The sequence below is a fragment of the Poecilia latipinna genome, unplaced genomic scaffold, assembly GCF_001443285.1.
Source record: "Poecilia latipinna isolate Pla-1442-1.1 unplaced genomic scaffold, P_latipinna-1.0 Scaffold1067, whole genome shotgun sequence".
In the NCBI taxonomy this organism is placed as follows: domain Eukaryota; kingdom Metazoa; phylum Chordata; class Actinopteri; order Cyprinodontiformes; family Poeciliidae; genus Poecilia; species Poecilia latipinna.
The window spans coordinates 97,644-211,349 of NW_015113683.1; the positions used below are offsets into that span (position 1 = coordinate 97,644).

Here is a 113,706-nt window from a genome sequence, read left to right on the forward strand (position 1 = left end):
GTGTCGTTCCCTGCAAAAGGTGCATCGATTTTGTCAACTTACAACCACAAAACATTACTGTAAATAAAGTCCAATGCAACTTGAAATAGATGTTCTGCTCTGCTAATCATAAAATAATAAGTGTTGAACTTATCAAATAGAACGGTGCTCTGGTGACATAAAACCAAAATGCTACTTTTTAGTCCAGTCTTACACACACGCTAACTTGGATACACCAGCTCGACTGTGAGGCACAGCAGCAGCATCGTTGCAGTGAAAAGGAATCGGAGATGGTTTTAATTTTATGCAAAAGTTGAAAGAGGAATGAATACTTTTGTAAGGCACTATATCCTGCTGCTGCTCTGCTTTTTCAGTTGTTTCTCTTGAACCTGACAAAAAGCTCCAAAACTATTGAAAGCAGACTGTGGAAACTGCCTTCCACCAACAGAGCACATGTATTTGTGTCTGTGTATTCGCTATGAAGAATCTCTCTCATTAAAATGCATGTATGGATAGCACTGATGCAAATTTCGGGAAATACGTGATCTTATTTTGACTTTTTTTTATGTTTTGCACACCTTACTAAGACTTTTGATCTTGCACACAGGGGAAACAACAAAGTTTATGATCGTGCGGTGTCGGCGTGCATATCCACCGGGATACCTTTGAAGACGAGGATAAATTAAGCTATTCAGCCTTAAATTTGCAAGTTTTTGTTTAAGTTTTTCTGTTGTTTTTTCTTTTCTTTTTTTTCCTCAGTCCCCCCACTTTTCTTTTTGTTGCGTCTCCAACACAAGTGACGCTCTCTATTTATGTACAAAAAAAAAAAAAAGTTAAATCTGCTGCTGTTTGTAACCGACTCAGTCTTTAACATAGGAAGAATGTAGGCTGGAGAATGAGGTAAAAAAAATGTATCTCTCCTTTATGGGGGGAAAAACTGTGTTTTCTGCAAACAGCGTACATCAAAGTGCAGTTAGAGCGTGAAGACATTTCAGGCTGTATTTCAGAGAATACAGACACCGCTCAATGACTGACTGTCGGCATTGATTTCTGCGTTCTTTTGTGCAGGTGGAGCCGAACAGCATAGCAGCGAGAGACGGACGCATTAAGGAAGGAGACCGCATTCTGCAGGTGAATTATTTACTCTGTGACGACGATCCACTAACATCAGGTTATGTCATATTCTCAGAAATATCATGTTTTTTTTTTCCAGTACTCCTCAAATAACCGCTACCCTTTTAATTAACAAAAAGAAAAGTGGAAAAAAAGGGGGTTTTTTTGTCTAGGAGGGGAAAAAAAACCTCCCGATAGCTACTCTATCCTTATATGACATTCTTGTAAGAGAATAACTGAGCTGCTGGTGTCTCGAGTCTGGGGCAAGGATATGTATATTTAATCACCTCGTTTTATCAGGGAAATTAAAGTCCTTAGTTGCAGTTTCGCAGGCACTACATCATCTGTGAGAACTCTTTCTTTCTCTGTCCCTCTTTATGCAAACCTTCCATGAGGTAAGCTACTGCGAGTAGCTTCAGTTTTAACAAAAGGTCGTTCTTTGTAAATCTGACTCGAACGGAAACGCTAAGAAACGTGGACAAATAATTGCCGTTGAAAGCAAAAGGGTGATCTCAGTTTTGATATCTAGGCTGAAGCATATCTGTTATCATGTCCATGAATATACATCTTTTTTTTTTTTAACACATTTTATCAGATTGGCTTGGTGTTTGTTGTTTTTACACTGAAACACTGGAGTAACAAACTTGAAAATGAATGACCCTCTGACCCCAGGCTTGCCTATAAGTGGCTCACTCTTTTCACAGGCTAACAACTTTCAGCTTGTTTTATTATTTTTTTAGCTGAATGTTTGCCTCCTTCTATTCTGAAAAAATACAATAAAAACGAGCTTTCATCCTTGAGCAACAACTTCGTCGCCAAAGAGTTGTGCTTCATAAAATGTTTTAATGCAAAGATGTGTCACTGATTGGAAGAAAAAAAAAGCCAGATATTGACCAGTCAGTATTGATGACAATTACTTACCTATGTTTCAACATGTCTCACAGTGTGCTCATTGATGTTAAAAGAATTTTTTTTTTTTTTTTTTTTTTGGAGTTTTGGTCCTGTAAACTAAAAATCTGTTGATTTTTAGTTTACCAGATTTGTGTATCATAAATATCAAAGCTGTACTCCTAAATAAAGGTGTTACCTACTGTCTAGGAATTCCCTTTTACTTATGGTTGTTTAAGTCGGATCCCTTTCTTATCTCGGTAAAGTGACATTTTACGTAGCTTTCAGTCCAAGTAGAAGACTTTGAATCCTCTTTATTAATTGTATATTGACCTCTGAGTATCTCCCTTCTCGCAGTGTGTTGTTTGTTTACTATGAGTGATTGGGTGGGATACGGCCTGCTATGCTCCTGGCCCTATTATCTTCCTCTGACAGCCCCATTACTCTAGTGCGGAAAAGATGAACGCCACCTGTCAAAGAACAGTTAATTGTATGTCTGGATGGTCTGGTGAGAGCAGAGTTCCACTATTGACTCCCTCTCCAGAGTGTGTAGCCTCTCCTGTGTATTCATATAAGGAGCAAGTGGCAGCGGAGAGGAAGGAAGGCGGACGGCAGACGAGACATGCGGAGAGATTAAAAAAGAAGTGTGTGGAAACGAAGACTAATGGAGAGTGAAAATATATGGATAGGGGGGAAGAAAGCAAGGGGGCTTAGAGTCAAGAAAGATCAATGATCCACACAAAAAAAACCTAATCCATCTTCTCCCGCGGCTTAATTGCGTGTAATTTAAAGGACATATGTATATTATGCTAATTTTCCTCCTCGTATGCAATGTCGGTCTTTGGTGTGCAGATAAATGGCTTTGAAGTGCAAGACCGGGAGAAAGCCGTCGCCTTGTTGTCAAGCGAAGAAGCAAAGAGCATCAGACTCCTGGTGACAAGGCCAGAGATCCAGGTAAACACGCGCACGCACACACGCAGCCCTCCTGCCCCATCTTTGACAACCTGTCATGTCAGATAAAAGCGACTGCTGCTTGAGAGCCTTTTGGTTTTCTTTCCTGTCAAAGTGATTGTTTAGAGTACCTGCGCGTGCGCATGCACACACACACACACACACACAGATGTGTACATTCATGGGTGCGAAACCTCAGAGAGGACTCTGACAAGATCTCGTGATTGCAGCTGGAAGAGGAGGCTGTGTGGCTGGATGACGAGCAGCAGCGGCTTGTTGAGGAGCTGAAGATGGAGATTCTGGAGGAGAAGAGGAAGCAGAGGGAACAGAGCTTTGAGATGGCAGATAAGGTGAGTAAAAGAAATCAGAATAAGAAACAAAAAAAGAGAGACGGCGGAGAAAGGATGGCGACAGCACTGCAACTGATGTGTGCGACCACAGTATCGATCTCACCAAGGCGGTGGGAAGTTAGAGGAGACATGCTTTTGTTCTTATCAACATCATGTTACCCATAGTTTACGTGAATGTTGTATTGATTAATTCAAGCTGTAATTTATATTATCTTTCCATTTCAAATATTTGTGTTATATTTTAAACATATCTTGACGGTTGTGGTTATTGCTCACTGGTAAAGGACTTAAAAATCAAAACAAATATAACTTCCCTGTCATTATCCTTAAGGCCCATTTCGCATGGGCTTAAAACTACTCTATGAACTAAAGGACTCCACTGCTATTTGAATACCACTGAACCAAGGTGATTTGAAAACTTTTATTTTGGTGTGAAGACGATCAAATTGCCAAACTTTTGGGGCTCCCTAAATAAATTATCCTTAGCATCCTTACCAACCATCCTTCATTTCTTTATAATGAAGGAAAGGCTTCAACCTCTCCTTTAGCTTTAACATGCAATATTCCGAATTTGCATCCAACGTCAGCAACTTAAACCTCTTTGTTTTACTTTTGGCCATCTCCGAAATGATGCCTTACCTCTTGTACGCAGAGTAAAGAGTCTTCTGTTTCTTAATTTAAAGCTTCAAGGCGATGAGGACGTCACAACAGACACGGCCACCTGTTCTTCCAACAATCAGGACAGTGGATTTGGGCGCAGCACAGACAGTACCGAGCACCAGCCCTTGTTGGCAAGACTTTACAGGAGGAGCCCAGCGCAGTGCCTGAGGGATCGATGGCAGTCAGAACATCCACACAACAGGCGAGGGACCGTTGTACCACAACACGCTCAAAGCACAAAAACCCATTCAACGAGCCAAGGCAACGAAAGCGTAGTGAGTATTCGTAACAGTGGTTGCGGAGTCCGAGGCTTAGAGAACTGCTTCCAGCAACTTTTAGAACTCAAGTGCCAAATACGAAACGGGGGCGAATGTGGGGTGTACTCCATTAGACACAGCATAGAATGTAGTCTCACTGGGCAAGGTGGAGGGGATGGAGATAGTGAAGGTGATGTTGGTGCAGGGGGAGGGGTAGAGCAGGAGTTGAAGATGCTGAACGAAGAGCTGCGCAGCATTGAGTTGGAGTGCCAGAGCATCATGCAAGCCCATCAGCTACGCAAGTCCCAGCAGCTTGAGCAATCACAGTCTGCACCCTGCTCACCAGGAACGAACCAGAAAACTGGACAAAAGCGGCATGGGAGGCTGGCGGACATTCATGAGTACCCCGAGAGGTCCGACAGCGACAGAGTTCGCGAGAAGGACAGCTCCAGTGCCTACAACACAGCGGAGAGTGCCCGGTCAACGCCTCTTGGCATGGAGAGATCCCCTGATCATTCTCTGCAGAGACAGATCAGCATTACCAACCAGAAAAACCTCAGGCTTGCCTCTTCTGCATCATCCAATCCCATTCCTATCCCCAAGCCTCAAGGAACACATAGGCCGTGCAGGCCAGCCGATCAAGGTCCAGTCATCTCCAGCAGCCCCGACCAGAGCAATCCGTCACGGTCTGAGTCGGACCCAGCTCTACCGGCGGACGATGAAAGATGCGACAAAAAGGGAAGGAGCAGAGACTCGAGAAGAGCTCTTCCTTATGGCGCTTCATATCAGACGGGCACCTACCACGGCCAGGGAGGATCCAAGCAACTTCAGGTTTGTATTATGAAAACATACCTATGTAGTGCACATCTACATAAAGCATTTCTGAATAACTGTGGCGAACATCATCTTTGTTGCAGAGCTATATGCAGCTGCTCCAGCAGCACTCGTCCCTGGAGTACTCACAGAGCCAGCTGAGTCTCCTCAGCGTGTGTCGAGATCCCATGCACCGCAACGGTCGTGCGGGGGAGCCTCGCCTGGAGTGGAAAGTCAAAGTCCGCGCAGATGGGACACGCTATGTCGCCAGGAGACCCGCTCGCGACCGCATACTTAGGGAGCGGGCGCTCAGAATCAGAGAAGAGAGGAGCGGAGGCATGACCACAGATGACGACGCGATGAGTGAGATGAAGATGGGCCGCTACTGGAGCAAAGAGGAGAGGAAGCAGCATTTGGCAAGAGCCAGAGAGCAAAGGAAGAGGAGGGAGTTCATGCAGAAAAGCCGTCTCGATTGCCTAAAGGAAGGACCGGCGAGCGGGGCCGAGGGCAAAAAGGAGATCAACATCTTGGAGCTCAGTCACAAAAAGATGATGAAGAAGCGGAACAAAAAGATTCTGGACAACTGGATGACCATCCAAGAGCTGATGAGCCATGGAGCGAGGGTCCCAGAGGGGTCTACTGTTCATAATGCCTTTCTTTCTGTCACCACTGTTTAAGGGACGTTGTTTAAATACTTGATGCAGGCATATTTTTTAAAATCAGGTGCATCGTTGCTTTGCTTTAGAAGTCATCACTCCTTGAAACCACTGTAAAGGGGGAAATGTCGTGGGTGAGAAACTCTGTAGCATTCCCTGAGCAACTTTCTTGCTAACCGTTGACGAATGTTCAGCAATCAGTACCACACGTCAGTCATTTAAAACACGACGCAAGACGCTTTTAAGCCGGACCAACGTTTTTTGGGGGTTTTTTTGGTGATATGGTGGTGCCTCGTAGCATGTCGGTTCAATCAGTTTATAAAGCGTGAACGAACCGACGACGTTTTGTATGCTCTGTTTTGTGTCTTAATATCTGTAATTTTTATGTTTCATAATATATGAAGCAATTTTACTTGCCTCATTCGAGCTGGCCTTTTATATGGGGAAGATTGCAGTATTTTTTACACTTTGTAATCTCAAATTTTGTAAGATTTTTTTTTTATGCAGAATGTCAATTGTATCGTAAACGATTATCATAATTTCCTATTTATATTTGTATCACCAAAACCCGCCACTGTCGAGGTGAGACTATTTGATTGTACTATAGCTAATGCTGTACGCCAGACCAGCAAAACAGGAAATAAGAAATCTCAAAAGGAAAAACCCTTCTGGAGACAACTCCTTTACATCGCAACTGCATCGACTGTCAGAGTTGTCAGTTTACATCACTAAAAATGTCAACATGCTATGTCAAAGGGACACTTTAGACATAAGTTAGAAGGGTTCTTTGAAACAATTTTACCTCAGCTTACAGTTAAAACTGAATTATCAAGAATTCAATGCTTTGCTAATGAAATCATCGCCTGATACTTTAAAATATGAACCTGTGAGTTATGTTGAAATCGTCTGAGTTTAATTTATATTGTTTACTTTCTAATTGTATTTATTGTAAATTAAGTTAATCGTCTCCTCAGATTCTCTTAATGTGGGGTATCCTGGGGAAAGCAACACTTTTCAATGCGCTGGGAAGACTTTGTATCATATTTTCAGCCTTTCAGCACTGCTGTTTTTACTGCAAATTGAGTAATTGTTGATAATGTTTGTAAAACTGAATAAAGAAAGCAACAAAAAACATTGTCCTTGTGTATATATTGATTTATGTTTATGTTCTTTTAACTTTAGACATTTAGGACTGATGATTTAAAGTTTCACCTGCATATTTTGTTGTATATTATTTTGTTGTAAGGTATGCTCCAAATAGGGTGAGGGTTATTAATCTTTGTTTGTATTTTGGGGTATTTTGGCTTTCATTAAAAAGCACAATTTAATTAACACAATGCACTGCATTAAAAAAAGTTTATTTCTGATTAAAATGATTATGATTAAGATAAATCTTCAGCCTCATTTACCACATCAAACAACTTAAATTTTATTCCAGGACTCTTAGGCAATCAAAGCCTGGGAGTCCTGGATTAGGCCATAAGATTTAGTGTCTTGTGGCCTAATGGCATGAATGGTGATTCGCCCTGTTGCTGCCTTTTACTGTATTCATGTATTCATATTGGACATGACTAACAGCGTGGAAGGTTGGGACGTGTGCATGTGAGGAGCAATAGCATGGCTGTGCCGTAACAGGAAGCATTAAAGCTAAACTATCCTCCCATTTCAACGCATTAAAGAGACACCTGTGAAGTCTCCGTTGCCCCTGTCCACAGCCCAGTGAGCTGAAGAATTAATGAGACACTTCAGACTGGCATCCTCATCACTGGAGCCTTTATGCATAATATTAAATCAGGTAAGCAACACATCCACCTCCTTCAAACCCTGCCTGCCTTCCCCATATATCATATCCGAAGCCACTGTATCTGTGTGGCAAAAAAACAAACATTCCAATCGGTTTCTAAGGACCAGAGGAAAAATAATTGGGTGTATTTGAATGTTGTGTTACACCCCCCAGTTGTATCCTTGCTAACGTTTTCATCCATAAAAGCAAAATAGCTGTGGTTTTGAGGCTGCAATGCCTTGGAATGAGCTTCAAAGTATTACAACTTTTCTTAAATGTTTTATGGCAGCAGGTATGTTATATGGCAGCAGGTATGACAGAAAATCAACATCTAAAAGAAAAAAACAGCATAAAAGTTTTATTGCTTTTTTGCAGACTCAGGCATTGGGAATAATAAATAAAACATCAGAAAATAGTTAATGGTGAGTTGAGAGCGTGGATATCACAATCCTTTTTAAAAAAAAGTAAAAATAAGGCTACATAAGATGACATTCTGTTGTTTGTGGATGAAGGACTGACAAATCCACTTGCATAAAGCGCTGTTGGTCGATGAATACATTAACAACATATCCAAAATATCCGCAGTTCTGACACGTGTGCTGATCGCAGCTATTTGGTTAAAATGAGACCGACTTTACTTTGATGTTATCAAAAACGCAGCCAGGCAAGATGAGTGCACACATGCTGGTAGGAGAGAAAAAAAAAAAAAGCAGAAGACAGAAATAATGTGAATAAGATTGGTCAGAATCTATAAGAGATACAGCCTCTCTTTCCTGAGTAGTACAGAGATTTTGGCTTTTTTACTATCATTTTACACTGTTTAGTTACAATTTGCATGTGTATAATTGTCGGATAAGCTTAATAATGAAAGAGCATTGCACAGTTTTGATTATGAGATCATGATCCCGATAGTTAAAGTGGAGCAGTAAAGGTAGAGGAGATGGAGAAAACAAGCCTACAACTGTCTTTAATCTAACGACGCCTTTGAAGTTAGCAGGGGAACCAGAACAAAGTCGGGCGTTCTTTGCCGAGACGAGAGCTTAAACGTTGTGATGAGAAACAGGTGACACATTATGTGTGACTCTGAGTCCTTGAAGGTGATTATATGGTATTTATGTATGGAGGTAGTCGACTGAAGCTTCAGTATAACAAAAAAAAAGGGATATTATCAAAATGTGCCATATCTATTTGATTGTTCAGTACAGCAAGATGAAAAACAGAAGACGATAAAAACAGGACAGAAAAAAGGGACAGAGATAAATGTGCCAGGTTGTTGTTTTGGGGGTTTTGTTTTATTGATTTTAGTTTTATATTCTTTGATTAGATCCGCTTTGTCTCTGTTTTGCCTTGGTTCAGTCCTTTGGTTTTATTGGGTTCCTTCTGTCTGGTTATTTGTTAGAGTCAGATTCCTACTTACCCAGTTTGTGAACTCTCCCTCCCTCGCCCCCTGTGCCATTCTCTCTCTCTCTCTCTCTCTCTCTCTCTCTCTCTCTCTCTCTGCCTGCTTCCACAATCAAGTTCCCCACTATATATACCACTCATTCTCAGTCACTCCTTGCTGGTTCCTTTTGTTATATCCTGTTATTTCCCTGCTGTCACTTTCCTCTGAATTCCTGTTTTTGTTTTGCTCTGGCTCCTGGTGATTTTTGTAAGTTTTCTTCATTATTGTGTATGAAACATTCTTCATCTATCTGTCTTTCTGCATTTGGGTCCAACTTAACCACTACACACCATGACAAAATGGTTATTTACTTTTATGTTTTCCCTCTTTATCTTGTTAAAACATTAAATAGTATAAAGGAAAGAGAACTATATCTCCAAATACAAACTTTCTTCTTTAAACCAGTCACACAACAGTAAAGAAGCGTCCATAATACTAAGTACAATCAAGTTAGGCATGTATGACATAATAAATATGCTAAGTTCTAATTTACTTAGCTTTTGTTGTCTGACCACAAAGTAAACCAATGTCTATTTTCCACCCTCTAGTTCCACTGAATCCAGAAAGAAAAAAAATAACTGAGAGCAGAGGAAATAGCAAACTGGTCAAAACCAAGTAAATGTATAATGCTAATAATTTTAACAAATGCAAATTATTTAAAGTAGCATTATGGTCAACAATGCGTGGCTGCTGTTGTAGGTAAAACTGACTTGTACTTTAAATATGCTGTGGCCAGGGGGATAAACTTCATCACAACCTATTAAGGTGGAAGAAAAAAGATGTCTCTTGTTTACAAAATAGGTTGTATGCGATTTGGAAAGACATGCGCATTTAAATATTATCCGTTTTTGGGGAGGCGGGAGGGGTTTGTCAGCGCAGCAACAATAACAACGTCCATTGTACATTCTCTATGCAATACAATCAGTATTTATGCCTCCATCTAAAATAAACGACTGATTAGAGCTGGTTAATGACAGTTAATTTTCCATTCATTAAACTTCTATTCACGGCCCCAATTATACACTAATGACTGATTCAGAGTTCTAATTAACAGTAGGCTTTTTTTTCCTTTTTTTTTTTTTTGCCGCCTTGTCATGAAGGACACCTCCGCAAAAGTCGCTATTTATATGTGTCTTTGTTGATCAATCTTATTAAATGGCTTTAAATGTTTGTTTTGGTTGATTAAATATTTCACTGAATGCTAACTCCTGTTGTAGTTCTTTATGGTGATAAGCAACTTAAAAAAAAAACGCCTAAATTCATTTAGCAACAATGAAAGATGTTTATTTGCAAAGTCGTGAAAGCATGTCTTTGAACGTCGCACTAGCACCAGTTGACTCCGCCTACTAATGGGCTAACCTGCTAGCTCACCTGTTTCTCATCAGCTCATCAAATCACAGCTTGACAAGACAAACAGGACTCTCCTCAGGTAACACATTGTTTGCTCTGATTTGAAGTATTTTGACGAGATTAATACAGTTTAGGATAAGACTAATATAAGAAAATATGGAAAAAAAAGTGAAGCTCTGTATCATTTTGGAAACATTTTTTTTTTGAGAGCTGGGTTATTCCTTTTATCACACATTGAGATCTGCCACAGCAGCAAAGAATAGATGCGATAAAAACGGCAGCATGAAATCTGTTGGCGAACACAGAGGCAAATCTGCCCCTTTTGTTGGGAATATACAATAAACAAATGCATTTATCCGATACCTTTCAAAGACGTACCAGAAAGCACTAACAGCGGGTTTTTTTCTTCTTCTGTTTTCCAACCGCAAAGTCATGCAGAGTTGTAAGATTCCCAATAAAGGTGGCTCAACTTCTGCCTAATGAGAATTATAAAATATTCAGAGGCCCAGCACCACTGCAGATTTAACGCTTGAGATAATTGAGACAGAATTCAGAGAAAGAGCAGGAGGCAAAAAAATAAAAAAAATAAAACAAAACTATCCTTTCATGGGATGGTTGGAGAGAGATGTTAAGGGTTTTTTCCTGCGTAACATCCTGCTTCCCTTTTGCCTGTTCGTACTACAACGCAGTATATAATACAAATCTAAAATACTCTGTTTTGTGTTTGTCTAAAGACGACTTAGTTAAAAAAAAAAAGTGTGTCTCAGGATAGTGACATTACAAAGAGCTTCCACGTGGTTTCGTTACCCAGTGGATCTGAAGCGTGGTTTATCCTGTGGGGTGAAAGGCTTTGATTGAACAGTGATGTGCTCAACTATTGATCCGGCTGACTGCGTCTGATCTTGCTGGTTCACTGAAAGCATCATTACGGGCTCGCTGGTGTGGAGTGCTTTGCTGAGAATACCGGCTCTGCTCCGCTTGGAGAGTTTGGTGCACCCTGAGCGGAGTACGAGACATTAAGAAAACGTTTTTTTTTTTTTTTTTTTTAAAGCCCAGTCTTTTCCATTCACTTTTCTGTGTTGCTCTTTTGGCAGCAAACATCAGAAAAGCCTTTTTATTTTAGAAAGAAAAAAAAAAGCCGAATAAAGTTCTATAAAAGAAAAGACAAGAATAGAGGTCCGACTGTAAAGTGCCATTAGGAGATGCTACTCTGAAAGCACAGCTTTAGGTTTGGTCGTCTGACAATCCCGCAAAATACAAATGTAAAGACCAAAATGATGTGATGTAATGCTTTCCAGTCACTTGCATTGTGTTTTAGGCCTGTCACGATGTCATCTGCAGGATAATTAAGTCCAGTAACTTTGCATGTTAGGCATTCTGAAAGCTTGTGCAAAGTTGTGCCTCGATAGCCCTGCTTACTTGTACTCGGCTCTAATTAGCTGATGCAACTTCATATTTATGTAGATTTACACTTGCAGGAATCCAATTATGACTTACTGAAAACCAGGACAGCTCTCAGACAATGTTTACGGTAAGGTACAACTTCTTAGCGAAATTACAAGATGACACAAAGGTGCAAATTGAAGTAAACATGGCATCCAAGAAATGGGTGCGGCATTTAGAAAGAGCTCTTTTGATTATTTCAGTATGTTTCCCTAGACGCTTAAGTGTTTTCAAAAAGTTTATCGCCACAAAAAATAATGGACGGTTCCCTCCAAGTGGCTCCCTATAACCAAGAGCCGTTAGACTTGATGAAAGCAAATTGATTCTCAGAATGAGAAGTGTCTCCGTGAGATTACCTTAGTCATTGAGAAGACATGCCTGTTATTTTTGTTAATACGTTTTATATGACAAGACAACAGGGCACAGATGGTGCTTCTGTCTTTCACAGCCCCTTAGAAGCAGCGAAGAAGGAAAAAAACGGTAAATTAAAACCAACAAGTCCAGAAACGTGAAACGGTTGCTGCAGATTTACGAGAAGCGGCAGACGGATGTGGTTAAATCACATCGGGAGTGAAGGGGAGCCGGTTTACGTCTGGGAAGAATTTAGTTAAAAGCAGCTTTGTACAAGACATTCCATCAATGTTGGGAATTTATATAACCTCAGTACTAGTGCTGAGTTTGGTTTTAGATAAAAATAAAAATAAAAAAAACTGTAGAAGTTGGATTGACAGCCGTCAGTCTTACTCTGTCTGCTGTTGAAAATCAAAACCTTGTTTTGTTAGCTTGACTGAACTAATTATTGCGATTTTGGCAATATCTGTTGAACACGTATATATTTTTTATGCGATTGTAAAGGACAAATAAAAGAAAACGGAACAGTAATCCGTCGGAAAACAATATTTAGGTATGGAATACCAGAAATCCTGCAACTCTAAAAGGTCGAAACCTTATAAGAGGACGAGGGTTTATCTAAGCTTCCAGAAATTTCTCCTTTGCAACTCCAGTCCTATTACACAATTAAAGCGCTGAGATCTGATCTGCTGCTGCCTGCATAATGAGAAGCTTATCTCAGTGTAGATTTCCTGATGGTCCTAATAGAGCTCAAGGTCCGCCCAGAGAAGGACAGCTTATCTCCGGTCATTCTCCACCGTTATCGGCTCCAGCTAGCAGAGATGAGGAAACAGACTTATTTAGAAAAACTGAGAAAATTTAGCGTTTAATTGAAGTAGATCTGTTCATTGAGGGGGAAAAAAGAAAACGGTTCCATGTTAAAAAGTAACCACATAAAAACATACACAGCATAATACAGGATCTTGTATTATTCATATAATGTTTATCGACCTATTTTCTGCCCGACGTTCCCATAATTTACCTTGGATGTCGATTTATTTTAAAGTCCTGAAAATGTCATGTCATCGAACAACTTTTGCAGGACGCTTGGAAGAGAAACGGGCCCACAGCATCACAGATTATCCACTATGCTTGACGTCGGGCGTGATGTTTGTACTTGCAAAGCTCAATTTGACTTTTCAAGAACTATAAGTGACATAAAATGCTTCTGAACAAGTCAAGATGTGATTGGTTTGTTGCTAGTGAAATAATTATTTATCCATCAGCCTCATCCACTATAGTTATGTGAACTAAGAGTTATTTTCCAATAATATACATTCAACTGATGGCACTGGGGAAGCAGATTCTTTATGCATACTTATAAATAAATCTCTGTTTCCCAACCAGTTAAATTTGCTACCTTTCTGTGTCTTTTCACACATCGATCTTTGTCAGAGTCTGTAGGTCTGTCGAAAGAGATGAAAGCCAAACTTTCTGAAATGCATGTAGTCTATAGGTAGGGAACCCTTGAGCTCTGTGTTACAGATAAAAGGTTAGGTCCAAAACTCAGGACAGGGAAGGTGTTCTCTAATGATAGGCCTTTTTACTTCAAAGCCGTTGAGGCTGGCAGGCTGCAGCAGCTCGAAACGTCCAAGATGGTTTTTTGTTTTTTTTTTTCCCCTTTTTTGGCAGTTTGACAAGTGAAGGAGCAGGCTTGTAATGATCCCAGAGCTGCAGAAAGGGACAGGTTAGCAACAGAAAGCAGAAATAATGATGGCCAACAAAGCAGGGCTGGGCGCAGAAAGCATCCACCCCTGGGAAGAGGGGGGAAAAAAATCAGGAAAATATTGGGGACTCTTCTCGGTGCACGTCTGTTGGCCAAAGACACGACAGCTGAAGCGTTTTGTGCTCTCTGAAAGAAAAGCAAAGAAACGCTTTTGTAAACGGGTCAGTCTGAGCAAAGACTGATCACTTTTTCTCTGTGGCACGTATCGGTTTGGTTTCGCTGTCCCTCCTTCTGACTGGCTAACGATGTGCAGAGTTCAAGATAATGCTCAAACTTGGCAGAGAGGGAAAATACAATATATTGAAGAGTAAAAAAGGAAAAAAATCAATAAAATATGCTTGTGGAAAACACCAAAAACCGTAGTAGGCTGTTTGACAACATGACAGAGAACTGTATGCTTTGGAATTGATTCTGCTAATTAACTGTATGAGACAGCAGAGCTTTCTGAATCTCTACTTAATGTCCGGTCAATACAGACCAAATCTGTACACTCCATGTTTTGCTTTGGGCTCTCATCTTGCCATTAATCAATAAAACAGTTGTTGTGATTTACTGTAACACTCGCATTTTGCTTATTGCTGGACCAAGCAATATAATTCTCAGTGGGGAAAGTCTTAAACATTGCGGTCAGTTGGGAAAAGTAAAGTTGAGTGAACCTTACCTTTTGAATAATCTCTGCTCCCAAAAACTGCAACACCAGAATAGTCTTAGAAAAACTATCAAGCAATATAGTGATCATTCACTTCTTTATACGTTTGTGTTATGTAGTGGTCATAGACATCATTCATCATCAATTATATTTACTTCGCTAGGCCATTGCCTTCCTGCGCATTTCCTCTCAGAGGAAAAAAATTCTCACTTTCAGCACAGTTTGGGCTTTCCTCATTGACTTGGATTCTCTCCAGTCAATTTTTGACTTAAAGACGCTTAAAAACACTAAGTGAACACGACAGCCGCCTCATTCGGATTGGCGTTTCTCTCTTTGCAGAGGAAGATGATTGTTTACAGCGCAGGCGATATCCGCTAAGCTTCTTAGTGTTTAACTGTCGCATTATATACGTCGCGGGCAAACCTGAGCAACTGGGTAAAATTTAAAACCTCAACAAAGTCTAAAGCTCCAGGAAGTAATTGTTTCAACAGATGAGAGCCCAGATTCTCTGGACGAAGCAAAATGTGGCACAAGGGGCTGGTTTTTACCAGGCTAATATCAACCATGACAGAAACGGAAACGGAAACAGGATACTAATACCTTTAAAGTACTTTGTAGGAAGTCCCCCCCAAAATTTCACCTCAATTTTTCCCTACCGTGTTTGCATGATTCCATTTCTCACATTTGTTCTTGCTTCGAGAAGAAAGAAAGAAATTCTGAGTTGTTAAAATTAGCAAACGCTGATTTCACCAATGTCACAAATGTCTGGAGTTGGGTTCATTGGTGCTGAAGTCGCACATTAAGCTACACCCAAAGAGCCACGACAAAAATAAAACTAAATGCCATCTCATTATTCTGTGTGTCAAAAAAAAGAAACAAATGAAATAATTCCACTTATTTGTAGTTATTTCTTATTTGTTGTCTAGTAACACCGTTCCTTCCCTGTTGGGCCCTCCATTATAAGGTAATCCACTCATTCACCTTCCTAAATCTCCTATACAATAACCTGAGAATTTTCCTCAGGGTGCTGATTCCCTGTTAACAAGCAATAAAGTACAGTTGAGCTAAGACCTTTAATCCTTCAATCCTTCATTGGCAATGGAGGGAAGGGTCACCTAAGGAAAGAAGAGGTGGGGGATTAAATTTTTTTCTTTCTTTCTTTTGCTTTTAAAGCTGTACTGTCTGTGTCCTTCCATCTCGGCTTCCCCCTTACCTCAGAATCACCTGAGCCATATGTCCGCATCATGTGTCGACACATAATTTAAATGCAAATGGCTAATCAGCCCCTCTAGCCCGAAGCTTCACAGGAATCAGACATTCAACAACAGACATTCATTCCGTTATCAGGTATACAGAAAACTCAGCTTCACCACAATCAAATAATTAAACTTGCATCTTTATGGGCCTGTGCCCGAGAGTAATGTTTGTTTCGTTTCCACGTAGACCCATGCTCCAGTACGCAGTGATTTTGTGCAGAAAGCATTATTTGAAACAGAACCCAATGTCAGAGAGTATGTCTCGTAATGATCTCCAGAGCTTGTTGTTATCGGAGTTGGGGAATATTAAAAAATATATATCTTAGCTTGAGATGCAATACTTTTTCATTTCTCCACGTTAATTACATTTTAATGCCAGCGTAGGCATTTAACCTTTTCCGACACCGATACATTAGCCGCTCTCCTTGTTCGGCGTAAACACCGGGGAATAGATCCTCGGAGCCACACCAATTACTGGTCCTGTGTGAAGCCTCCTCTGCCATCCCAGACAGCTGGGGGAGAGAGAAAAAGAGTATATCGCACTGGGAGCTGCTGTACATGGTAATAAGCAGAGCAGAGTGTTGCATTGTTATGGCTCTTGTATCGAGATGCTTCTCATATTTAGAGGTCAACTTTTGTTTATTATTACCTTAAATATCCTCTCTTTCACGCTGAAAGCTGACGCATTAATATTGAATAGAAAAGTGTTTTTAGACGTGCTCTGACAATGACGGATCACGCGGCGTAAAGCAGACAAGACAAACGGCTAAACGACCCATCTGACTCAGCTTTATAATACGAGAGAACTGAAAGATATTAAAGCATTCTTGTTTTTTCTTTTCTTTTTTGGAAGGAGGGGCCATAAGGTATGCAGTTATTATTCAGAGAGAGACGAATCTCTTAAGCAAATCCCCCTGTGATGAGTGAACTCGAGCTCAAAAGGCTACAACAATTCAGCTCGAGGCTTCGTGCGTCGTCTTGTTGAATAATTGCCCGATTTCTGCATTCATTGTACCCTCCGCGGTCACGCTCCCAAAGAAACGCGATGCTTTCGGTGTCAGAAAAGACAACGTATTCATGTCGGTGCTTCAGGCATGTTGGGTGGTACGGACAGTAGCTGTTTCTGAATCCGTATTCACAAGTCATAGAGGGTCACTTCCACCTGTGTGTTGCCTTTTCCTTTCCCGGTCTTGCGTGAATTCCTTCACGAATATTACTCGATTAAAAACAAGGCTCTGTAAGTGCTATTACAGTATCAGTTTAATGGCGTTTCCCCCCGTCTTTCCGCAAGTGAACCAATCTGCGCTGTATTAGTTCTTAACTATAAAGGTGTCCAGTAAACAGTAGGTTATCTTTCATATTCTGAGTCATTGTAGAGAATCAACCCAGTGGCAAGACAGCTTACCAGCACATATTAGCCAATGCTAGAAGCTAAATAAACAAATGTTGTATAATCGGTGAAATTTATTGGTGCTTTTTTAAATGGCGGTCATTTATAATAATAACCAGCTGATTGTTTCATCTTTTTTTTTTAACACCATTTTGCCTTCCTAAAATTTGCATTTTTTTTGGTGGTAGTGCGGTCTGTCTTGACATGTTTGGAAAATGTCACATACCGAGTTTTTTATTAAACAGCTCAATTATTTTTAGTATAACTAATTTTGACTAAAGATGCAACCCACAGAGGGTTTTTACTGAATTTCAATCACAGCAAAAAGTAGAAAGATGGAAGAAAAAAAGCAAAGAAGTTCCAAACATGGTAACCTAACGGAACAAACACATCAAATTCAATTTTTATTTATTTATTTATTTACAGATATGCTCACTGGTATTCTGGTCTCATTTAATTTACACTTAGGCTGTAAACTTTCAAGACAAGAAAAAATACAACAAAATTTCAAAATGTGCATAGAGTGCACATCTCAGTAGCTAGCCACTGTTTTTCTCTCGTCTTTTTTCCTTCACCACTCCATTGTTTTTATAACTCATGTCAACTTTTTTTTTTACTTGTCAGCCTTACTACATGGCAAACAATATCATACCTCTAAATCTGACATGCACATGTCAAATGAAGCTGAACTAAATTGGAACATCAACATAAATTTGAGGAAGTGAAACCCATTAAGATGAGCATAATGAGTGTGCAATTCATAACAACCAGATTCGCTGTTAAGTTGCTCCCATTCCACTTTATGAAGAAGCTCGATGGAACAATCCGACACATCACAAAGCTAATAATTCACCTCAAAATGCTCGAAAGCATTGTGTTGTCGAGGTCCCGTCCCCTTTTTTTTTCTTTTTTGTTCAGTACATGGTTTTTCGCAGCACGTTTGTCAAAATGCATATCCTCCTAAAAGTGTTCCGCAGACACCTCTATCCAAGGACAAATCAATTAGCGGCGAACGACAGGCAGACCGCTTTTGAAGGATGTCGGTGCCTGTGCCTTAGGTGAGAGGTATTGGCTGGTGGAGAGCAACTGTCAAGTAGGATACTCGTCTAAGTGATTCCCACATGTCATCCCCACACACACTCCTCCGCGGAGCCTCCGCCAATATCAGACACGCGTTCCACAAAGAAGCCGCTCACAGGATGCTGAAATCAATGCTGAGAGAAGCAGAGAGGTGTGAATATTTCATAGGCATATTATCAAACTGAATCGCAGATTAGCATTCCCTCAGAATTACCCCAGGTGATGTCAGGGAGGCGCTGTGCAAGGAGCTTCATGCAATTTAATTCATCTAGAGAGCGAAAAAAAAAGGGGGGGACTAGAATGGAAATAATGATAAAACCAGTTCTGTTATTCCTTGATTCCACTTTTCAAGAGCATTGCCTGCTTAGTGACAGTAGATACTGTTTAAGTTATTAATACCGGTTGAACATTTTGACATTGTCACATTGCTATCACAAGATTTAATATCTTTGCTTAGGATTTTATGTGATTGACCAAAACAGAAGGGTAGATAATTAAGCTGGATAAGGTTAAAGATTTATCTGAAAAAAGTGTGAATCCAGATTCATGCTTTGTAACTACAGTTCTCTTAGGGTGTCTAAAAACTGAAATCTTCCATTTTTCTAAAAAGTTCAATTGGATAAAATTAAATTGTTCCACTGCATCTCTGGTTCCATCTTTAGGGTTGCTATGCTATCCATTGTTTTTTTTTTTTTGGAGTGTAGCCGCTTTTCTTCCAGTATTGCCCTCTATTTCCTGTGAACTCTGAGCTGGTACTGAATAAACGCATCTTCACAGCACGATGCCATCGCCATCCTGATTATTTACTCAAGGTCATGTGCAGTGTTAATTTTACACCACCATTTCCAGTACTGTTAATTTTACACTACTTGCGACTTTTTTGCAAGTGGGCCCAAAAAGTTGAGCTTCGATCCAATCTTTGAAGAGCGTCTTGTTGCACAAGTTTACCGTAACTCCTGCATGGATAGTGGCAAACTAAATTTTCATGTTCGTATTTATTCCTGACTTTGAGAAACGTTCAATGACTATGAATGCTTTTTACATGAAATTGCTTAATTATACAAGCCCAAACCACATTCTAACAAAACTTGTGAAGAAAACTTAAATGAGAGAGTTAAACTGCTTATCCACTGATAACCCAGATAACAGTTTGGTTTCTTAGCAATTAAAAATAGCCTGAGCAGGTACAAAGGCGACCGTTTTGTAAAGCTGCGTGAATAAAGATGAAAGATATGGTTTGCTGAGTGAAGGAGGTGTTGGTAAAAAGCCCAATTTCTCCTACTCGGCAGTAATTACGGTAGACAAAGACCTGGCAACGTCGGTGAGCATGTGGAGACAAAAAGGACATTGTCAGTTTTGAGACAAAACGGCAACCTGAGAAAAGGAGAAACTGAATCTAATGAGCCGATGCAAAAACATAAAGAAGCGGATGTTTGTGTTTCGCAGATATACGGTTAAAGTTTGTCGACTCGCATCGCTTGCCCATTAATGCATCACAGTAACTCTGCCTGATGAATGGCGAACATCCAGTCATGGAGATGGACTCGGCGTAGATGCCAAGAAACGATCCTAAAGGCCTGCTAATTGAGATTCATGACTCCAAATACCAATCAGATAAAGTGATTAAGGCCTCGCTTGTCCACATCTTTAAATTTGCAGCTTCCCCTCCCAGAGCATCATCCTCTGATAGTTCATGTCTCATCATTTCATTATTAATCTCGTCTTTGTTTTGGAGCTGTGTTGCTCCCAGGAGAGCTCCGAGTTGATGCAATTAGAAGCTGTAATTACTTCTCTGTAGAGCTGTAGATCTCAACAATCTATATCCGAGTGTCTGCTCCAAGCACACAAGAAAGGGACTGGTGACGCTGCGAGCATTTGGATGCCGATTGCTTTTTTTTGAAAATGTACATGTACAAAAATACATTCAAACACAAAACATAAAAAGGCAAAGACTCTAATTCCTGCCAGGCTGTCAAAGTCTGGTAATTCACTGTAAAATATCCAAAATGTCTTTTGATATTTGTCACTTCACTCGCCACTACGACGTGCTGTCAGTTGCTCAAGAAACCGTCTGCAACGTCCTTTAGACACTTGCGATGCCGTCACTTATTCTCCAACTGTTCCTAATCCAGACGTTGCAGCACCTTGCCAAAATGAAATATTTTCACATAACTGGTCTACCCATCAACCAAATTATGTCCAAATCCAAATCTGTATATAAACCAAATGATGGTCAGATATATTTTCCTGTCACTACAAATCCGTTTCTTTTTGTATCTTGACTGCAACCTGAGTTGGGACACAATTTACAAATAAAAGTTTTAATAAACTTGTATAGTAGCTATGTGAAAAGGGGACAAAGAGAAGGGAGGAACAAGAAGGACACATTAGGACAATGATAGGGGAGTTGAACTCCAGAAATATTTTTAGTTTCATACTCCCATACTTATCCAGACTTGGGGGGGGGGGGAACCTGAGATCAAATTCCATACTTTTGTAGACTGTATAGAAACCTCGTGAGCTGGGAATCAGTTCACCAGGATGTGGAGAAGATAAGTTGCTCACATTGTCAACAGCTAATTGAGACATGGCTACACACCGAGACGGACGGATAAAGAAATGAACGTCCACAACTGAGGTTCGATGGTGGACCAGGAGGAATCTCAGCAATAACCAATCTGTGATAACATCCTCAAGGTCATCCTGAATGATAACTTCTTAATCTCTCTACAGTGACACCCTCCGTTCTCTGGCTATCCAATGAGAGGTCCCGTGTTCAGAAGGATTCATTAATTAGGTTAATAACTCAAAATGCTAAATTAATTTAAGATCCACTGCAATAAAATGTGTGTTACAGGGTTGGACAGAGTTCAGCCATTAGCCTAATGTTCCTCAAGATAGCTGGAGACTCCCCACCCCTCACCGCAACCCCCCCACTTTTTCAGGGAATTTCATTTTCTTCTTTGGTGAGATTCAATTTATGATTTAATTAAAATTTTGCTTCGAAAAGACGCTCTGGACTGAGCCCTTTTCAACGAAGTCATCAGCCAAAAAATGGAAACTTGGAGACGATCATAAATGACGCACGCCCAGCAGTAGACTGTCGAAGCCTAATGAAAATAATAATAATAATTACATTCATAAATATCATATTTGTGTGCTTTTTCTCCCGCCAAAGGGGAACGTAAACACAAACACCATCCTAACGTAGATGATGTTGGCAACTTCCAATCGTAACTCGCAGCAAAGTGACAGTAAAGTTGTGTTTTCAAAGTGTTTCATTCTGTTCTGATTGAGTGTCACCAAAAAAAAAAAAAAAAAAAAGACTCTCTGCAAGTGGGAGTCCTATTTCAGCCGTCATCCAGTTATGATAGCCAGCGCTGATTAAAACCTTAAATTTTGATAACGGCTGATGTGTAGTCTTGGCCCTGAGATTAAGCTGTCACCGTGGAGCAAGGCCGCGTCCGTGAGTGATACCAGCCGCTTTAAAATTTGTCGACGCGTTTTCGGCGTCTTATGGGTTCGACGCTGGCAGATCAAACAAGCAGAAGCTAATTTATTACCAGATGTTCATAACGCGCTGCAGTACGTCTTCGGGTCAAATTTATCCGCACGTCCTAAAAGGACGGAGCACTCGGACCACGTGGAGTGAACAAGCGTGTTGCTGGGGGAGAGTCCCACTCCCCATCTGATCAAGTGCAAATTAAAACGGTCTAAAGAAATGGAAGTGCCAGCAATGCATCAAATCTGGGCCAAACACTTAATCTTACACGTAGCAATTAATTGATCATGAAAGGTAAATAGTCTGTGCATAAATCACTGTCCTAATCTTGCTGATTTCTTCAAACGCCCTATAGAGTGACTCCACTTTGCTGTTGGAAGAAGCAATAAATTAAACCTCTTGACGGAGGTAACGGCTGCGATCAGTTGCATCTCGTTTTTGCAGTGGTCACGAGAAGCCCGGGATAGGAAGGCCAAAATGATGGTGGAGCAAATGCCATCCGAGTCGAGGGGAGGATTAAATGCTATTAGCAGTGAAGATTGATGGGTGCCAGGAGGACTTTGGAGCAGAGGATAAGAACAAAGTATGCCGAAGTGCAGAGGGGCAATGGCGGTCAACTTCAAACTAATCTGGAAAATAAAAATCAAGCAGTCTGATGGAGACTTGCCAACATAAGCTTTAAAGAGAGAGAAAAAAAAAAAAAACATTTTGAACTGGCAAGAGACATGATCTTATATTTCACTTCCTCCTCCACCTTCACACAGCCTGAATCCATCTTTGAGGGGCATGATTATGATTTTTCTAATCATATGCCTTGTCAGATTTCCTTTCGTTAGGAAGCGTCGTTAGTCCGGCGCGGCGCTTATCGGTGACTGATCCGAACCGTCAGCCTCATATCCTGCCTCGCTTCCTCCACTCGGAACAACGGGGAGAGCAAAAGCTCGATAAACACCGCTGATAAGCACCCACCGGGCTGCCGTAGCTTGGACCACAGCCAGGGGTGGTTGTTCTCATCAATGTCATTTTAACAACCACAAAGCAGCCGGCGATGGAACACGTCTGACGGTAAATCGTCATGCTGTGTCGCCTCAACTCCGGCTGCAAACGACTTTTCACAGAGACGCGTCATTAAAACGTGACGCGCTCATGTGTGTTATGAGCATGAACTAATGAAAAATGCTCACAACCTGTTCACTTAATGAACATTTCAAAATCTTCGTTTGGCGACAAAGACTTTTGGGGGAAAATCCCCCCGCTGATGGGGGTTTTGCGCTCTGAAATGGGAGAGAATCACTCTGCTGCCCTTCCGTTGCTGTTTTTTGAAAGTAGACATTTTGCTTTGCTTTAGCAGAGCTTTTCGGGCTTTTCTTGTGTGGCCAGGCAGATCAATAGGCTCACTATAAAACGAACCCAAGTGTGAATTAACACACTGGGGAGCAACACAGCAGCGCAAGATCCATCAGGGTGTAATTTGGACAAACACACTTCTGCTGCCTGAGTGCTGCTGCTGCATGAGTAGACAAGTAGTTAGAGGTGTAATTTAATACATGTTTTTTTTTTTTGTTTTGTTTTTTTTTGTATTGGAAAGTGTTTTCAAAGCAGTATTTAAGCATATTTTATATACAGTGGATCCCCCGGTGTTCACTGGGATTAGCTATCTTAGCTATTTATGGTAATCGGCGAATAGCTAAAAGCTAAAATCTATAAAATCCTCATCTAAAAACACTTAATACCTTAATATGAATTAATATAAACAGTGGAAACCATCTTAGCACTATCTTAGAAGCCAACATCTACAGTCGTCCTCATTTCCACTCTTGACAGCAGGTCACCACCAAGGAAAACGAATGCCACACCGAGGATGTGAGAGTAGAATAGCACAATAAGACCCCCCCTCAATCTGTTGTTGCACCCTGCTGGTCAGCTGGCTGAACAAAAGCTAATGCTCTTCTTGCTTTAAAGAAGGAAGTCAACTGTTGGGAATGGTGTTAGAATTATGACTCGTGCTAGTGTGAAAGTGGTAAAAAGATTCAATTGTTTTTTTGTTGTTGGTTTTATGTTTTTGAGGACAGTCATAATACTAACAGATTATTACGATGATTCATGCCTAAACAGGACTTTAATAAAAAAAATAACCTTTAAAACATCCAGGAATGCTACTGTGAGTTTCGCTTCACATTTTTAACTTTAGCTAATATGAACCAGCGTATGCCATTAGATGCATATGTAACAAAAAAAAATGCAGATTTTAGCACTATTTCAGTTTTTTGATGTAATAGTTTATTTTAATTTCCACAACAGAACAATTCTAAAAGTATCTAACATTTTTAGGTACATTTTGCTACAGCAAACATTGATGGCAGACGTTGCTTCCGATTTTTGGCACAACCAGTTGTTAGCCACCTATCTTTGATATTAAAATTTCTCTTTTGAAAAGGCAAAAACAGAAGAAATTTGCATGACTAGATTTTATTTTTACAGCACTACATGTTAAAAAAGCAGACTTTTGCTTAGCTGTCTATTGGCTGGTATTCTGCAGAATCATGTTGGACCTAGAAATCGCTATTGCTTTGTAGTTCTAAAAAAGTAAATGTATTAAAAAAAAAAACACTCCGTTTAAATTGATGAACTACTATGGATGTAAATTTGAGTTCAAGCTGTTGACTCCTTCTCAAGCCCCATGCTTTAATAACTCAACAGTTTCTCTTAATGGGTTTCTTTTTTTTTTTTTTGCATTTAATTGCTGCTACGACTCGCTAAATTGCCAAAAATATTAACAAAACGTTTAAATAGCGCTTTTTTAATGTGTGGCTCGTAGGTGGTAGCTATGTGAGCGGTGTGCCCCGCAGGCAAAAAAAAAAAATCCTGCAGCTGACCTCCCGCTGCACACTGATCACATACCACCCGAAGTCTCGCTGGCATTGTGGAATATTTATAATTAAAGATAAAGCTGATGGTTGCCTGGGCAAGCATGAGCTCAGATAAAATTACATCCCCAAACTTCCTTTATTGCAGGATATAAATATGGAAAGCGTCTTGGGCAAACACACAATGGAGTCTTTAGAGCCTAAACATGTGTGAGCACAAACAGACCTGTGTGTTGACGCAAATACATACACAGATGAGACGTGTCGCGAGAAACGACACACTTGCAAACACACACGAACGTACGCACGCAGACAATAGCCTCCAACTCCCCTCCAGCCTGGCAGGTAATTGCTGTCTACGGGGGGACAGGTGCCTCTACAATGGAGCGCCAGTGTCCAGACAGGCTCTATTCACTGCCACTGTAATTACCTAATTGAAAAGCCCACAAGGGAAGGGAGAGGCGATGTGTGTGTGTGTGTGTGTGTGTGTGTGTGTGTGTGTGTGTGAGAGAGAGAGGAAAAAGGTGTGTTGAGAAGAGTGTAAAAAGTGGGGAAAGGAGAAGATAAGCTTGCAATGAAACCTCCTAGCCGTCCCCTTGAGCGCGCGCACACACACACTTCGAGTGACTATGAAAGCACATCTGCTTTCTATGACATTTGTTTGCACAAATGGATAAATACTCACATGACTACACACACACACACACACAGGGAGCCTGACATCTTTTCGGAGTCGTCTCACTCTGGGGGCCAATATCTCCAGAGCGGACGGCGAGGGCAGTAACGGGGAATCTATTGTTGTGCTATGAGGATAAAAAAAAGGAAAAGAAAAGGAAACTGGGGGGGAGCGGCAGCAGAGGAGGGGTCCAGAGAGGCAGAAATATCAAAGCAGCAGGTTCACTCATTTCTGATGACAGATTCTCCCATCTCAGCAGCCTCTTTGCTTTGGCTTCAAGTTTCTTTCACATCTGTAGAGCAGCTAGAGCACCGGTGATGCAAGAGTGTGTGTGTGTGTGTATGTATACACATACACATATTGAAAGACACATGCATGCAAATTTATACCCGAGCCATCCACTTGTTTACAATGACACACAAGAACGTAGATGGCTGGAAAGTTCTGCTGTTTGCTTCCACTTTCTGTTCGGTTGCATCATGTCGATCTGAGTTCGAAGCCCTAACCCCGTCATCACGAACGCTAAGCTCCCTCCGTGGCTCTGTAATGACAAACCAACTGTCACTGTCTGTTTGGCTGAAAGGTGTGGCTTAAGTAGGGGATTAGTGGTGCAGCATGGGCAGCTGCCCAGGGTGGCATTAAAAGGGGGTGGGCATGAACACCAGCTCTCTCTGAAATGAAAAAAAGAAGCAATTTTAATGTTGACGTTGCACTCTAAATGATGCAAGAGATGAAAATGTTTCACTAAAACCGAAACAGGCTTGTGATTGTTTAGTCCAGCATCAGGTACTGATGCAAAGGGGTCACAGAGGGGTCAGAGGGAGAGCATAGAGTTAAGTTAAGGGAGGATTCGAGGAGTGATGGGAACCTGTGTGAATTTTAAAGGTCAGGCTTGGAGGGGGTGAAGTGACATAAAAAAGAACATTTTTTTTATCTGAGCACAAAATTAATTTATCAATAAAAATGTCATTGAAATTGGTCTACAAAAGAAGACAGAAAGTTTCCTTTGACGGAAAAGGAGGAGGAAACAAAAACTCTTTAGGAAATTGCCAAGAAAAGTAAACTCAGCGAGGGGGGGGGGGCATCCGCCTCAACCGCTGAGGGTAAGGCGACAGGAAAAGGAGGGGAGAAAAAAAAATGGCAAGAGAGAGACAGACAGCAACAAACAATAAGAAAAGAAAAAAAATCCTAGCATGCCATCAAGCTGGCAGCAAATCTTGGAAAAATACAACTCAGGAACAGAAATATCTTCAGAAAGGTACATGGAGAGACAAAAAAATAATACACGGGGAATGTACGATTGTAATCCTGTCACTCTGGACCAACAGCACCATAATGGTCCCCCAAGTGAGTTGTAAGTTTAAGTTTCATCAAAAGGTAAAGTTTTATGAGTAAAGTGGACTTTTGACTTTTAAACCTGAACTGGGAGCTGGTCTTACAGCAAAATGACTTGTTAGGGAAAAGCTTTGTCCCCTGTTAAATTCTTCTTCTTCTTCTTTTTTTATCAATTCTTGGAGCCTCAAATAATCCCACTGGCCAAGAATAGTATTGGATAACACAGAAGGTGGTGGAGCTGTAGCAGAGCTTTGAACTTTGGTAGTAAAATAATAAAGTGTTAAAAAATATATAAATCAGCTTACTTTAGTCACTGTCTGGGGGAATTGTGGCTCTGCAGCTCAATGATTGACCCTTTAACATATTTCTATTCTAGAAAACTATAGTCCATGAGAATCTGCAGACAACACATAGTCACCAATTTATGGTACCTGCTTCCTGATTTTAAGAGGTTTTGTTGCTCACATGTATCGGTAGGACCCTCGTAGCCTGAACGTAACATAAAGGAAGGTCTGTCCTTTCTCCCCACTTGCATGTTTTCCTGTTTATCAGATACGGCCCCTCAAAACACACCCGACCTTTTCCAACCTTAATTTTGTTGCATCTCTGCAACCCGGCATACTCGGAAAGTACTTAACTTTGTGCTTCATGGGCTTGGAAATGTTTGTCGCATTGTAACAACCTGATTTCCAAACACGAACGGCTTGTGGAGTGGAGTAAGGCAGAGCGGCTTAAGTCCTTGACGCCAACAATTCTCGCAAAACGTGACGAGAATCTGACTTTTTTGAAAACGCTGCATTCCTCCAAGTAAAGATCCCAAATACTCTCTGATCAATGTGCAAATTAGGGTTTTTTTTTTTTTGTGTGTGTGTGTGTGTGTTTAGAGTTGCATGGAAAAGTTCTTCCGCAGATCAGGATGAGAAATTGGGTCAGAGACCAAAGCAGAAGAGGCAGCATGGGGTCGAATGAAAACTTAAGGCTTTGGCAGACATTAGAGGGAGGACAGCAAACGCTGATGATCTTCCGGAGCTGGATGGGCATCTCCTGGCACGGCTCCTTGTGGCATTTGCGGTGGAGAGAGCCTGTCAAACATGCACAGTAAACAGTCGGCGGAGGTAAATAAAGCAATCTGCTTGTGACGACAGTCGATTCCTCTGTCCGTCTTTGCGCTGCGAGAAAAACGCTGCAGCAAATTCAGTTTCAGTTGGGAGCAAAGCTGCGCTTTCCGTCTCTCCGGGCATCAAACCTTCCCCAGGAGTTGCAAACATGTATAAAATGAGTACAGAACATGGCATCCTCCTTGTTGGGATGTGGAGGAGGGGGTTGTTTGGGCCTCTCATCTCCTGCAGCTTTGTGACATGCAGACCCTATTACAGCATGTAAATGACCCCCCCACTGTGCGATCTCGAGGCATACAGTGTGACAAACATGCTCGCATTTGCAGAGTTATGTGTGGGTTGCGTGTCCTTTACCTGAGCCTGTATGAGGCTTGTGCTGTCAGAAATTGGGCAGGTGTCATGTTTTTCTTTTTTTTTTTAATTTTTTTTCTTTTATGGGAAACATGAAAGTGCACATGGGAAAAAAAAAGCAAACACTACAAATATTGCTTACACGCCAAGTTCGCTGAGTGAAATGGTTTCGACGCAGTTTGATTGGTAATTTATTGTCTTATAGGCCAGAAGTGAGTCATTAAAACCTTATTTGAGTTTGAGGAACAATTGGATCTCAGGCAGAGCTGCTATTGTCCTAATTAATATTATTTTTATGAAATAATGACAGTGTGATGAAACCATGGAGACCAGTCTGTATTTGTTTTTTCTTGTCTTTCTAGAAACGTTTAGAATTTTTTTTTTTTTATTGTATCATTGCAGCGTTATTCTAAGAGGAAAGTTTATGCATTTGGAATTGACAATTATGCTATACATTAGCTATTTAAAATGATTTTAAACAGCTCCACTGCCTTGTAGTACCTGTTTTATTTTATTATTTTTTTTGGTTATAGATTTCTTGACATGAAAATGGAGGCAACCATGGCAGAAGACGGCTTTTTTCACCAGACCAAGGTTCAACATACCTCCTTTGCCAGCTGACGATGTATGAGGCTCACCTTCGTATTTTGTGACTAAACATGAAGTATTTGTTTTTGAACACAACCGGACAGCAAAAGTAGTAGAAATTGTAATAAGTAGCTGTTGAATTGATCATCAGAAGCCGTGAGATGTTGTTAGAACAGAATGATTGCCCATTTACTTTACATCTGAAAGGAAAGCGCGTATTCTTTTTGTTATATCTTAACACTAACGCAGTAATGGGAAAATTTCCACCTTAACATTAAAGCAGCCTGATGATGCTGCACTCATCCGCCTGTAATTCAACACAGAGACAAAGTCTGTTTCTCTAAAAGGACCTCTCTTTTTCTCCGCGGTTGTTTTTGTGCCATGAATGGGACCATCTTTGCGACAGTGGTGGCTTTACACTGTGCCATCAAAGAACACATTACGTGTTTGCTCCCCCTACCCAAAAAAAAAAAAGAGAGCTAGAGAGAAAGGCCTGTTTCTCTTTTTCCTTTTGATGATGTAATTTTGAGAGCTCAACTCTGTTTTCAGTCAGCCTCCAAAAGATCGAGCTCCAAAGCCACAAAGCACCTTAATTGCTGTATCGGCTACGACAGCCTCTTTCTTTCATCACTAACACTCTCCATCAGCCTTTTCTCCGTCCTCCCGCTACTCGCTCATCTTTGCTCTCCACTGACAATGCCGAAAAATGGCCAACCTCACCTGGATTCCACCCCCCCCCCTTCGCATTATTTCTTCCTTTTGTCCTTCACAAACACACACACACACGCACGCAGACACGCACCTACACACTTGCGTTCAGCAGTTGTACAACGTTCCCATTTTGTTTTTTTTCCAAGCATCTTCCACTCGACCCGCTCCGAGAGCTGGAGGTCACGTATTTATTTTAGTTTCTCTCGGAGCGGGAAAAGAGACGGCACAAAAGAAATCCAATCTGAGTAAATTTATCACGATATAAAAACATGTGGTTTCAGGGAAATTAAACCTTGGAAGATGAACTATTGAAAATCTGGCTGCGTTCAGCCCCCTCCCCCCACCCGAGGGGACCCGGAGTGCTACACGTTGCTTTAAAAGCACACAGGTCAATAAAGGTAATTGATAAGCTTTCATATGGATATATAGTGATGAATGAGGGACGTTTATGGCGTAATGAATCAAACTAACTCTGGAGCCATAAATGGACAACGGTATGCCGCGCCATAACGGGAATAAGCATAAACTCATCTGCTGTAGTCAATGGGATATCAGAGATAGGGCACCTATAGGGGGGGCTGTGTTATTGGTCCATCACTTACACTTTATGAGCGGCTTGGAGCCGAGGCGCAAGGAGTGTTGAATTGGGTGGCCTAGTCATAGATTATCGGCGAAGTCATTGATCTGTCAGAGACGGTGTTTGAAACATGGCATCAGGCTTCAGCCTAGAACTTTTATAGGGCCAACAGAACATGTTGTTTTACCAAGAAACGGGCAGAAAAAATAAAAAATAGTCTTGCTTTAAAAGTGGAATTGTGCACTGCATTTACAATACCATGCAAAAGATACCTTTCTCACATATTTGTGATGAAATGAGTGAAGTGAATTTCTTGTCTTACTAAACATTCTTAATGATATTTGGGTGTAAGCCATTCTAACACATGATTATAGTTTGAGCTTTACTAGAGCTGCACAATACAAGGCAAATGTGTAAGGACAATGGCGTTGGATCATGATCATCTCTAAATGAAGTCATTCCACTGTGGCTTTTGCTGCATTTTTAGGATCGTTACGCTGCTGGAAGGTCAACCTCCAATCGTAGCCTGTATTTGGTTCCAACCCTCATCTAACCAACTCTGGCCAGCCTCCCCGACTACAGAAAAACATGGAGACGGCTACCGTTTTTCACAGGGAGCATGGTGTGTTCAGAGTTGGTTTTCAACCACGGTTTAGATATCCCAACATCAAGATCTCCCACCTGACTCTAGAGGTCTTTGCAGCAGGATGGTCTTTTTGCCCATCCTGCAAAGCTTAGGTTGACTGTACACCAAAAATACTTCTTGTCGTACAGTGCTCCATGAGATTAAAGCTTCAAAAGTGCTTTAAAGCTTTCCAAAACCGTACCATTGATGTGTTCCCCTTGGTCTTCATGATGCTAATTTTCTCTCACTGTTCTCCAAAACCTTCACATAAAGGACAGCTGGATTTATATTGAAAATAAACAAGGAGCTAAATACTTTACTTCTTATGGATGCATGTACAAAACAACAACAAAAAAAAAAAAAATCATGACTAGTTTCCTTTCACCTTACAATTATCTAAAACATGATGTTGGTCTACCACATAAAATTGGAATAAAGTCCCTCAAAGTTCATGGATTTTATTCAGTTAAATGTGAAGCAACAAAATTTCAAGGATGATAAATATTTTACAGGGCAGTATGCCTTCTTAATTTAAATTAATCTGAAAATAGGTTTCATTACTTAAAGCACAAGTAATGACCGCTAATAAACGTTTGAAAAATGCTTCCCCCTGGTGGCCACATAAAGTACTGTCGAAATATATATAAAATTGAAATGTTCTTTAATGAAATCCCAAAAATCAGCAACATTGAATAATACACATTTAACCCCTTACAACGTGAAATACATTCAGTGGTGCACAAACTTTCATTACAGAAGCAAGTCTTTGGTATCAGAAGTGGGTTGTTCTCACATTCAACAGTCTTTTTTTTTTTACACCTGAATACTAATCAACACATTATTTAAAAAACACATTAACACAAGAGCTATGACTCTTTTTTTTTTAAAACTGTAAAAAAGAAATCACTTTGCAAAAGAAAACTTTGAAAGGGTAGAATTTCCATTTTGGTACTTTGCCCACATTTCCATCATATATATATATATATATATATATATATATATATATATATATATAACATCTGATTTGGTAATGTGACACCAAAAAGTAAAGAGCTGCTAAATGTTTAAACATTTTCAATGTACAGTCACTTTTACTAACATCGTATTGAAGTTCAGCATGTCAGGATCATCGGTCCCTGATACCAGCCCTAGACTTCAATACATAATTAAAATCAATTTATAAGCAGTAAATTAACAGTTCTATCAGTTTTATCTGGTTTACATTAGTATTCCAACAGTGCAGCACTTAACTCACTCGTAAAACGGTGAACACTGAAGTCTCTCTTGTCCATTTTCCTCAAGGCAGAGTTTTTACATGACGGCCTTAAGCACCTCCAACATCGATTATTTAGTTTAAGAAAGCTACTGTAATATTCTAACAGGGGGTCATTGGAAGTGCAAGTAGCTTAACCATTTATCTTTTAGACATACAACTGACTCCACAACTACAGTCCTCAATAAATTCATGTTTTGTTCCATTTTTACTGCCAATTAATTTGCAAGTTTACTGTGAAATAATGACAGTTTTGAGTATCATAAATTTTAATTAGTGTTTCAGCTGCTGTCCCCAGCTCTTTCTTCAACTTGAATAATCGTCTATGTAGCATAGCGGGCAAATCAGCTCAAGACTGAGTCGGATTGCAAGGTGAAGCTACTTTTTGTCAAACACTGGAAAACACAGACAGGTTAAAGCAACCAAAAAGTCTGCATGGCCTACAGTACAGTTTGGCCAGATGTGTACATGAAAATAAGCTAAGAATTTGAACAATTGATAGAGAAACAGACGGTGGAACAACAGGTATCGGGAGTTAAGTTTTATCTGGGCTTCTGACACCAACCCTGAGTCCTGGAGTCAGGAGGTTCCTAGTTTAAGTCATTTCTGAAAGTTATAAAAAAGAAAAAGGATATAAAAAAAAAAAGTGGTCCATTGCACACTGATATCAAAACCTTTTATCCACTTCTCTAGTGGTTACAACTTTCTTTTAATAAAAGTTCAATAAATTCTCCAATATGGAAATTCCAGTGCCTTTCTTCTTCTTCTTCTTAGTTTTTACACTTTCAATCAGATTTAGAACTAAAAGTACATCAAGAAGATTTCCATTTCCTCCACGGAAGAGGCTTGCTACATCAAAAAATGCTTTTGAGATGTCAATTCTTCCAACACTGCCACAAAAACAAATACTGGATTAGATAATACATCTGTAACATATGCCTCTTAGCTCTGGACTGTTTGCAGCAGGTTTCAGTGGTTTTACGCCATCCTCTGGTCGGAGCTCCAAGGAGCCGATCTCCAACAGAACGTCAAATCTTCACTGCATCATCGCCTGTTATCACAAAGTTTTGTGATTTGAAAGTTCTGTCGGTGCGTTACAACTCAACTTTACCGTAGACGTCATCGTCCATGTGGAGTTTTCCTGTTTATGTTTTCCAGACTGAGCGCTAGTCTCTTGGTAAAGAGCGCATTGGATTTGCCGCAGTAGGTGTGAGTCGTCTTCAGTAGTTCCTCCGTCAAAGGATCCAGCAAAGAAGCGACCGGGTCCGATCCAAAAGAATACTGGAAAGACAAAAGAATGCGGATGTTGTAAGGTTCGAGGCAAACTCGTGTCCTTCGGGGCCCGTAAACGTGACCGGTAAACCCGGCTAAACATAAACTGCTCTACACAGTCGGTCTCCGGGTAATTCTATAGGCTTAGTGTCCAGTAATAACCAGAGATGGCAGTAGAGGTTTCACGATTTCCCAATAATGAAGGGCTCTTTACAATGCTCCGAGGAAATCAAAGGGGAATTAACATTTTTTATGCCAGCTCATTTGCTTGCGGTCGGGCTCCTTGATGTTGGGTCGCAAAGAGATCGGCATTTTTTTTTTACGAGCCCGAAGCCAGACAGGCCCGTCGCTCATAAAGTTGCATTTACAGTTGGTGTTATTGATTTTTGTGTGGCTGTCCGTGCCTGGAATCGCGCTCCAAATGCATCGCCAATGGTAAAAAAAAATAAAAAATGAACAGCTGCTTCTCAGACTTTTTGCTACGAAGAGAGGGGAAGGAGGACTGCAGACAACAAGTAGAGGTGTATCAGTATGTCTTAAAGTGTATTTATTTAAACCTTTGGCTTTATTATTATTATTACTACTTTAAAATAATTTTTGCTGACATGAGTGTCACGACTTGGTCGAGGGATTGTCGGCCAGCAGTGACGCCACGCTACAGAAAATCACTCTTTTCATTTGTTGGAATGACAACATTGAAATGCTACCAATGATATTAAATGTCCTTATTTGTAAATCATTCTGGATAAAAGGGTAAAACTAAACATGGTTGGACGGTTACGGTGGAAACTTGCACCAAACTTGAGATGGATGGAGCTACAGATCGATGACGGAGGGAGGAAAGTAGATATTGACGGATACATGAACACATTTGGAAACATTTCTCTGTTGTCGAGCAGGAACTCTGTAATGATGTTCTTCCACTCCTTTCTGATCAATTATGAGGTGCAAAAAAAAAAAAAATAAAATAAATAAATAAATGTACCGCTGCATCTAAGCAAACTGAAATGGATTAAATAGTCTGCCCAGACATTTTAACCACACAGAAGATTAACCAATTTGCTCAGATCCTCCTGGCAAATCAGAGTTGACCACAAATCTATAAAAAAAAAAACAAAAAGCAGTGTTTGGAGTGGGGGGAAAAAATGTGCATGTGCACAGCCGGTAGTACACGTGTCCAGTAGTGTCATTGATCCCGTCCTGTAAAGCTTACAGTCTTAACTCCAGGCTATGGGTAAGGTATGGATAAACCATCAGTTTGATCTACGTTCAATGGGAAAGCAATGAGACTCGCAGTGTTGATGGCTTCATTAAGTAAATGCCACTTGTGTCGTCGATATCATTAAACAGCGGGAAAGCAACTCATAAACATCCTCATGGGGGAAATTAGCTTTCAATCCGAGCGTCTGCCGAAGATGAAGATTGGTGTTTTTCCTGCACGAGGCAATTGGGAACTCTAAAGCCCTTTTGCTCTTTGGGGTCAGCAGCAATCCAAAATCTCATCCCGGAAAGAGAAGCAGGAGGTCGCGGAGGACAGCAGCTGGGTCACCGAGGGTGGAAACGGCTTTCATCAGTTGTCGAGCTAAATTAAACCAACAAGACTTAGAGTGGCCTTGTCAATCCGCTCTTTAAACTTTGATGTACCCAGGAGACTTTTTTTTTTTTTCTTTTTACAAGCGAGGGACTTTTCTTTTTTTCTGAAGGAAGGCAAACTTGGAATAGAAAAATACTCTAGTAACTGTTTTCAAGCTACATATTAGTTGTATTTAGAATTTTATCATGACATTTTGTGAAAACAATAGAAATTATGATGAAAAAACTATTTAGTACTACTTTTACTTTTTTTGTAAATGCTGCTGTAAAACATTTCCATTTGAAATGGGGTTCTTCTTAAAGAAGTTTGACTTATATCACTAATCTGCACACACTAACTACATTAAATAATGGTTTCATTTACTGATATTTGTTGATTCTCTTGTGGAACAAACAATGAAGCAAATAGTAAGAACATTTACAATAAAACTCCCAGTTTTTTAATCATTAATTGAAATTTGAGACAATAAATCAAAATTTTTATAAGAAAATTTTCACAATAAATAAATGATACGATAAATGTCCACCCATCCTCAAGTACGGTGATATGTTTGGTTTCTATCAATTCTGTTGTCTGACACTATAAAGATATGTCTTTGGTTTCTTTTCCATATAGGTAATACGTCAGTTGAATTAGCTGCGTTTTATCTAGACCAACTTTGAAATAAGTGTTATACAACCTAGAAATGCAAGGTTAGTTGGTAAATACCTCGAGATATGAAATCTAGTGATCTGAATTGAAGCAAAGTATGAAAACGAGCAAAAGAGTCTACTGGGGGATCTGAAGCGCACGGGAAACCGTCTTTGATCTAGAAAAATACTGTAAAACGCAACTTCCGAATCAACACAGAAATGCAAAATAAAACCTGTTCATTGGCAGTCTCAGGCCCTTGATGACAACTTTACAAACCTTTTTTATTGCCTCGTAAACGGCTCTGAAAGCCGGTTGTTTGTAGTCGTGGTAAACCCCTCTGTTTCCGTGCAAGACGTAGATGCCGTCCTCCTCGGCCGAGGCACAGTTACTGCCGTATATGCAATGATCAGGGCGATAGTTCCACTTGCATGGAAACTCCAGCAGAAACTCTGAGAGCAGGTGGACAGAAAAAATAGAGGTAACACTCACTGGTTAAATCTATGGTATTACCAAAGTATGCGTTCAATTTTGAAGCTTTTAATTGAAATGCATCATCTGAAAGTGCAGAATCCGTACTATAAGGATGTGCACGCTTACCAGGATTATGATGAAAAATAATATTGAGAAGGTCCTGGTCTCCCCAGGTAATATTCAGTTTGTATTTCTGAAGGAGAGGCATCAGCAGCTCCTCCCAGCGCAGTCCCACTCGGGTCATATCGTTCTGTCAACACAAACGAGCATTTTCAGACGTTGGTGGACATCAGACACAGGAGAATGGGGCCCTCTTGTGGTCAAAAGAAGGAAGCTCACCTTAAAAAAGGTGCTTCTCATCCTTGTCATGTTCATAAGCATGACCCCAGAGTTGATACCCGTCCTGCCGTAGAAAGGGTGCCTTGCAAAGCGGCTGTACCAGGCGATGCGGGGCTCCTCGTGTTCGGGGGACATGGCCGCCAGCTGGGAAGGACTAAACTGGGACAGGAAGTCCCATAAGCCATCTACGGGCTGAAGGAAGAGGATGTCGGAGTCGACGTACACGATCGAGTCGATGTCCTTTAAGATCAGCTACAAAATGACAAATCACAAATCCCATCACAAAGATGTTGACCTCGAGGCTGCTCCAAGTATATATTTTCTTCTCTGAGCAACTCACGGGTAGGAAGAGCCTCTGAGAGGCGCAGGGTTTAAAGAGCTTCTTCCACTCGCCGGCGTTCTCGCTGGGGAAGCTGATGGAGTACACGGTGTAGTTGAACCTCGAGCGGAACGAATCGGGCCACGACTCCAGCTGAAACGCATCGGTACAAAGTGCTGACGACGAGCAGTAGGAAAGGCAAAGTTCCCCGATGGTAACACGGAACGTAACTCACAGTCCCCATGAAGCTGGCGTGGAGCTGATCTTCAGCGAAGACGTGCAGGTAGAGGTGCTTGACGCTGAAAAGCACCGCGGATTTGATCATGGTGAGGGTCTCCTTCAGCCTCTCCCCGCAGGCCACCACGGCCAGGTGCATGGTGGGCTTGGGTCTCCTCCGAACGCCGCTCCCCGCATCTTCCACCAGCCCGCTTTGACGCATGATATACCTGAAGGGAAAGACTTGAGCTTTATATTGCAGAAAGAGGTATTCTAAAGAGATTAAACTTATACCATTATTATTTCTGTTTGTTTTTTGTTTTGTTTTTGCTTGTTCACAAAAAAGGTCAATAAGCAAACAAATATGGCGACATGGAGAAAGAACCCTGATCCGATGAGACCGAAATTTAACTTTTTGGCCCACATGCAAAACCCCTACGTGTAACTGAAAACTAACATGTCCACTGAATGCACCATCCCCATAATGAAGCATGGTGGTGGCAGCATTGTGGTGTGGGTTAGATCTCATGGAGGCTCTCTATCCAACCTGGCTGAATTTCAGCTAATATACCAAAAGGAATGGATAAGAATTTCACTCTAGATCTTTAGAGACATATCCCCCCAAAAAGCACACTTTTCAGATTTCTCTTTGCTTGATTTCACTAGAAAACCACACTTTGTAGTTTGACCAGTCTGTCGATACAGATCAATAAATTACACAAGAAATGAATGATTTCTGAATTAATTCAGACTTAAAGAACAATAACAGCGACCCCTAAAGGCATCTATAAATATAACACCAGTGTTCTTACACAAAATAATGGGTGCAGTAAAAATGTCTGAAACACATTCATTATGTAAGATCTATTTATTACAAAAAGTCATTTTAAAAAAATATAGATCAAGTTGATGTTTCTGCAACGAGTGCTTAATCACTGCCACATTCCTATGCATCTCTCGGATTGAACTTTTGGATCTCAAACTACGCTTTCAAACATGCAATTTGAACACGTTTTTAAATGTAGCCCACCTAATTCCCAAATAATAATACCCCGAACTACCTATTGTACCAGTGCGGTTTCTGGGGCCCGGCTCTGACCGCGGACCCCCGCCTGCCTCCGGTGCCTCTCAGTGGGATGAAAGCCCTCCTCGCTCCGTGTCCTCCGGCCGAGACGTCCGTGTTAAACAGCTTGCTGTAAACATACAAGCCCGAAAACACGGCGAACACCGTGCACAACAGCAGTGCACGTATGTAACGCCGCATTATGGTGTTCGAAAACGCATCTCGGAACTAAAGTCATGACATAGAAACTAACGTTTTCTGATTTTTGGTTAGCGGTGAAGTTAGACCACTTGCGGAAGCTCTTCCTGTTGCGCTTTGGAAAATAAGACCCTTTTGACTGAATCGAACGAAGACAATGTCGCCCTCTGGTGGTAATCTTGAAGATCAACAACTACCTCCACAAGCATTTTAAGCTAAACTGTTTTAATCGTTTATTTCATGAAGCATTAAGTGGACCTTATTATTCTTTTGCATTTGTAGATTTTATTTATACAATCCTTTATTTATACAGGAAAAAGCTCTTGAGTCTGTCTAATTTACAACAGGTATCTGTTACACCACAAAAACATAAAAATAATACAATCTACAAACACTAAGCACAACATACATTGTATTAATTACTATTTTAATTTCGGTAAACATTGTAAATGATTGTATCATATTTTCTTCTATTACTGATGTTCAAAGATTTTAAATTTCTTTATCTCAGATGTTCAATTACTAACCCTCGCAACTGTACTTCCTGTGTTGCTCATTATTTTAAATTGTTAGATGTTTGCTAGTTTTAATTCCAAATGCATCTTTTTTTCTAATGCAAGTAAAAAAAGACGCTTAAATCAGAAAATTTATAGAAGAGTCACAATCTCTTGATTCTCTTCCTGGTGGTTATCGACAAAGTGATCAGGAATGGTCAACTTTGAACGGCTTGAAAAGTCAGATTTTTTTTTACTCTTATAATACTCAACTAAAACTCACTTCAGCTTTTGGCTCACATGCCTTTATTCTGAAGGGGAACAGTGGAAGAAGATCTTCTGTTCTCGCGGTGTTTAACCTGAAACCGCTCCCCAGTGGAGACCCTCTGGAGGGGGAAGGGTGGGAGCGAAAAATGAATAGGGTTCCCTGAAAGGACTCATTCAGTTTGGCTTTAAGAGAGTTGCTCTCAATGAGTGGGGTACGTTTGACAGACGGACTTGAAGGTCAATTGAATTATCATTAAGTTCGGAGAAAATTGCATCGACAATCGATACAGGTGCGTTAAAACAAAAGACATTTTGATCAAAAGTTGTGAAAATATAAGTACACAAAAATATATAAAACGAATGTTTACTTGAGCTTGCTGTGCTTTGGAGTTCTCTCATCTGCCCTGAGACTGAGCAATGTTTGTTTTGATGAAAACTGATCTTTCGTGTATTGTGAGGAAAACAGAAGCAGTAATAGTTATTCCCAGTCCGGTAGCCAAGTTGGGAAAAAAAAAAAAGAAAAAGAAAAAGAAAAAGAAGGCTGGGGCCTACAGGCACTTGCATGTCTGAAATAATAGCTGGGTGTGTGTGTGTACAATACGCAAGACGAGTTTTTCTTGTTTTTAATTTGGTAAGTTTCTTTAGACACATAATAAACAACACAGTTTAAACAAAGGAGCATGGTAAAGCATGACGAATGATAATAATTAAAAAAAACCAAAAAAAACCCACTACCAATAAGTGATACAGTTGCAATTTCTTTCCATTTTTGCCACAAATGAATCTTTGAGTTCACACACCTAGTCCCAGCTAGAGTGGTGGATGCAATGGACACATGAAACAGTCCTAACAACTAAGAGACGCTGCCTTTTCCACAATATATCAAGACTTTAATAATATCATGCTGTGACACTTCTCTGGCTGTGAGCTAAAATGTAAAAATCTCGACAACACTGATATGATGAATATAACCACATCCAAACATTGTAGTAGAATATTATAGAAAGCTATTTTCTCTGTTCAACTATTCTACAGGTCTTAGAGGTTACGGTGGAGTTCATCTGTGGTGGTTCTGCTGGAGATTATTGTCCTCTAAAGCTTCTCAGTTTCTGAAGTCCTCGCTTTGTCAAAGTTCGTGTCGGGAAGTCCACTCTTATTTTTCTCTCGCGTCTTGCGTCAAGTGGTAAAAATGGGCTTCTTGTGCTTTTTCACAAGGACTTGAGCCCTCTCTGCAGATCACACGGGTTGCAAGAAGCATACTGGAGTCATTTACAGCTTCAGTCACTTTACCACCTTTTACACTTAGCTGATGTATCTTCCTCCTCTTGTGCGATCAGCGACTTTTAACAGTAACCCTGGTTTGAAACGAGCTCCAGTTCAAGAAAAGCACAAAAATGTTGCATATTTGCACATCTCCAGTCTTTAGAATATGTGTCTATAAATATAAATCTCCATCTTAGGGAATTTGACAAGTAGGATCCCTGGTGTATCATTATGAATGTTAACAGTTTATTAAATTTTTGTAGAGAAAAGGTTGAGGGGGCGGGGGGAGGAGCACGAACGAAGTTTTAGACTGGTGTAGTGCATCAAGGTGGAGGCAGCTGGCCAAAAACGAGTGGAATCAGAGGCTGAGTCAGCACCTCGACCAGTCGCCACATTCCCCAGAAGATTCACAAGGACTGTCATGGTGCTGAAAGAGGCTGACATCAGGGAATGCCTTCGCTGTGACGTACGATTCATGCCGGCTCCGCAGTAAGAAGTTTGCATCCACTCTTCACAGGCCAAGTGTGAATTTTAGAGGTTCAATCTTAATCTAGATATGTTTGCTAAGGTAGAGGTCAAGGCTTTGGGTTACCATTCAGAAATGTCGAGGTAACTTTTCCAAAACGAGGCTTGATGTGTGTTTGGGATAGCTTTATAGTCCTAGAGAATTAAGAAACCTTTTAGTCACAATGACAAGAAGTAAGCTTGGAGGAAAAAATACAGTACCAATTGTCAAGAAAGGTGGAGGAAGCATCATGTTGAGGCTCCGTTTATGTTTTGATGTGAGTGGGACTGGCAGAAAAGAAGGACTACCTCTGAATACTTCAACTTCTTAAAACCTCTATTTTGTATTCTAATCACAAAGCCCAAAATGAATGTGATATTCATGATCGTGAGTGGATGTTGACTTCTTACTATAGCAATGTTTAAAAAACAAACAAAAAAAACAAAAGTGGCAGCATAACAGGCATCCTGATGGAATGTTTCTACTCTGAGATTCAAAGTACAAATGTACTTTAGGTCTTGATGTGTCTAGTGAAGGGAGTCCCTACAACACCTTGTATTGACTTTCTCTCTCTGTAGAGAGGAAAAAAGCAGATTGTTTGCAACATTGTTCAACTCCAGGTTTTACCTTTCAGATCAGTGTGACTTTCACCCGACTTTTACATATTCAATCATGCTTTCATTACCAAATCTCCTGTAGGTATTTTGCAATAAACAGTTGTGCTAGAAAGAAGCTTCCAGATCAACGGTAAAGGTTCGCTGTAGGGTTCGAGAGTCGCTGGTGAGACAGAGAAAGCTCATGCTTTGAGTTTTTAAACCGGAAATCTCCAGGTTGGGATTGAAGAAGCTGCTGACCATGATGATGATGATAACAGTAGGACTGTGCAGTTCTTACAAGAAACCTTAAATCTCAACTCAAGGTGATCGAGTGCTCTGTCCAAAGTTTGTCCCAAGTTTTAATAAGTTCTTCATTAGGACCAAACTTTTTGGAAGTCCATATTCCAGCAGCAGACTTTTGTCAGTTCAGCAAAACATGTCTTCGTAATGTTGTGGAGAATCTTTTGGGTGTCTAAACAACAAATCTTACCTTTCAAAAACAGAATTTTCAAAACATCGTCCTTTCCCACCCAAAAAGTTTTTCCACTAGTGACAATGGAGAGGGCCCTGGAGACGCAGGTTTCCTGTGAGGTGTTGGGGGGGAATCAGAGGGACTCCCCGTTTACTGAGCTTCCCTCTCCTCGGGATACGGAAGAGTGGGAAAGGCTCTTTTCCGTGTTTTCTGAGCCGGAGCCGTTTTGGCTGTGATGGTCGGCCGACGAGGCCGAGCTGGAGGAAGGAGTGGATGTGGACGAGGGCTTGGCCTTCTCCTTAAAGTCTGTTATGATGACCGTGAGGTCTCCAACTGTCACCTCCAGATGCTGGGCACTGCTCCGGTCAATATTTTTTAATCTTGGCCTAGTAGGGGGACCAAAGCGTAAATGATGTATAATCCTTAGTTCTAGTGCAAGGTTCATACTGACCCCTAAAACCAGAATTGACTTGTTTACCTCATCTTCTTGTGGCTGTTCTTCTTGGGTGCTGGCTCTCTTTCACTCTTGTCCCTCTCGACCCTCTCCTTCTTTTCCTTTTTGGGCTGTGATGGTAAAACAAACTGCTGCGTTACTTGCTGCTGGGAGACGAGCTGGGAGACGGGACGAGGCTTCCTGGTTGTGCGGGAGGAGGGTAGTGAAGAGAGACATGAAGCAGCAGAGAGAAGAGAGATGTGTGGCAGATTAATGAGAGGGAAAATCACAGAGAGCACATGAACTCCCGCTGGCCTACTGTTGTAATGAAGAGCTAAAAAAGCCTGTTGGTACTAGAAAGGACGGTACTGCTGAGTTTTAATGTTGGCTCAAAATGGCATATTAAAAATGCACGAGTGCACACGTTTCACTATCCAAGAGGCATAAAATTTCTGCAGAGGTGTTTTAAAACTCTTGCAGGTTAGATACATGTAGGATAATATTGGTTCAGGTTGATGCAAATGGAATTTCTTTGAATTTCCCTTTTTAAATTTGACACTTCTGCAAACTCAAATCTATGGATTTTCTGCAGCAGTTTTTGTAGCATTCTATACATTTGTCAGCAAAAAAAAAAAGAAAAAAACTGTCAAAGGCTTTGGCAGGAGTCAGGTCTCATCCATCTACTGAACAAATCATCGACCAACAAGGTTAAAGGTGGTTTCTGATTTGGCAGTGTGGAGCTTAAAGGGAAATTCACTGCTTTCTGATATCTGGAAAATTTATTTTACAAATCATAAAAAATAATTTGATTTGTGATATTTGGACTGGATTATCCACTAATAATCTTAGATTTTCTAAAGCACAGTATTAACCACCGACATCTTTATTCTGTACTTGACTGGTACACAGTGCTTGACTTACAAAAATTATCTACAAACATTATTTAAAATTTGTAGCCAGTTTTCCTTCATACTGTGAGCTGAAATGTAATCTGAATTACTTATTTGCATAACCCTACAAACTAACTCACATTAAATAGTGAATTTCCTTCGACATACTCGTCTGTTCTCTTCTGAGACATCGATCAAAGTGCCCTCTTAGTTTGGCTAATTAGCCAATTGCATTTTGTTGCTAGGGAAAACTAAAACATTTAACCAAATTAGCATTGTCTTTGAAGTTTTTCTCCTGCCTGGAATATGCAGGTAAACCAGTAGGTGGTGGTAATGAATACCAGATGTTTTTTGCCAACCGCCAATAAAAAAATCAAGAAGAAGACAATAAGGGAAAGTGGTGATAAATTTGATCATAACAATCTAGGGATAGCTTACTCCACTTTGAATGACAATGCAGAGGATTTTACAAATGACCGGTAAGCTGCAGCTTCTGTTCCTCAGCATGTTTTATTTGTTTTGGCGATTAACTTATTCTTCTCTTTTTCTATCATTTGGTCTTGGCTGGTAATCAGTTATGCTGGTAATCAGTTATGCTCTTTTATTTAATCCATATGTTCCTCTGGTTAGAATATTGCTAATGCTGCTCTGGATAAATGTCACTAAGATTTCTTTTTAATTGTTAATCATGTTGTTAGTCATTGTCTTTCTGAGCTTCTGCTACTATCCTGATGTTTGGTTGATCTCATTTGCTGGGTAAGATGGCAGTTCTGTTGTAGTGTTGTACAAGAAGTTGAAGTCCTGTTTGCTTACTGAAATCTATGAAGATTCATATACAAGATTTAACTGAGCTCCTTATAAGATAAATCCAATTGCATTGCTTGGTCTAAATTAGTTTTGTTTTTCTCAGTTTGGACTATTGCCTGTTGACACCGATTAACATTAAAGTTCTGTATATTTTGCAAGTTACTGAAAAGACTTTTTACTTTTAGCTAATTTCAACCCTTTTTGCTGTGTGAAGAATTTCCCTACCGGTCATTTGAATCCTTACACTGGACTAGGAAGGGAAATCTAATGGCACATCAGCCCCACCAATAATTTTTGACATGTACTTAGAAACTGGAGAGTTGCAGATTCCATTTTTAGACCATTGTATGCTTCCTAATCTACAAGTTGTTCCTTGAATGCACCATAAAGTTGTAAGTTTGTTTTCAGGAATGATGTTGGTTTGTGCTTCCCAAAGCAAACCTGGACAAACGCTGCACAAACGGGGGTGTCATTTATTTTGACAATAGTGTCTTTAAAAAAACTGATGCAAAATTGTCCACTCAAGTGCATTTATGCACATCACTGCAACAATGAATGTAGATTGATGCAAATATGCCAAGTGAAATGTAGACTGAGAGCAGTGAGCAGTTACAGGACTCAACCTGAGAGCAAAGTTTTTCCATTTCTGTATGCCAGCCTTTTGATACATAGATATATTTACAACTTAAACACCAATAGCTTTATTTAAAATGTAAATTTAATGTGGCATCAAAACAGTTTTTATATTATTATTATTTCTTTACAATTACTAAGTTTCCCTAATCTGGAATTGGTAAATGTATCAAAATATGCATCTGATTTAAGCTCACGAATGCTCTACCACAGCAGCTCTACCAGAAACAAACTGCAGACTTTGGCTTCATGAAAATTAAATGGATATTTGTAGCTGCCAAATTTAATCATAAGGCTGGTAACACAGAGTAGCCGAAACCATCTGCAGTGTCGGCCCATTTGGACAAGTATTGTAGAACCCCGGGCCAGATTTTGACCAAAATGAGTCTCTATGGCCCGTTCGGCTTAATGCAGCAGCTTTTGGCCATTTTCCGCAAAAGGAGGGAATATGCGGTCAGCTGTCTTCTTCAGAGGGGGGAAATGGTTGTTTAGCGATTCTGGGGTGACCTAAATTTAGGCACAGCTTCAAAAAGGCTCTTATTAGCCTTTTCTCAGACTTATCAGTGTCTTTACAGAATCAAATTTGGAACAAGCAAGGGTAGAGTGAAATGCAAATGGGTCTCTTGGCCTACATAACTGTCTTGATGGGGAGGAGATAGTGAGATGCTTTAATATGTCTGTCTTGTCAGCAAGATGCAGCAAAACTGCTGACATCCTTGTTAAACTAAAGATAAATGCCTTCAAGTCTTCAGAGCTGCGAAGAGTTTGAAGCTTTCTTTATGTTCAATATTCCTGCAACAATGAAAGACGGTGCAATAAAGTGTGATTATATGGAATTCCTTTGTTCAGCAATGTAATTTACTGTCATTACAGACCCATTGAGTCTATTACTCCTCATTAATGCAATAAATCAGAGAACACTAAACCGTGCTCTACTTGCTTTAGAAGGACGCTGTCACAATAAGCACTAAATCAATCGCATAATAAAATAAAATCAGCACGATAATATTCCATTTGGACAACAGTCAAAGACTTACTCCCCTTTAATATCGTTGAAAAGCCATTTTGAGAAACGCAGCCAACATTTGACACCCAGTATAAAGTAGTTAACTTGCACTTTCTGCCACTTTTGCCTATTTTTCCCGACTGAGCTGAATGTTTTTTTTTTTTTTTTGTTGCCATAGAAAGTACACCTGGTCCATATTATCTATGTTGAGCTGTGTCACTTTGTGACAAAGCCCGCAAGCCTTTTCAGGCTTGCCGCTAGCTCTGTTGTAGCAACTCTGACGTGACGGTGGTGAACTCACTGACCCTCTGGCTGCCTCAGTTCTTTTAAAGAAAACAAGCAAGGAAATGCACAGACGGTGTCTTATTGTCCAGCTTGAGGTATTTTGTTAAAAGGGTTTGCGTCTGCTTGCCTTCGTATCAACTCTGAGATGGTTGCTATAAGTAAATGGAAGGAGGGGTTGCTGCGAAGTCAAAACCTCAATGCAATCAGCTGATGTATTATTAGTATGAAGGAAGGCAGCCAGTCTAAACAGGACTGGCTCTGGTAACCCAATCAAACGGTGTTTGTCTTACCACTTAGGCCCTTTCCTGAGCTCTCTCTGGCTGCTGACTAGGAGTCCGAGAGAGAGAGAGAAAGAGAGAGAGTTTATCGATTCCAAAAATAATTTCAGCACATAATGCTAACAGCTCATTCTCTTTGACAATATTGGGTGTTGGATGAGTAGTTGGGAGTCGATATCTGCTCCACTCAGGCAATCAATTCTGCAACAGTTACACATGTGGAAAAATTGGGATGTTGTGAGGAGAAACCAAAGACCTGGATTTCAGACGGGAAAACTGGATGACAAGACTTTTCCAAGCAAAACCGCACAGTCTGTAAAAAAAAAAAAAAAGATTCTCCTCCAAAACAAGGGATTATTTTAGAATAAGGAGATGGTTGGAGACCAACTTGCTTTGTCTTGTAGCATGCGCAGTTGAAACAAAAAACCTGAACCCTCACATTTTACTGACGGGGAACTCTGGCTGACCTCATCCTGAATATGTTGTGCACAAACACACATGCTATCTATCACTATCTTAGTGTGGGTTTTCACACTCCTCTCCCTCCTTCCGATGCACTCACTGACCTCGCACTCTTCCTCCACTAATGGCCTGGGCTGGAAACAGATGGTAACTTTATTGCTGCCGACAGACTTATAAACAGTGTGTGTGCACATTTACCTGGCACAACACATTTTTAAGCGTCTATTGTGATCGTTGAACCGTTCTGATGCAGTTATTAGGTCTTTCTGAGTTTCGTAACATCTCTTCTCCCCACAAAACAGTGCCGAAGTGGTATTCCTATGCGGTGAAGGCCATTTGATAGTTTTTTAGCATCTAGACAATCTAATGTTGGTGAGTCTACAAAACGCAGACAATTGTGGAATAGAATATTCTAGATTAAGTAGATCCCTTAAATTAGATTTTTATAATCAGCAAAAATGTCAATGTTTTATTTGGTACATCAACCAAACCTTGTTTAAAAACCAGAAGTAAAGGAATTGTCCTTTTGAATATTATTTTCAAAAATAATTTAAAAAGGCCAAAACAGGCCTGCCTTTGTTTTTGGAAAAAGTGTGTGTTCAAAAACTAAATTGAGCAACAAAATCTGAAGTCGGGACATATTGAACCCTTACAATTTAAGTAGACGTATGAAAAAAGGCCTCCTTATCATCTTGCCCCTAATGTTCTTTAACATCTTTCTGGATTTGCCTGAGGGTGAAAAGGTTGGAATGTATATTGATTGAGCCTTGCAGGTGCTGCTTAGAGAGGTGTAGCTAACCCTACACCATCGTCCTCCTGAGAGATGCAGATGTGTTTTGCACTACTACTTGGATGAAAATGTATTCCAAAAACTAGCAGGAGTGAGAGTTAAATTTGAGGTAAGCTTTGACCTAAAACCTTCATTATAACCAGTCCATATGAGCATTGGGTTTCTCAGCAATGTCAGTAACAACTGAATACCTTGTATTTCTGGGCCCTCCAGTCAGGTTCAAGGTCTGGACTTTGACAACTGGATAAGGATGTGAACCTGCTAGCTTCACATTCAATCATTCTCAGATCTTTGCAGGTTAATTTGCTTTTCATGGAATATATATTTCAGTGTTTTTCATCAATTCAGAGGCTGTTCCTTTCTTTGTAAGCCAGTGAACTTAAACAAGGGAGATTCCCTCTATTGTATATACTAAAAATTATTAATCTATGTAGCTTTGCCTCAGTGATTTAACTGGAGTTAACACACTTAAGCCTTTGAAAATGAACTTTAAAAAAAGCAGAGTAACAGGAAATAGATAAAAATAGATCTCCACAAAAACACCATCCATTATGTAAACTGTATTAGGGAGCAGCACATATGATCCTGTTTCAAGGGCTAGAAAGGAATCTTTCTACACTGCAAGCAAACTTTGATCTTTCCCCCCCCGCTGATCTGTTGATCTTTTAATGATTTGGATCTAAAGCATGGCTCTGCAGATGTTTCAACTACGAGCCATAATTTGTCGAGCACACTGTGACGAGCAAACAGCCCTCGGAACAGCTGTTGGTCTGCATGCACGTATGCAGCACGGTGGTGGGCAGCTAGAAGGAAATCTCATCTCGCTATTCAGTGATGATTGTGAAATGGCATATTTTCCACCCAGTTGATTACCTTCAATGACGGCGTGTGTGTGTTTTGTTTTTTTTAGCAGCAGGTTGCACGCTGCTCCTGGGAGCTCCTCCAACCCGATGATTAATGTTTTTTCCTGCCTGTACATGCTACCATTTTGTGTGTGTGTGTGTGTGTCTGTAATACACAGACAGATGGCTCTCTGTGTCCTTTGGTTTATGACACCTTCTGCAGCCCACTGACCACACTGTGCTGCACACAATCCCCTTCCTTCACACACAATGCGTCATGCATCAGTGTCATAATCAGTGATTACAGGCTTATCGGGCAGCTATAATTTTTGAGCTGTGCTGATGTGATAACAGCTAGCTTCATTGTTCGAGGTGTACACTTTCTGTCTGTACAATGTGTGAGCACTAATACCGGCAACCCACACTAATGACCCATCTGCGACACTAAGCAGAAAATGTAATCACGGCATCCATTTATATTCAGAGAAAGCCAGCACAAAAGAGAAGTGGATGTGTTTAATAACACTCATTCCTCAATGACTTGAGCCTCAAAAGCTCGGCAGAACAATGAAAACAAACCAAGGAATTTATCAGCACCTAAGGGGATGAAAACATGTGACTGTCTGAGACGTTATTCTCCGCTAACATCACAGTTCTGAGTAATTAGAGAGAAACACACACACACACACTGGCACTATAAAAGCAGGCAAATGGGGAAAACTGTGGCTTCCATGCAGCGTTTCTCATGAGAAAAGACAACATGTGCAGAGGCATCTCATTAAAACAGAATACATCTTATTAAGCTTATGTAATATTCAAGCTTTCTGGGAAAAGGAATTAGCTGCAAGCCATAAACACTGAAATCAGTCTGAAAAAGCATCTATCCCTATAGGAAAGCAGAACAGACAGAGGCACTAATCTCCAACTTATTGTACACATTTTTTCCATCTGATGAGAATCCGTAGGCCTTTTCACAACAATTTTGAAATAAATCCACCACTTTTGCTCAGTTTTACATTTTCACACTAGGCAAAACGATGAGCCTCAGGACAGAATCCTTGTGTGTGTTCAAATACTTACAGCATGGTAGAATCACAGAGGTGGAAAACGCATATTTGCAGCCCTCTGATTTGGTTCTTCACACAAAAATAGGCTTCACTTCCGCCCTGCCACTACCTCTGCTCACAAAACGCAACAAACTCCACCCATAATTCCCCCTCCATTTTATGCAGCAGAAAGTTGATATGAAACGAAACATTTCCACCTGGGAAATAATGGGCTTTTGATTGGAGTGTAGGAACATTTTTTTATGTACACCATGAGGAAGGCAACAAAAAACCTTTACAGTCAGCTGGTATTTTGGTTGGTAAAAGTTGATGATATGACGCAGTTCACCTGTCCATTGCTTATTTATAGATCAGCAGAATAAATTGCCAAGAATATTACAGTGGCAGTCTGTGTTGTGTCCAAACAACATGATTTTGTTCCTGGTGCTATAAATACTTATGAAGTTACAACCAATTTTTTGATTTTGCCTCATTAGAGAAGTTGAAAAAAGGCTGAGCTAAAGTTGTCATTTGGTTTTAGGGCAGTTAAATCAGCACTGCAAAAAATATTCAAAGATTTTGTCAAATTTTTCAAAAAAAAAAAAAAAAAAAAAAAACACACATTACCAACCTTAAGGGGAAAACAGAAAAACAAGTCACTTTGTTTTGTTTTTTCTTTACTTTTTATTTTTGCACCTTCACTGTGTGGGTGAGCTTTAGGGGGAAAAAAAAAGCCAAATACTGACAGGCTCCCAGTCAGCTAGAATAGCTTGTGCTTGTTTAGGTGGAGCTCTCGAAAAACCTGCACATCAGTCATTCTGTCAGAAAGGCGCCCGAGGTTCAGTTCGACTATGGGGGAGAGGAGGAGAAGAAAAAAAAAAAGAGTAAAGAGCAAACGGCAAACGCAAAGAGAGAGGGATGAGCACAAACAGGAGAGGACTAACGGGAACACGAGCAGGCTCACTGTCCTGACCTGCAGAATGAGTCTGTAATGTTGCAAAACAAGATCTGAAACGCTCAGCGCGTCGCTGGTGGCTCTGACTCGTCAGCTCACTGAAATGTTACAGGTGAAGTTGACAATGGAGAAGATTATTACGCCACGTAATGTTTTGTTAAGAGTTTTTAGGCCTTAACACTCCCTGTCGGAAGCATTTATTCCATAGTTGGCTTTGATTCCAAACATAAGACCAGAGGCCTGACTTTAAGTTGCTTTGCAGCTTTCCATTAATACTCAGACCTTTGGAATGAGTCATCCTGGCCTACATGGTTTCATGTAGGCCTTGTGACTTGCTCAAGAGTCTGTGTAACAGTGTACTTGTTTCTTTGTCCCTCATTTATCGAACAACACAACAATACTACCGCACCATGACCTCCATATTCAGCGTCTGTTTTCAAAAAACTGGGACTGAGCCCAAGCACTTCCAGGAAGATAAAAATCTCTCCCGCTCTTTCTCAGCAAACTGGTAATTTAATGAGTGCCTCGTCCGCTGCCGCCTCTACGGCTCCTTTGATTAAATACTGTAAATGAGAAGCTAGCAGTAGAGGAGCAACGCATTTTGCTGTATTAATTTGCACAAATGACTGCGTTCGGTTTGCAGCAAGAAAGTCATTTCTCTACCACTTCAAATTTAGAATGGGGATTACAGTGCCTTGCAAAAGTATTCATAACCCCTCAGATTTTCCCATTTTGTCACGTTACAGACACAAGTTGTCGTATTTTATTGAGACCAACACAAAGTAGGCTACACAAGGGGTAAAAATGCTCTTGCGAAGTCACTACATACCAAAACGTTCTGCCTGCTGCAGGTTGTGCTTCGTTAAATCTGACATCTGAGCTGCTGACGGCATTAGTGAAACATCAGCCAGTTCCCACTTCGTCAAAGTGTCATCTGCAGACACCATTACCTCCGATAAGAGTCCAGTTCTGCTGATGTGCGCTTGCTTGGATGCAGTCAGAATCACAGGCTCGTCTCGCTGCTTTCAGTCAGCAGACGGCTCTGGACCCCTGCAGCAGATCATCTTCCCACGCCACTGGAATCCAGGCTGCAAGATGTGCTAAACTCTACAAGATGTGCTGAGCTTTGCTTGCATAAAACATTTATCCTGATGTCTGGACTAAAGTCTACAAGCAAATGCTTTCATATCTTTTTCGTGATATTTCGCGTGTCAACCCAGTGCTGTTACTGTGTGAGTGGCCGATTTAAAGTCCCATTAGCTGCTGTTGTGAGATGCTTCTTCTGACATGTGCACACACTATGCCCCTGTCAGACAGGAATTCATTGCTTTGCAGCTACGGCTCAGTCATTCTTATTTAGTACCAAGCATAAAAATCTGCTTACCTTCAGTGAGCTCAAAGAGAAATCAACTCTTTTGAAGCGTTTGGTCACTAATCTCTGTGCAGCCTTTTTGGCACAATCACATTAGTGTCACAGTATTTCTGCAATACTTTGGTTGTGAAACAATGACCTTCAAAGAGATCCTTAGCAGCAACCTATTTAAAGTAAATGTCTCCAAATATATATCTACATACATACTTAGCCAAAGTATGAATTAAAAACAGAGTTTCTTGAAACTTCTGTTATGACTTTTTTATACTTATGATGTTCAGTATATTTTGCATGATAAGTGACTGATTTACAATTATATGTTAAGCATAATTTACATGATGATTATTATTAATTGTATTGAGCTTGATTGTATATAATTACAAAGGTGAAGTGGAATATATTTAAGGAGACATGATTTATTTGAATAGAGGAAGTCTTTTATTTTGAAGAATGCTTAACAGGATCTGGTTCTGTTTCGTCAATACCTTGCTTTTGTTGATTTTTGGTTGCTAGGTTACGAACAGCTGTCGCCGTTTTTTTCTCTTCAATAAAAACTGAACAGAAAGGTTCAGTAAAAGACATACGAGCCTCCGTCTCGTTTGAAGAAGCTTTCACTCCAGAACAACTTCTAATTGGGAATCTTTCTGTTTCTCTTGGCTATAAATGACATTTCAGTCCACTAAACAGGAAAGGTTGCTTCCGTCCTCCATTCACAAATGTTAACATGGAGTTTGCTTAAACCAACTGAGATTTCAACAGAAACTGATTTCTGTTAAAATTGGTTTTAGTTGAGACCAGGACTGAGCTTAAAATTCAACAAATACTCCATGTGGGTTCAGTGTGAAGCCCAGGAAGAACAAGAACATCTTTGATGCTATAGGCCTGGGTCACTTCTGCAGGACATAAGACCCTTGTTAAAGTGCATGATTCATAGACTTTGAAGTATCAGGATTTTTAGAATCTCAAATACTGTACCAAGAAAAATCTGTACTAGTATCCAAAACACATGAACCGACACAGAAATGGTCGCTACATAGAAACACAACCTTCTTTCAGTTCCCAAACCCAAATACTGGCACTAACTCCAAATAAACTTTGAAGGCAACAGTGTGAAAGACCTGAGGATGTGCAAAGAGGAGAGATTAAAGATGCATGTCTGCTCCAAACATAGGAGATGTTATTGGAATTTGTGGTTTGGAGGGGAATTCTCAGCTGTGTCCTTGCCAACATCCTTAAGAATCAAAACAAAAAAGATGGGGAAGGCAAATAATGTCACGTTTGTTTTTATAAGGATCTAGACGACTTCTTGGCAGCGCTGAAAGCTACTTTTGATGAGTCGATGAAGTGTCCTCTACATGGCGACAGCAGCATGTCCGCTGCTTCAACCACTTCCAACAACTGAACTCCAGCTTTTTTTTTTTGCGTCTGTGTGTGTGTGTGTGTGTGTGTGTGTGTGTGTGTGTTACCCTGCAAATATGCATGCAGTCATGTTGAAAATTTGCATGATGGGCGCATCTGGGCTCAAGTGCGTGCATGTGTGTGTCCCTCCGACAGCAGGCTGATTAAGCTGTTGCATAGTAATGAGCTATGGCTGTCTGTCTGGCAGCTGCTCTTTTTACAACAAAGCCTCCCACTCGCACATACAAAGAAATAAATGGAATCATTACACACTCAGGGAAAAAGAAAATAATCACAAAGACCATCAAAGATCCATTGTCTTAGATAGTGTAATCACTGGGAAAGTTGTGCTAATGCAGGAGGAGAATTAGTAATTCACTCAAGAGGGAGATCATGGAACGACACACACACACCATGTCCCATGGCAGGAGTGCACTGCTGCACTTCCTCTCCTTTATTCCTTTGTATTGTTTTTCCTTCTCAAAGAGAATCGCTCAGGAATAACTCCAATTCCCCGCTTCCAATTTCTAGTGTGAGGGAATATATCTGCATGAACTGTGCACCTTAATGCCATCGACGTGCGGGTATAATTACCCATCTATCGAGGGTGTGTATATTGTTTTGAAAGAAGTCGGTTCCCTGTAGGCATGGGCGAGTTGCAAGGTACATCAATGTTTTAGTGAAACGGTTGCGGTATTAAAAGCGCAAGTAGTTTCATATCTTTTCCTAAGGTTTGAAGTCCTTTTAATGAGAAAACAGAGGAAAAGTCTGGAGTTGACTTTCCAGGCAAAAAGTCTACCTAACTTACCAGATGAGATTTGGTTGATTATACTCATCTATGGATGAGCAGAATAACACTGTCATGGTATGATAACATTGAGGTAAAATAGGCAATTTTACACAAAAGAAGCATACATCTATATTATTTGTAGGTATAACAGAAGAAACATTTTTCTCTGATGAAGCTAACAACATATTATTGAAAATTTTATCCATATATGGCTGTTGCTAAATTTGACTTAAGAAAAAACATACCAAAGAGAAAAAACATGCATAATTTTTTAAGACTAAATTATATTTATATAATTATTTTATTTTTTCTAGTGTAAGACAAGTATAGCAATCCATTTGGATAGAATCTGGAGTTGACCATTCTATTATGCTATTATTAGCGTTCCGAATGTAATTTTAAACCAAGGTTACATCAGGAAAATGTGTTCCATGTCTTGCTCATTTTCTTCAACTGGAAATGTTACCATGCAGCCAAAATTGTCTTAACTTTACTAGCAATAATTACGAAAGCCTTCTTTCAGACAGATGACCACCAGTGCACATCCAAACTGGTCAATGGATTAAGCTATGAGAATAGTGAATTATCGAGACACTGTTTTTAGCTATTTTTCCAACTCATAGCATCCTCATCCAGCTAAAATTAGCCCTGAGAAAATCCCATCTTAATCCTAGAGCTATTATTTGACAAAACTGACAAGATTTTTGAAGTCACAGTTTTGGGTATGCTTTACAAGATTTAATCATAAAAAGGTTACCAGAAACCGTTTTGTACATCACTATGCATTAAAATTGTATTTGTTTTAAATTTGCAATAATAGTCTGTAATTGGGTTAAGCAATGTTGAATAAAAATAAATCAGGATATAAAAACGTAATAAATAAATAAATAAAATAAAAAAAATCCCAATTTTGTAGACCTGGCTCTGCCAAATAATCAACCCCACCATTTACACAAACAATGAAAAAACTTTAAAAAATAAGCACGTGGAACTATTTTAAGCCATATTTGTATTTGGAATAAGGTTTGAATGTGTTACTAATGCTTAATAAAGAATTTTATTATCCATGCATAGACACTAAAAGAGAGGTGATCGTGACAAAGTGTCGTTTTGATGTAAAGGGGTGAGGGGCAGCCCAGCCATCCATCCCTCCCTCCCAGGGGACCCACTAATGCCCACCCAAACACATAAAACCCTAATGCCATACCCATCGCCTTACCTTGTTGACGTCCCCTTCCTCACATCACACATCATGCACTTAAAAGCCTCTGCCGTGTTCTTGTAGGTGCACACGCTGCAGTCCCAAAACCCCTCGTCGGAGGAGGGCTTCGGTTGACGCTTCGGCCTTTAAAGACAATAAATGTGGAAATGAAGGAGAGAAAAAAAAATAGAATGAGTTTATAAGCAAAAAAGAGGGGGATAAAAGTGACTTCGGATAGCGAAAGCAAACCTCTGGTAAAAGCCTAAAGGATTCAGGAAACCATCATCTGCACGCGCGCAGTGATCTGACACTGTAATTGCCGATGAGGTTTTTTTAACACCCGACCGAGGATACATGGCACGCGCTCATACACGAGAAGGAGAGGGAGAGACCGAAAGAGAAAAGCCCATTTTTCCTCCCCCCCCTCCGTGGTCCGTGGGCTCGCCTCTAAGTCCGCTCCCCTCCCCTGGTTAAAATATTTAGGACGCGCTGCTTACCTTGTGGGGCTCCGCTTGTCGCCCATGCCAGACCAGGGTTTATCTGGAGGAGCTGGGACGAGCAGAAGTCGTGTTATTTTCCGATTATTTCAGGAAAGAAGCGATGCGCCTTTTACCCGCTCGGCTTCCAGCTGTCGTGGAAACTCCGCTTGGGAAATCGCCACGTGACTGGAAGTGGCCAATCAGAGTCCGGTTATTTCCTGAGGCTGACATTCCTCTTCTTGATGAATAATGCTGCATTCAAGGACACTGTGGAAACTCCTATTAGTGATTCGTCCTTGTTAAATTGTACCGGAAACGAATTGCAGGTGCATCTACATTGATGAGAAATTAATTAGTTGCATTATAAAAGTTAAGCTCATATGTATTACAAAATCACTGTGCACAGATTGATATGTTTCAGTGTTGACAGTCAGCACTTACAGAAAATGAAAACCCAAAATGTGAAATGTCTGCCTATTGTAAAATATCTTTTTTAACCTTTCAATGCTTGGTTTTACTGCAGCAATGAAGCATAGCATGGAGGAGATTAGGTTGATTTCCAACTTAAAATGCAGAATTTTCTTTCATCTGGAAACACTGGACAGCTAAACAATTCAGTCACTTTTTTCTTTAGCTCAGATAAGATGCGTCAGATATTGTCTCTGGTTCAAGGCTGAAAACAAGAAATTGAACCATTACAACTTATCCTTGATACATCGGTGGGTGGAGTGGAGTCACCAATTCCAGCCGCAACAATCTCCTCGTGCTTCATAGTCCCTTCAAGTACACAGTTATTACTGTTTTGTTATGCATGTCTGTCTACCTGAATTTTGCCTTCCACTAAACTTTCCAATAAGTAAATGTTTTATAACACTGAGTTTGCAGAATTAGTGAGTAATTCTTACAGAAGTGAGACATAACATGTCTGTATCCTTTTTCATTGTTTTTATGTAATACTTAAATTTTCTGAGAAAGTAATTTTTTTATTTTATGTCACTCTGCATCTATAATCCATATTCAATCATTTATAATATGAGTTGTTGGATTAAAAATGGCTTTTGAAAACAACCTTTAAGGTTTTGCTTTTCATAAGCATACATTTCTGTATTAGTTTTTTATTGGTGTGATGTACTATTCCAATCTTAAATATCATGTTGTCATTAGATATCCTCACAATTAACAGAACTAAATAATTGAAAATTGAAAACAGCATTTGTTTCTTTTTGTCTCTTTCTTCTTAAATTCTTAACCTTGTTCCTGTTTCAAGTTCTAAAACAACTGAGCTAATTTGCCAACTGAAAAGCATTTTGAACATTTTTCTTCATGGTCGGTTCAGCCAAAGTGTTAAGAAATATATCTTTCTTCCATTCCCCAAATGAATTCAACTTTTAATTAGCACCCGACCCCGACAGCAATAAATATGTACGGTACAGACACACATAAGCAAAGATAGTTTTATTAACAAAATATTTGAAGAACATAGAACATGACTTCACCAGAAAACAATTTGATAAATATGTATGCGGTTTAAAAGTCTGTGTATTAGTCACTCAGTTCCTCTTCGTCACTGAAGTATGCGCTCTTTTTAATCCTTGGTTTCTTAGAGTCTGAGGATGTCGAGGCATGGGCATTGTCCTCTTCCGCTTGCCTTTTCTTTTTCTTCTCCTCTTCCTCCATGTGAGCTTGCTGGAGAGACGCCCCAGAAACACAGTTTGTTAGTTGACATAAACTATGTTGTAGAAATGTCTTTTCATCAATAGTTTTGTAATTCTTGCACCACATAAATGCTGATATGCTAAAATGTTTGATTGGTGACTTTGTGGGAAGGTCCCAAACTTTCGTAGGGCAATGTGACGTGATTTTTGGCATTTAAAGTTTTTGCTGTCTCTAAATACAGTTTCCTTCTGAGATTGACCAGTTCTTAGCACCATCCATCATTCCATCAACTCCAACTTTCTGGACAAAAGAATCCATCGTGTTTCCCTGTAGGAATGAACGGTACTTTGAGGGTGTTAATTTTTCTGCACCAATTGCTTTGTATGTAGGCCAGAAAGTTCAAATTTGGTCTGATCTGACCAGAGAACCTTCTTCCACATGTTTGCCACATAGGCTGTGGTAATCTTCAAATGGGACTTCTTAAAGCTTTCTGCATATTTTTCTCTCTTTTTGCCGTACTTCCATTATGGCAAGATTTTAACTGAAGCGAATCTAGCAAAAGACTTTGGTTATACACATGCTAAGTATAAATATGTTATACATATGGCAATGCTGAGAATTACCTGAAAAGCTATGGCTTGGCTTAAGCTATCCAGGGCAGGGTCTTCTCCCTCCTCTTCACTTTCTTCATCTTCTTCACTAAAAGAAATGTATATATATGGATATATATAAAAAATAATATCTATACCAAGCTATATGAAAATACAGTTATTCACTATAATACAATTCCTACATATGCTCAGGTTGTTGAGGCCTTTTCTTCTTCTTCTTTTCTTTCTTTTTTGGTGGTTCCCTCTCGCCAAGCAGGTTTTTAGGACATGCATAGCTCAGATGTCCCGTTTCCTGTGATGAATAGGTTGAATTTACAAAGTGCGTTCCTACAAGTCCGTCTTTCCCAAAGTTGCGTGTTCACTCACCCCACATTCATAACATTTGGTCTTGTCCGTGTAGTTCCGTCGCCTTATAAACTCTGCTGCTCGCCCATTGTCTACAGCGATACTGGCTTTAACTGTTCTGCCAAATAACTGGGAGGATAAAAAAATGTCCTTTATGCAGTTAACGTATTAAAGAAACATTGACAGAAATATGTAGTTTATGCAAGGAGTCACTCAGTGTTGTTTACCTGTTTGTTGTTCACTGCTCTTGCACAATTGTGAGCTGCTTCTCTATCCAAGAAGAGGACAAACGCCACTCCTTTACTCTGCCGGGTGAATTTATCCTTAACTATTGTAACCCTGGAATAAACAGCACAGAAATTTTGAGCAGATTAAATGTTTTCTAACGCTACAAGCCAGACTTTTCTGAAAAATCAATCCAACTTGAACTCAAATAATTTGTTGGCTATACAGTACTATTTCATAGTGGTTCTTTTTTTGTTGCTCTTTTGCTACAATTACGTAAATTGTTATGTATTCAAGCTAAACGCATAACTTAATGTTTTTGCCAGAAGCGTCCAAGTGTAAATGCATCTGGTGACATCAAACAAGAAACAATGGAGGTCAGGGAAGCCTGTATTGCTCAAATTAACATTCAAGTTACAAAAAAAAAACATAAGGTCATAATATTGTTAGTACTTCAGGAGGACTGCTGCATTGTTCATTATTCCCTCCAAAAGTGACCAATGGAATAAATTAATAATGATCCCAATCCTACTAGTTTGCCTCACCATGCATCCACTTTCAGAACAGCTTATATACACAAGTAAAAAAACAATATCTGACCATTTGGCAGTCAAAAAGAAAGAAAGAAAGAAGCATGGAGATGAACAGAACCAGGCTTTCATAGTCTATCCAATTTTTTGGTTTCTTTGAGGTGCCTTGTGTTGCAAGGCATTTGGCTCCAAACGTATGGTACTACCAAGTGCAAGCAAAACAGAATTATTATTCATTTGTTTTTCTTCAGGATAGCCTTTTAAAAACTTTGAATTTGGTAAATTCATGCAGGGCAAATTTATATTTAAGTGCCCTGTATTTAATTTCAAATAAAATGTTGAAATTAACATAGCATTTCAATTCATGTGTGGAATGGTTATAAAACAAAATACAAAAAAGGCAATACTTACTTTACAACTTTTCCATACTTTGTGAATAACTGCAATGACGCAGGTATGTATGTTAGTGTACAAAAATATCAATTGATTAAAATATATAGATTTTAACTGTACTAAGACTCTTTGCATAGAAGGATTTTCAAAAAAGTCAGATTACCTTGTGCAGGTCGCTGTTTGTCAGAGAGAATGGTAGATTTGATACATAAACTGTGCTTTTGCTTGGAGCTAAACCCCCACTCATAGTGGACAGACTGTTGATGCAAAACAATAATTAAAAAAAAGAACATAATCGCTTATCAATTTGATTTCAATGTTGTCATGTGACTTTGTGCACGCAAGTGAGTTCAATGCAAGACTTACCTATGTGGATGTCACTAATAAATCGCAGTTTGGTGATGTCAAAACAAGAAAATGGTTGTGTTTCTAAATAACGAAGCTAACAGAAACAAAACGCTGCCTGCTCGTCGCAGCTTGATGACGCATTCGTCCTAATAAATACGTCTTGTGTTGCAACTCTGAAAGGCTAGGCTAGCTAAACGGTGATAAGAGGTGAGACTGTTTTGATATTTTCCGCTCGGAGAAATAGCTTTTGTACTTGTTTTTTAAAATACGGATGGTTGTGCACGACCAGAAGTGCTGTAAATATTTGTTTTGGGTAATTTATGCGCTAGTGACTGAAAGCTAACCTGCACTTACGTCAAACAAAACGTGCGAATGTTTGCTGCACAGACTGGTTAGCCGAGTTAGCTCTAATTTATCTTTTATTCTGCATTGAGTTGGTGTATTTAATACATTAAAACCAACAGTGTTCTAATAATAAATCGCTGTCGAAGCTAGCGGGGCAAAGGGGAGGTGTTCTTTACGATATTCCAGGACAACAAGCCCAAACGAAATCGGTCAAGTCAAACAGAAACTAGTTGTTTTTGTGGTAAAATAACACTTTATAAGCTTCACATTGAATTATCTTGCGTTCATGTTTTTTTTTTGTTGTGTTATCAAACGTTCTATCAACGTATGTTTTTGTTTTCAGATAAAGGTTTGTGCATGCTTTCTTCAGAAATGTTTAGCTATTCCATTTATGCCATTGAAAATCTCTCCACAGATTGAAGGTCGTATTTCCCGAAAAGCAACAAACTTGAAAAGTAAGTAACCAACCAAGCCTTTATAGTAGAGGCACCATTTAAGGGACAAGTAAACAAAACAAGGGTTGCATTTCACAATCTCTGTCTTTTTCATTTTATCAAAAATACTACTCCAAACCTGTACACATGTAAATTCTATTTTATGTAATAGACGAGCAAGGTGTTGCATTATTGTGGAGCAGGCTAGGGAATCTGGTAACAGTACAACTACAGGTGGTGGTGTTGTAATAAAGTTCTGTATTTTGTCACATCATTCACAAAGTATAACTCATAAATTATATGGATTGAATACACATGGAGAGAATTCTGTCAAGTGTTTGATTTTTTTGTACTTTTGATGGTTATGGCAAACTGATAGTGAAAACCAATGTTATGTTGGAAGATTAGAATATTGTGGTGAAGTTAAATCAATCAATCAAGTTTATTTGCGGATTATTTTCAGCAGCGATGCGGTTCAAGGTGCTTTGCATACTAAAAACGAAGAGTGATAAAGAAAACACCATGCAGTCAACAATTTGAACAAGAAATGCATTTTTGATGAGTGCCATCACCAAAGTAATACACCTCAAATATGCTGGTCAGTGTTTCATTTATTATGGTTCAAAAGCAACTTTAAACGGGCAGGTTTTTAGGCTCGATTTAAAGGAACTAAAGCTGTTTTGCAGTTTTCTGGAAGTTTGTTTCAGATTTTTGGTGCATAGAATCTGAATGCTGCTTCTTCGTGTTTGGTTCTGGTTCTGGAGACGCAGAGCAGGCCAGAACTAGAAGACCCTGGTGGTCTGGAAGGTTGATGCGGCAAGAGCAGCTCTTTCAGTGAGCCTTTCAGTGATTTATAAAGTAACAAAAGTGTTTTAAAGTCTTTAAAATAAATCATTTGTCGATTCTATATTAGAAACTCCTGTCATATCTAATTTACTCAAAACGCCTGCAAACATTTTCTGATGGTCTCTGTGTGGGTTAGCAGGCTACACAAACATAACTTGACAGGCATCCTGGAAACAGTCTGTGGCACAGTCTACAAGGAGGGTAAGCCACAAAAAGTCATGGCTAAAGAAGTTGGTTGTTCAGAGTGCAGCATCCAAGTATATTCATAGAAAGAGTGGAGATGATGGCTGTATTTGTGTGAAGTAGCATCTAAACCAAATATGACAGAAGCATGTTAACTGGGATTTGGAAATAAAGAACTGAATTGCTCAGTGGTTCAAAATCGGGATTTGGAAATAAAGAACTGAATTGCTCAGTGGTTCAAAATCGGGTTAAAATAATTTTGCATTTAATTTGCAAACCAAAGTGTCAGCGTCTGGAGAACAAGTAGACAATCACAGAATCCACATTGCTTCAAATCCGGAGTGGGGTTTCCACAGTCGGTTGTTGGGGTTGCCATTCAGTCTGCTGGTGTTGGTCCACTGCGCTTTCTAAAGTCCAGTCAATGCAGCCATTTACCAAGAAGTATTAGTGTGTCTCTGTTGACAAGGAGATGCTGACTTCCATTCCCGGCAGTGGTAGGGAATGGCACCTGAAGCTGGCTCTGACAGCAGGGTGTCACCGTGCCTGACTGACCAGCGGCTGGTCTGACCTGAACCCCGTAGAGAGTTTGAGGTATCGTCAGGAGGAATTTTCATTATCTCTAAGCCATCTTCATCAAAATTACAAGAATTAAATGCTTGACACATTTCACTCTGTTACACATCTATGCAATGCAAGTTTCCCTTCTGAAATGATGCAATGTCTTTATGTTGTCTCTTCACAGTGACATACAGAAGAGACAGAAGTATACGGGAGGTGTATGAAGACCGCTTTATGCAAGAAAGGCCAGTAAGTGTGTAGAGACTTACTTTTTAAAAAAAAAATATATATTTTTGCCCTTTTCATTCGGAGCAGAAGTCGCAAGCTTTGTTTGTTCCAACAAAACCATTTTTTAGACAACAAAAGATATACTTATTTATCCATTTTATTTTTTTCCAAGAATTCTTACTTTCCACGCTTCTGCGCAGGGTACGTATCCAAGGGCAGCCGGAGCCGTCGAGAGGAGAGGCCCGTTTGGCAGACCGGAGGACGAGTACGGTCGGGGCGGGTATGAATACGAAGGAGGTCCCCGTTTTTACCCGAATGGAGGCGGCCCTCGAGGTTTCCATGACGATCAGAGGGGCTATCCAGTGGAGGGTCACCACTTTCCTGAGCGCAGAGCAATCCCACCAGCACGAAGGGTAAAAATAAGACAATCCCTTCTTTTTTGCTTTACTGTATCAATGTTTGCTTTGATAAAATGTTGCATTATTGAGGTTGGCATTAGTGTCTTTATGTTCAATTGTTCTACCTTTAAGTATTGATGAAAACTAAATTGCATACAAGACCTTAATCTACTGCATTTCTTTTTTCATTATTTGTATTTTTCAAAACTTTTTTGTAGGAAGACTTTCCATACAGAGTACCGAGAGAAGACCCTCATGCGGGACGATCTTTGGAGTTTGGGTAATTATTTCTCTTTTTGTCTTTTTTTTTTTTTTTTTTTTTTTGCTAAAGTCTAAGGTTCTTTGCTGTGATTTCATTCACTACACCGGCCTGTTTTGTATTTGAGTATTGAAATGGTGTACACATTTTGTGAATTTTCCATCTAAAAACCTCATTTCTGCACCACAATGATGAGTTAGTCATGAATACCAATGCTCTAAAATTTCATTGATCACCCGTTACTACACATTGGCTCACACAGCAATGGTAATATTATTTAGGGAATTTTAGTTTGGCATTGAAGAATCTAAAAGTCCTTTTAATTGTTCTCACTTTATCGAAGAGCAAGTTGCTAAGGGCAACAGGAACAGGAGGGAACTCCAAACATTCCTCTCAGCCTCCAGAACTTTTCTATAAATAAGTTGTTTGTATTTCCTTCCCTTAGTGTTTTAGCACAACAGCGTCCATTATGTTTTTAATTAAAATAAAATGTTTATACTTTGTAATAACAGAGAAGATAAAAAAATTACAAGTGAATGAACTGGCAATGCAGAAAAACTGTTTGCATTATCCTTTGAACGCCATACAATTTTAATGCTGCCGCAAATCATTTAATGATATTCAGTGAAATTTATAAATTAAAATAAGGCAGGTTAAAAACCCAGACTTGTTTTGTATTTTTCATTTCAAAAATCATCTTAGAGTTTTGCAACCACATATCAGGGTTTTTATTAATTCATGAAATTTATATTTTCTCCCTTCAGTGCTCGTGTACCTCCACCTCCCAGTGTGAGAAGCCAGGGCGTTTATCCAGCTGCCAGATCGCTCCCAGAAAGCGGGGAAGACACATTAGTGCAAGCCATCCGCAACCTGGACAGAGGGTATGAAAATCACCGACCTGGGAATCCGTTTCTTAGCACCGTCTCAGACTAATTTTAGAAAGTCATTAGAGGCTGAAGTCGCAACATATAGGATAGATGGTTCAATATTTTAATCCAAAATGAAGTTCAGTACATAATAGTAAACGCTAGATGGCGACTTTGCACTGCGTTTTTGACTAAATGGAACCGTGAACAGAAATTGTGGCAAATCACTGGATCCGATATCAAAGGAGAACAATTTTCCAGTTTCCACTTGAAATGTTGGAATACGACAAATATAAAACTAATATACGTCTCTCATTCTTCCAGAGAGGACAGGGATCCTTACAGGAGGAAGGCAGCCCTGTTTCCTCCCCTAAGAGAACGCTCCCCTGTCCGCCGCGAGGTGGCCCGCTCCCCTCACAGTCGCTCCGGCTCCAGCGTGAGCAGCAGAGGCTACTCACCGGACAGGGCGAAGAACCTGCCTTTTTCCACACAGCAAGGCAAGAGTATGTACAAAACATGATGCATGTTTATATATATATATATATATATATATATATATATATATTAAACCTTTTTGAAATCAGGGTTATAAATAGCTTCAGGAGCAATTTACAATTCTTTTCACCATAAGCATGTCAAGCATTTTCAATAGAGATCAAATTACATTTTCAAAAAGATTGAATCCATGTAGGCATCATTTAACAAGAAAAATAACAAACAAAAAACAAACTTTAAGTCAAAAAACAAGAAAGTACATCCATTGTTTTCCATTTCTTTTGTTTGCCTCTCCTCATTCTGTGTCTTTGACTGACAATCTGGCTGATTGGCTTTTCCAGATTTGGACGGTCCAGAGAGTCACACAGGTGTTTCTGAGCACCTCTGGGGGGCGCTCTTTCCTCAGAGCGGACATGACGTTTTGGGTCTGTACACCAACTCACGTGAGCGAGCTTGGACCTGGGTGATGTCCTTTCTTTTGCATCCTTGTCGTGCACAAAACACGACGAGGACTGCGGCAAAGTTAAACGAATTAAAAGACTTTCTGGAATCGGGACATTTAGTGTAAACATTTAAAGTTAAAACACCAACCCAGAAACTAGTATATGTTTCACCAGGTCTTAAGCAAGTTATCTCATGAGTTTTAAATATACAATAACCTAGTGGGGGGTAATAATTAATTAGAATAAGGAAATCACCTCATCTTGTTCTTGTGAGGTACACTAGCACATTTCATTGTTCTTACTCATTCAGTGTCGTTACAATAGTTTTAATTCATAGTAGAATTAATTTTTTTTTTTTTTTTACATTTTCTTTTTTGACAAAATTCACACATTTTACCTACCGACAGATCTAATGTAAAACACATGAAAGTGCTAAGATATCTCTTTATGTGCTGCATGATTTTTTTGTTTTCTTTTTGTTGCCTTCAAACCTTTAACTTTCCAATTTACTCTGAGAGCTGGTTCTATCCTGTGCTTTCCATCTCACCTTGAGCTTTGCCCCTGTGAAGTAAGTCTTTGATTTATTAGTATAGGTGCTTTCTTTACATTGCAGAACAATATTGGTGTGTTTTGGTAATGATTTAACTGGTAGGGGGTGCATGATAAAATGACCTTAAGGCGGAGAAACGTGACTAAACCTTCCATTAAAGGGACTGGGTCATAGTTGTGTGGGTTTTTTTTTTTTTTTTCATGTTGGATGCCCCAGTTATCATCCTCGGCTTAGTGATTTTACGGTTTGGTTTTCCTGCAGGGTATGAAGAAACTTATACTGAGTCCAAGATTATTGGTAAGTAAAGTTCAGTCTAGTTGTTGGTGACCAACTTGGCCTGGACTTTTATTAAAATTATTACTGATGTCTAATGCAAGAAATCCCAGTTTAGCCGTTTTAATTGTGCTTTCTCAACTCATTGTTGTTTGAGGTTAGAGGATGTGGCTCCAGTGCCGTGCAAAAGTATTTTTCAACCTTGGAACTTTTCCACTTTTTATTTTACAGATTCACAAATCCCAGGATATGTCTTTGGGATTTTTTTTTTTTTTTTGTGGTAGACAAACACAAAGTCTCCTACGATTGGCCTGTACTTTACTCCATCCTAGTTCAAGCTTCACTGTTCTGCAGCTCAATGCTGCCACTGCCTTGTTTCACAGCTACTGTGTTCAAGGTGCTTTGCATCTTTGGGTTTCCACCACACATGGTTTTAAATGCATGTCACAAAGTTCAAATTCCTCTGACCAGAACACTGTCCATCGCATGTTTCTTATCCTCTACAAGAAAAGGGGCAAGAATACAACTATTCTTGCAAAAGCACTTGTTGGAAAGAAAAGTATAAACAAAATAAAATACACATTTCCTTTCATCCCGCAATATTTCTCTAATCAGTCGCACTAATCCCAGAAAGTCAGAGCTGCGGTTTCCAGTACAAACTGAATGGAAAATGAAACGGTTAAGTCCGAGTAACTCGAGTTGACAGAAAGCGTTTCTAGCGTGTCCTGCAGGAAGCCCCTCTCCTCGTTTCTGTCGTCCTGTCTGTCAGGGCTCGTAAAGATGCCACCAGTTCATGCTGGGGGGAAGTAGTGGGAAGAGGGTGTAGCGTGTCTGATGGATATTCCTGAAGCCGGTGTTTCCACTGGCGTATTTTTACGTTTCTTTCCTGGGTGCCAAGGGTTTACTTTAGTGTTGTTTTTTTAATTGACCCAGAAAACTTAAATGATTTAAATGCGAGAAAAGAAAGAAAAAAACTATACAAAAGAGCTCGACTGGTGACCACAATTAACGCGTTGCTGTGTTTTGGCTATGAAAGCTACGTTCCTTTTTCTTGCTCTCCATTTCCGTCGCAGAATCCCAGCTTCTCATCGCTTTTTTTCCCAACCGCTTTCCCGAATCTCCTTTGTCCGGTGGATAATGTTTCATGTTTGCCCCCATTTTAAAGCTCAATGTATCAGTCCTTTGTTCTCTTTCTTCTTTGTTTTCCCTAAAATTACAGACAAAATTCCTGGCTTGTCACGAGAAGGCTCCCCACAGAGTGCGACATCAAACAAGGTGAGCAACAAAGAAACGTCTGCTTAAATTTAAAGATATTTTGAGGGAAGTGGACCATAAGAACCCTTTGTTGTTTTTAACAAACAACCAACTTGGGTTTAAATTTGCTTACGCAGCAGCTCTAATCAACTTTATTAATCGGTCGCCCTGCTCTCTGCCTTCGACGCCGACCGGCAGGGTGCATCTGGAACTTCTTAAATCCCATCCTCGCTGTAAGCGTTCAGTCCCACTGAAGCATGCTAATGGCTTTTAAAGCAGCGTTCAGCCGCAGCATAAAAAGCCATCAGGCCTGCACTGTGTTTATCTGTGGTATAAGCAGACTTCAGTCAGATGGACTGATAACGGCAGAGGAAAGTGGCTCAAGTGTTGACCAAGTTTTTAAAAACTACTTTTAGTGTTGCCCTGTGTACAGCTCCTGCCCAAATTGTAAATAGTAGTTTGTTTTTCTCATGCCATCCATCTTCAGCTGCGCAGAGGAGGAGGGTAAATAAGATCAGATGTGATTGCGATTAGGGAGCTGTGTGTGTGTGTGTGTGTGAGTGTAGCAGAGGCCACCCAGAAGCAAGGGGTTAAGTCAGTAGCCCGAGTCATAACTTTATCACATGATCTTGACCGCAAAGACAGCGGAGTCCCAGCAGAGCTCATTAAGATGTGTTTATGCTGTTTACACTGAACAATCGTTTCCTTATTCGGATCAAGAGTGTGTCCGTTGGACGTTTCGATTTTTTTCGAGACGTCGATGTCGAGTCCCGCAAGCGACGTTGCGGACTTGAATTTGAGAGGCTTCTGTATTTTGCGCCTCATTCAGATCTTGACCAAAAAAATGTAAATGCTCCGAAAGAATTGCTCGTTAATCACTTCAGAGTTTATTCCTGTAAGTTATATAGGTTGATAAGTGTTGGAATTGAACAATTTTTGCGACCAAAATGTTATTGTGTGAATCAGTATTGGTCTTCTGGTTGTTGTTTTTTTTAGGAGTACTTGACTTTTATTTTTTTTTTTACCAAATTAGAAGGGAATTAAAACACTTGGATGCACTTAATTTATGCAGTAAAGTCCGTGTACAATCCTTTTCAGAAGTAGAAATTATCTGGTTGACGAACTGAAATTGGCATGTGATGAAAGTGTGATGTGCATTTGTGCTAAGCCCACTTTACTTGGATACTACTAAATAAAATTAGCAACTATAAACGTCAGTATCATTTAATCTCAGCAGATCCAGTTCTTCACAGGGCTTCAGAGGCTTGTTAAAGAACATCAGTGAACTAACGGCATCATCACGGCATCATGGCTCAGAGAAAACAGTGAAGGTTAAATTATCCAACATTAGCTCAAGCTACAGACATTGTAAAATCCCTCATTATCCCAAAATGAAAATAGTATGGCACAACTGCAAACCTACACTGACAGGCCGGGCAATGAGAACATGATTCAGAAAAACAGCTAAGAAGTTCATGTTTAAGACTGCAGAGATGAACAGCTCAAGTGGGGAAAATCTGTTGACGGATAACGACGTGAAAGAATTTAATGTTCAAAAGCGCTCAAACTGTTTATTCCATTTACTGTTTGCATCCCACCGTGATCTTCTTGTAGCTTTTGTAGTGAAAATATTAGCAAAACACTTAAAAAAAAATACTGTTCTAAACAACTCAAACAATATTCAGTAAAAGAAAAAAGAATCATTCTATAGGTAAAAAAAAAAATAGATATATTTGCAGTGGGGACCCACACTGGTTGGCCTATAGTCATTTAATTTCCTTTTGACGTTCCGAAAACGTTGCCCCAGACTGCTTTTGCAGCGCCGACCTCATTTCTCTAAAGTGAAGTTGACTTGTAGCGTTTTTACAAGTCTGTGGTGAGTTTACTTTAATCAAAAACCCAATGAAACGGCTCTATTATGGTCACAATGGTGTTGTGGTTTCACTGAACCAGTTCAGAAGAGGTCTGGTCTACCACAGCCACAATCAAAAGCTGCTTTTTCATTTTTTGGGACAAAGCGAGAGAGAGTTTTAAAAACCGAGAGCACTGTGTGCGTTTTGCAAGAACGTATTTGGTTGGAAGTATAAAAAGGAAACGACACAAACAGCTGGGTAACAAACGAGTTGTTCCAAGATGCAAACATGCCTCTGTCTGACCCATGTCCCGTTCAATCAATGCTGTGATAAAAGTTTGTTGCTGTCCCACCTCTCCTCTCACACGCACGCACGCACGCATACACGTGGTTCTGCTAGGTTTGATCTGTGCTGCGGTGCACTGTTGATCTGTTCCCGGGGCACATGCCCATAACCTTGGCCGAGATGAAAGCCTTTTGCTGTGCACATTCAGTAAAGCTTGTTCTAATGGTCTGGGTCGCTGCCTGCTGTGGCCGTACTACACACACACACACACACACACACACACACGCACACACGCACAGGCAGGCTTTCTGGAGCCATCTCTGACTGAAGAGACCAAAGAGGAGGGTAACTATAGAGCAGCTCCACCTCTGGCTGTGAGCCAGGGTGGTCTATGGGTGGAGAGCTGGATTTGGAACAAAGGAAAGGTCACCAGGAGGTTCATCACTGTAAAAAAAAAAAACCCTCTTTGTTGCCGTTTCATATTTGGCCACGTAAAATAACAAGATTCGTGGATTCTTGCGTCTTGCAAAAGTATTGTTAACCTTTGAACTTTTTCGGGGTAGGCCAGTGGAAATCTGTGCAGAAATGTGAAGGTGAATGAAAAGGATGAATTGTTTTTCACAGTTTTAGAAATGAAGAGCTGAACTGCCGTGTGTGTTTCTATTCAGCCACCCCGAGTCAGCGATCTGTACAACCACCTTTTATGCAATTAAAGCTGCTAGCCTTGAAGGGTAATGATCAGATTTGCCCATTTTTGAAATCTTTGTTCATTCTTTGTTGAGAGATGTCTCTAGCCGAGTCTGACCGGATCGAAAGAGTCTGAACCCGTGTTCAGATCTTTCCACAGATTCCATCACGTTTCATGGTGGGGGAAGTTGTGTTCAGGGTGAAGGTTTGTGCTCTAATGTGATCAGCGCAGCTATTTTCCACGGCAAACTCTAAACAGGATTTCTTACCGCTTATTTTTCCAACAATGGTCTCTCTGGACGTTCAGTTTGTTCCATTGCCAAATTTCTCCCGCTTTTTCTCCTGATCTCTTTGCTGCTTCTCTGATTTATGCTCCCCTTGTCTGGTTTTAGGTGGGCGGCCTGGTCTTGGTGGGTTTAGAGTTGTGCCATATTCTGTCCGTTTTTGGGAGACGGATTGATTCTGTGTGACACGTTCAAAGCCGAGGGTATTGTTTCATAACCAAACCCTGCGTTGAACTTCACCGCAGCGGTATCCCTGATTTGTCTGCTGTGTTTCTTCTTCTTCTTCTTCATGACAATGTTTATTCACTAATGTCTTCTGAAAAGCCTCTGAGGCCTCCACAGAACGGCTCTATTTCTACTGAGATTAAATTTACAGGACTTCGAAAAGCAGTGCTGAGTAGGTTGCGTTGGATTTTATTTTAGGGTATTTGAGTAAAGGGGGCTGAAAGGGAAATGCCAATTTTTTTTTAAGTTTTTCACTTCACAACTGCTACATGTTGATCTTTCACATAAAACTATAAAGCTGAAGGAAGTTTGGTTAAAATTGGGGGAAAGTTTGTTTCCATTTGTGACTTATTGTATTCTTGTTTAATTTTTGACATATGAAGTAATAGCTTCTGCATTGTCGCAATAATTTCTACCATGTCGACTTATTGTAAAGCACTACTTTCTCAGTCAGTACTAGTGCTTGGAGGGTCTCATGTTTGGAAAATCCCAGGCAATGTCAAGAATACAGCTCCGATGAATGCAGACTGTTAGAACATTGGAAACATAAATCCTAATTTAATTTTAGACCATGCGGGCATTTATGTTTGTCTAGAAAAATAAGCTAAAAATATCTTGGAATGAAAATGTCTTTTTGTTGTTCTGTGTGTTTTTTGTTGTTGTTGTTGTTGCATATACTCTAAAAATGACCACATTCACATTATTCCCCATATGTGGGGAAAAAAATAAAAAAGCTTTGGCTTGAGAGCAAACCTAGTTGAGCCTTTTTTCCAGCCACTTCAAATAAGGCTCTGAAAGTTATGCTTGCTTTCATTATTAACTCGAGCAAAGGAGGCCGAAGCCTGACAAATGTGATCTTTCATACGTGCACAAGAGTGTACGCAGGACTTCTCCCTGGAGCTACGCTCGGCACTGAATAGGAAGGAATAATTGGATGATTCCTTATGAGTTGTGCTTTTCATTTTTAGACCGCAGCCGGATGTGATGCTCCGTCGCTTGTAATGTCTTTACTTGGACTTCTAGGAATGAAAGATGACTTGGTCCGTGGCCCGTTTCCCCCAAATGAATGAGCGAACTTTAGTCCTGGTTGGGCGGTTCTGCTCCCTGGCCGTCAAACTCTCGTAGAATCAGGAAATGAGCAGGAATGCGTCCCCATTTACGCACAACTTCCAGTCTGCTCGTTAGAAGGCTTAATTTTGTTGCGATGCTTCCTGATTTCGGAAGTTTCTGTCCAAAACCAGACAAGCCAATGAGTAGAAACCGCTAGAGTATTATTAGATTAGCTTTGATACTTAATGAAAACATCAACGGGAATCCTGATGTTCCTTTCTGCTTTTCTTTTGTAGTTGTAGTTCAAAGTTGAGCTTACTCATTTGCCAAAAGCGACTCTGACTTTTCATGTTGGAAAAGCTGCTGTTGAGCTAAGTTTGACCTTTTTACGATGCTTCACCGACTTTGGCTTCCTATAAAAGAGGTAACAGTAGATCAGATCATGGTGATCCACTGAAGCTGGGCTTCAGGTTACTGACCGACATTCCTACACATCCTTAGTGTTTTGTCATGCGATTTCAAGCGTTTTCCAAGTCTTCCTTCGGTCCACAGTCATTCTTAATCTGCTTTTCAGTTTCTTAGCTTCCCTTTAGAGCCACGATTCACATACAGCTCTCTTCTCGTCTCCCTACAGGAGGAAAGTAATCCACCAGAGGCAGAAAAGGAGGAACCAATTGTGACTCCGGTCACTGAAGACAGCAAAAAGTCTACAGAGAATCTAGAAGAGAGGCGAACCATGGCCATCGCAGCCAAAGCCAAGGAGATAGAAAAGGTACTTCTATTTCAATGAATCTACTTAGAACCAGTGATCTGGCATTTTTAAATATCCCAGTTTAACTAAAATTTAACTAAAATTAAATTGTGCTGCACTTGAAAGGTGCTGAGACAGAAGCATTTACATTGCACCGATAAGGTTAATGAGCAGTCTTTTCAGGACGTCTTTAGAGCCAACCTTACATTATTTCGATCTGATTTGCAAATGAAAATAATGCTACTTAGGATAAACTAAAAAAAAAAACTAATAACACTGCTAATGAAGCTCATGTATTCTGCTAATACTGTGTACAAACTCAAGATTACACTTTGAGAGTCTGTGATTTAGTTTTGCTGCAAACGCTGCTATAATGTTCTGAAGCTCAGAGTTTGTTTTTTTTGTTTTTTTCTTTTGCTTCTTATAAAAGTGTCACGTTATTACATGTAGCTCTAGTAACAGTTCTGACCTGGGTGCAACAGAACGAAGCTCGCCACTGAGCAAAGTTTGGGACTATCTGTATACGCACAATAAATGCGAAGGATTTGCGTTTAACAGAGCTTGCAGCACCCCAGGCTAAAGGTTCCAGACCTGCTCACTTGTCTAATGAAGGCCGTTCCCGGACCAGTGAACGCTACCGTTGGTTTACTCGAAACCATTAAATCCTGAGCTACCTCTGCCCTGGAGGACACATTTCACTCTCTCACGTCGAGCTGCACCATCGAGCCTGCAGCTTTGTTGCAGTGCTACTGCTGACGCCGCGGCTTCCCTCCTGCTTTTACAGCCCAACTGTTTAATCCTTGTGGTCTCATTCTAACTCCCACTACAGGCCACTTTAATTGCCTCCTCTCCCTGGTAAGCAACATAATCTCGCATTGAAAGATTTTTTGTGGGGGGGGAAATTAACCCAAAGCATAGAGTTCTTTGACACTTTTCAGTGTGTCATTATGCTAGCTTAATAAAATATTTCTATACTGATACATGTGGCTGACTCTGTAGGTCAGATTTTTCATTTTAATGCAACATTTTGTTTCAGAATCTGTCCTGCTTTATGTTATCAGATCTCTTTGTCAAATAACAGTCGGGGATGGGGGGAACAAATTAAATATTTAGTTTTTTTTTTTTGTTTTTTTTTTCGCTTCTATACGACTCCAGCTTTCTGGTCTGTCATTGCTCTCTGAAGCTTTTATGATTTCCAGATTTTGAAGGTTGTCATTTGGTTTTTCATAAGAGACCAGACTGTTGGGACATAATCCTGCCAGACAAAAGTAATTTAATCAACATTTCTCAGTAGAGTATACGTCTTTACTGCTTTCTTCCTTTTCCTCTTAGTTGGTGAATTAATTTTTGAACAGTTGGCGCTTCTGTACACCAACTAAAACCTAAGAGCTGCTTTCACACCGACTTTGCACCAGCAGCTATAAAACGTCTGAGAGCGCTCGTCAGGTTCGCTGGCCTTAATTTCCCATCATCCTTTTAACACCTCTCGGGTAAGCTCACTTGGTTTATTTTACGCCGTAATGACACAATTACCCTCACTTTTTCACGCCAAAGTCAAAGCAGTATCCCTCCTCACATGACGAGTGTGGGCCACGTGTTTGGTTTTCTGCTCTCCATTTTGATTTAGTGCCCTCACAGACACAAACGCAAAGCAGCTCCTAAAAACACTCGGCGACCGTCTGACTTTGAAACCTTAACGGGCCGCCTCAATCTTGAAGCTAGCTTGATCTGAAACTCGGCCAAAGTGGTTGGAAGTGAGTGACGAGGCATGCAGGCTATAAAAGGGTTAGTTTTACTCCTCACTGCCCAGGCTGCGGAACAAAGGCAGTTTTATATCGTTGGGTTAGGAGTATAAATAGATTTGGCCGCAGAAGAACTGTTGAGCGCTTTGTCTGTTTTTGTTCAAAAAGATTGCAGAGCTGGACGGGGATGGTAGTCCTGTTTTTCAGTCCGTCTTGATCTACATTCTTTGGCGAAGGGGAGATACAAACACACAACTGAGAGAGTTTATGCCCGCCTTCAAAATATCATGTTTGTTGTCATATAACTCTAAAAACAACTCCAATGATTTTGTTGCACGACTGTGCACATCTATAAATACTTTGGTTTGTAGATCTTCTGATCTCACTTTCACATTTCTTCTTGAGTTCAGACTCTTAATTTATAATGAATCTGAATATCTTATCACTGTTAGGATTTTACTGATATTTGCTGAACCTATGGTCAGCAGAATCATAAAGATTTATTGAACTACTGGCATTCTAAGCATCTGGTTCTTCTCTGCAAGGCTGCCAAAACAATGACAGATGCGTTTATGCCTCTACAGTGTCAGTAAAGCGGTGCTGTAAAGATAAGAACCTTATATATGTATAAAGTGCCCTACAGAGAGCATAAAGCCAACGTTACCAATTGTAATAGTTACACTTATGCTAATGTTAAACTGATAGATGTTGTAAATTTAGATATGATGTTTTTTTTTTTTTTTTATACTGCGCATGTATCCGGTGGCAATATAAAACCTTACTTGATAGATGTTAGAATTAATTTCAATACAATCCAATTATGCAGATTTTTCTTACAACTGTTTAAAAATACATTTCCCCGCTTATTTTTTTGTAATTCTAATTTTACTGAAACTTTCACATTAAAGATGGATAAATTTCACATTAATTTTGTCAGATTTTTAGACGACTTGACGAGTGTAAACACACAAGAACTCTTAAGAAAGAAACTCTCATTCTGTCGAGAACTACTTCTTTATTATTTTTTTTTTTCCTGATTGGATAACCGGATGGATTTTAGGAAGCGGGACTCGTTTTCGGCACATTGTTTTGTAGGAACGGCTTCTTCCTGTATTCATAGAAGCCGCAGTCCGCACACTGATTGGACGCATCCTGAGAGAATAGTATAAATAGTTAGCTGCTGAGCGAGACCGTCAGACGTTGTGTGAATAACATCCCAACTCATGTTATACACACAAGGTGTGTGTGGAACACATCCGGTTTAAAGGACAGGGTGTGTTTGATTTGTGTCACCATCTGGTTTGGAAACTGTATCCTGATGACCAGCGTATGTTTCCTCTGAAGTGATTGATGTGACTGTTTCTTCCTATTGTGAAAGTAAATCATTTAAAAACCAACGCCACTTTTTGTCCTCTCCTTCTGTAAGTATTTGTAGAAGGTTGGGACTTAAGCAAACAATACTAACCTGAAACATTTGTAATTTTTTGGGAGGGGAGGGATTTTGTTTTAATATATAAAATGGTCTAGCCAAAGCCCTGACCTCAACCAGCAAAAAGTTTAAATACTATTCTTTGGTTCCTTCCACAAATAAAAACAGAGATATGCTAAAAGCTCGCTAATGGCTACCAAAAACTTTGTGGTTTCCCCGCAACATGCTAAGGGAGAAACAAAATTTTATTTAATTTGTCCCCATAATGAGTTTCTTTTAATAAACATTTGCATATGAAGGCCTATAACACACCTTTTTTATTATTATTTTATTATTTTGCAGATTATCACTTTTTTTGTACTAATGGGTCATAAATATTGACCTATGAGCTTTCAGGTTTTGTCCATCTCTTGCTAACGTTCCACTCATCATAGAATATATTACAGACACTTGGTTCTGTATTCTGATTGTGGGTGACATGTTTTACTTTTTAAAGGCTATTTTGTAGTTACAAATAGATGAACTCTGTTTGACAGCAGCAGATCTTTGTTCTGGAAGTCTCTTCTCCTGCGAGCATGCGTTGTGTTCTAGGAACGATGTGAAAATCTATAAATAAGCCGGTGAGTCAGAGCGCCCTGCAGTGCAGAAGCCACTGTTTTTGAATGACTGAAAGTCTGTCTTGCTTGGCCTAATTTACAACACACAGCCTGATGGGCACATGCTTGTATTTATGCATTTTTACTTGAACTGTGTTTGTGAATCAGCCCTCTAGCTCATTTACTTGTGTAACATCATCAGTGTCTGTGAATTAATTTTGTTCTGACTCAAGAAAAAGAAAACTCGGGGGTAGATGGGACTGACTAGCTAATTAAATCGGTCACGTTGTGAAATGGTGTCGGTTTCTTTGGCCCATAAATGCCGTTATTTAACCTGAATAACCTGTTGGCATGCGCGAACGCTTATATCTTGGAAAATTGCATCATATATTCATACCCTGTTCTGTGTTTTTTTTTTTGCCAGTTGTAGCCAATGTTTCTTCTGGAATGTGTTAGTCAGATTGGATGGAGTGTATTTCAGATATGCCTTTTTGTTTGTTTTTTGGGGGGATTTTTTTGCCCATCTTTCCACAGATTCTTATATTTTCTGTGCAGTTTTAAACCGTATAGCTTTTGCTACTTTATAGGTGTGGATCTGTTAGGTAAGGACCTGTTTGACCTCTAGACGACTTTAAATTCAGACCTACGGTTCTTGAATCTGCTCTAAAATGCCAACAAAGAACTCTAACAAAGCCTGCTAATTGCTAGGAGTTTACAAAAAAAAAGTTCACAAACTATTGTTAAAATATTGGATTTCAGTCTAGAATAGTCCATTCTTGAATTGACAAGTTCAGAATTTTCATAATAAAGCTGTTACGAATGCCACAAAACTATAGAATAGCCCTATAATACACTGAAAATTAGAACTCTTACCATTGTGTTTGTTTGGTTGTTTGAACCTACAGACAATAAGACTTAACTAATATTAAATCAGCTTTTAACATTGATCCCCAAAATGACTTAAAAATAAAATCTGGAAACTGAGTGTGCAAAAGTATTGATTTGGTCCGGTCTTTGACTGGGCCATTCTTTTTTTTTTTTTTTTGAGTAATTGCTGCTCTGGCTGTGTGTCTTGACCAATCCAGCTGGCTGTTAAATCTCAGCCACAGTCTAAAGTCTTCTGCAGCATCTTAAAAACTTTTTGCTTTCGGGATTGTCCTCCATTTTACCATCGACCCGGGACATCTTCCTACTACGGAAAGACATCGTATTTCACACTTCCTTTTTAATAAAACCTTCACACAGCTGCTAAATTTATACTGAGATTAAATTGCACACAGACCGTTTGCTACAGTCCCACAAAAATAGTTTGTGGTTGTAGTTTGTTCAAATGTGAAAAGTGGTAAACGGATTGATGCTTTTCCAAGGCAACGTTTATGCTTTACCACTCAAACACGTGTAGAAATAATAGACTCACTTCACTGTGGAGGATTTTGAAGCGCAGAAATGTCCTTTGCTCATTTAACGCCTGCAAACACCAATAATTTTTTTTTTTTTTTACTGTTTCTCAGCTTGTTTCAAGTGGGCTCATTAAGTACAAGAGAAGAATTAAGTCTTTTATGTCCTGACACCACTTTGCATGTGTTCACACCAGAGGAGTAAGCTCGAGTGTAACGCTGTGAAGTGTTTGCATCCAGATGACGGGTAGAGAAGGACGGAGGCGGTTCCTCACCCCCAAATTAGAGGCTTAATATATGAAAACTTCTCAGTTTGTATTATAGCTAAAAGAAAGCAATCAATCTCCCCTGTCCTTTAGGTCTACAGGCAGGATTGCGAGACGTTCGGAATGGTGGTCAAAATGCTGGTGGCAAAGGATCCCAGCTTGGAGAAGCAGCTGCAAGTCCCGCTCAGGGAGAACCTCGGGGAGATACGCGAGCGCTGCCTGGAGGACCTCAAGCATTTCATCAAAGAGCTGGATGAGGACGTCCGGCTTCCAGAGCCCTTCGTCTGTGACTCTGTCACTCCTGCCATGTCCCAGAAACTCTTAAAGACCGGAGTGAACCACAGCTCGTCTTCTTTCTGACGCGCTTCGTCTACGTCCGCTCCGATTTAATGAGACTGATGATTTCTATTTTATTTTATAATTTTAATTTTTTTTTGAATTAACAGCTCAGATTTAGGATTGCTGGACTTGAACATACTGCAGGTCACAGCAACCTGAGGAACTCATCGCAGGAGCGAACAGTGTTATTTTTGAATGGACTATTTTTACCTTCAGGTTTTCTATGAAAAATGTAAAAACATTACAGTTTTTTTTTGTTTTGATTTTTTTGTTTAAATAATATTTAAAAACTACAAGTCTCCGTGGCTCTTATGATGTTTAGTATGGCATTCAGTTTTGAAGCATGATCTCACATTTTGTAAGTTTTGTTTTCTGACGTGTAACTTGAATAAATATGTATCACTTGGTGCTGCAATAGACAGAAATCAAGTCGTCGTAAAAATTTGTGCTGTTAAAATATTTGAAATTGCCTTTCTCAATCCGACATTTCTGAAAAAAAACAAAAAGCGAAAAACTTGACCATTTTTAGAAATTCCCAAAATATACTAAGGATTGCGAGACGTTCATCCTTCTGTCTTGAAAAGATGTAATGTTCTTTCCCATTTTGAAAAGTGGCTAAAAAGGAAAAAGCCCTTTCAGATTCATACCTCAGGGAAACCAGAAGTTATTGATTACTAATTGAAAGTTTCTAGATGGGCCGACTTAAAGTAATTGGGCTAAAGAAGTTATATTGCAAAATTCCTCATGCAGTTCATGTGCATTCCCAGAGCAATTAAGATTACACATTACTTGAATGACTTGCCCCGTTCTGGGTTTTTTTTTTCACACATTTTAAGGACTTTCTAAGCAAATTATGTATCATGTTTGCAGAATAGAAAGCCAAGGATGTCTCCCCATTTTGAAGTGACATGGAGAAATTTGCAAACTTTTCAAAATAGAAAAGGATCTTAAAAAAAAAATATGAATAGAAAATTTTTGCAGGCGAAGTTTCTAGAATAAACTTTTTTTTCTTGTTGCCAAATTCCATAACTAGGAAACACTCCACTGAAGTGAAGGTATTGGTTGTCTTTTTGCAGAAGTTACTTTAAAATTGGAAATAACTTGGTTGTCCTTTTAATTTAGAAAAATCTATAGTAAGTGTTATATATATATATATATATATATATGAAAAAAAGTTTGCTGAATTTTTAAGTAATTTTATCTTGCGGGATCAAGTGCAAATATTAGGGAAAAATGGCAACCTGGTAAAACCTTGTCAGTTTTTTCTTTTTTTTTTTTTACTTCTGTCTATAGACATATTTGAGTAACTTTCTGTATTGTAGCCATTTGCTGACTTTTGAAGGTCAAGACTACCTAGCTTTCATTACTTTCATATATGCATATTTCCCCCTCTTTTCTTAGTATTTAGAAAGTTTGTCTACTTGAAGTCAAAAATAGAAGAAAAGCCCATTATATGTTTCAAATTGTATAACCCAATTCAAGCAGAGCATTCTCAAACGATTGGAGAAAAAAATATTTATTGCAAGCACCTTTACATCACAGAGCGTACGTTGGTTATCTTAGAGCAATGCTGGTGGTCAGGTGCAAGTACAGGTGTGTCGCTGCCAGTTCTGTACATGGTTTGTGATTACATAACGTGGAAGGTGTTGCAAACATCAAACAGGAATAATGTGGCCTTTTTCTGTGGACAACTTGGTGTTTCTTCTCACTCGAGCAAAAACAAGTTTTACACTTTTAAATGAGTATAAAATACTAGAACTGAAACTTTAACTTATTATTTACATTTTTATGTTGCCTTAGTAAACATTAAATAGTTATTTGGTTAGTTTCTTGGCTCTACTTGCACTGGTAACCTCTGAGGGGGGAGAGGGGGGGTTTACCGTATACCATATTTAACATTGCAAAACTATTAACTGAACATAAAATCCTCTCTTGGTGAAATTCCACTGGTATTCAAATCCTCTCACTGTTTGAGCATTTTAACCAGCTTTGCATACACATAAGAAGTGTCTAAACAGCTCAGTAATGGCCTCTTTACAGAATATGACAGACCTAACTGAAAAATCTTCACCTTATTGCTTTGTGTAGTGCACTTCGTAAGATTAATGGCATGGTTCGCTAAGAAATGATGCAGTTTTTGGAGCTATGGCCCTTTCTGCAACCAGTCTGTGACCCGTGGCTGAGGGCCGTGAGCGCGGTCACCCTTGTTGGATAGTCTTCTGCATAGTAGCGCCCAACCGCTCGAGGTTGTGGGATTGGTTGGCCAAGAAAATACCCCTCTTCCTCAGAGTCTGACGACGACGAGGAGCAAGTTGAGCACCAGTCGTCCTCGTCTCTGTGGAGACCCATGAAATGTTCAAACCGTGGGTCATTCTGGTTGGAGCTATGGAGCATATAGTCAGATCGAGTTTGGGAGTAGGCCAGCGGCAGCATGTGTGCAGGGTTCTGAAGACGCATTGCACCGTATGGTGGACTCACTATACCCTGCTGCTGAGGTTCAAACAGCCTCTGCGCTCTCTCTACGGGTACCATGTGAAGGGCGTTGTCCGAGCGAGTTTTGCGGCTCTTGTGACGCCGGCTCTGTCGGTGGTGTTGGGGCCTGCTTCTGCTGTGGTGGCTTGTCGAGTGGCTTCTTGCTCTGCCAGGTTCATCTGGACAGTACGCTCTCCTTTGTGGCTTCTCGCTCATGGGATGTTTCATAACACTAACCTCAAATCCATCATTATATCCATTGTCCACTGTGTCTTCTGAGAACTTGACCATTTGAGGAGGCCTGGATTGCGACTTGCTCCTCCGTAGTGCCGGAGCTTGAACAAAGGATCCGGGTAGGCCCTCTGAATGTGGAGATATTACGTGAAGTCCTGTGGGAGCACCAACCCTCATTCCAAGCCCTATCCCATTCTCTGCCTCCTCAACTCTCTTTTCCATGTTAAGACTAAGGGAGTTTGCGCTGGGGTGTATGTGGGATGAATTAAATGTTCCCATGTTGCTCATTTTCTCACACTCGACAGTCATGGAAGAATCCTGGATGCCATGAAGGTTGTAGACTGTGGGTGCATCCCCATCCACTGATGCACCTAAAAAAAAAGAGTGAAGAAGGAATATTTGTTAGAATATATTCTAACAAATATTGAGATCAAAAGTAAGAAGAACCGATTTAAGACATTAAGCAACATGCATACCAGTGATGTTTGACAAAGCAAGGGAATCCATGGAGTCTCCAACACCCTTCTCAGCCTTCCTTAGCTCGTCAGCAATACACTCCAGGGAGTCCTCATACCACTCCCTTGTGTCTGGCCAAAAAGCCTGCTTTCCTACTCCAGACTGCTCCTGATCTTGGTCATACTCTAGCTCTTGGATCTTTCTTGCACTGGCAGGACCTGGATGGCTTCCATATGCCGAGTCTCCGAGGCCGTCCTGTGACTGGGCCCAGTACATTTCGGGTAGATGCTGCTTGTCCATCAAGCCTGGACTGAGGCTGTTGGCTCGAGACTGGTCAGAAGTCTGGCTCTGGGTGGGACTGTTGGGGGCAGGGGACGAGGGGTTAAGACCCACAGATTTTGAATCGGACTTCAGCCAGGGATCTGACGCACTTATTAGCTGCGTTGAGTCACTGTTGGGGCTCTGTGATTTTAGGGACAGTGGCTGATGCTGGTGCAGCATACCACGGTCACCAAACTTTAGCAGGAGCTGAGTCATATAGTCCTCATGCTGAGCCCACTCCTCTGGATCCTCCTCTCCACCGGCATCCTGTTCCTCCCGCTCCCTCCAGAACCTCTCCTCCTCCAGACCGAGACGGGTTAACTTACTCCCCACTATATCGATGTCACCATCGCCATCTCTGTCCCCTTCACCCTCCCCAAACCTGTGCTCATAAGAGGTGACTGTAGTGGGAGGGCTAAACAGCTGTGACTGTCGCCACTGTTCAGCAGGCCTGCTGCTTTTCCCCATGCGGACGCTCCGTCGGGATTCGCGAGAGCGGGCTGACTGGAAAGCGGAATCCGATGAGTCTGAGGCATGTACATCTTCCCCTTGGCTGCAGGCCTTTGAGCAATAGATGCGCCCCTGCTTGGGTAAGAAGGGACAACCCAGCAAAGACGTCTTGCACTGGGCACAACAGAAGCACTGGTCTGTGGCGTGCCAGTGAACGCCTTCGTAGGTCATCTGGGCATGGTCAACACCTAGAGAAATGAAAGTAAGAATCATGCTACCGTAATCTCGTTTTCATGCGTCTGACTGATTGATATAGAATATTTTTCGATATGTTTCACATTTTGTGATATTAAAGCTGTAAGTTTTTCAATTTTTAACAAGTAATTTGCATTCAAGGTGATACTTGATAGATTCACCTTTGGGCTGAATACAAATGCTTGCCACAGGTTTAATGTTTTATCACTCAAATTCATGCATAGATGTATGTTTATCACAAACTTTTTCTCAAGATTTTAAGTATGACTTACCAATGTTTTCACCACAGGCCTCGCAGTACTCTGCATACAGCGACTCAAAGCACCCACAGCAGTAGGGCCGTCCATTTTTCATGATGTACCGCTGTCCACCTAGCATCGCCCCGCACTCAAAACAGGCAAAGTGCTTCATGTGCCAGTGACGTCCCTCAGCCTCGGTGCATTCATCTGCAAAGATGATCTATGTATATTTGCAAAACCATCGTTAGTTTGCATCAACTTAAAATGCACCAGTTGCTAGCTAGCGTCAAATAATTGGGCCAATTACCTCGTCACAAGAAGAGCATCGAGGTTTCATGAGCTCTGCGTGGTGTCTCCCGCAGAAGATCTTGCCATTTTGGTAGAAATAGATGAGGTCCACCAGAAGCTCCTGGCACATGGAGCATGCAAAGCATGCCGGGTGCCAACAGGGACCCGGCCCTGCTCTGGAGGCAAAAATGGCCATCTCCCCTCCATTGATGCCGCCACAACACTGTCAAACACAAACAGGAGGTAATATGTGAGGTTAAGCTGCCAACACTAATGGTGATAATTACTCCAACTTGAAAATCTAAGCAAAGTACATTTAATGAAAAGGGTAAAACACATACAGATTAATTACGCCTGGTAATTAAAGTTTTTATTCTATCAATTAGAGTATGGCGATTAAAAAATAAAAATTGTCCCTCTTTCACCAATCCAATCATCGTCACTCATACCCCTCCACAAGTGGGGTAAGTGACAAAAGGTTATTGGTAAAGAAGATGACTTCCTGAAAGGTTTTGTGGAATGAATTAAAAACAGCAGGCTTGAGAGGATTGTGAAGCGAGGCCCCGTTCATGCCAACGTTTTTGTAGAGATTTACAAGGTGTGAACTGTGGCTCAAGTGAGCGCTTCAAGAGCCACCAAAGACGGATGTATCTACAGCTGCGGCATTCCATACGTTAGACACCAGATCCAGCAATGCGGCTGAGCCTATATTAAAGCAAGATCAACTTCCTTCACACCTCAGCAGCCGCGTAGGCTGTCCGCCTCCATGCCACTCTATACGAAGGCAGCGATTTATCCAAAGAAAAGCAACTCCAGGCGAAGTACTTGGTGCATATACTGTGCGGTACAAGGTCATACCTGCAGCTCGGTGGCATTCTTATATTAGAACTTCACTTTTCATTGACGTACACTTGTATATCTGCTAAGTTTTCGTTTTCACAAAGACGGCAAAAATGTAAATGTGCTCGTACCTTGAGCATACTGAAGCTAAAGATTATTCGGGGACCTATGCCATTTTTTTTCTTGCCTGGTCCAATCGTCAGTAACTCGTAGGAAAGCACCTCAGGTCTGTAAAGAGGCCTTGGCCTTCTGACAAAAGGTCTCATGTCTCCACAGAGATCATTGAAGCCTGCCTGAACATGCAGTCTTTATATAACTAGGCATATTTATAAGGCATTCATAGGGAGCTATGGGACAGCATGCCCAGCTGTTAGCCATTATGACCACTTTGGACAGACTGGGGCCTTGAAAACTGTGGTGTTGCATATCACTACAAGCCAAGCCTTGCAAAGCGATGAGGTTTGTGTTGTCATTAAACGCCCTGTGGTTGACAATAGCATATGTTTGCAGAGCTGCCGTAAAGATACACATGTCCGGTCCAACGTGTGTGTGTGTGTGTGTGTATGTGTCGGTTGGAATCCCGGGGAGCATGTGTGTGACCTTGCATCCCCCTTCCTCCATTTTAGCTTCTGCGTCTGAGTGGTGACAGACTGCATCTGAATGTTCGGGGAGGGGGAAATTAGCTTCATCTGCTCCCTCCAGGACGCCTGGAAGAGGATGTGGTTGAGTCACTCTTCGCATCGGAAGCCGCATAACACCAATATTTACGTTTGGAGAAACGAAGGCAGGCGGTTTTTCTTTTTTTTTTTTTTTTTTTTTTTTTTTTTTCCAGAAATACGATCAGCAGCACTTAATGTCTCTGTTTACGGTGTCTGCAAACGCAACTGCTTCTTGTCCTGAGCTCAACCCGACTTCATTCAAAATGTCAAGATGCCTCGCAACCAGCTCCGCATGCTCTAATTACAGCACTCAATGTGGAATTACCTGCTTCATACTGTGACTCGTTTGGGTAAAAACGGGGTTTTAGGACTCTGTGCAAGAATTACTAATTAATCTGGCCACTTATTTGCAGTCTCTCACGCTGGGTTATAGATGGCTGGCAGGAAATTGGCTGAGCTCCTCATGAGGAAACTGGCCTCTCCGCTTGGTTTAAACATGAGCCCTCCAATTTCCCTGTTTCCTCTCCTGCCCTAATGAGGAAGTTTATGTCAGTGATTTAAACCACTATATTACCCAGTCAGGACCAGAAAAGGATAATGGATCGGCTTCACGTGGTTTCTCTGTGACTGTTACCTCACCTCAGCGCATGTGCGCACAGTAATATGTCAGTGTGTGTGTGGGAGATGCATACGTTTTCACAGCGAGTGTGTTGCAGGGCTCTAGGGAGGATCTTTGGCGTCCCTCTGCCCAGTGCCTCCCTCTTTCTTTGGGTGCTGAACATCTGAAGCTCCCTCTTTTCCTCCTCCGTTAACGACTGGCAGTAGCGCAACTGTAGGAAACGACAAAAAAAAAAAATAAATAAAAAGGAATTAAAAAGCATTACAAGAAATAATGGTCAATTATTTACATTTTATTTTTGTTACATTCTTGATTTTATGTTTCCATCAGCATTGTGCAATCTCATTAGTGGCATTAACTCTTGGACAAATTGCTAAAACTCAGTCATGCTGGAAATGGAGTTTCCTCAAACAGCTATTTTCAAGCCTAGCAACAGATTCTCAACTAGATTTAGGTTTTGCCTTTAAGTAGGCCATTTTATTGCAAAAATCTAGAGTACACCAACACATTCAGTTGATTTTTAGCATTTTTATTTGCACAAACAATGCATTACTGTCTTAGCGGAAGCTAAATCAGCACCAAGTCCAGCAGCTAGCACTGCTTTCATCTGTGTGCTTGGGTGAAGCAGGTCCAAATATGGTGGTAGAAATAGTTTAATTGAAGCTAATTCTCTGCCCAAGGCTGCTTTGAAAGGATGGCATCAACAATATACAAGCCCTTCCTCTGTATTTAGAGAGGAGGATGAAGGCTCAGATAAAAGAGCAGGGCTGTCCTAACAACTGGCTCAGTTGATCTGTAAACAACAGCTAGCGATGCTGCCTCTGTCTCTTTCTCCTCTCACCCGAACACATGCACATGCACACACACACACACACGCGCGCGCGCGCTCCTTCCAAACCACCGCCGCTCCAGCATCACCTCGCCTCCCCAAGCTGCCGAAGCCGTAAAACCGCTCAAACACTGCGAGTGTACCCGTTGCTGCCTCTTCCAAATGTGCACAAACAGAGCCCCCCTGCCAGCCGCTCTCATCAGTCAGCTGGTGATAACCCTCCGTCATATCACCTAATGTCAACTCCAGTATTGTAAATGAGAAAGAGGGGAGCTGGTTTGAACATCATAAGCGGAGCAAACAAAAGAGATTTGCTTTACCGTCACGTGTTTGTATCTTGCAGCGTTTGAGAGAAAGCATCTGTTGTTATAAGGTTTCTTTTTTTTTTTTTTTTCAGCCAGTTAATTCATTGATTCACCAGCCAGTCTACTTAACCCCTGAAGCACTTTTTCCTTCCGTTCAACTTTCCATCAATATGCTTGGATAGAGCAATCTATGAATAGCCAGCATCAATTGCAGCGACTCTCCGTGACTTATCCTATTTATCCTACTTATCCTTATAATAAATAGTTGAAATGCGTCACTCTTTAATCTTCTTTAAAGTCTGAGTTTTGCTGAAACAAAATATAAATAAGTTTTTTTGTTCTATGTATTTGGGATTAACTTGCCTATGCAGCTGAATGCCATCTGTCAACAATGTCTGCTTTTTTTGTAAGTGGAAAACTGAAAGCAGCCTGATGCGAAAAGTTAGTTTCATCGTTCCCCAAGTAACGTAACGGTTACTTTGCTTCTTTTACTGAATAACCATCTTTGTACCTCGTTGTCGTGCGGCGGGAGCTGGTAGAGGAGCTGTCTGATCCGGTGCTTCTCTCCCGGGCTGTTCACGTACGGCACTTTGTCTTCTGGCAGACAGGCGAAATACATCTGGACCTGGAGGAGCAGAGAGACGCATGCATGAGCAGCTCTGAACCGTCGCCAGGCCGTACGGTAACTCCTTTGTTTCGGCTGCTTAAAGGCATTAAAGAGAGGAGAGTCTTAGGCTGTCAACCGGGCATATCAGTGTGTGTGTGTGTGTGTGTCTTTCTTTTGTGACTCCACGGGCCAAACATGTCAATCTATATCCAGTCACAGGCGCCCGACTGTGAAATCTCTTCACACAAAAGCAGACGGCGCGGGACTGTAAATGTTAATGTTTGCCTCGGTTAATTTCCATTGACGGGAGAAACGGAAGCCGGAGCAAAAGGTGATTGCATGTCCTCGGAGGCGAAAGAAAACACGGCAAAGTATTTTCTGACTGAGTTGAAGCGAATGTCTTTATCCTGAGCAAACACGGCTGAACGGGGATGAGCAGAAGCTCAGTGCCGGGGCATGTCGGCGCAAAAATATCCTTACTCGAACTAAACCTCCTGCTTATGGCACACAATTTTGCACAATTAAACTCCAATTACATGTGTTGATTTTTTTCGGGCTTTGTCAGCAAGTTGTCTTCCACTAAAATTAGACTGGTATTCTAAAACATACCCTTAAAGACAAAGATTATATGTACATCTCTCCAAATGGTCAAATTAAATCCCTTTGGAAGGCTGTTACCTGTTCAGGCCTGAGTCCCGGCGGCACCCAGGCGTACTCCTCGAGCACACAGCCGGAGTCGTCATCTGAGGTGGAGCTCCTCTGGAAGCCCACGGACATGACCTTCCCCACTTTCCCCCCCGAACGAGCCTCCATCTCTGGCCCTCGGGGTGCGGGACGCTCCCTTCTGTCGCTGCGCTCTAGGTTCATCGCGCTCAGGTGCTGTGAAGACAAACAGTGGCCCTTTTTATTTTTCTGATTCTCTGCTTCCATCATGTTTTTTTTTTTTTTTTTTTTTAGCCTAATTATACACAAATGTCTGCATTTTGCCATTTCGTCATTCGTTTGGCTGGAATATTGCTGATAATGGATTTTCTCGCAATTATTATTTTTCAATTGCTCGCAATCGGTCAATTTGCCATTGTTTATTTTCGTGTCGCAACGAGATAAGTGCCTTTGCCCTGGCAGCGTTGTGAGGGTTTAACATTCTGGCTGAAAACAAAACATTCAAAGAGCAAAGAACAAACAGTGAAGTAAAAACAGTTTCTCCTCAATTTAGCGCCAAGCCAGTTCACATGTTCATGTTCACATGTCAAACACAAGAATAACATTCACAGGGGCGTAGTGCAGAGGTGGCCGACGGGTGGCCGCTGCCACAAAATCCTTGGATTATAATTGGATTAGGCTAGATGAGAAAGCTACTTTAATTGTTGAGTTAGCACAAAGGGAACAAATGACATGTTTTACAAAGTTTTAAGAAGTTGGTTTATCACAAAACATGATAAAGCCTAAAAAAATATAAATTAAGCCACAAGAATTAACTTGAGTCAGAGTAATAAAATGTAGTGATTGTAAATGAGTATCTTTGAGTGAAAATGTAGTTGAATTTAATCTACAGATTGCTTATAGATAAAAACAAAAAAAATCTAATAATTCAAAGACCCTCTACAACCAAACATGACTTTAAGTGGTGTTTTAAAGGGACTTCTATTTACCTAGGTCTTCAAGGAATTGGAATATAATATTTCCCACAATAAATATTAACTGAAGGAAATAACGGACAACATACAACCAATGTATAACCACTGGGAGAATACCATATTGACTCGCTGTTATGTGCAAACAGTGCAAAACTTACTTTTCTTTTTTACTGTACACACAACTTCTCAAAGAACCTTTATAATTCTACACACAGAGATTTCTGTTAAATATTACACTATGACGGTTATAAAACCTGAATTCAACTTGTGATATACCAAAAAGATATTCAGATATTTCAGATTTTCTTTTTTTTTGGCTTGTACATAAGACACCCTAAGTCTGGGGGGTGAGGGGGGGAAGATGCCACTCCCAGTCTATTATACATTTTATCCATTGGAGACCCAAATTGGACAAAGAAACTATCAGACAAATCTTTTGCATAAAACTGAGTGTCCATTAAGATGCGCACAATATGAACAAATCTACAGACATGAAATGCAACACAGCACAGCTTCGTTTCATGCAAAATCCAACTGAATCCCATGAAACTATTCAGACGCAACAGTTTACAAAACAACGCGCACTCAAACTGCAGCAGGAATCTACATGCAGGAGCATTGCAAACGGCTTTTCTTCTATGAGCTGGAGAAAAAAAAAAAAAACAAACAAAAAAAAAGAAACGGTGGGACCAGCTAATGCTTGGAGGGCCATCAAGTTTTTCCCCAACTCCGTCTCCCCCTCCTCCACCTTCAGGAGTAGCTTTCTTATCTCGCAGCAGCTATGTTCTCCAGATAACTCAGCCTGATAACAAGAGCCAAAGGTGTCGAAAAAGCCACTTTTCCATGTAGAGAAGACCCAAACTCTGCATCTTTCACATGCAAATAAAGACCAGATAGAGTTGTCTGTTAGGGTAAAAAAAAAAAAAAAAAAGACAAAAACTTCATACCCCCACCTCAAAACTGTATGCAGATTAAAATGCTTTACATAAGAACAGAATTTTGAGGGACATTCATGTCGAGCTATAATTATCGGTGTGAAATTTCAATGCCTCTAATTGCACTTGTAAAATTCCTCACCTGCGAGTCGCTTTGGATAAATGGGCCGCGTGTAGACATACGGGGACAAACGCACACACATTTCAAATTGTGAGGGTGTTCTTTTCAAGGATTTTCACGTCACATAGTTTTGTTCGGCATGTTTTTCTCTCGCATGTGTATTACGACGACTGGTACCACTTCCAAAATCGCAAGCGTAAATGAATTGCGTCTGTAGAAATCTCCACCGACTTAAATATTTTACTTTGTGCTAACTGATTTCTTCTTCTTCTAAAAAAAAAAAAGACAATGAAAATTTTTGAAGCCGTAAAAATAACCTGCACTAAACAACTCTGGAGGCCTGCTTTACATAAAACATCACCCCCACCCCAAGGCTTCCAGCAACACCCCAGGAACAAGACCCAGGGCATAAAAACATTCCTCCAATTAGCATACAAGGCGGCAGAACGTAGGACTTACAGATAAGAGTCGTAGTTTAAAGCAAGGCTGCAGCTCTTATCACCGAACAAAAAGGAATCTGATCATTGCTTTGTTCCTCTGTGGCTAATCTGTAATGGTGAGATAGATAGTGTTATCAAGCAGAAGCTTTTCTCTTTACTCGTACTATATCATGTTATTTTAACCAGTTAAGATCAACAAATGAGGAGATTAGATGGAAAACGTGTTAAAAAAGAAGTTTGTCATTAATTATTGCTACAATATTATTAAAATTATTGGCACCTTTGGTGCAAAGCTGCCAATAATCAAATTCATTTTCGATTGCGGTTACATAATCCGACAGCGGAACAAATCGGACTTTTGAGTGTTCACTTGAGGAATAATGACACAATAGGAAATAAAAGTGTGATAAGTAAATGATAAATAAATGGCATGAAACCCAGTTACAGCTTCATGCTATGCAGATGACTTTATACAATGCTTTGTCCAACATAAAATGGGCCAAATTTCCAGAGATGAACAATTATGTAATAAAAACAAATGTCATAAAAGCTATATTTAATTACTTTGATTACAACGGAAAATACCAGCTACCACTCTAAACCAAAATTAATAATTAAATGCATATATATATATATATATATATATAACAACCAAAATCGTATAAGAAAAATAGGACTGGATTAGTACCCAAGTTTAAGACACTTGAATAATTTAAATAAAAACCCTGGTGTCCTCTACAAGAAAATGAAAACAACTGGGGCTGTATGTTTTATATCAATGTAATGACCCAATATATTACGGCCACTTCGACAAGTTTATCTGTGGAAGAAATCTCCAAATCTCATTTAGAGACCTGCTGAAAGGATCAGTCACTTGGCGTCACTAATCCCCATGCCTACCATTTATTTTAAAGCTTCTGAACCTGTCTACATGCCAATAATTTTGGGAGGTGGAAAAATGTCTATTTCTCATGCACAAGTATTTTTGAGTTACCAAAACTCTCTTGTATTTTCCATCCTGCGTAATTACAAAAAGTTATAACGCGATAAAAGAATTAAAATCCCTCGTTACTTCGCTACGACTGAACTTGAGATGGTGCGCCGTCGTTCGCCGCGGTCACAATTGTGCGTCTCTCCTGCCTCTCATCCCGCAAGCAACAGGGAAAAGGTGACTGCGGGTTGCTGAGCCAATATACACAGCAACTCATATTTCACCATGTCACCACTTGGCAATAACACAATAGCTGTCTTTGTCAAAAAAAAAAAAAAAAAAAAAACACAAACAAAAAAGGTATTCCTCTTCAAGATGTGGGCAACTGCGGAGACGCAACAGAAGGAGGTCAAGGAGTTTAAAAAGAGAAAGTTGTTTTCTTTCTTTTTTCAAACAGCCATTTAGAGTCGCAACATTGCGTCGGAGTAAACACAGGCCAGATGTAGTTGGTTTTCCCCCCCCTCCCCCAACTTAGCTGGGAAACTTAAAGCATATCAGCAAAAATACATCACATTCCCCTTTTTTGTCAGGGGACAAATATAAATCCTAATAGTATGCAAAAAGAAAAAAAAATAGATGTTTGTATAACGTTGATTGGGTAATATAGTTTTAAATGATCTTGGTCAGCATATGAGTGAAGAACTTTGAGTGTAATATTGAAGTAACATCCTGAGGTGCAGTTATATAAATATCTCTTGAAAACTTATTATGAATTATGCCACAACTTTTAGATAAGTGTATTTTGGAAAATACCTGGAACTGTTCACTGCGCTAACTTCCAAGAGCAGGTCGTTGAAAACGTGAATGTTTATAGTACGCAAAAAGTAGCAACAGGGTTTAGCATAAATAATAAACAAATTGCCTTCAAGTAGTGATTAGCAACGGTACTAAACTGCTACTTTTTCAAATATTCTACTTGTTTTCTAACTTCCTCTAGCAACTGGCTGCGCTTCGGTGCTTGCATGTACCTCAACAGGATTAAGAGGCACAGGCAAAACTTGTTGCCAAAAGACGAAAGAATAAAAACATATAAACGACTCCATAACTTCTGAAGCAACAATTCATTTTAGTTTTGAACTGCTACTTTTCTAACTTCCTGTAGCATCTATCTGTGCAGTAGTTCTACCAGTGGCTTTTACCGACACAGACACGACCAAGAAATAAATAACAAATCGTGAACAATTTCAACCGTGTTTCGTGAAAGTTGTAAGCTTCCACTTTTCCAGCTTTGAGTAGCAGTAAGCTGCACTAACACTAACGCCAAGCAGAACTGAAACAATAAACCGAAACAAAGTTAGTTGGCAGGTGACAAAATAACTGAACAGCTCACAAAAACCATGTGAAGGAGTGTTTCACTTTAGTTTGTAACAACAAGAAAACATTGCCACATGACTAAATGTGTTTTCAACTGCTTTTCTAAGCTTCATTAGAGGGTAGCTGTGCTGACGTTCTAATGTGAACTTGTACACACATACATGCATAACATACTCTGAGTGGGCAGATAAGCATAAAAGTATCAATCCATCGAAGCTTCAGCTCGCTAGCAAGAGTTAATGAAAAAGAAAATCACATTCATGTTGTCTAAATGTGCTGGGATTCATTCAAGGAAGTCTATTAGTCTATTATAAAAGCCCATAGATGGAAATCATTGCTTTTTGACAGTTTGAGGGCGTTAGCTAAAAGACCAATGATTTTAGGAGATGCACAGCTTAAATGAGACCACTTGCAACTGTCAAAAAAAATAAAAAATAAAAAATCTGAGAAAATGCTGTTTTTTCATTACAGATTTAGACTCTATCTCAGTCTTACCTCTGCTAAAAGCATCTGTCTCTCTCCACCGTTGCAGAAAACTGAGACAAAACTTTAAAAAATTCCCCAGTTATTCAGCTTCCCAGCTCTGGCCACCTCTCTGCAGCACGGATCCATGCTCTAATCAGATCCGGATCGGTCAGAAAACAACCCTTCCCTTCCAGCCTTCTTCAGACGGCTTTTAAAAGTCAATTTCAGCTATCACGACGGTCTCGGAGAGCAGCTCCGAGGCAGTCGGAGGAGAAAACCCGTTTGGCAGTCTAAATACTTCCAAGTCCAGCAAGGGAGCAGGGAGGGCAGAGAGGTGACGTCTCTATCTGCTGTATCTCTGATCCCACTGTGGTTGTGTGCTCTCGGGGCAGCCAAGCCTCGTCAGCCCCTCCCTTATTCCTGCCCTAAAGAGCAAATTGCCTGTCTCTGCACTTCAGTCTCTCTTGCACACACACACACTTCAGAATCAACACCCCCCTCACCCATCGTCTCTATCTCCGCATTCCCTTCCTCCACCGGCATAACACCGGGCCCTGCAGCCAGCACCACCGCATTGGCCTGCATGATTGCTGATGACATGTCTTCTCTTTTTGTTTCCAAGTTTTAAAATCTTTTGGCAGACAAATGTTCACTTTCATCACACTGGCGTAAGTGCTTGAATTTGCAGTATTTCGTGCTGTTCACAGGAAGATTTATCTTCATTTCATTGACGTTCCTTGATACAGTCGTCTATATGAAATTCCTCGTACTGATGCAAAACGGTTGCATGTTGTGGTTTCCTCTCTCTGTGAGAGTCCAGACTAATGCATTAGAGATAATTTATTCTCCCAGTTTTCCATTAATTTGCATTCAACCTTTGATTATATTAGGGTCATGCTTATGGTGCTGTTAGCCCATCTGCTCCATTATCTTAGGAACAGAAACAGATTGTTTACTCATGGTTCTGCGTGCAAAGAATACTGAAAGACTTCTAGAGTAGATCCTTTTTATACAAACACTACATGATTGATTTAAAGCCTAACATCATGGAATATTTGCTACTATCCCTTTGCAATGCTAGCAGTAGATAGCACTAGCAATTAGCAGTTGGAAACTGTCTCCAAACTTGCAACAACAGCTACACAGTAAACTCTGTTGTGGTATCTGTTCCCAGATCCATTTGTCATATTGGAGATAAATCGTACGCAGCATAATAAAAACTATCTCATGGGCAGTTATTTGGTTTGTGCAGAGAATAATTTTTACCAAGCTTAAAATAGCTTCTCACTGGCAAAGTTTTCACACCTAGCATACAGCGTTCCTCCCATGCTGAAGGTTTTGACGCATTTAAAAGCAGCTAAAAATCCCTCATGTCTTGTTGGTGAGTCAGGAGTTAAATATTAACCCTGCTTCCTCTCAAGCCAGTCTCATCCATCTCGGGGAAATTCTCATGGTCAGTCTCCGTCCAGTCACACCCTCCCCATGCAGACCTCCCCACTACGCTTCTTCTTCCTTTAGAGGTCTGAATGATGTAGAGGAGAGGGGTCCCCCGCTCTCATCTCTCACTCCAGGCAGTCACAATGAAGTTATTGTCACACGGACCACTTCGCTTCAGGAAACTCTCAACGATTTGGCGCATATAGCAGCGAAGGAAATCCTTCCGAAGGAATCGCTTGGGATCGTCCCACAAAACTGTCGCGAACTCACCAGATGAGCCTGGAGATGTTTGTTGTGATTATTTGATCAAGTTCTGCGCCATCCATCATTGTGAGAGGCTGAAAAGGAGCAACAGCTTCATTTAAACAGTCAAAGATGAGAAATGAGTTTACTCGATTGTCTGGCGGACAATGATGCCTTCTTCTCTGACAAGCCAACAAAGTCGGCTCCCAAACAGGGCAACCGAGCCGTTTGTCGCATGCCATAACCTGCTGCAAATGAGAAATGACTCACTTGGCTAATTAGCTTGGGAGGGTGAGAGAGAGAGACAAGTTCTTTCTTTTTTTTCCTGGCCTTCCAATTCATATTTAGAAAGTCATGTTACGTCACAAGGTAAACCTTTCAGAAAAGCTCCAAGGTTCTCCAACGCTCTTGGCAGTTCTGTGCAAAAGCTTCTCATTGTCTGCCCCCACCCCCCACCCCCCACTCAGAGCGGTTTCGCATTGGGTTTCCAGAGATACTCATCTGGATATGCATTTCAGAAGCTCTGGAGATCTTATTTGGGCAGATGGGTAGAGAGGAGACAACCTCTGTTTTTCTTTCTGACAGCGAGGTACTTAATCCTAATAATGAAAACAGGGGAACGAGTGGGAGAAGAATGCTCCTGCATGAATAGACGACAGGGCCGAGGATGAGTGGCTTTATGGGAGACAATGGCTAGAAATCTGTCTTTCAGACTTGGCCTGGGCTCTTGGCCAGAGACCTATGGTTCTTTAGAAAACACGACTGACCTTCCCATCTCTTTGGCTTCTTCCAAAAAGAATATAAAGTGTGCAACGGCGCAAAAATAAGGACAAAAGTGCATGATGCATTAAAAAGATTAAATGATCTATTTTCCTTTTTGGAGTTAAACTCCTAAATCCTGGTAGCAAGGTCAACAGTCACAGAGTACCACTTATTAGAATAGCATACAATACTACTGTTAAACAGGTGAATAGTTTGGCAATACTGAAATATCCAAAACATCTTTATTTAGAGAGAAATGTGCATGGGAACCCAAACCCTTTATTATCTTAAGAATTAAGTAATTTTGTTCTTTCTTCTGTTATGTTTCATAGTGTGAGGATCCAGCATTTTTATTTAATCAATATCTTAAAAAGTTGAGACAAAAAGTAGCGGTAAATGTGGTGTCATATGTAACAGCAGACGGAAACAATGTAAATTTTTTATTTAAAGTAACGTCCGCCCTTAAGCTGTAGGCTCAGTTGTGTACCGACATCAAGAAGCAAGAAAACAGTCACAAATATCAGGACACAAATGTCTTGCATTAGCTCAGCCGTTTCCTTCTCATGCGATTCCCCTTGATTCTCATCTTCCTACAGTGTCCCATCTGGGCTTTCTACCATTGAGCTGGATTTCTCAGGAAGAATTTCAACCGGCCAAACAGAACAGAAGGAGGAGGAATTGAGCTTTGACTTTCTGCGCTGTTTTGGAGTTGTAGTCTTCACACATTTGGCAATTTATGAAGAAAAGCGTAGCACAAGGGGCAGTTTGTAACCACGCTAGTATCGCATGCAGCTAGAGAAATAATTTTTTATTACGTTCTAAAGATTTATTTGCAACTTTGAGCAAAGTAATGCTAATATTAGCTATTAATTTAGCTTGTTTTCCCCCCTAGCAGCACAAATAGCAGTAAGCTGTTGATTAGAGCAACAGACAAGACAACTGTATTATCTTGCATTAATTTGTGGAATAAGAACAATACTGTCTTGAAAAAACAATATTCCTTGCTTGTCTGACTTTCAGGGCATAACAGTCTAAAAACAAGTTTAATCTGATCTTTGTCTATTTTTTTGAGAAAGAAAGAATGGTGTCCTCATTTAGTTGTACAAAACTGATGGACAACTCGTCAAAAGGGAGCGATAATCTATGGTTATATTTTTAAAAGTGTATAGCTACAATGTGGCATTTATCGTTAAAAATATCATTTTATAACATTCCTTTTTAAGCCACATTTTTAGAATGTGCTATGGTATAACAAAGTTATTTGTCTGCAAGTTCTGATGTTTCTGTGGCTAAACTGAGATGCCTTGAAGTGCTGAGTAGGAAAGTGTTCAAATACATGTAGATTGGCTGTTTCTACAATAACATTTTTATGCAGTTATAGATAAAATTACACATTTCTTCCACCTTTACTAACAGAAAAGCTCTGTAGATTTTCAGATGATAAAATTGCCTGGCTTTTGCCACATTCTTCACCCAGGGCTTGGCTCGTATCCAAAAAGAAACTGCCAAGCTTTTGTTGGACCAACGTATAATTTTAATCTCAAACAAAGTGAAATTGGAAAATAGCTGGGGGAAGACTTCTTTTGATCAAGTTTCCTCAATAACTTTCCAAGGAAAGCTATCTTCCCCTGGCAAAGGCTAAAGACTGGCAGTTCAGAAAAGACCCAGTTGCTCTTTTCTGCACTTGAAATCCAAGTTGAAACTAGACACCGATTGGAGGCAGACACCCGGCACACTTCCATACACTTCATCATTGCACCTTTTATCTGCCTTTAGGAACAGAGCCTACCTGATAATTTGGCCTTTTCTTCTTCTTCTTTTTTTTTTTTTTTTGGTTGGTTGGTATTGTGGAGGGATGGCTTACTAAGCAAACACTCTCCTCTTCCACTGAACTCTACTTTTACATTCAACCAGATATTCACACCTTTAATCTGTCAGGAGATAGATTTACTCGATCATTTAAAGAAGACATCAGAGAAATTTGTTTGGTTGCTCAAAACGGAGATCAGCCAGGGCAGCCGCATGTCCCAACGCGTTGTGGGGCAGTTTGTCATAAAAGTCGAACTCAAACAGAGCAGAGACCGTTCCAGAAGCCAAATACGCATAAAATGCGAAGACACAATGGCGCATGCAGGACTGAGCAAACGGCTCCGCACAATTAAAAGTGACTGAAGTAGTCGCACTTTGTCAAAGTCACAAATATGTGCGATGTAGACCCACGATTCTAATGGCAAGGGCGCGAGATTGACACGGCGTCGTCACTAACACAATGAAAATAAACAGACATATCTATAAGGAAGAGTTTTTGTCTGACAAATGAAGGGCACTCAAGCTGCCTTTGCCCAAGCTGTGTCCTCTGTGGCTGACAAGCAGCTTACACAGATGGAATCCACATAAAACCCTCAGAGCAACGTCTCAATTCACATCCACTTTGACTCCGTTTTTGGTTTTTTTTTCCCAACCCATTCATAGTTTTCCATGCTGACAGACGCCTCTCGGCAGCCGTTCACGCCAAGAAAGCAGACCTTCCGTTCTTCCTAACAAGGCCCACCGGCTCGTCTTGCCTTTTTCCGCCGCCGTATCAGGTCTGCGGAGCTTCTTTGTAGTTCGTCCCGTCGGGTCAGTGTTAATATTCGTTGACACTCATTCTCCAAGTGTAGTTTAACTTTCGGGTTGTAAAACTTTCTGCCGTGATTTGTTAACCACGGCAGGGTGTTAGCTGCACACCTCCAGGATGACAGAAGTGGCAATAAAAGCACTATAAAACGCAGGAAATCGTCAACTGCAAAGGAAGCACGGGCAGGAATTGGGTTTTAAAAACGTTGCATTGAACTTCTTTTGAAACCTCGATAGTAGTAAGAAATACAGCGAATAAAACCACCTTTTTGAAGATGATAAACAGAACAAATAAAACGTTAAAGACTTATAGAAATACATAACTGTCACGGGCATGTGGGGAACAGCAGTCTTGTGCCTCCTATCCAACTTTGATTTGATCATTTTAAGTGACGCATTCCTTTTTTAATAAAAGCCCCTAGGGTCATTTACCCTTTGCTTTGAAAGGGGTGTTTTTGTGTGTGTGTGTGTGTGTCTAATTGTGTGTGGGGGGGCGGAGGGACTCGAGCATTTTGAAATCATGTTGCCTGCTTCAACCTAAAAAGATGTTGCATACAATAGAACCGACTGGTCCAATTGCTGTAATCACTGTATATTTCAAATTGTAACAAGTTAGGGTTTCAAAATGACGAAAATGCTACGCCATAATGTTGCTTTAAAACGAAAAATGAGTTTTTGTGGTGTGTTGGCCAGTCGGTGTTGGTCAAGAAGGCTGCTGCACTATTCCCCAACTTACATAAAGAATAAGCCTAGCTGTTTGGAGATATTTCCTGTCTTAAAAAAAAATAAATAAATAAACATGGACAGCGATGGTGCGGAAACCAAGGGATCGATACCCGTCATTATGTTGGTGGTTTTCAAGGTCTTATTAAGCAGATCATTAGTTATGTTAAGCTTTTTAGACTAACAACTGGTAGTTGGCTGTTGGCTCTGATAGCCATGGTTGGCCAGCGCAGTTTTAAAACTGTTTTACATTAAAAGTGAGGCTAAAATTGCTTTTCATGTCATCAAATTAAAAAAAAATAAATAAAAAAATGTACCCAGGTGACTAGCAATGTGCCACAGCAGTTGGGTGATCAGGATGCATGATGCTACACTATGCTACTTGCAGATGGACAAAAATCTGGTCTGTTGGACGCATCTCGACAAAAGGACTTCATACTAAAAGAATTGGTAAGACTTTATTTCCACAAATGCAAGTGTTGCTATTTACAAGGAAAGTAAACTCGTTTCTTTGGAAATGTCATGTGGGAACTAGCCCAACAAATTAACATCATACAGCCCACATCTTGGTTGGTGTAACGTCTTCCACTGACATCACTTTCAGTAATGAGACTATTGGGAAATATTTCAAGTGCGCTGCTTGGTAAGAATCACAAAAGAAACTTGCCATGACTTCATGTATTTGAAACTATGAGATGACAACAAAAGATAAGGAGCTAAAATGTCTTGTTCGTCTTGACAAAATGAGAGAAATGGCCGACTTTACGTGCACCTGTCAAAATTCAGCATGTTTTTGTTTTTGCTGGCCAACATCACCACTGATTTATCTCGGAGTGATAAATCGTTGCTACGTTTAGTCCCTTTACCGCTGTGAGCATCAGCTCGAGTGATTTACGCAATGCCGTTGTTTGGCCAACACAAACAGGACCTTTAATGAATTGTGCCACTCAATGCGGGATCCATGCAGTTTGCTATCATGAGAAATTGACTGCATGAAAAACAACAAGAAGTGTTTAATAAGATATGTCAGGCAAATCAAGAAGTATCGCTGCATCACGTTTTTAGGGAAAAGCTGTTTGTACATTGGTTTAAGTGTGTGAATTCCCCTCTGACATTTCTACAGAGATAGATCTTGGCCATGGTTTGGGGGGTTGTGTACACATAGCCTTAATAATAGGACCCCAGAGGGATGGTACATCACTCAACCAGAACAGACAAACACATCACTTACATGCACGCACACACCTACACATTTGTGTATTACCCAACCGACACCCTATTTCTTTTTTTTTTATTCTCCTCCTCCCCCCCCCTCCCCCGCCCCACATGATTTAACATTAGAAACATAACAAGGGCTGGGAAAGACAACGGGTCGGACCAAGTTTGCAGCCCCGAGGCACTTTGTCACACTCGTTACTAAAGTTGGGACAACATGTGCTTGCACAGTTCTCAAGACGGCGTAGTGTCAGAGAAGGGTGTGTGTGAAACCACAAACCCTTTCTCAAACGCTTTTTTTTTTTCCACTTTAGACTGAAACACATTTTAGAAGGTGAGAGTAAAGCAGCTGCACAGTCTAGCAAACATTTATAATTTAAATGCCAAAAGGGTGACCAAAGCTATGCGTCATATTACAACTGCTTTGAGCACACCGACATCTTGTGATGCTTAAATAAACCCCCGTCATAAGAGCCGACGCAGCATGTCTTGTAGGGTGTTTGTCCTCCGCCCTTAAATCTGGCCAGGCAATCGGCGTTGGCATTCCACACTGGCCCTCGAGTAATGGTCCAGCTTAGTGGGTAAACAGATGAACCGTTTGGTGGTCTCCCCGGGTAATTTTAGACTCCCCTTCCCTCTCTCTGTCCGTCTCTTTCCTGCAGCGCCCCCCCGCCCCAACCTCTCCGATTGCCATATCCTCAGCTGGCCTCTGTTAATTCGGACCTACCTGACAGTTCTGACTTGTGGGTTTACTATCAGTCCTGCTCGCCGAAAGGCTTTTCTCTCTAAACACACTGAAACTAATCTGCAACAGATGGGAAACAACTAGGGGAAGGAAGTAGTATAAGAGGGATATACAACATATTTGTGCCCCTCCGAACCAAACGATAGGGTTTCAACCGAGTTCAGAGCAAAGCCCGAGCACTGTTGCAGCGATGTGCAAATCAGAGACTCCCAGGGGGCCGAAAAGTCCATTTTAGTTCAAGACGCAACCCATCAGTCTGCGTTTTTGTTAACTTGCGGAGTACAGGGGACATTCTTTAAAGAGGACACCCCAAAACACTAAAATACACACATGCAAATTATAGAATAAACAAAAAACACATGCCGGCCCACAAATGTAGATCAGCACTGCACACACACAAACAGGCCCCACATGTTATTTCATGGGTGGCTGGTTGGAGATAATGATTCCCCTCAGCCCCTACTTTACTGTTGGGGTTTGGAGATCATTTGTGTAAACACCTAAGACATTCATATACCAACTCATTAATGCAAGCGACCATTTAATCACCTTTTCACAACAAACAAAACCAAAGTTGCATTGAACGCCAGCGTCTAACAGCAGTGAAGCGCAGATAATAGTCAAATTACTGTTTCTTAAGGTTTTACAAAAAGTAACTGGAAAGTCCCAAACTTTTTTTTTTATTCTATTTTCCTATCCGAAATATGCTTGTGGGAGTTAGAAAGATACCGAATTTAAAATTTAGACTGATTTGGACATAAAACGGACCAGTTTATCTTTCTCTTATATGTCATTTTTGTTGATTGAATTAATTAGAGAGGTACAGTGTAGCAAAACATAGCTATAGGGAAGATATCTCTGTAAGATAAAGATGTTGTGCACAGAAGTAAAGTCATATTCAATCAATTACAATATAATTGAAAGCCTTAATTATGATTTTCCACTTACAGCAAATGAAAACACAAGATTTAAAATTGGATTATTGCATCAGACTAAAAAAACAAAAAAAAAACTAAAAAAAAAAGTTAGCACAGAAATGTGGACTTCATAAAAACTATGTTTAATACAGATGGTTGTTTTCAAAAAGTCCTTCAAATCTGACAAACAAGCCACATATCCTAATTTATTGAATATGACTACTTTCTCTTGTAAATGAAGGAATTTTAGCAATATTTTTATCACTTGGGGGCAGCAGAGAGCTTGTAAAAATTATAGGAATATTATGAATTGTGTTCACTGAAACATTTCTTCTTCTTATTATTATTATTATTATTGACTATTACCACCATTGCCTGCTGCTAAGGATTAATAATTGATGAGGCATGGCAAAGTTTTTGCTTATCTATGAAGCAGAAAGAAGTAAGGCAAAATAAAGGAGTTTCAGGCCAGAAGAAAGTGTGGCGGTCAAAATAAAAAGACTAGACTGTATCAGTGTATTATACACAATTGCTCAACATTAATACTAGTAGGAAAAGGCTGAAGCTCTAAGACTTCAGCCAGGGGTAGTTCTTTCAGTACTACTGGCGTTTGAATATGGATCATGCCTGATAAAGTGCTATCAGGCATGATCTGAACATTTTCTGGGTATGAAAAGGAGCCAAATGCCATGATCTTACTTGAATTTGCACCTACCTTGGAAATATATACTGACAATAGAGGACAAAGTGGCTTACTTTGTCTAGACTGCTCAGTTGTTTTAATACAACTGAGTTGATTTTTCAAGTTCAATTTGTATTGCGTCACTTTTAAAGCTGTTGGTTTCAGCACTGCATTGAAAACTGAAACATTTACTGCGTTGTCACCTTCTGGCAATGGAAAGACTACTGCTGTAGCTTGAGCCAATGTTTTAAAGAAAGGAAGAAGAAGAAAACAAAAAACCCGAAGCTCCCTTCTGGACAAGTAAAGGAAAAATGTGCAGCTTTCAGCAAATTTTGTGAAAATCCTGTAATTTTCTCCACCCTCATTATGCTGCATTTATCACACTGGTCCATTTCCTGACTCCGGGTGGCATCAGATTCGAGGGAGCCATTTCCTCTTAGAATGAATTAAAGACCCACAATTCCCCTGGGATGATGCAAGGAGATGTGGAGAAACTGGGACAGGCAGGGAACGACTCGAGAGACGCAACCACCCGATGTAACGATAAACAGGTTCCACTTAACATTTTTCACAAGTACTTAAATGTCTTTGGAAACATGTAGTAGTTTAAAGAGCAAAATTCACAATGTTATTTTATCCCGACTGACAATTGAAGCACTTATTAAAACAAAAATAAAATGGTAAAATGAAGAGAGGAAGCAACAAACTGTCCCTTATTAGAGCTGACTTGAGACATTCACTTAAAGGGGTCTGTCCTTGCCTCAAGAGGAAAACGTCTAACACATGAAACAAATTTAAGGAGAAGAGGCAGAAGCTGAGTCATGTTTCAATCCTATAATAACAAGCACACCTCTTGTATTTTGGCTCAATTACGGCTTTCTTGCAAAAGGCAAGATTTCCTCATGATGTTATTTAGTCGGCTGCGGCACTCTTCCATTTAAATCTGGTATGTCAAACACGCTGAGGTGTGAGGATACGGTGCTTTGTAAAAGTAGAGTGGATATAGACCTGATCTTTGGACAATGCCAACTCATGAGAAATGGTTTGTTCGACAGCAGAGCAGAATTATGTCCGATGTATTCATACGCTACAAGGGTTTTCTGCCACTCTAAATCCCAATGATCTACATTGAGGTTTATGGGTCCCACTGTGACAAAATGTGGGAAAGTTCAAGAGAATAATTATGACCAAGCAGTGGTTCCGATTGGGAAGCTCACATTGGAAAAACCTCCAACTCAAAGCATGATCAAGAAAACAAGCGAAAGAAAAAAAAAAGAAAGAAATTACAGTTTTCCCACAACAAGAGCAATGTTGTATGTCTGGAAGTGAAACTCATCAACCCAGAATCTGCTCTGGGGACCATTTTATCTCTGTCCCCAATCAAAAACAAAACAGACAGCTATCATTTGTTTTTCCCCACACCCCCAGGGTGGTCATTTGATAAGAAATAATTGCGCGTTTTCTTCGAAGCGGGTTTGCCTTCCTATACGATGCCCTACTTCCACCTATACCTCTTACTTGTACTTGAACTTTAAAGTCTTTTATCACCGTCTAATGATCGTTGTCTTTAATGTCTCCGTGTTTGCTGGCGGCCGACACCGTCTGAGCAGACGCGTGAGGGTGGCTTTAATCATCATCAAATAGAGCTCTGTGTATAGGTAATTAAGGTGGTGCCGTATCAACTCTCACTCGCAGGCACCAGTCAGCAGCAACTTCTCCGCACAGCATCGCCGGGGTTTTTTTTGTTTTTTTTTTTAGTTGCCCCGGAAAGCGCTGTGGGCAACTTCATTTCAACTCCGCTGCAAGTTCTGACACAGAATTTAGCGTAACTCTTCCTCGGACTCCATTACTCAGTGTCTCCTAGTCTGCTAAGCCTTGGATTACTTTTCCAAACCCACAAACTAACCATAATACTAGGTTTCTGGAGCCAATGCGGCCTGAAGGGTTTGGTCTGAAACCACTCAATGAGCACAAAGATTACACTAAGTGTTTGTACACGAAGGACTACTGACCAAGCCCTCCCACGCACATGAAAATCCTTGACCAAGACTGACGTCTGACGAGCATAAAGTGGTTAGTGGTATTTAAGTAGTGATTAGTAATTATACTAGCTGTTTATTGAGTATTTCTACATAAATAGGTGTAGAAAAGTAAATGGTGTAGATATTGTAACTTTAATAAGATTCAAAGATTCTTTGCCGTTTGGTTTTCAAATAAGCCTTTAGGTTATGTTATATACATGAGAGATCTTGTGCATTGGGCAAGGGAAACAGTATGGAAGCATTTGTATTTCCAGATTTTAATCCCCTCCCTGACCTTATGTTGAGTCTTTTCCCTCCTACATAACCCCTAACCAACTGCAGCAAAACATCACCCAGATGTCGTTGTGAACTTTACTATTTTACGCTTTTAAAATAAACAAAAGGACAACGTGCTCCAGAAAGTTGAGTTTGGAAAAGTGCGTTTTACATCTAAATTGTGAAGGTTGGCTATATATATATTTTTTCTGGATTTATGGAAATGTGGGAATCTCATACCAGTTGACGCCGATATATACGACGTACCACAGCAAGGTCCTCGACTACCTGGACGAGCTCTTCAGGGTCAAGTTGAGCGTGTCGAAGTGATGCGCCGGTTAACGATGCGGCAACTTCCTCCAAAGCGAATGCCTAAAATATTGTCTCTCTGCAAACGTAGAGTATCTATTTGCTTTTGTATTTGCCTGTAAAGCACCTACTTCTTTTTCGCTTGAACAATTTTAGAACTAATTACCTTATGTCATAAACCGGGTAATCTCATGGTATATATCACCTTCACTTTTCTCCCCTTAAGTTTTGGCCCTTTGGACTGACTGTGGTGAGTTGTTTGCGAAGCTGTGTGTGTGTGTGTGTGTGTGTGTGTGTGTGTGTGTGTGTGTGTGTACATGAATTTGTGCTGGATAGAAGGTGGAAGTGAAGGTTTAGAATGATTTATACACCTGATTGTTTTGCAGTATGACAGAACAAACTGTCTTGTACACACATCTGTACAGAACAGAGCAGACTTGCTATTAAAGGCAAGTCTCTTGTGTTTCTCTTTTTCGACTTTAACACATAAATTCACTCAAGCTTCCAATCTGAACTCATGGTTCTTATTAGTGTATTTTTTTTTTCTTTTTTATCCTGATGCAATTTTGCTCAAAAAGCCAAATTCTAGGGAACAGAACGTTCTTGAAGTCCAAGTAGAAACAGAGAAAAATCGATCTTTTAATTTTTTCCCCTGAATTCATTCCTGCAGTTCTGGGCACAATCACGGTCCATATTGAACTCTTCAGTGTTATATCTGCGATCAGACGATGTGTTTTTCCACAACACCTTTCTGTGCTAAATCAGGCATGCTTGGTCGCTGAGGAAAAAAGAAGAAAAAAAAAAGAAAAAGGTTTTCCAGGAGAGTGTCCAACAATATCAAAACAATCTCCAAGCTGGATTTCCTCTGTGACTTTTAGGGTTTCACAGGAAAAAAAAAAAAAGAAGAAGAAAAAAAAGATGAGAGCTGTTGGTGAAGCTCCTGTAAAACAAATCTGCCGGTTGAAAACTGTCCACAAACACAACAGAACACAAGCAGTTCTGTCATAAAAGCAGTGTAATAACACGTCAATGAGGCCTTCAAAAGTCTGAGCACTTCTCCAGCTACAGCTAGGACTCTTGAGGGTCATCTCAACAAGATCTGCATCACATCCTTCTCCCTTCCTTCCTATGACACGTTCAACCTTTTCACCCATCTTACTATTTGTTAAACCAATAAAAGGTATTGGGCTAGACTTCCCATATTAATAATAAAAAAAAAAAGATTTTTGGAAGTCATTAACTTTCTTGGCAAGACTGGGAAGCACTAATAATCAATCTGTTAATATTTAACTACTTCTATAAAGTAATTTTATGAGTGGCAAAATGACTCCAAATCCTCTCAAAGCTCTTCGATGAACCTTTGAAACGGAGTCGGAGCCTCTCGGATGTCGAAACTGGATATAAAACATGGATTGTTTGGGCATCAGAGAGGCAACGAGCATGTTTCTGGTTCACAGTTGAATAGTTGCCTGGGATGGATGGTGCTGAAAACCACAGAAAACCACAGACTGGGATGCTACAGCTAGAAATAAGTGATTTGGAAAAAAACAGACAGCATTGGTGTGCCAAAGAAATTGTAATGTGTTGAATATTTTATGTGGAATTCTTGATTTTGGGGCTCAGTTTTGTGGTGACAATATTGGGATAAACTCTAAGTAATGTTTATTTGCTATAGTTTATCTAGAGTACAATTTGCTACCCAAATAGCAGCAGATGGAGGACCACTTCCTTTTTTAACTATTTCAACAAAATACTTCAAACTTGGACTTGGACACCCTGTTGTCTCTGCACATTTTCCAAAATGGGGGTTGAAGTTGAACCAACTACTGCTTAGTCACAAACTAGACACAACAGCAACAGGATATTTTGCACTAAATAATTTTTAACCGTATTTGGTAGTGTATAAAACATTTATATTATTTCATTACTTTTACATCCAGTTGTTAAGTTCCTGTCTTCCCTTCCAACGTGACATTAATCTAGCTAACTGCTGCATTTTTAGATGACAAAAATGTTTCATTTACCTAAAAAATAAATATAAATAACAATTATGGATGGGAGTGTTACGAGTCTTTTGGGAGTCTATTAGCAACAATCAGTCTATATATATATTTATCCCTTAGTAGGCAGTGATCATGCCAAACATCCCTATGACTTCATCCTGACTCCAGCCTCCCCTGTGGTCCAAATGGCTAACCAATTAACAGCAGCTTAACTCGTGAGTCCAAGCACCTATTTCTGTTGCACATGCATAAACACACAAGTAGGACAGAAGTGCAGATACACAGGAGAGAAAGGACACATGCATGCACGCACACGAGCATTAAACGTAATGGACACCTGGATCCACGTGCACTCAGAGCCGGTGCCACACACAGAGAAGGGACAGGGATACATACTCATTAACAAAGGCTTAGCATTGCAGAGAGTGTATACCCCCAGCAAAGGCTGCCTGCCTCCCACAGCGGGGGGAAAACACCTCCAGATCTGCCAACTACAAGGCAGATTACATGCTACATGGAAAGTGTTGCTGCGCTTTAAATGTTTCCTATTTACAGAGAGAGAGAAAAAAAGTTGGGAATATTTCTACAACATAGAAAGCACCAAACATTGGTACAACATATTTGCCACCACTAGGTGCCACCACGGGACCTTTTTTTTTTTTTTTTTTTTTTTAAGAGAAAAGTTATTCTAAACTCTTTTTTCTTTTTACATCACACACAGCAAGGGGAAAAATAGTTACTAACAAATTAATACCATTAAAAAAACAAACACACACACAAAAATATATATATATATATATATTTTCCCGGTAATCTGATCGTAAAATATTTGAAATCGAGGTGTGGAGAGGAGGAAGAGAGGTTTAGCACTTTGTGGACGGTGCGGTTGCAGAGATGTGGCTCGCAGAGTTTCTGTGGATTTTGGAATGCGGTCTGTCAACACCGATGGGGTCTCTCAAGAGTTCAAAACACAAGAATTGTAAAAAGAAAGGGGGGATGAAACGAGCTCACCTGAGTGACGAGCAACAGCTGAGTCCACACATCTGGAAATTTACATGGAACCCTACATTTACTGCACCTTTACACTCACATTCATGTTGAAAGTATTCTACTTGGTAGATAATATAAACTGCAGCCTTCCCCTGCAAGATTTTTCAACATGCTTTTTTAAACCAAAGTCAACCAATAGCAAAGACAGTTTAAAAAAAAAAAAGAAAAAAGCATAAAAAAAAAGACCGCTAAAGTTCACAAGACCTCATAACACATACTCACCTCCAAAGACGCAAACAACTCAGGCGCAGTAATCCGTAAATCAAAGTGTAGAAATCACAACTATTAACGCATCCAGGCAAATAGAAAAAAAAGGGGGGTTGGGGGCGAGGGGGCAAAAAAAAAAAAAGGAAGAAAAGATAATAAAAATCACAACTCAAGTCATGGAGGAGCTCAGGAACGAAGTATCTCGGTGCATGACGATGCGCAGAGCAGGAGAGAGGTTGAGTGAGGGGCGCACCGCGGGGGCAGAGTGATGCGCAGCTCTGGCACGGAGTTAAGGCGTCCACGAAACACATTTGTGGTGCTGCGCGCCAATTGGCTGAAACGCGCCGATCCCCACGCCTCTATTCCCCTCCCACTCATACGCACGCATGGCACCTAAACATTTTGTATGGTTCCAATTCACAAGCCCATATGTTTTGGAGAGGTGTAGAAAAAAAAAAAAAAAACATTTATGCCTGGCATGCACTTTTAGGAAAGTTGAGACTCCTATAAGGACAAGATAAGTTCAAACTACAAGTAAAATTGCAGCAATTAAATCGGAAAATGCTCTTGGCTTCAGCTATTCAGTGAACACGCAAATTTAGTTTTGGATTGGATAAACGACATCGGCAAGGTCCAGACTGATAAATGAGTTTGAATAAAGAAATGAAAAGCTGTTTTTTTTTTTTTTTTTTTTTTTTCCTGACACAATAAGCCTCCTCAAATTCAGTCCTAATAAGTTAAGATCAGTGGTGCACATGGTTTATACAGAAAAAACACTGCTGGTTATGATCCGTACAGCCAACTAACTATAAAGGAAAAGCCAGAACATCCAGCAAATTCTGTAAAACAACGCACACTCCTTTGCTTGCAGGTTTAGTGAGCCGTTAATTGACATCCAAGTGAACTTGAGTCACAAGACCGCCTGCTCTTTTCTTGGAAAGAAAATGTCAAACTGCGTTTCCTGCATCATTTACTGTAGCATTTCAGTGCTCAGCTGTGGTTTTTCAAAGTTAATTTACGTGGTCTCGCTCCGGTAGGGATGTGTAGGCGAGTGAGGATGAAGCGGCAGCATGCCATCGCAGATGATTTGCATATTTCTCCAAGAGTGGGATTGTAAATGTGATTAGACAGGCTCAAATCTGCACCAGATACCTCGGACAGCATTGAATCTGTGAACTACAATGATTTGTCCTAACAAATCTGAACATCAGTACTGCTACAGTTACGTCATAAATGAGATGTTGTCGGGACTAGTTAACACTTTGTTGTGGGTGCAAATAACTGTGGACTAGGCAGTTAAAGAATTCACAATTATTCCTTGCGTGGAACAATTGTGGGAATTTTTCTGCTATTGAAAACATGTGGTCACATTGAAAGTTGGACTCGACGTGAGCAGGGTTGCCAACAATTGTGGAGGAAAACGTACATTAGAAAAGCGATTCTCTTAAGGGAAATCTGCTTCTCGTGTAGTTTAGTAGGAACAACTTACTAAACTTTATAGGTTTGCAGTAGGTTAAGTGATTTAACTCTGTGGACTTGTTAACTGGAGGAAGTGATTGGCTTTAAATAATCTCATCCAAAGAAGGTGCTTCAGTGGGAATGCAAAGCAGCACTGGCTGTTGCTACCCAACACGGATTTCCTTTGAGAAAACACAGTGACTTACTGATACCTCAGGGAATCTGCATGAGAATCTACGGTGACGCATTTGGTCAGCCAAGATCAGGTGACGATTTGGTTCTATGCATCCAGAGTATGGACTGTTGCAGATGTACAGGAATGTCTTCATTTATTTTTTTTTTTTAACAAGGAGCTTGGGCCTATCTCCACAGGGCAAAGGGTCCACCCTGAGTATGTTGCCAAAGATGAAGTCGGAGCCTTAGATGCTGATCTGAAGGGCTCAGCTTTTGGATTGAGTTTTCATTCCAGGCTTTGAATTTAGGAGAGCGAGCGTAGCTCTTTTTGAATGTCCGTAAAGCTGGCAGTGAGACAGACCGGGGCAGGTCAAACAGTATGGCTCATTGTCCCTGCCAGCCAGTGAGCCCACACAGTAAGAACCGCACGGAACGCCCTCATTCACCCCGCTGGCGGCTGCTCCGACGTCCTGACAGCTTGATTTGCAGTTTACAGTTCATACTTTAGGCATACTTTTACTTGTTTACTCTTGCACTTAACTTACCGAGAGTGCTGCGCGAACTTCAAGTGGTCTTGCACCTTAGCTTTTCCTTGGGAAATCGGATCATCTTCTGCATCCAGATGACTCTCTTTCCACCTGTTCTCCTTGCCTCACTGCAGCATAGAGCCGCTCTCTGTGCTTCCCCTTAGCTCTTTGTGTTCCCTCTCACAGACATCTGTAACATTGTAAGCCTATTTACAGCAGACACAGAAAAGGGGAGTAGGGCATGAAAGGTAAGCCTATAGGCCTACGCATACAGCTGGAAAGGAAGCGAGGATCAGTGCTGTGTGGAGAGCACAAAAGCGGCCTCCGGGTCAGTAAATCCTGACCCCTGCGACCTTCTGGAGTTCGGAACCGCAGCCTGGTTGATAAAAGCCACAGAGTCGGGCACACCGTGTTGGTAGATCTCTGATCTCGCTTTCTCTCCATCATCTTTATGGAACACTGCTTTGAAAACAATCCAGATTGATGTGGGTCTGCACACTTTGTGATGCTGGCTTGGGTGTCATGTGCAGTGAATGGCAAACTGCAACGTAAGGCGGGTTATCTTCCTATCAGCATATCTGGCTTTCATAACAGATAAAAGGCATCCACGCCATCTGTCATGCAGCGGCCTGCTTGGTTATCCCAGATTTTTCATGTTTTTGGGGATTGAAAAGCTGTCGGATTTTTGCATCACATCTCAACGTTTGGTGATTAATTTGCGGCAGACAAATGTGAAACACTTGCGATGATGCATGAAAACATTGCAATGTTAAAACAGAAAAGTGTGGCCGATGGGGTTCAGAAGCGCTCTGAAAAGTGATATCTGGACATTAAAAACTCTACAAAACTAGACACCGGGTCATTAATGTGACTAATGAATTTTGGTATTTATCTGACATTTAACCCTGCAGGGAAAACCGAGCCACATTGTGCTGGGTCGTGACCAGCTGGGAAACCACACATCACCACGTGTGGTGGTACAAGTCTGCATATCTGTACCATTTCAGGCAGAGGTTTAAAGACGCACGTTTATAGATTTGTTTGAAGCATTCCCATTCCAGGGTGTACATTCTAGATGAAGTTTCCATGTGTGCTTGGAATTATCGCAATGTTGGAAAACCCCATTAAGTCCAGGTTTCAACTTTACAGCTATTGATTTAAGGTGACGTAAAAGACAATATTTATATTCCTTGCAACTGAATGGCTGTAATCCCAAGAGCAGAAATTACCTTCTGAGGTAGTGGGATGACTATATAAAGGTATATTTGATGAACAATCACAATAGGCAGCTGTAAACATTTTTAGTTGGGATCTTAGGTATTGATGGATTTTATCTATTTGCTGGTTGGCTGTGGTACCTAACCCTCGTGAATACCAGGGGTCCATTGTCAACTCTATATATGCTTTTGGCTAGAACGATTATGACAACGTGGGGATTTGAGAAAATCCAAATTATTATCTGCATCTGTTTGGTACTCATTTCTCCCTACAATCCTGCTCATGATGCCTGCATGTAAACGTACAGCCTAAACTGTAACCGAAATTTGATCTCAATAGCCTGGATTAATTCCTCTACAACACAAAAATTGGTTCATTCTCCTGGTTATGACTCTGTGGACTCTCTTTACTGTGACCCTGAACAACTCTGCAACTCCAAAATCTTTTGCGAGAGTGAAGTAAGTGGTCCCAGATTTGGCCTGAAGGAAAACTGTCAGTCAAACACTGGCAAGCTGGGCTGTTTTTCCCGAACATCACGAACATCCGACAGTTTCTTAACATCTTAAAGGAGACTGTGATCAGGACTCATTTGCTCCCTGTCCTAATTTCTGACTATAGATCTCACAGTAGCACCACACCCGCTTGGTTACTGTCACTTTTGCTCATCTCTCTGATCAATGATTTGTTTCATCCCCATCATGTGTCTATCTGCTTGTGTTATTTCTGCCGTTATGACAAACTGGATTAGGGTTGAGGGAGAGGTTCATGGTTATTACTTTGCTGGCTGTCAGTAAATGCTTCAAAAAAGCAGAGATGCATTTAGGGAAGTGTAAGGGAAGTGGCAAAAAACAAACACATTGTTGAAAGAAATGTTATTTGCTGCTCTGGTCCATGGCATGAGACAAGTAGGTTGAATTTAAAGGTAAACCACATGTTTTAGTTTTTCTTATTGGTTTTTTAATGTGGAAAACTACGTGACGATGTCAAAAAGTTCACGGGGTATGAACACTTTTTGATCTGCACTGAACATTTAGTTTACAAAGACTTCCTTATTTAAGGTCTTAATGCTGTAGCGCCACATTCTGCTCACAAGGATACTCCTTTATTTAAAACATAGCTTTCAAAAGAAACTTGCACCTGAAGAAGACAAGCAGACCTTTGATGGGGAATACAGAGTGACACCAGCGAAGCTAAGTCATTTCATTCAAGGTATTTTTATGAGAGGAAAGGCTGCAAATGCATAACCCTTACCCATTTCTGGAATTTCTGCCTCCTCTGGGAGGTAATAGTTGAATTAAGTAGATCAACATCGTCCGCTCCCCCTACGGGGTCCGTTTCCTGACAGTTTGCTTCCTTTTTTTTCACAGGTGTGTAGCAACAAGTGAACGGCCTGGTTAAACTGTAATCCCATTAGGTAGATGTCTTGGCCATAGCTGAGGGCACATCAAGACTTCAAGACATCTAGACTATACACAGGCACACACACCTCTAATTAGGCAAAAATCACAAATCGCATCCGGAATGCTACCTCCAACCTGCGCAGGACCTCCAGCGGTTGAGCTACCATAGCTGGCATACCTTAACAATGAGTGTTTTACTCAACAGTCCATGACCATACATGGTCTTGTGGAAGTTTGGCTCAACTTTAGTAAGTTCAGCTCAAATTCAACCACCGCACATAAGATGAAACAGCAACTCTTCGCTTGAATGATTCATTTATTTGGGTGAGCACATGTGAATAAACTTTTTATTTTAAATTATATGAACAGTGACAAGATGCTTTCATGTTTGCTCATCTGTGTTACTTAAATCTGGTCAGATTAACATTTCATCCCCCAGATCAAGATATTTGCTGAAAGTCTCGCTGTGATGAAAAGTTCTGTTTTTGGATATTTGGCACTATGTTCGGTGGGTTTAGACTGCAGAAAGCTTTTAAACGCATCCCATAATTAAAACCTAATTTGTCCGGAAATCCAGCTGATGTATCTCAACGCACAATTTAAATGACCAAAAACATACATAATAATCATCTGTACACAGATAATTGGTACATTCCTTAAAATTCACTTGTTATAGAGTTATGTAATTAAAAGTGTTTAAGAAATGAAAAACTGAGAGTTAATTTTATTCATAGACTTCTATCCGTAATGTGTAGTAGATGCGTGTTGTGCATATACACAATGGAGGGAGTGACAACAGTGGAGACCCACTGTTATATTTTAGCTTAATAGGAAAAAAAAAGTGCTGGATTTCAACAAGTGTGCATGACACAGAATCACTTCGCTCAAACACTCAATTGCTTTACATTTAGTCTCTGGAGGTGGAATCTGATCATGTGTGATTTTTTTTCTGTTGTACTTGCTTCACCTAGTTTTGGCCTTTTTATTTTTTTTCATTGCTACAGCATCTTCAGCTCCTCCTCTTCCTCCTCTTTTAGTCTGTGGACCTCAGGGAGGAAGTGTGTGACAGCACATAGCTCCTGAGTCCATTCTCAGGAATTTTTCACACACAATCACACGTGTGCGCACAACCACACACTGAAAATCCGAGGGATGTCAGCCAAGGGCAAGGCTCGAGATCAGAAGGAGGGTGAAAGCGAGCGAGCAAGGAAAGGAGAGGAGGAGAGCGAAGGATCACGAAGGGGCGGGAGGGACCTTGGACTGTACTCTCGACTTGGGAGGCCAAGGAGAACAAATGTCTTCTGCAGTCCAGGAATGAATTTTCCTGTCACTGTTACAACAGCAGCCAAGTATCTCAAATACTCCCCAGAGTCCCAAGACTGCAGCCCTTTGGAGAGAGATAAAATATAAGACAAATAATCTATCTGAAAACTCTTTGAACGTTTTCCAAACTAAAGCGTCTCGGGGAACAATTTTTATTTTTTATTTTTCTTTTGTCTCGCAGAGAAACTTTCAAACTGTTGCGTAAAACAATCTGATATTGGCTTGGCAGCGATATCATCATTCCTGAGTTCTAAGGACTTGTCAAGGAAGTGAGCAGAGGAGACTTTTGGAGTTCGCACTCCAGATTACATAAAGGTCTCACTTTTACCTCTCAGAATTCAGTGTAGTTCTTGAGAGAGTTTGTCATGAATTGGGATTATGTACAGAGTCTTTCCTAGGCGACTTCTGCAGGTGGTTGGTTGCACTTGTTTAGAGGTACCGGAGTAAAGGGGACTGATTTTTGATTTTTTAGATTTATTGAAAGGCGTTATAATTTTTTTTTCCACTTCATAGATATGTTCATCTTTATGTTGGTCTATCACTTCAAAAAAAAAAAAAAAAAAAAAAAAAATTTTTTTATTATTTATTTATATATTTTTTTAAAAAAAAAAA

At 40.4% G+C, this 113,706-nt stretch overlaps 6 protein-coding genes and 1 long non-coding RNA gene across 18 annotated transcripts in view; 2 read left to right on the forward strand and 5 right to left on the reverse strand.

Moving 5' to 3' along the window:
• Positions 1 to 1,026: 1,026 nt before the first annotated feature.
• LOC106959307 (PDZ domain-containing RING finger protein 4) lies at positions 1,027 to 6,799 on the forward strand (the record flags this gene model as incomplete). Its single annotated transcript, XM_015051796.1, has 5 exons — positions 1,027 to 1,110; positions 2,833 to 2,934; positions 3,162 to 3,281; positions 3,965 to 5,029; positions 5,116 to 6,799. Coding segments are annotated over 5 exons (1,944 nt in total), but the record flags the coding sequence as incomplete, so codon positions are not given.
• A 3,452-nt stretch (positions 6,800 to 10,251) lies between these two features.
• pphln1 (periphilin 1) lies at positions 10,252 to 77,736 on the forward strand. 9 transcript variants are annotated; one of them, XM_015051806.1, is made up of 12 exons: positions 10,252 to 10,320; positions 60,036 to 60,075; positions 61,826 to 61,890; positions 62,070 to 62,282; positions 62,486 to 62,547; positions 63,291 to 63,407; positions 63,717 to 63,895; positions 64,229 to 64,330; positions 65,142 to 65,177; positions 66,373 to 66,428; positions 71,426 to 71,563; positions 77,066 to 77,736. In XM_015051806.1, coding segments are annotated over exons 2-12 (1,236 nt in total). In that variant the 5' UTR covers positions 10,252 to 10,320; positions 60,036 to 60,074; the 3' UTR covers positions 77,333 to 77,736. The 9 variants fall into 9 exon arrangements, with proteins under 9 accessions (XP_014907292.1, XP_014907291.1, XP_014907294.1 ...); XM_015051805.1 differs by lacking the exon at positions 10,252 to 10,320 and adding an exon at positions 59,433 to 59,482; XM_015051808.1 differs by lacking the exon at positions 10,252 to 10,320 and adding an exon at positions 59,433 to 59,482 and having other exon boundaries at positions 64,229 to 64,312.
• gxylt1b (glucoside xylosyltransferase 1b) lies at positions 31,178 to 38,037 on the reverse strand. 2 transcript variants are annotated; one of them, XM_015051803.1, is made up of 7 exons: positions 37,713 to 38,037; positions 36,662 to 36,872; positions 36,448 to 36,579; positions 36,108 to 36,359; positions 35,895 to 36,018; positions 35,574 to 35,746; positions 31,178 to 33,079 (listed from the first exon to the last, which is right to left on the reverse strand). In XM_015051803.1, the coding sequence occupies exons 1-7, from the start codon at positions 37,904 to 37,906 to the stop codon at positions 32,918 to 32,920; spliced, it is 1,248 nt and encodes a 415-aa protein (XP_014907289.1). In that variant the 5' UTR covers positions 37,907 to 38,037; the 3' UTR covers positions 31,178 to 32,917. The 2 variants fall into 2 exon arrangements, with proteins under 2 accessions (XP_014907289.1, XP_014907288.1); XM_015051802.1 differs by having other exon boundaries at positions 37,704 to 38,035.
• LOC106959317 (YY1-associated factor 2) lies at positions 38,177 to 55,354 on the reverse strand. 2 transcript variants are annotated; one of them, XM_015051821.1, is made up of 4 exons: positions 55,186 to 55,354; positions 54,707 to 54,832; positions 41,979 to 42,134; positions 38,177 to 41,886 (listed from the first exon to the last, which is right to left on the reverse strand). In XM_015051821.1, the coding sequence occupies exons 1-4, from the start codon at positions 55,209 to 55,211 to the stop codon at positions 41,634 to 41,636; spliced, it is 561 nt and encodes a 186-aa protein (XP_014907307.1). In that variant the 5' UTR covers positions 55,212 to 55,354; the 3' UTR covers positions 38,177 to 41,633. The 2 variants fall into 2 exon arrangements, with proteins under 2 accessions (XP_014907307.1, XP_014907306.1); XM_015051820.1 differs by lacking the exon at positions 55,186 to 55,354 and adding an exon at positions 54,938 to 55,064.
• On the reverse strand, positions 56,608 to 59,386 carry zcrb1 (zinc finger CCHC-type and RNA binding motif 1). Its single transcript, XM_015051819.1, has 8 exons — positions 59,294 to 59,386; positions 59,091 to 59,184; positions 58,946 to 58,974; positions 58,007 to 58,118; positions 57,801 to 57,908; positions 57,617 to 57,726; positions 57,447 to 57,522; positions 56,608 to 56,853 (listed from the first exon to the last, which is right to left on the reverse strand). Exons 2-8 carry the CDS (start codon positions 59,172 to 59,174, stop codon positions 56,710 to 56,712), a joined length of 663 nt encoding a protein of 220 aa, XP_014907305.1. The 5' UTR covers positions 59,175 to 59,184; positions 59,294 to 59,386; the 3' UTR covers positions 56,608 to 56,709.
• Positions 77,737 to 78,806: 1,070 nt separating the features above from the next.
• On the reverse strand, positions 78,807 to 107,325 carry LOC106959309 (prickle-like protein 1). 2 transcript variants are annotated; one of them, XM_015051799.1, is made up of 8 exons: positions 107,010 to 107,325; positions 86,564 to 86,764; positions 85,790 to 85,903; positions 84,218 to 84,355; positions 82,046 to 82,249; positions 81,772 to 81,958; positions 80,494 to 81,492; positions 78,807 to 80,388 (listed from the first exon to the last, which is right to left on the reverse strand). In XM_015051799.1, the coding sequence occupies exons 2-8, from the start codon at positions 86,750 to 86,752 to the stop codon at positions 79,430 to 79,432; spliced, it is 2,790 nt and encodes a 929-aa protein (XP_014907285.1). In that variant the 5' UTR covers positions 86,753 to 86,764; positions 107,010 to 107,325; the 3' UTR covers positions 78,807 to 79,429. The 2 variants fall into 2 exon arrangements, with proteins under 2 accessions (XP_014907285.1, XP_014907284.1); XM_015051798.1 differs by lacking the exon at positions 107,010 to 107,325 and adding an exon at positions 91,819 to 92,268.
• A 1,479-nt stretch (positions 107,326 to 108,804) lies between these two features.
• The window catches only part of LOC106959320 (uncharacterized), an 8,101-nt gene continuing 3,199 nt past the window's right edge, over positions 108,805 to 113,706 (reverse strand). Inside the window, exons 2-3 of the long non-coding RNA XR_001427320.1 lie at positions 111,108 to 111,110; positions 108,805 to 108,816 (exon numbers count right to left, since the gene is read on the reverse strand). This is a non-coding gene — a long non-coding RNA (uncharacterized LOC106959320). The remainder of the gene's footprint in view (positions 108,817 to 111,107; positions 111,111 to 113,706) is intronic.

Coding starts and splice junctions, on each gene's coding strand:
- gxylt1b (XM_015051802.1), bottom strand. CDS start 37,906: ATGCGGCGTTACATACGTGCACTGCTGTTGTGCACGGTGTTCGCCGTG. Junction 36,873..37,703: donor AAACCGCACTGGTACAATAG/GTAGTTCGGGGT, acceptor CTTTCCCTTCAG/GTATATCATGCGTCAAAGCG. Junction 36,360..36,447: donor CTCAGAGGCTCTTCCTACCC/GTGAGTTGCTCA, acceptor GTCATTTTGTAG/CTGATCTTAAAGGACATCGA.
- LOC106959317 (XM_015051820.1), bottom strand. CDS start 55,044: ATGTATCCTCGGTCGGGTGTTAAAAAAACCTCATCGGCAATTACAGTG. Junction 54,833..54,937: donor CCTTTAGGCTTTTACCAGAG/GTTTGCTTTCGC, acceptor TTGTCTTTAAAG/GCCGAAGCGTCAACCGAAGC. Junction 41,887..41,978: donor AACAGCCACAAGAAGATGAG/GTAAACAAGTCA, acceptor TCCCCCTACTAG/GCCAAGATTAAAAAATATTG.
- zcrb1 (XM_015051819.1), bottom strand. CDS start 59,174: ATGAGTGGGGGTTTAGCTCCAAGCAAAAGCACAGTTTATGTATCAAAT. Junction 57,727..57,800: donor CCAAATGTTATGAATGTGGG/GTGAGTGAACAC, acceptor TATTCATCACAG/GAAACGGGACATCTGAGCTA. Junction 56,854..57,446: donor GCCAAGCCATAGCTTTTCAG/GTAATTCTCAGC, acceptor GCGTCTCTCCAG/CAAGCTCACATGGAGGAAGA.
- pphln1 (XM_015051806.1), top strand. Junction 62,283..62,485: donor CAATCCCACCAGCACGAAGG/GTAAAAATAAGA, acceptor ACTTTTTTGTAG/GAAGACTTTCCATACAGAGT. Junction 66,429..71,425: donor AGAGTGCGACATCAAACAAG/GTGAGCAACAAA, acceptor GTCTCCCTACAG/GAGGAAAGTAATCCACCAGA.
- LOC106959309 (XM_015051798.1), bottom strand. Junction 82,250..84,217: donor AACACACTCGCTGTGAAAAC/GTATGCATCTCC, acceptor TGTGTTTGACAG/TGTTGTGGCGGCATCAATGG. Junction 80,389..80,493: donor TGCTTTGTCAAACATCACTG/GTATGCATGTTG, acceptor CTTTTTTTTTAG/GTGCATCAGTGGATGGGGAT.